Source organism: Argiope bruennichi, chromosome 11 (genome assembly GCF_947563725.1).
Source record: "Argiope bruennichi chromosome 11, qqArgBrue1.1, whole genome shotgun sequence".
Lineage (NCBI taxonomy): Eukaryota > Metazoa > Arthropoda > Arachnida > Araneae > Araneidae > Argiope > Argiope bruennichi.
The window spans coordinates 43627369-43771547 of record NC_079161.1 but is presented as its reverse complement, the minus strand read 5'-3'; positions in this window follow the sequence as shown (position 1 = coordinate 43771547).

The window sequence follows — 144179 nt, the reverse complement described above, 5'->3', positions numbered from 1 at the left end:
TCATAGCTTTTGCCTAAGGATCCAAAAAAATTTGAAAACAATAATTAGATGTAAAGTAATCAACCTATGCCATATAACTTGCCGAGAGAGATCTTTTAAATTTATATTTAAATCAAGACCTTGTGCATTTAAATATTTGAATTATAACTATTAATCGGAGTAAAACGGAATTTGTCATCAATTATTTAAAAAAAATATTCTTCGATGCTCGTGCATTGACTGCATGCAATATACGAACTTTAAATTTAACCACAAGCCATTGGCGAACATACACAACAGACTAACTTGATATATTGGCGATATTTGTTGGCGACAAATCGCTATTATGCGGTTAAACATTACCCATACATTTGTTAAAGCTTCAACGGTTGTTTTTCTTCTTACAATATTTTTAATACATTTGTATTTGCATCAATCCAGCATGCATCAAACAAAAGGATAATCGAATTTACAAAAATTTCGAAACAACTCATGATTTAAAAAATATATATTCAAAAAAAAAATACGCATCTTTTGGAAATTTTTGAGAATAGTCTTTTTGGAACTTGAAAAAAGGAATATTAATTTTCAAAATAATTAAAATAAACCAAAAAGTGACGACCTGATGACCAAACGTTTAGATAATTAATTTTAAATTATTTATGTTAATCGCTTTAATAATTTTTAAATATCTTCATTTCAAAACTGAAAATAATATATTTGTAAATTTTAAATTAAAATAGAATCTAAATTTAAAAAAAATATTGAATTGTTGTCTTCATTCTCTTTCGGTTCTTTTGTAGAAATTGGTGATTATTTATTTATTTGTTTTAATGTGTTTTTTAGAGCGTAAGATCTCCATCGCTAATTCTATTAATCATAAAAAAGAATTTTTTTCCTTGGAGTTCGAAAGACGATAACGTTTGAGCCAGAGTTATCAAAAATAGTTTGGAGAGTAAAAACGTGTACTTCCAAAGGTACTTTTCCACACTAGTACCAAAAAATTATCTGATCTATGAGCGAGTGAATAATGTTTCGCAATGGACGTGAAACTCAGAAAAGCAATAATGGAGTTGTGTGGTGTGTGACGAATGACTTATTTAACTTAAACACACATTTTTGAAGACTCCTCCACAATCGGTTGGAAAGCCAGAAATACTGAAATTAAAAGAGTAAAAAGAGAGTGCTAATTTTGCTGGATTTCTTTTATTCTCCCTTTTCTTCCATCGAAGCTATAGTGAAAGGGAAATTTAAGAGTTCATCCACTGAAACACAGGGAAAGGAATCATGATTCATCTAAATGATTCCAAGAGTAAAGGAAATGTAGCACACTAATTGACTGCATTTGAGAAAGAGTCTGAGTTTTTACTAAGGCACTACTTAACTTTTAGATACATTTTATAGGAAGAATATCTATTAAAATGGTTCTCATGAAAGACTTCTGGAAAATTTCTCTAGTTCTTTACCGATTATGGTCCCTAGATCTCAAAATCACTCTTCGTTTAAATGTCTATGTTATATTATATATATATATATACATGTGTAGAAAGCTTTGCCTATGTTATCTTGTGAACTAGAGTAGTTTAGTATGGATTTTGATTGACTTGGAATACGTTGTTAGAATTATAATAATCTTGGAATGGTGAGTAAAGGGCCCATCTTGCTCAAACGGGGTGTGGAAATGGTGGAGGGGGGGGGGGTTGAAATTTTCCTTTCGCTTTAACTTTCTTAATATTGAAGATAGAAAAATAAATCCAATTAGCTAAATTATCACCTCATTAAGACGAACAAAATTTGTGCTTAACTCTTGTTCATAACTGCAGTATCTTAGAAGTTAGAGGCTGACAAGTGATCTTTACGCTCTAATTTTGACTATTTCTAAAATCAAAAATTTATGTTGGTATATATTAACTTAGATATAAAGGAATATACATATCATTTCCAGCTTTCTGAGAGGAATATTTTTAATTCAAACTTACCAATAAATTTATCTTTAGAAAAAAGAGTACTTTGCCTCATAAAGTTAGTTTATTCCATATTTTAGCAACAATAATAATTTTTTTTCAAATGTTATAGCATTTTTTCCAATTTTTTGCGAATCTCATATTTTTTAAATTTTGCTCGCATAAGAGATCCAAAGTTTTAGAAAACTTTTTATAGAAAAGACTGTTGCTCTCATATCCTCAATAAGAAGTCCAATTACAAATGTCACTCCATGTAGTTAACCATTTTTTTTTTTTTTTTTTTGCGTATTAATTGTTTCAAAGTCCAAAGTTAACTAGAAAGATAATACTATTAAGAACGTTATAGAAAGTTCCAAATTAAATTAGTTAAAATCAAGAAATGTCTGTTAATCCCAAAACTCTTCCTTCATCAACTATTACAATGGATTTCTTAAACAACTTTACAAAAATTACTAAAACACTTTAAATTAATTCACTAAAGTTTGCGACAAACGCAAAAGGAGTTTTAAAAGTATGTTTTCTTATAAAAGGTCATGAAACATGACACATTATAACTTAAAATAGCTTACAACACAAGATTTAATAATGTTAAGAAACGATAAGTTTTTTTATTAAAAAAAGAGTTATAAATTACTGTGAACAAAGAAGACATTAATAATTAAATCATTTTTAAAGTAAACATTTACAACTATTAAGCTATTAACATTATTTAATATATATTATTTACATTCCATTAGCATTTTGTATAAGTACAAGTGTTGCATTTTATATTAAACTAAGACATCTAAATATGGTCGCACGAAAAGCGGAAATTCCGATAAAAATATGACTTTCCTCTCATAATAAATCTTTATAATTTGCCATAAATATTCACAAATTTGCATTATTCATCTTACAATGCTCTACATTAATCAATAAGTCTTGCTATGCATTATTATGCAGATAACTGTCTTTCGCCTTTTATTTATAATAAGGATAAATGTATATATGTGTGTGTGTTGGTATTCTACTTGCTAGACCATTTAACTTACACCTATCAAATTTAGCACATATGTATTTTTGAAGATGAGAATATGCAACTTAGAGCGAATTTAAAAAAAGTTTTAATTAGAAATTTAATTAATCAGCAAAATTTTGGAGTTTTTAAATGAAGATTTTCGAAACAATTTATAGTACAAAAATGCCTTTTGCATCATATTGAAATTCAAATAAATTATCCTTTAATGCTACTTGTTACTTTGATATATAATGTTTTTCAAATTTAAAAAATTATATGAAGCATTTCTTTTAACTATATACTTTGCATAAAATTAAAATTAAACTCAATCTGCGGTGTTTTATGTGACATGAAAAAAAAATTAGTTTTTATCAATGCATTGCCATCATGCCGACAGAAGCTCAGAATAAAAGATTAAATTAACTATTAATGTGAATAGAATCTAGAAAAGTGTTATTTTTAAAATATGTCTGTATGAAATAAAATAAACACGAATCTGATATTTTCTAAAGGAACAAAATTAATTAAAAGGTTTCCATAATTTTAAAAATATCTATATTCTTTTGTTTCTGTAGTTTTTTTTAGATATTTTATGTGGTTTGAATCAATAAATGTTCTGATGAATTATAGAATTTTAAATCTTTATCAGACCATCGATTCTATGAGTTTTTATTTAATAAAATATTCTTGAGGAACTAATGAATATGAGCCTCGCTATTTTGGGTCAAAAACTAATTTAAGTTATGAAATACTGAATAACCAATTTTTAAAAATGCGCGATTTTAGACTTTTTCGTTGATTTTCTCTAGGAAAATACAGGTATGAGCGTCATGAGTTTTTCCAAAGCTGATTGGACTAAAATAATGAAATGGTTTATTATCCTAAATAAGTTGAAAAAGAATCTTAAAAAAACTGCTTGAAGATCTGGAATAAATCTGACATTGTGAATTTTAATTCATTCTCTGTGTAAAGATGTGAAAATATAACGCAGTTCTTATAATCAGTTTAATGCATGAAGAAAATTAAAAGTTGTAAAGATTTGTATTTTATTTCATTTGGGTATTGAAATACTTATATATATCGTGGGAAACTCTTCAGAAGAATTTTTAAAAATGATTCTTCTATAACTAATATTCTTCACTACTTTTTTACGCTTTCAATAATTTTTCGCTGCAACGTAAAGCGAAATGTATGTGTTTCCTTCAAATACGAATGTAATATTAATAACTGGAATTGAATAAATTTATTCTAAAGAAATCGTTCTTAATCAATAATTCAAAATAACGATGTAAAGTTTAAAGAATCTGAAATTTATGATTGTTTGTTATTGCAAGGAAAAAAATAATTTAGCATATTAAGAAAAAACTCATGGTAAAGTCAAATGTTCCAAAGGATAATTAAAAAGCCAATGCATAAAAAATTAGATTAAAGATAAAAAAAAAGAATAATTATGCATTCCATTATAGAAAAACAAAAATTCTTGGATTACTAAAGAAATTAATAACTTCAAATTTCATGAATTAATGAATTTATAAATAATTAACAATTCAAAATAATGAGGCGAATATTTAAGAGCTTAAACTTATACTTATTTATTAATTAAATGTGTAAAATGATAATTCATTCATTTTATTATAGAATTAAGTAAAGAATAATAAATTATATTACATGCACCAAACTATATTCAATAATAATTACTTTAAAATGGATTAAAAGTTCAAGAATAAACTGCAATATAAAGAAATATCCATGAATCTTTGATTTAATAATTTATAAAAATCTAAAAAATAATCATTTTCTAAAAAAATATTTAAGCTCAAATATGGGATAAAATTTTAGCATTCTAGGATAAGAAGTCTCACAAGCAAGTTAGCTAATTTTTCTTTTTCGCCATTCTTTCTTAACTCTTTTCCCCATACGTGAAAGCAGATGAATAATTTAACATTAAGATATTAAAACATATAAAATTTTTTGAAAGATCTAAGTAGAGTAATATTTTTCATTTAAGAAAGTAGTGATAACTGATATACCATAGGAATCAAAATTATATAATCTGGTATTCAATACAATGTGCTCATACATTTGGAAGAATTTTGAGGCACTATTTAAATTGAAATAGTGTTTTTTATTTTAATATTCTTATTGTTTCTATTTAAAAATTGCACCTTTTGCTTAAATTTGTTGATATGTTATCTAAGCTTTACTTTTCATTTTCTATAATATTTTTATTTTCAGGTTATGGAATTCGCAAACGATTTATCTGCCCCAGATTGAATGAAAATTAAAAATGAAGAATAAAAAGAGCTTTTCAAAAGCTTACTACGGTATATTTTAGTGTTTTACATATTTTGTTAAATTAATTTAAATATTGTGTAAATGTTAAAATCAGATTGCTTCTGATTTGTCTTTATAAAAATAATCGTCATAAAATTTTGATGATAAATCAAACAAATAACAACAAAAAATAACTAAAACCTTAATATAACCTTAACCATAATATACAGTGGCTCAAAAAATTGAGAGTACACCTTACGTTTACTTGACAAATGCGACTTTCAATATAAATAACACATTACCGGGAAATGCAAACTTGTTTTTATTTTTACACATAACAAATGGTTTAATTTAGAGTAAAAACAAAGATAAATCAACGAAAAATATCTAAATTGAAAATTTTAAGAAGCATTTTAAATAAACATACGCAGAATTTTGCCTCAAAAAATTGAGAATACACCAGTGAAGTTTTTGCAATATCACGCATAGAAACAAAGTGTCACTATTAAATTGCATGTCTTTTGGCTCTTATAATAGTCTCTAAACGTCATGGTACCGATTCGACCCATTTTTGGTGGTATCTGAAGATATTGTACCCCATTCTTCTTGCACCACTTGTTTTAAATGGATTTTGTTTCTAATTTTGTATTTTTGAACCCCTTTTTTGAGTATGGCCCACGAATATCCAATGGCATTGAGGTCAGAGTATTGTGGTGGTGTTTGTAACTGTTGTTTACAATGAAAAAGACATCATATTTTGACTTAACGTGCATTTTGTTTGGGGTCGTTGTACTGCTGGAAAATGGAATTTCCATCTAAACCCAAATTTTTAACACTTTCCTTTAGATTGCTGCTACCATATGGTTCATCCAACTTGTTGCAGAAACTTTCCAAATCATAGGCAGAAGTGTAAGTGCTGAAACTGTGCTAAATGTCATTAGACAAGCTGGATATAAAAGTCTCATTGTTAGATAGAAACCGTTCATCAGCTTGCAAATCCAGAAAAAGCATTTGAAGTTTGCAAAAACTCATCAATTGAAGACCAATAACCTTTGGAAGAAATCTATATTTAGTAATGAAAAAAACCTCAACACTTTTGGCAGTGGCAACCATCTTACTGTATGGAGAAAGCCTAATACTGCTTTGTATCCAAAAAATGTACGTCCTACAGTTAAACATGATGGTGACTCCGTGATGATTTGAGGTTACATGGCTTCATCCGGGGTAGGAAATTTAATTTTTATAGATGGCATTATAAATGATATGGTTTACTTGGATATACTTCTCAGCAATCTAAAGAAAATTGCTAAAAATTTGGGTTTAGATGGAAATTTCATTTTTCAGTAAGACAACGACCCCAAACAGAATACACGTAACTTCAAAATATGGTGTCTTTTTCATTGTAAATAGCAGTTACACACACCACCACAGTACCCCGACATCAATTCAATTGAATATTCGTGGGCCATACCCGAAAAAGTGATTCGAAAACACAAAATTAGAAACAAAATCCATTTAAAACAAGTGGTGCAAGAAGAATGGGGTAAAATATCTTCAGATACCACCAAAAATGGGTCAAATCGGTAGCATGACGTTTAGAGGCCATTATAAGAGCCAAAAGACATGCAATTTAATAGTGACACTTTATTTCTATGTGTGATATTGCAAAAATTTCATTGGTGTATTCTCAATTTTTTGAGGCAAAATTCTGCGTATGTTTATTTAAAATGCTTCTTAAAATTTTCAATTTAGATATTTTTCGTTGATTTTTCTATATTTTTACTCTAAATTAAACCATTTGTTATGTGTAAAAATGAAAACATGTTTGCACTTCCCGGTAATGTGTTATTTATATTGAAAGTCGGATTTATGAAGTGAAAGTAAGGTGTACTCTCAATTTTTTGAGCCACTGTATAACCTTAAATATAACTTAACCTTATCACCTATCGTACAGATAATTTCCATAACAATATGAAAAAAAAATTATTTACATTTTTAGCAGATGGTAGCCTACAAGAGAACCGTGACACCACAATCAATTTATTTTGGTTTAATTAATAAAAAACAACTCTATAACCAACATTATACACTCTAAAACCAGACAAGATTCTAATTTAGAATTCTTAATTTATTTTCCAACTTTAAAAGGAATAAATGAATAACTCTAAATTTTCTCACTAAACTGTTTAATTTTCCCCAACCTGAATGAGTATTTCCAACTCCAACAACTTAAAGAAACCTTTTATTTAACAATTTACCATCTCTTTACTGATGTAAACCTGGTGTAAGACGAAAGAAATTAAATCTAACCTAATCAAATACTTCCCTAACTGAAGTGGAATGGAGCCAATTCAAACAGAACGGGCTCTTTCATCGAAGTCAAAGTAATTAGCAACGCATGTAAAAGGACTTAAGCATTGGACAAACAAGAAATATCTTTTAAGAAGAGAGATAAAAGAAACAAAAGACCCAAGAGTTTGGTGTGGGAAATAAAGGAGTTCTTGGGAAAATATCAGACCTTACTTTCGTATTTGCTGAAGTAACTAATTCTTTTTTTTTTCTGCTCCGATTTTCCGTGATGACTGAATTGGTAATTATTTGAGCATTTTGTTATCAATTAATTAACATAATTATTTAAAAAAAATTCTTTGAATTAGAAAAATTTTTGTTTTAATCGAAAAGAAGTTAAAAATGTAGCAAATAAAATGTTGAACATAAATTGAATGATAATGTAAGTATACTTTAGGTTTCAAAACAGTTCTGCAATTGATTTTCAAATTGACAGTAGCTTTATTAATTTTGAACGAATATCTAACATAAATGTTTCATATCATGGCAAATCAGAATATTTTGTTTTTAACTCTCAACTAAGATTTAGAAATTCCACAAAAGTTATGTCAAACATGAGACTTTTGAATAAAATCGTCATTTTATTTATTTATTTATTGTTTTTTACTTCCATTGTATCGGTATATGAAATTTTATTTTACAGGAATAATGTTTTAAAACAAATAATAAATTATTTCGAATATAATTGTTAAAAAAAAATTACCTTTACACCTTTGTTAAAATATTAAACTGAATGGTAATCAATTGAAATTAAAACAATAGTATTGCATGAGATCATAAATAAATTCTCTGAATGTACGAACACCTTTTTTATTTTATTAATGTAAATGAAAATAATAGCAATTTATTTACTAACAAAATACAAGAAAAATATAAATCTGAAATACGAGTGCTTTTTAACGAATAATACAGAGTTCTTAGCGATTTATTTTTGATATGCACGTGAGTTGAATCGGGAACTGAAGCGTTGCCAGCTAGGGAATAAAAGCATCTCCTCGAAATATAAACAGAAAAAAAGTTAAAGTATGACAATAAATAAATGGTACAGCATTTTTGGGTAAAAAAAAAACATTGTATTTAGAAGAATAACAAAAATATGGAAAAAATTATAATGAATGATTTAGTTTTTTTTTTTTTCTTTTTGGCTCAAAAACACATTCTATTGAAGAATAGCAGAAATAATAAGAAAAATATTTTGATTTGAGGTTAATTTATAAGGAATAAAATTTTTTATTGTTAAGGTGTATGTACACACTTAAAACTTCGAAAATCGTTCAAAATATCTATTTTTTTTATTGCTTAATACTGTTCTCTGATAATTTTGTTTTCAAACTATAGTAAGATGTTGTCAATATTCGAAATATTTCTCGAGTTATAATTATTTTTCTTGAGGTGCTTTCATTAAAAACTCTAGTTACGGTTTTTTTAAAACTCATTTTATGAAGAATGATATTTTTCTACTATGTTGCTTCATTCAAACAATGATAACTCAACAAGAAATAAACCAAACACAATTATTTATATATCAAAATAATCTATATGAAATAGCGGATGTTTTGTGCTTCAATCAAAGTTATATTTACAGAAATAAATTTTCAGTAGCTATTTAAAAGTTAAAATTATAGAAAAAATCTCGCTTTTTCTATTCATCGTTGATGAAAAATTAAAAAAAAAAACGATATATTTTTATAACTTTATTGAGGCAGACAACATGAAGACTAATATTAGGCATCATTTCCAACTAGAATTGTGTGTCTGTATAAATTAGAATGTAATATATCATGTTTCAAAAAATATGCTAATTAGCTCATTTAATATTTTTAATTAATTAATAATTAGTGTAATATGGTTTTTTCTCACTGAAATGAGTTTAAACATATATTACTGACCTACTGTGAAAAAGCTAGATTTTTAAAGTTAAAATTTAAAAAAAAATCTTCTAGTGTGTACGTACACCTTAATTTTACTTCTAAAATAATGATATTTTTTGTACATTCTTTTTATTTACATTACACATTTAAATAATTTTTTTTCAAGAAAATGAAAATGAATAACAAAATATGCTTTTTCCGTCATTTGTGCCAAAGTGAATTCCTGCCCTGCATCATGGGAAATCTGGGAAATTATTTACTAAGCTTAATTTGGAAGGAAATAAATAATTCAACAGTTAGTATATTAGCATCAAAATAAGACCACTTTACTAAAGACTGGTATCAGGTTGGAAAAGTTTTCTATCTTTTCGATTGCAAATATATGAAAGAAAAAGAGAAAGCAATTGCTTTATTTTATAAAAGGTAACAGTTTGGATACATATTATGCAGGAATACAGATAAAAGTTTTAGATAAGGGGTTATACTGCATTTCCCAAAGGTTATTACTTTTTGCAGATTATAACACAAATCACATAAGATAAATTTAATTATCTAAGAGAATATGAAAATAAGGCAAATAATATAAAAATGCACCTTGCAAAATTGAATTCAAAGGCTCATAATATTAAGGTTATTCTATAATGAATTGTTCTTAAAATAATATTGAAAATTTATTATATAAAAACTTTTGAACAATCACTTTCTTTTTAGGTTGATAAAAATATAAAAAAAATAATGATGAAAATATGATTGAAATGTTTGAAAAAGTAGCGTTTACTTACGTAATGATGAATAGAAAAGAAAAAGCATTTAAAGTAAAAAAATAAAAAAAAATCAAGCTTTTTAATTTCAAATGAGATATTCAGGTTTCGGACAAAGTGAAGGTTGTAGCAGTTGCATTACTCTTATCTTCTCTTTTGGATACTAGATGGCGATACCTGATTAGGAGATCCCATAGTGCATTGCGATTGTAATTAGAATGAGATGTAACGCTGTTAAGCTGCGCGCATGAATGTCTTGTCTTTGTGTTTGTGCTTGTTTAGTGTGTGAATGTGATTATTAAAAAAAAAGTTCCTAAAAACATTCGTCCTGTTGCTTCCTGCATGGATCATAATAATCTACATTCTACCACATTGTCGCCCAACGGAAAAGAATTTGTGAGGAAACGAAAGTGACGTCGTCCCGACCATCACAAGAAAAGTTTCCCACCACCACAAGGTTAAATTTCTCATTAAATCAAATCAAACCGAGATATGATGCTATTTTAAAAGATTATTTGTATAAAAATAAGGAAAATGTTGTGAAGTACTTTAACTTTTGGAAAGCTAATTCACTTTTTGAATTAAGTAATTGATAAGGAATTCGACGATAATTCAATGAAGGATTTCAACAGTATTCTTTAATGTCTAGTACCAAACATTGTGGCGAGTAATGGGCATTGAATGTTTAAAAGTAATTATTAGCTTTCTTATTACATAAAAATAAAAATATGTGAAGCATACATTTTGCTCATAATTTAAATGATAAAGGGTTAAAAATTGAATATCATCAATGATTTAATTTAAACATAGTATTATTTTATGCAGGTTTTATTTAAGGAAATATAAAGTTTTTTACAGATTATCCAGCGATGAAATTTAAGTAAAACTGGCGAACATTTTGTGGTAATTTATAATATTCTTGAAATGAACATTATTATATTTATTGTAAATTACACCAACTTTGGCAACTTTGATTACATAAAACTTTAAAACCATGCGGTAAATAAAATAATTTGAGATAAAAAATGTCGAGAGTTATTTAAGAGTTTTTTAGAAAACAAACTTGAAAGTGCATTTAATAAAATTTTGCCATGGTTTCTGCTTATAAGAAAATTTTTAAAATGTTATAAAAGACTGATTATTTTTATAAATAATACAAAGTTTATATTTTCTATTTAGGAGTAACATAAATATTAAATCACGCATATACCTTGCGTTAAGCAGTGAACACCTTTAATGCTCTGATTTTTATTTTCAGGGTTTCATCACACATGAGGGTTTTTTTTATCTCTGAATATGATTAAAAAAGCGAATATACAATGTGGGTGCTTTTTTTTCTTTTGAATAAAACTAGATTTAGAATTATAATTTGTGTAACAATGTTAAATACCAAATTTTATCCATTTGTCGTGTCATTCTTGAATTATTGCGTTTACAAGTAGGAGAATACACAGACTGAATAACAGTCAACATTATATATTACACACACGCGCGCGCGCGTTACCCTGAAAGACCAAAATCTGGAGAATGTTGATACTCACCGATGAATGTGTATGTCTACAACCACCATGCACTGATGGTGAATGTGGAAAAAAATATTTTTGTTACGTTTTAAAATCATACTTTATTATTAAAACATATTATGAAGGATATATGTCTAAATAGGAGAAAGCTATAGTATTGAAACTTTAAAAAGTTTAGTAATTAAATATTTAACTTAAAGATAATACAATTATAGTAATTAAACTATTAAACTTAAAGCAAATAAAATCAATGTAATTAAACTATTAAACTTAAAACTATAAACTTAATTATGTGATTGACATTATATTATGTTATTTGTTACAATAATTTAAACTGTTATGGCACTTTGAATTGCACAAGAGTTCCTTGCTTTTACGATTGCATTTAGTAGTGAAACATTTCTTTTTGCTATGACAGAGTGTATAGCCTTGTCCTTCACTTCTCGAATTAGCTACAGCGGCGTCTCCAGCGACATTTCTTGAGAATAAATATCATCTATGGAAAGTAATTTTTCTTTACAATTTACAAATTGATTACGGGTATAAAGCTGCTTGAGGGTACCATTTTTGTTTGCTAATTTACAAAAGTAGGAGTCTTCTATTCAACAACAACCACCAACACATTTAGGGCATTTATACGACCACGGTCGACATCAGGGACTTGTATGTGGCCACATACAAGTCCCTGATGTCCTGATGCAATACAAGTCCTGATGCAAATGGCCACACAGTGGCCATTTGCATCAGGACTTGTATTCGCCTCTCCATGGACATCGGCGTCTCGTTTCGACCTCCACCAGAGCATGTCGGTGGTTGTCGACAAACACCGGTGATAGTTCGAATATATAAGAATATAATAAAATATTCGGTCTTTCACCGAGGTATTTGGTATATGTTGACATTCACCGGTGAGTGTCGACATTCTCCAATTTCGGACATTCATGGCAACATTATATATATGTGTGGGTGTAATGATATTTTAATTCTAATTTCAATTTAATTAATTTCCAAGATTTTATCTTAATTTATCCCATAATAACTTCATTCAAAAAATATTATCTTATTCCGTAATCCAATTCCACTTTCAGTTTAATTAATTCCTCTGTAAAACTAATGCGCTATCAGTACTACGTATCAAATGAAAGTGATACTTTCGTTGCCCTTATCAGAGGTCAAAACATGTATTCCATCGGCGGGTGGCAGGAAATCCCATCTTATATAAGACTAGTGATCATTTGTTAGGCTCTTTTCCCCCCTTTCTTTCTGACTTCTGCTTTTGTGCCGCACTGCGCCTTCTTATAAATAATAATGCTTTCCTGGGTGGTGGGAGAGAGAGAATAAAACTAAATTAAAACTACAAAGTCTGTTCATTGCTTCGAACCTGCATTCTGCTTTAACCAAAATAATGTTACATACATACATACATACATACCTACATACATACATATTATATTATATATATGAATTAAAAATTTAAAGTTTTGTAATCATCTTCAAACTGAATTAATCATTTAAACATAATTAAGGATAAATTGTGAATATATTGTTGTTTTCAAATTTCCTTATATAGCATAAGCTTCTTCTAATCGTTGTCTACATGGAACTTTCGTCCTAGTATATTTAGGAATTAAAATTTCTTTTCAAATATGGATAAACAATAGGGTGAATTATTATTGAACATTTCTATTATAATAAATGATTTAATAAAATAAACTCCTGCAGGAACTCTATCTTAATTATCTATTTAATTAACTACTCAGTATAATTAAAGTAAAGTTTAAAGCAATTAAGATCAATTATTTTTCATTAATCTAAATAATGGAAATAGCTAACATAATTGATATGTGACGACAAAATGAACGTCATATTTGTCAAAACATGCAGACGATAAATAGTATCAATAGCAGAAATTCCGCAAAGCAAAAACTAGACGAAACAAATATGTCTCCCATTGTTGAAATGATTTCAAAGTACAATTATAAACAATATACATGAAATGGGGAATAATTAATTAATATTAGAAATATATCCTTAGAAATAATAAGCCAAAGCATCTTTGTTAAAAGGAAATTAATTATTACTTAAGAATAGCTAATAGGTTTAGTCAATTCATAGCTAAATCTTAGCTTGCAATCTATCATTTTAATTATCTCTGATTATTTTTGAATATGCTATCTTGGAATGATTTTGAAAGGAAATAATTTTCTTTTGGATGTGAGAACATGAAAAAGGAACGCATGATGTTTAAAATTATGTACAAAACATCAATAAAATATAAAGGATTAAATGGTGATACCTTAACAATTTTTAAAACAATGTAAAATAATTAAATTGTGTTTTTAATTATAATTAATTAAGAAAAAGAATTTGTTAATGTTAAATTTGTTTTTTTAGATTTTTTCCTTTAGTATGGAAGCAGTCGATGTTAAGCTAAATTAATGATGCCAATTATATTGTCAAGAACTATGCAGCCATTGGAGAGTATACGTTCCACGTATTGGCTTGAAAGGGCTTTGGCGCCATGCTAAAAAATAGCTCATTCTTTTCAGATATTTTATTTTTTTAATGATTTTTTATTATTAAAATTCCTTTATAATGTCACGCAATATATCAAATAATGCATTTAAGATCGAATTTATTTATTTACAGTTATATGAATTGCAAAATTTTTAAATATAAAAATAGCAGGCAATTTCGATTTTCAAAAATTTATGATTCTCACAGAAATTTATAGCATTCCACACATTTATTAATTTATGCCGTTCCTTTTAGAATACAGAGCATTGATTACTATTATCCTTAAGATACTTAGACCTAAAGAAAAATAGGAATTATGCAATATAATTAAGAGAGCGGTTGCGTTATTTTACAAATTTTCGATCAGTTTTAAATGATTAAATTCAAAATAAAAAATACTGATTGATATTTCTGACTTTTTGTTGGCAATGATTTACCTAAGGTTAAATTTCGCCATTATTTTAAAATACAGTATTTTTATTTTGTTTGTAGTTATTTCAATTTTCAGACGATTATTAGTTTTAGCTAAATGTTTAATATTTTTTTTGTTCTTGATTTATTATTAGTAATGTAAATTTCTGTTTTTTAAAGGATTAAAACCCAAAAAAATTCCAATATTTTAAAAGTTATGTATCAATTCATAAGTTTGCTCTTTATTTAAAGGTATTGTATTGATTTTTCCTATCGAATGAGACATGCTTTGGTTATTTTTTTAAAAAATATTTTCAATAATAAATTAGCTTTTATGGATTTCAATATTTAGAGTAAATATCTAAGAGTGATTAAATTACGATTCAAGCTTTCATACCTTTTAATATTAATTCCTACTTTTCAATTTTTTTTTATTAATTTAAAACTCTGCCTTTCATAAAAAGAAATGAAATTAATTTCAGAGAATTAGAAATATTACTTGCAAATAATTACATTACATAAATTAATTACATAAAATTACATTAGATTACTAGTTTAATTACATAAAATTTTTATTATCTGGATTCATTTCGCAAAAATGAGGTCTCACAAAAGTGATGGGACATTTGTGCTTTACAAAAGGAAACTGTAATAAAATAAATTAAAAAAACATGTGCAACTTTTTTGTGGGTGTGTTTCATACTTAAATTTAGTAGCAATTATTACATAGCATACATTTTGTCAAAATACCAACATTAATTTAATAAAAATACAATTGTTTATAACGGAGCAAAAAATAGCTCACATAAATGATGGACACCATTAGATATGCAACAAATATCGTCTGAAATAAGCAATAAAAATATTTTTGGTGGTTTTATTTTTACACAAACGCAATTGGCAATAATTTATAAATTCGTCTACAGTATTTCTCTCCAGTTTGTTTTGGAATTTTTGTGCTTTTGTAGCTCTGTGCAGCCATGAATGCTAAACGAAAAGAAACTTCACCTGAAATTCGAAAATTAGTTATTAATTTGCATATTGAACGTGGAAAATCTACTAGAAAAACTGCTGAAACAGTTAACTTGAGTCATTCAACAGTTTTCAATATTATTAAATGATATAAAAAGAATCATATTATTCAGGATAAATGAAGACCTGGCCGACCATCAAAGCTATCCAATGGAATGAAGCGAATTATCGTTCGAAATATTAAAAAAAAAAATCCAATAAAGAGTGCTCCTAAAGTTGCTGCTGACTTACAAGCATTATATGGAATAATTGTTAATCCTGAGACTATTAGAAGAGTAATTCGATCTGCTAGATATCACGGTAGAGTAGCCAGGAAAAAATTCTTCGTAAGTGAAAAGAATAGACAACTCAGACTAGCTTCCGCAAAATCCAACAAGTTGAAGAAATCTGATTACTGGAATAATGTTATATTTGCTGATGAGAGTAAATTTAATACATTTGGTTCTGACGGTAGATTCTTGGTGTGGAGAAAACCCAGGGAAGAATTTCGCAAACATAACTTGGTGCCAACAGTAAAACATGATGGAGGAGGAGTTATGGTATGGGGGTGTACGCCGTCAGCTGGAGTTGATAATCTTGTTTTTATTGACAGTATAATGGATCAGTACAAGTATATTGACATTTTAAAGCAAAATTTGAAATATTCAGCACGAAAATTGAACCTTCATAAAGATTTTAAATTCTACCAGGACAATGACCCCAAGCACACTGCTTTGAACGTTAGACTCTGGCTGCTGTATAACTGTCCTGAAATAATAAAAACACCACCACAATCTCCAGATTTAAATCCCATAGAGAATATTTGGCCAGAATTTTGATCAAGAATTCGCAAACACACCATTTCTTCAAAACAACAATTAAAATCGGTGCTTCAAGAAAAATGGGGTACAATTATTCCAGAAATCACAAAAAAATTAGTCGAATCCATCCCTAGAAGATTAAATCATGTTTTAAAAGTAAAAGGAAATCCAATAAAATATTAAAACCTTTAAAAAAGTAAAATTTTTGGATAAATATTTGATGGAAAAGTAAGTGTTCCATCACTTATGTGAGCCATTTTTTGCTCCGTTCTAAACATTTGTATTTTTATTAAATTAATATTTTAATATTTTGAAAAAATGTATGTTATGTAATAATTGTTACTATCTTTAAATATGAAACACACCCAAAAAATCTTTGTACATGTTTATTTATTTATTTTATTACAGTGTCCTTTTGTAAAGCACAAGTGTCCCATCACTTTTGTGAGACACTATATATATATTAAAAATTAAATTGGCAGCATTTATAAATTGCAATATTAATTTGTAGACTTATGAGGTAAATAGCTTCTAATTTATGATCATTTCACACTATTTTATCTGAAATTTTCAGGGAAGCAAAGATCTCAAATTCTGTTGATAACCATTCTGCGATTTTATGAGTCTGTTTTAAAAACACATACACACCTATGCATATATTGCAAACATAATGTAAAAGAAAATTCTATTAGATTTATTTTATAATTCAATCAGCGATGAATCTCAGGTGGAAGTGGTTCTCTGTGAGACTGTAGTCTCCCCATTTAGAATAAATAATTGATTATTTTAAAATCCCTCCAAGGACAAATAATATATTCTGTTATTATTTGTCCTTTTTAAAAAACATATAATAAAGGTGAAATATTAAAAGTATGCGATTAAAGATATTTTTCTCAACATCCATAAGTTTTTTTGAATATTTGCAGTTAAATCAGTAGCAACAATTCCACAGGGGAACCATATTATCTAAAGTAGACTGAAGACGTATTTGAGGAATACAACAGGAAAAATATACTTACCTATCAAGTAGTTATGATTATATATTAGACATAAATGTTAATGAAATGATCCATAAGTTAGTAAAAATAGTTTCCATGTGGCTATTGTTATGAATCTGCAGTGTTGTTTCCCAGTACAATTCGTTCCATCGTAGGAAAGATAGTTTTACGATGAACTCTATTGGACGCTGATTGGATGCCTGATTAATAACCTTCCAGGCTTAGCGACAAATTGGATGATACTTGAATCTTCAAGAATTTTGGCGATAATGAACCAATATGATTTATTGTTCGAGTTATATTAAATATTTCTGATTCTCTGCCCTGCTCCGGAAACTATAGATGGCCGGCAGTCCAAGCCAAAACCAGTAGCATAGAGTCGCATTACGAGTCAATGGCGAATTAGAAGGATTAGTCAAGCGAAGAGCAAGCGTTGTGTGGAGTTCACGCAATTAGTGGATTGAGAATTGGTACCGTATGGCGAATTTTGGAGACAAGTAATGAATCAGCATCGAGACATATGTGGAGTAGCTAGTCATTTAGTAGTGAGTCGGTAGTTGGGTATAGCTAAAGCGAGGAGATAGCGGAGGTTAGCAGGCGTTTGAAGAGATCTTAGAAAATAGCTACGTAGAATCTCTCTCCTGCTGAGTGCTGTATGGACGCTTTGTGTGCTGTGGTTGTTGTTTACTACAGATTACTACTTGTGGGTTACTATTTATTCTAAGTGTGGTTCTGTATATTGCTTGTGTACGTCTCGGCTGTGTTTTGTCATCTGTGTATTTGTGCCTTCGTGTCAATAAACAACGTTATTTGTTATTGAGGTCGGATGCTAATTGTGTTAAACATACACTTACTACAAACAAACCCATCAAGTGTAACGGGATATTTTTTCCCATCACACGATCTTCTTATAATTGCTTCGAATTTCTATTTTTTTTAAATTGAATATTTGAATATCAATATATATAGCTGTGATATTTAATCATAAAGAAATTTGAATACTATTTTCAATATCATCATCGTTCGTCTTCAAAACACCATTCAGGTTTTTTTTCCAGTTTGTTTAAGCACTTTTTTATATGAATTTAGGATAATTGAGAATATTTATAATACATTAACGAAACCTTTTCATTCACTTAAATAAAATTTAGAGATCAAGTCAAGGTGATACATTTTTTTTTGTTGTATCCTCAGCCTTCAAACCCTCAACCTGCCACTGTCTTCAAAACTAAACCTCTTCCCTCTATACTTAAAATAAAATATTTAGAATTCGCTCGAATAATATACTGAGTTTAAATCCCCCTTTGGATATACACGCACGGGCAAAAACGAACAACAGCCGTATTGTATTACAGCTAATAAAATTACTCTAAATAGACAAACAGAATAATAGACTAATAAAATAGAATAGAAATACTCTATTAGAATAAACAAAGTCATTTATTAATCTTTTAAAGGGCCATTTTTTTCTAGTCATTTTATATTAAAATATTTTCTGGATTGACATTGGCTTAAGAAAAGTGATTTATTTAGCTTATTAGATAAATTTAATTTGGTTAATTAATAATTAATTAAATAATCAAAACACATCATTTTGTTCGAGATAAAGAGCTGATGCATAAAAATTTCTGTCTCATAGAAAAATTTGTCAGAATTTATCACAACCTTCATACAAAGATTGATACATTTGTCGGGAAGCGTACTTCCCACTGCCTTAGAACGGGTTAAACCATTTGAGATAAACCAATATCAAACTTTAGCCCTCGAATGGTGCCTCTCACTCACCATTCAAGACAGTGCATCATCCTGATGTTTTATTTATTTTTCAATTTTGATTGTTAAAAGCACCTATAGAATTTTAAAAAGATGTATATTCATTTTTTCAGGGAAATTGAACTTAAAACAAGTTTATGTATTTATTTTTGGTGTAATAAAGCAGTCAATGTATTAAGTGAATAATTATGCTTCTAATTACTTATCCCAGTGCAAAGGGTTAATAATTATTGAAGTATTGGAGCAGTTTTTCTATGTCATACGTACTGAAATAATATTATTAGGAAAGATTTTATGTAAGCGTTTTGTTTGGGTGAAAGATTGCAGCAATATTCAGAGAGAGTTTTGTTGTTATTTATGGCACTTTACAAGCCCACTGACGATCTGTAAGTGATTGAAATCGACTGAGCGCCTCTTTTTTTCAGTAGCGCCAACTAGGGACATGAGTACGACTTAGTTACTCCATGCGTCTCATTCGCTGGCATAATCCCTTTTTACAGGGGGGCACATTCACACATCTCACAGATAGAACACGGAAGAAGAACTATGCCCGAACCGGGATTCGTACTCGGGACGCCCAGATCATGGGGAAGACGTGCTATCCCTATGCTCAACGCCGGTATTCAGAGAGAGTAACATATGCTATGCTTACGATGTGAGAATACGATACGATAATGCCTTCTGTCAGCTAATTGGCTGACAGCTTTGGCTCATATTATTCAATGATTTTTCACAGTGAATACTTGAATATTGGAGTTTTGAAGATAGATTAACAAGTTTGACTAATGATTTCTTAAATATTTTTTTTAACATGATTAGTTTCATATATGTAATGATGGAATTTTATAACAGATTTTTGCTTGTTTTCTAAAGTACTGTGAAATTTTGAATAGTTGTGTGCTTACGATTTACTTGTCATTGTACATACATTGGGGAGATCATGTAACATATTTAATTACATGTTAATTTTTTGTCACCATTTATGCACTACAATGGGAGTTCTGGTGTCTATAGTTCAATGTATCCATAAATAACATAAATTTATTTTCTCCTTGGAAGAAAAATTTAACAAAATAAATTCCGTAGGTAGCAATTGCATGATCTTTCACACTCATTGTATTAGAGTTAAATGACAAATTATATTACTTCTAGATCATTCCTAAGTCAATAAAACACTCAAGGGCTCACTCAGTTCCCTTTTCTTAATCGATTTCACATTAAGATGAAGTTAACAGTTACAATTTCTTTCCAATCCTTCCCCTTTAATCTCCTGTTAAAATCTTTCCCAGATCTTAGTCTCTCTCCTTAGTAATCTTTCTCAAGGTGCTGTAGGCTAGGAAAGGAAATATCTGTATTCTTCCAAGATAAATTAGTATTTCAAATTTATTCCTTTGGATATATAAATTTTCCGCAGCCAAGTTGAGGAGAAAAGTTCAGTTGATTAGGCGAACACGATGATATCGATATTCGATTCTGGGAATCCATCGATTGCTTTGTATCGGAATTTTTATGTTGATTTACGTAACTTTTCATAGTTACCGTAGAAGTCTTGTTAAAAAATAGTTATTTTAAAGCTCAATACATTATTTTTTCATAAGAATCGTTTGCTTGTGGTTGCAAATCATAAAATGTTTTCGTTTCTTTTTATTTATTTCCTTTACATTTTTTTAAAAAATAAACTTAACTGTTTGTTCTTTCTAATAATTTTAAGCAGTGGTTAAATTTTTGACAAAAGTTATACAATTTTATTTCGAATAAAAACGAAATGGATGAAATGATTTACATCAAATGATAAATGTTTGTAGATGCCTAGAGCAAACTCCTTTGTTTTTACTTAAATTTACTTACTTTTATTTACTTACTTTTACTTACTTTAAATTATATTTATTTTAATAAATTGTCCTATCTATGTCACTAACGGTATTAAGTGAAACTCTGACAAAAGATTTACAAAGTTATTTGGTACAAAATTTGTGTGGACTTTTATTTTACACTTTGAGGTTGACCTCCATTTTAGATTAATGGTTTGCAGATGTTTATTCCTAATAATAGTAAACCTTTAAATAATAATAATATAATTCGAATAATAAGTAAAGTTATTATTGCAATAGACATTTGAGGAAATTATAAATGTTATGTTGAATTCTCTTTTAAGCTGGTGCACAATCATAACATTGATCTATTTTACTGGCATTTTTCCATAGTAAGCTTCAAAATTATTTAATAATCTTTCTTCTTTTAAGAACTTTATTTACGGTGATATTGACATGAAATTTCACTTTTATCAATACATTCATAAATAATGTATGAAAGTGGAAAAATTCTCAATAAACAGAACATGTATGTTCAAAATGTTTTAAAATTGAAATACAATTATTTTAAACTGTATCACAGCGATTCTCAACCTGTGGGGCGCGCCCCCCTAGGGGGGCGCTAGCACACTATAGGGGGGGCGCGAGAATATCCAAGAGAAAATACTATTTAAAAAATTGGTTAACTGACTGAAAGGAAAGCACACATAGATATAGAAAACAAAATACATTTCGACATATTTAGTAACTTATTAAAGTAAAGCAAGTTACTAAAGTTACTAAATAAAAACTTACTTAATCAAAACATACTAAATTAAAACAAATTGAATAATTATTAGTGACTTCCTGGGACCTGTCTTGCAGAGCAAAGTCTTTCGAAGAATATTAGTAATAACTTTTTAATATTAGAAATAGCCACTCTCAGTTCTGCTGAGATCTATATTTTGTCTTCAAAGTAGTCACAGCAGAAAATCCAGTTTCACAAAGGTAGGATGTTGAGAATGGTAATATAATGCAAAATGCCCTTGTGTTTAGTGCAATTAAAATCATCCTCTACTCCTGCCCAAAATTCAAATAGTGATTTATAACTAAATTGTCTTCTAGTTTCGCCACTTGTCGTGAAGTCTATGAATTTTTCTTCCTTATCAATTGAGAGTCCTTCAGGAGTCTTATGAAATGGATCCCTAACTCACTCGTAACTTGCTATCAGTTTGTCGTCAGAAAGAATATACTTTTTAAAATTCTTTCCCAGCATGGCTAAATGATTTTCAGTGGTTACAGAAACAACTTTTACATGTTCTTCTTCAGCCTTGCAAGTTTTAGTACAATAATCCACATTTCCGAAAATTGTTAGATTTGTTTGTTTTAAATTTCTGCTCCACAATTTCAATTTTCCTCAAAAAGCATTAACTTTATCACTCGTATCCAACATATGTGTATTTGCTCCTCGGAGTTGAAGATCCAAGTTATTTAATTTCCCGAATATGTCGACCAAATAGCTCAATTTCATCACAAATGAACCCTCGCGAAAATTCTCGGCATCCGGTCTGTTTTCTTCTTCTAGGAAAATGGCGATTTCTTCTCTTAATTCATAAACACGTTGCAAAAATTTCCCACCTGATAACCATCTTGCCTGGCAATGAAATAGTAATGCTGAATGTATTGAAACCCATGACTTTACAAAGTGCGGAAAAGATTCTGGATTTCAGGAGTCTCATTTTTATATAATTTACTATGGTTACAACTGTAGTTAACACAATATTCAGACCAGGACACATTTCTTTCGAAACCAAAGCTTCTCTGTGGTTCATGCAATGTATCCAGACCCACTGAGGCGATTTTTGTTTTACAAGTGCTTGTATACCTCGGAATCTTCAGTATATTGAACGAGCACCATCGCTGCATATTCCAACGCAATTTTTCCATTCTATGTTTGCCTAGTTCATAACATCATTTAAAATAGCAAACAATGCGAGGGCCGTTGTTTTGAAATCTGTTGGTTTGCAGAAAAGTAGTCTTCTACTACTGACATATTATCACAAAATCGAACATAGGCAATTAAATGAGCATCTTTATTAGTATCTGCTGCTTCATCAAGCTGTAATGAAAACAAGTTGTCACGCAACTTCGAGAAAAGCTGACACTGTACATCTTCAGCTATATCACCAATTCGACGAGCAACAGTATCATTTGAAACAGGTATGGACTGCAATTGTTTTGAAAAATTATCTCCAAACATAGTTTCTACTACAATCTCTATTGCTGCTGGCAAAATAAGCTCTTCACCAATGGTGTGAGGTTTTTTACATCTGGCTATTTTATATGAAACTTTGTAAGATTGCAATTAAAGTTTTTTTTTATTAACAGACAAAATTTCTTGAAAAAATGGTTTTTGCTTTTTATATGATTTTAATTTTAATTCGAAGAATTCTCTTGGTTTATTGACGTACTCACTATAAAGCGTTTCCGAATGTCGTTTAAGTTTATTAGGTTTCTTGCTGCCTGCCACCAACAGTTTTGAGCAAATGATACACAGGGGCCTTTCTTTTTCATTTATTTCAGTACTGGTAAGCATAAAATTTAAGCATTCTTGAGAATATTTTCTTGATTTTATTTTCGGAACCACGTTCGTCTTTGTACTTGTTGATGCTTGACTGTCGTCTAATGCTAGCTTATTTGTGCTTAAAAATTTATCCATGAGTCTGCATAAATCTGCTGCCGTGAATATTTAATATGCTGAATTGCAATTAACACGAAATCATATATGACATACACATTCACGATATATTCGATAGCGATGGAAGGTGCCCGCTTTGCAAAATGCCAGATGTGATTTCTCGGCAATGTTGGCTCGCTTTTACTCTTTTTTTGGCAGTTAGTTAAAACTAATTAAAAAACAGAATACAAAATACTCAATATACATTATTGTTGTATACTTTTTATTGCAAGCGGGGGAGCGAGATGAAAATTATGATTGAAAACTGGGCCACGAATACTGAAATGTTGAGAAACGCTGCTGTATCAGGTTTAATACAATTGTAGAACGTTATGCTGTTAGGAATCTCCCTTTCCTTAATGGATTTCGGGTTAACTATTATAAACTTTACTCAAATGATATAGTTTTTCTGTTAATTGAATAAATATCACTTTGAACAGCTAATTACTTTAAGAAGTCTATTAGAATTCCAGAAAATATTTTATCAGAATTTTTTTTATTTCATTTTGTAAAAATACCTACGTTTCAAAATGCGTATTTTAGATATATTTATACATGAAAAATTCCGTCGAATAATTTATATAAATCTATATATTAATATAATTTAATCAAAATGATCTTTGAAGTTTTATTTGAAAGGAACTTTAAATTCTATATATTAAATCATAATCATCATGAATTAAAAATTAAAAATGTTTTCGGTGTTCGAACACCTGTATGGACATTTTTATACTTTTATGAGACATGACATGTTCTATGTTAGTAAAAGTAGAATTTAGTAATCGATTTCGGTCTGGGAAATGCAGTAAAAAAACCTATCCCTTTAAAATTATTTCCGTTTCCATCATATGAGTTTTTCAAATCAAAAATATATCTTTTAAGCTTTATAAAGAAAGGTTATTTCGCAATATTATTTTTCATAAACATGTAGAAGTGAAGATATAAAATAAATTTTTCCCTATTCGAGAACTGATTTACAGAGCTTTTTTCTATATTGCTAATAGTATGAATTTTGTAACCTCTTAGGATTAGCCTGGATAGAGAAATCGCAAAAATTCTCATGATGCAAATCAGAAATTGTTTTCTGAAAATTGCAAAAAATATTTATTTTGTAATTCATTTTAATCCTATTGAATCATCTGTATCTGACAAAATTGTAAAGGTTTCAAATTTTTAAAATCTTTTCTTTAAAATCTTTCTTCTTAAAATCTTTCGTTACTTACATAGATTCACACAATTCCCTTGTTTACATTGAGGAATTTATAAATGGATCCCATATATAGATATTCTAAAGAATTCTGAATCTTTTGAGTATCGAAATACAATACGAATGAAAATAATCCTGCATAACATGAATGAAAAATGAAATTGTACAATATGAATTAAAAATGAAATTGTACAATATGAAAAAAAAATGAAATTGTACAATATGAAAAAAAAATGAAATTGTACAATATGAAAAAAAAAATGAAATTGTACAATATGAAAAAAAATGAAATTGTGCAATATGAAAAAAATGAAATTGTACAATATGAAAAAAATGAAATTGTACAATATGAAAAAAAATGAAATTGTACAATACGAATGAAACATGAAATTGTACAATACGAATGAAACATGAAATTGTACAATACGAATGAAACATGAAATTGTACAATACGAATGAAACATGAAATTGTACAATACGAATGAAAAATGAAATTATATAATATGAATGAAAGGGAAATTGTACAATATGAATGAAAATGAATTTCAACAAATATGAATTGCGATAAAAAAACTATATTTTTATTATCAAAATAAAAAGATAGAAACATTAACATTGTTTTGTGTGCTAAATGCAAAGGTTAAATGGAAAATCGTTCTATTAAATGAGTAAATTAAAAAAAAGATTAAAATATGCTATGCATTAAAGTGAGAATTATTATAATAATGAAGATAAAATGTGAATTCTGACAAAAATGACGATAAGATGTGAATTATGATAAGAAAGATGATAAAATGAGAATTGTGATACGAATAACGAAAAATTGTAAATTATGTTAAAATGACAATAAAATTTGAAATAGGAGTAGAGTTAAAATGTGAATTATGATAAAAATGACTATAAAATATGAATTACGATAAGAATAACGACAAAATGTGAATTACGATAGGAATGACGACAAAATGTGAAATATGATAAGAATGACAACGATATGGGAAATATGATAAGATTAACGACAAAATGTGAATTATGATAAGTAAAATAGGAATTATTATCAATGCATTTAATATGATTGCAAGTAAGAGATATAAAAAGAAAATGAGATTTCTCAAAAGAAATTGTAATGGCTATTCGTAATTTTTAATGGCTTAGTAATTTGAATTAATCGCCATGTTTAAAATTTTTTGTCGAATCCAGTCATATACGGATTCTTTGATTCCAAAGACTTATTTCAGTGAAGATAAAGACTTTGTAGAACGCAATAGTTAAATGACAAGATGTTGAGTACGGACAGAACAAGAGTTAAAGAACAGATGTTGATGTTTCTGAACACCCTCCATGTGAAGTAGACGGATTATTCATGATTTTACATCCTCATTATGGTGTAAAATCAGAAACATTCTAGCATACTCTTCAATAAAAAGTCTTTTCCACCTTCCTTCGCATAAACTTTAAATCTCAGGTAAGAGTCCAAATATCTTGCACGGTATTGGTGAAGGATCATTACAAAATATAGATCTTTGGCATGAATTTATCATTTTTCCTTAATTGAGAGAATGTGGATTTTGGACATTTTTCCTACTCGATTTACATCAAAATCTGACACAAAACTATAACTGTAGTCATAGGATAAGATACTGAATTTCGTGGATTTAATTAATCATTACTTTTACATGTATGCGAAAGTACAGATCGACAGACGGTCAAATATTTGACAGAATTGGTTCAAAATTTAATAAGTATCTATAAATTAGATGATAAATCTTTGCACCAAATTTTATTAACCTATCTCTTTGGATTTAGTAATTATCAATATCACTTATACTCGTACAGGTAATCAAATAAACTTTCTCTGAATGGATTACTTTGAAAATTTGACAGAAACCTACTTATTTGGTTCTACTTCCAAATACCAAATTTCAATCGCATTGTTTAAAAAAACAATTTGAATTGAAGTTTTCACAGTAGAGAGACATAATGTCAAAAATGCATTTTTATGGTATATCTGAAACTTGAATAATCGTTAAAATAATAAGTTTGAATTTTTTCTTTGACTTTTATTTGACTTTTGACTGTACTTTCTCTATATATCTTATACGAGGAAGTAAAAAAAGTGTTTGCCTTACGGCCAGACCCATTTTTCATTAACATATAATACCTTAAGATAATATACATTCATTTGCTTGTAGTAATTTGATTAAGGTATTTATCATAATTTATTTATTTGAATTCATACGCGTTTCTAATTGTACCTATATAAAATGCATGTACTTCCACATTTTGGTTCACGATTTTAACAAAAATCAATTTATATGTATCAAAGATGTTTGCTTTGGCATAACTGTTTCAATACTAAACGGCGAATAATGTATATTGCCTTTGGATAATTCCCAAGTTAAGAAAATATCCAAAGACACAAAGTCACTTCAATTAATCGAATATAGTCCCAAGATAAACTTAAATGCTACTACTTATCTTCTATCACTTGTCCTTCAGTCACTTCAGGGAATTTTGTTTCATTCTTTGCCCTTTTCCTGATTTTCTTCGTAACCCCTTTGCCTTCAAGGCCAGTTGGAAAAGTATAATTCTATTCTGGAATAAATTAACGCAGAAATTTCATGCGTTGAAAGTGCTGACGTATAGGTTATTTAAAATGAAAAGAGAAGGGAATATTTCAAACTTACTCCGTGAAATGACAATATTGATATTCGATTGCCTTGTATTGTGGTTTTAATGTACGCATCCATATAGAAAAATGAAAAACTACGTCGCATTTTCTTCAATTTTTTCATTGAAAACTTTCTTTCTTGTATAAAATAATATGGCTATTTATTTCAATGCATAAGAAATGTTATTTAATTTTCGTTTACCTTTTTTTTTCGTCACAAAATTTTTTAGTTTATTTGAGAATAAAATGGAAATGCATAAGGTATTTAATAAAATAAGTTTCACTTTTAGAGGCACTGCAGCTAAAACTAATGGACAAAATGAAGATAAATTTCATATATTGATTTTTGAAAGTATGAAACAAAACTAGTACTAAAAGTTACTGATGGGGGTGATGTCGTGCCTGTCAAAACTAAAAAAAAATTATAAGCTAAACAAACCAGCGAAAAAGAAAACATGCGAAATTTCATAGCTAATTATGTATTAAAGATAAACATAGAGAAATGAAAGGTGTACAATTTAGAATTAAATAGGCTTTCTAATCTTATAACAGTTTTATAAGCATATATAATTATATAAGTTTAATAATTAAACAATTTACAATTTAAATAGTTTTAATAACCAGCATAAGGAAATAATAACAGAATACCTATATAACAGAAACACCTCATATAAAATTTTCAGTGTTAATGAGTTTCTTTGTGCACATCAACGATTGTGGGTAATTTTGTTTCAGAAATTATTCTTCTTCTGAATGTATAAGAAATTTGGTTTCCTTTAGTAAATAAGCTATTACTGCAGATGAATTTAACAAGGAAATAGATCATCCTATTTTTTAAATTAATCAATCATTATGCTCTACGACAATATAATCAAATTGTATATACCGTCTTTGATTTTTGAAAATAAGTGCCATTGTAAATGCAGATCCATTGCAATAAAATAATTTAATTTATAATAAAATCTCAAATGTGTGAAGAAGTATACCTATATAACAGAAAAATTCAATCAAAATTGAACAGAAATTATAATTAAAAAGTAGTGCGAATGGACTTCACCGCTTTTCATTGCTTACCTAAATTTGAAACAGAGTTGCAGAACAGTTGATCTCCTTTCATTATTAGATAAAATTAGAGGTTGAAAGTTTTTAGAAATCTCCCAAAATCTTGTGAAAAAAGATTTATCAAGATTCGAGGCCTCATATTTCCAAAACGAGTATGTGGCGAAAACTTTGGTTGCCAAGTCTATATTATATATATATTTAATTATATGATCAAATATTTTTAAGAATGTCGAATGCTTTTAAGTAATATGCTTGACATACTTCAAGACAGAAGAGCTTAACAGTTAAAATAAGATTTCAGTAAAGATGTAATGAGTTTAAGGGGAACTTTGAGTATAAACCAGTGAATCAATCACTCTTCAAAAACCGTGGTATGGAACTTTCAAGAGTTTTTGACGATTCTAAAGCTATCTTTATCATCTAATTGTCATTCAAGATTAATAGTCATTTTGATGCTTCAAAATAATAATTTTGATGTTTCAAAATAGCAATTTTGATGCTTCCGACCAGTAATTTCAAAATAGTAATTTTGATGCTCCTAAACGGGTGATTATTATAACAAAAATAAATTCCCAAATATTTTAAAATGAAATTATATTGTATTATTTTCCATAAATATCCTCTTCCTGAAATCTTTGCTAAGTAATAAAATATAACATTTCATACAACAGTTTAAAGTCATGTATCAGTATCATTGTTTTGAAAAATCCACTATTTTCCTTCGAGAGTTGTAAAATTATAATATAACATCACTAGGAGGCTTTATCCTCTGCTTATTTCGCTCGCCAACCCAGTTGTTGATATGTTACTCGATGTTCGTCAGTTCCAGTTAGCCAATTCTTGAACTCCACTGGCTAGTCATTCAACACTGGAAACTTAATTTTCCTATGACAAGAACATACTTTTTTTTTCTATTGACCTGGCTTCCGATTCAAAACTCAAAGCCACATAATGAGAACATTATTTGCTTATAACTCCAATATCTAAACATTAAATCAATTTTTCATATTTTACCACCGGCATAGCAACTTTACGATCAGCTTCCCTTTTCATATTGCCAGATTTTCGCTCTGTATTTCTTCGCATTTTTTCTTCATATGATATCGCTAGAAGCTCCGTTACTATTTAAATAATAATGTAGGGTTAACACGTACACATTTAGATATTCAGAAGTTGTTAGTTGACAGAAGTAAAAATTCCGTTTCTCGAAGATGACAAGCCGGATGGCTATTCCTTAGTGTTGCCACAAACGGTATGTCTAAAAGTAGAATTAACAAATAATATTGTTTTAAACTCTTTGCTGTTAACTTGGTTTTAATTAAAGCTTCACGTTTTCTTTTTTGTCACCATTTCACCGTCAAGTGCAATATAATTACTTACTACGACGTAATAATATTTTTTATTAAATATTTCAAACAATACTGGCAAAACAAACCTCATATATCATGGGTCAGATGACTCGCTATATACTGTTACGAAATTTCCCGGGATTCGTTTGGATAGTGGGAGTTATATGGTGTGGAGAACACTCAATCAGCAGGCGGCAGTAGAAAATAAAACAACGACGTTTATTACACGAAGACACACAGGACAGCACAAAGACGACAACTATATACAGCACAGAAGACGATTATCTTCAGCCGAGACGTGCAGCATACAACAGCAGCTCGACTCCGTCGCTGCTCCACTAGTCCCTGGAAGACCAGTTCTTCACTCTGTCGCTTCCGACTACAACTCTCCGATCAGGTTCACGACTCAATTCACCGTCGGTTCACCGCCCGACTCACCACTCCTCGGCAGCTGCGGGTGCTTCCTTTTATAGGTCTCAGGAGGAGGGGCTGGTAGCCTCTCAACCAATCAGGAACGTCCGAGGTGTATCTCCGTTCCTACTGGGCGGATCGAGAAAATTCTCGATGTTTCGGGTATAATCTATTTTGGCACAAAAGTCCCCAAGTTTGTCGCCAAGCTCCGGGACCTCCTATGAAACCAACTATGCTGGGAAGCAGCATCGTAGGTTCGTAACATTGTCCCCCTCCTAAGGAATGCACGTCCCGTGCAGTTCCACTTCAATCCAACAGCTGGCGTAAGCTTCCGAATGATGTGATGATGTTGATGCGTTTGGCGACTTCCGAAGATGACATCGTTTACCAATTTGGTGACGACTAAAGATCCATCCGAACCTCCTCAATAATTTTGACTCGGACCTCTTCGTCGTTTCGGATTGTACACCCAGACTTGATTTCTCTTCTTGAAATGCAATGTGTCCCATGGGGCGAACCGCTGCATCGTAGCGGAGTCCTCTGGAATGAATTCCTGCCAGGCTAGTCGGTTTGTCACTTTAAACTTCTTCCATCGAACCAATCGTATATCAGGATGATCCAACGGTGCCTTCTGAAGTCCACTCGAAAGCCAGGTATTCGGCTTCATCGCCGAAGCTTCCGGGGGAATATCTCCGCCTATTCCCGGCCCATTCTCGACACTTGAGAATTGTCCGCATCTCTCCACACTGGATCTTCTGAAGAGCGCATCCGTTTCTGCTGGAAGGGTCCTTTTGCGACGACGTAACATGTCCGGATGCACAGGAGATTCCTCGGCACCTACTTGCATGACACTCCTTAGAGAAGCCACAGCAAAGCCGAATTCTTGGAGGAAATCGAGGCCGTGACAACAAGGATCAGCGATTGCAGCCACGTAGTCTTCTTCCGTGTCACTATGCCAGGAGATACCAAGAGGCTTGCAGAGAGGCAGTCCCTTTAATCTTTGGGACGAATCCAATCCAAACAGGGTCGCATCAACTCTTGCATCCATAGGCATCGAGCACGGGTCACCAGACCCGTCCGAAGAAAGTCCATCTTCTCCATCCCCAAGCACCTGCACTTTCAGTTCCACTTCAGGGGACTCATTCGGAGAAGACTGTTTCAGTTCCGCAATTATTTGACATTCTTCCTGTTAGTTCCTCTCCCTATTAAACTTCGGTTCATCCTCTGGATGTCTAAGCTCCTCTTCGGTGACACCGGTCTCCATTCGATCTTCAATCTTTTCTTTTTCCACTTGGCTCTCGCTGCTTCCTTCAATTTCCTCCGTAAAGGCTTTCATTTCTTCCGTAAAGGCTTTCATTTCTTCCGTAAAGGCTTTCGTTTCTTCCGTAAAGGCTTTCGTTTCTTGCAAAAGTTTCTCTTGTCCAGCTTTCATCTCCTCCATTCTTTCTTGACCAGAACGCATCTCTTTCTCCAATCTTTCTGGCCCACGAATGTGGGCGTGGGTTCGAATCCCACTTCTGACACCAAATGTTACGAAATTTCCCGGGGTTCGTTTGGATAGTGGGAGTTATATGGTGTGGAGAACACTCAATCAGCAGGTGGCAGTAGAAAATAAAACAATGACGTTTATTTACACGAAGATACACAGGACAGCACAAAGACGATAACTATATACAGCACAGAAGACGATTATCTTCAGCCGAGACGTGCAGCATACAACAGCAGCTCGACTCCGTCGCTGCTCTGCTAGTCCCTGGAAGACCAGTTCTTCACTCTGTCGCTTCCAACTACAACTCTCCGATCTGGTTCACGACTCAATTCACCGTCGGTTCACCACCCGACTCACCACTACCCGGCAGCTGCAGGTGTTTCCTTTTATAGGTCTCAGGAGGCGGGGCTAGAAGCCTTTCAACCAATCAGGAACGTTCGAGGCGTATCTCCGTTCCTACTGGACGGATCGGGAAAATTCTTGATGCTTCGGGTATAATCTATTTTGACGCCAAAGTCGCCAAATTCGTCACCAAGTCGCCAAGATCCGGGACCTCCTATGGAACCAACTATGCTGGGAAGCAGCATCGCAGGTTCGTAACAATACCAATCACAAAGCGAATAAAATGTAATATTTACATAATTTTTTTACGTAATAGAAATTCAAAAAAATATTGAATATTTTCTAGAAATTGTATCTATAATTTTAATAACAAAATCGTGAGTATACCATTATGTATTTCAAAACTATATTCCTTTTAAACATTTATAAACATTAAAAATAAGATAGTACGAACTTTACTCAAGCCTATTCTTAAACTAGGACTCTTATTGTAATACTAGTATTTTGAATATTAACTTATTTTTTATCTTTCCTTATAAACTATTACTGAAAAACAAAGAACTCTCTTAAATTCCCAAGATGAAACGTGGATTTATTCTATGAAAAATCCTTATATAGATACTAGTATGAATTTTATTTGACATAAGAAATGGAAAAAGTTTATTTTTATTTTAATCCTATCTAATCCTTTCTTAGAAATTGTTTTTTTGTGTGTATTTTTATAACGTTTTGTTTCAAGTTAGTCGAGTAAGGATAGTTTGATATTTTCCTTTGCTTCGAAATGTATCTTAAGAAATATTTCTAAACCAGTATGATGTTGAAATAAATGATTTCCAGTTTATCTTAGATACACTACATATATTTGTAACAGTAAAAATATAAAATTTATCTTTTGTCTTTTTTTCGAACAAAAGCGATAAAAAAAGATAAATTAAAAAAATATTAAAACTGAATTGCAGCACATTTTTATTTATCATATTTTAAAATTCAATAATATCCTTCCATTTTTAGTAGTCCGCTTTTTGAGAAAATTTATCCTTTCTCTAAGTAGCGCTCTTTTAGTGCAAGTGCCATTGAATCCTTGTAGAGAAATTTTGGATTTAAATAAGCATTTTTCAGGACATAAAAAAAGGAAACTATGCAAAGGAGTGAAACTAACATTTAGTTTATGTTAATAAGCATTGAACATAATTCCGTCGTGTTAACATCTTCTTCGTCTTTAACTGTACTAATAATATAGGAGTGTATTTATGTGTTAGTGTTGGCAATCTACAGGACGGGCTATTAGAGCTATAGTTAATAAATCTAGGTAGGAAAGTAGCAGTACACCTAGCAGGTAGGAAAGGAGAATGTACACCTTGTTGCAACTTTAAAAAATTTTTAATCAATTAAACATTAAGTGAAATTTTGAAGTATTTTAACATAGCTTCTGAAAACGCAAAACAATAAAAAAAATGTTGCAACAATATGTATAAAATAAAAATAATTAATTTTTTTAATTATACCATTTGGTAATCTTACAATTTCTTTTATTTATTTTTAAAAATATTTTTTTAATTTATTAAATTAACAATACATTTCATTGTCGCCATATGTCACAAATATTTTTAATTGATGCCACACATATTTATTTTCTTATTTTTCATGTATTATTATAACTTAATCCCTTTTTATTTTTCGTGTCCATAATTGCTAATGATGTTAAGAAAATACGGTTTATTTCTCCTATACTAAGTAGTGTCTTCCTAAGTCATGCTTTTAATAAATTTTCAGCATTTGTTTGTACTCACAAATAAAATTTGTACGTACAAACTGTTTGACTTCAGAAATTGTCTTCATTCTAAAACTAAAAACAAATTTTAGGCTAACTTTCTAAAATTTCATTCTAAAACTAAAGAATAATTTTAGGCTAGAAAATCGAATATTAGAGATAATTCTTTCTCTCATATTTAGTGAAATTAATAGAACAGTGTAAAGCTTCGTAAATAGTTCGATTAATGTTTTGAAATAATTATGTCTTTGAAAGTATGAAATTTACAATTACCACTTAGCCATTAAGATGAAATTACATTTATTGGAAGCCATTTCCAAGGTATAATCTTCGTGAACCATCTGATCGCTAATCTTCGATAAACGAATGATTTATTTTCTTTAATGACATTCAAACTGTATTTTAGTACACGATTAAAATATTTATTTGATTTTTTTTTGAAGTTAAGTTGAAGATGTCATCAAATGACAAGACATTAAGACAATTTGTAATAAATCAAGCTCTTAGAATATCTAATATCTTAGAATTCAACGTACCGAGAGATTACAAAAAAACTATCACAGCTTTCAAAAGAACAGATTAAAATTTTGGTTCAAGGTATTTTGATTTAAGTATCAAACGAAAAACAACAATTACAATAAAACAGTTATTGTTACAGTGAGAGAATTTCAAAATTTTCAAATGACGACACCAACTTTTCTTTATTAGAATGTGTTTTTCATAAAGAACAAAAAGATATAGCTTCGTAAATGTACCTGTAGCACGAAACTCACTATCGCTAGACAGATTAAGAAGAAAAGAAGAAGAAGAAGAAGAAAAACTTGGATGTTCCTCCCCTCAACATGAAAGTCAACAGATTCCACTCTGCATGGTATGTTCTTTGGTTCTAGGTTGAGTAAGATGTAGAAAGTATAGAGGCTAGTTACTTCTTCCTGTTCTCACTAATATTTTTCTATGAAGATTTCCATCAAGTAATGATTTTGGTAAATCTATGGAGTTCCTTCTTAACTCTTGTTTTTGCTATTTGTGCTTAAACCCATAACAGGTTTTTGCCTTTAAAAAAATACTCTAATAAAATGAAGCAGATCCAATCAACTTCTTCGCCAAACAATTAGGGATTTTTTTTTAAATAAGCTTCAAAATCTAAAATAAATTTGAAAAATGCTAATGAAATATTACTGGACATAACAGTTACGATTTTTGTTCATCAATATTGTGTCTTCTCTCCATATCATAAAGCCGAAATCTGCAACATCAAGTTTTATGAGAGTATAGTAATTTATTTCTTCTTTTTCAGAAGATTAAGTAGAAAATATTACAAATTTGGAATATTATATGTAAGAAATATATATCTACAACAATAAAGGATAATGTACAAGTTTAGGCAATGAAATACAGAGCATTTGACCAAAAATTATCAAATCTGGCATAGATACAAATTAGAGAAATAAATGTGCACCTTAGACAGAATTTTTTGAAACAGCAATTAATTTAATATTTAGAGAGATTTTGGTGATTTTTGTGATCAAATCTCAGAATATTGTTGCCCAATATTTTTATATATTTTTGTTCAATATTTAAAAAAAAGTGTAGCATCAAAGATATAAATTTAATTTACATGCAATTTTTTTTCCTGAATTTGGACAATTAAATAATTTCTATAGCATTCAACAGCAGAATTCATTATTACAATTAAATTCAAACCCTTTTAAGTGCTTTATCAAATATTAAATAACATGATTTTATTACTTTTTTGTAGACAGCCAAGGAGAAAAGTTCCTTATCGGCGCAATTTACAAGAAGTACCAGAAAGGAAAATTATATATTACTCCCCCCCTCCCCCACTCCAAAGAAATTGCAATTTCTTATGGACAAGCAAGATATTGTCGACTTTAATATATCAGTTTGATGGTAAAAATTACTTTTTGAAGAAATCAGTAACATCAGATTTTGCTTAAAAGCTATAATTAAAATTAAGTGCAATTCATAATCTCTTGAAAGCAGCGGTTGCCAAAGCCAGCACTATAAATTAAGGTGTACGTACACACTAGAAGATTTTTTAAAAAAATTTTCACTTTAAAAATCCAGTTTTTTCACAGCAGGTCATTGATATATGTTTAAACTCATTTCAGTGAGAAAAAAACCATATTACACTAATTATTAATTAATTAATATTTAATGAGTTATTTAGCATATTTTTTGAAACATGACATCTTAAATTCTAATTTGTAGAGACACACAATTCTAGTTAGAAATTATGCCTGATATTAGTTTTCATGTTGTCTGCCTCAATCAAGTTATAAAAATATAGTTTTTTTAACATATTTTTCTTCAACGATGAATAGAAAAGCAAGATTTTTTTTTTGTAATTTTAACTTTTAAATAGCTATTAAAAATTTACTTATATAAACATAACTTTTATTGAGATACAAAACATTCACTGTTTTATACAGATTATTTTGATATATAAATAGTTGTATTTAGTTCATTTCTTGTTGAGTTATGATTGTTTGAATAAAGCAACATAGTGGAAAAATATCATTCTTCATAAAATGAGTTAAAAAAACGAAACTAGAGTTTTTATTGAAAGTACCTCAAGAAAATTAATTATAACTCGAGGAATATTCCGAATACTGACAACATCTTAGTATAGTTTAAAAGCTAAAGGATCAGAGAATATTTTCACTCAATAAAAAAAATATTCGATATTTTGAACGATTTTCGAAGCTTCAAGTGTGTACGTACACCTTAAGAGAAATGTAATGAATAAAAAATTATGTGAATAAAATATCTTAAAATTGTTATTCCAAAGGATATTACTCTATTCCAGAAATGCAATTTATTTGAAGGTAAATAGTTATTTTTTTTACATTTAATATGTTGCTTTAATTTGGTGGAAAGGAAAATATATATATCAAACTTAATGTCAAAATTTTAAATTCTTTGCTGAAATCATAAACAACTTGTGTTTCCTTAATTAACTTTTTATGCTCTTTAAAAACTGAAAATAAAATTTATTTTACGGAACTCAATTTAGCATTTTAGGTAAGGAATTAAAAAAAACTTTTAGGCAGATAATAAATTTATTTTGCGTTATAAAAATTAATGAAATAAGACATTATCGTTTTACAACGAGAAACGTAATTTAATACAATATATATCCATTTTTATGAAATTAGTACTTGTTAATCTTGTTAAACATTTAGACAAATATTTTGATGTATCTAAATTAAAATCCTGAAAAAAGTGTTTAAAACAGTTTTTTTTTTATTTCATTTTCTCACAGAATATTGCAAAATAATATTTAATATTCAGTCAAAATAAATTTAAATTAAGACATTTATACGCCAAATTATGCATGGATTTTACAGTTTTAAAATTTATTATAAGTATAAGCGCTCTTCATATTATATTTTAGAAAAAACACATAATTATAAAACAACCTCAAGAAAGAAAGGAATTTGCGTAAGAATGATTGCTTTAAAATATAATTTCTTTCATATTCAAATAAGATTTTCTAAACTTATTGAAAAAGTCCGTAGCTCCCCGGTTATTCAAAAAAATTGTGTGGTAAACCATTTACAAATTTTATCAATATTCAACAATTTGAATAAGCATTCAATTTATTATACACATAATCGTGAAAATGTTTTTAATAATTCTCTTCTTAGTATAGTCAACATCATTTTTTTTATTTATTTGACTACTTTTGCTTAAAAGAAACTCTTTTCATGCGATTCCAAATTGATTCATTCAACAGCTTTGCTATTAGAAAATAACATAGCTCAAAGGAATTTAATTTTAATGAAAAATGTGAAATATGATGCAGACGTGAAATTTCAGAAAGACGTAAAATATGAAAATCTGCTTCATTGTTGTCAATTTTTTCATATTACTTTAGAGAAAGTTTTGATTTTTCACGTCATTAAGTCAATAATGTTGTAAATTATAGAATATAAGTTGTTGGGTCTTAATTTTCATATAATTAATTCAAAATCTCAAATGCAGAATTGAGAATGGAATACATCTAGTTTTAAATGTGAAGGAAAAACTTATTTCAAAGTTTCGATATTTTTTCAAGTCTATATAATTAGCATTAAATAATTTGAAACATAATTTTTATATAATATATGAAGGCTCAAATTCTAATTTTATTTTGATAATTTTTATATTTAATTTTGCAGAAATTTATCAAAAGTAAAAATTATTTGCATTTGAATTAACAATTGAATAGGGGATTTTCTTATTTTCAAGAAAATAATTTTGGAATCATTATGCTTCTTGATTATTTCAAAAATTGTCGATAACATTTTGTAAATCTGTAATCTCAGTTGCTGATTAGTTATTTAATTTAAATTTTAGTTTAATAAATATAAACTCTTATTAATTATCCTAATAGTGTGTGTGTGTATGTTCGCGTGTGTGTGCGTGCGTGTGTGTGTTCTCGTGTGTGTATGTGTGCCTGCGTGTAAAAATATTTTAGTAGTTGTGTGCCGAATAGAAGAAATTTTAGAAATTTTTAACTTTATTTTATTTCAGTATGGGAGATATTTTATGCACAAGAAAAGAAAATAATCTGACGTCCGTTTACATCGCGATACAAGAGCAGAAGAGAGAAATATTTTCCCTTCGGTCATTTTACTGTGAGATTTCGATAGGGATTTCTTTGACATGTGACAATGTAGAAAGGGAATTTTAGTTATCTTTAAAAGAATATTGTAAGCATTTGCGTTTTTTATCCCTTCTCTCTGAGTGTGGGAAATGCTGCAACTAACAGTTTTATAGAAGGTGTATAGAATTAATTGTATAAAAAGTGGTAATTAGAACAGGAAATAAGAGCATTTTAGAATGAAGTTAATATGGGCTGAATTAAGATACCAATTAGGTAATTAATTAGAATTTATATTATATTATCATTACAAACGCACATATTATATATCAAAATCCAAATATTTGCTTGAATGATTTTAACTATATTAAGTATTATGTATATATGTCTGATTTTAATTTTTTTTTTCGAACTGAAAAGTCATAATTTAAAAAGAACTGAACATGCACAAATTTTCTGATTGAAGAAAATGGAAATAAATTCTTACACATTTCAAAATTTCTTATGTTATATATTAACTTTTCCCTTGAAAGATTTATGTTAAATCTTTTTTTTTTCTTCTGTTTTTAATACCGTCAAAAATTTCAAACTAATTATAATTAAATTTCTTAAATACGAAACATTCTTTTAATTATTACCTCTGCATAAAATAACGAAATAAAACTAAATTCTTATTAAAACGTTAAAACTTTTCCTTTGTAAACTTACGAAGACATCAACTTGTCCATCCCACACTTGCCAGGTAGAAACACGGACTGACAAATGATTCGACTTTCACTTTGTTCTCTCAGTCTCAAAACAAAGCTATCTTTTTCAATAAAACTGAGACTACAAGCTCTTAAATTTTTTCTCAATATCCGACTTTTAGAAAATTTCCTTTTCATTCACCCAAGGGTCCTTTCACAAACGAGCAGAAAGGTTTTTATTTTTATAAAAGGGGTAATGAAAGAACAGTGACTTTTTTATCGTCTGGTATTCTCAACACTTTTGGTGCAGTAATTACTTCTCCTCTTTAGACAAAAGCCCTTTTGAGAATAGAAGCTTTAGATAAGCACAAAAGAATCATCAAAATTCAGCTGAATTATTTAAATTAATTATCACTTTTTTTAAAATTCAACCTGAATTATAAAAAGTTCTGTGTGATAGCATAAGGAGAAAATACGATGCAAAGAGTGTACCAAAAGTAATATATTATTTATTTTTTTTGTATTAAAGTAGGTGACAAAATTAAAAAGTAGATATATTTGAGAAGTTATTAAATTTTTTGGAATTTCACAGTTTTAATTTTTGTACAAGTATCTTTATAAAATATTTAGAATTTTATTTCTAAATCGAATTTAAGGAAAGTTACACTAATTTTTATATTTTCATTTACATATGTTTTAATGCTGTTTTACATTTTCAGATACTATTTTCTCAAATTATAATTCTTGAAAGAAATTTTTTACGAAAAACCTCATAAATTAAAATCGAATGCATATTTCTTGTACAGATTTCTTATAATAATATTCCAATATGTTTTTTTTTAATTACTGAATAAATAATATCTTCATTTATAGTTGTTTTAGTGTTCCACAGTTCGAAAAAAAAATGGAAAATTTCTTGTTATACATTAGTTGAACCCCATTATCAAAAAAAAAATGGATAGAAAAACAGCTTATTTTTTTAGTTCAGGAACTAGATTATATATTCCTTATGTTATCTCCAAAATTTTAAGCAAATCACTTGATAAACCTCTAAACTAGAAGGTGTTTCGACTCATATCTCCTATTTAGCCAAAAAAATTCATTTTTTCCAATTAAAAAAACATTTGAAACTTGACTGTTAAATTTTGGTTGCGTGGATGTTTTTTTTAAAATCTTCTTTATGGAAATATTCAAAAATATAACTATTTTTGAATCTTTTTCAAAACCTTCCTCTCGAATGTAGTCGCATAGCTTAAAGACACCAAATAATTTTATCAGATATATAGAAACATTATTATGCTATTAAAATGCACTAAGACCTTACTAAATTTTATCAGATATATAGATCTTTATCATGCTATTAAAATGCACTAAGACCTTATTAAATTTTAGCAGATATATAGATGCATTATGCTATTAAAATGCACTTACTAAATTTTATCAGATATATAGATGCATTATTATGCCATTAAAATGCACTAATACCTTACTAAATTTTATTCCAAATTAACTATTTTAATGGATCAAATAAAATAATTTCATTTTTCATTCATGACAAAGAGATTTATAAAAAATATATAAATAAATAACAAAAGATTAATAAATTTTCCATCAATACTTTCTCAATAATGTTCAACAAATACTTTATTTCCAGTCGAATTTCAATATATCCTTAGCAGCATGAAATAACATTCTGGCACATTTTAGAAATTAACCCCAAGCTGTCCTGCAGTTTTGCACTTATATATAAAAAATGGTGTTATATATGCATTTTTATATTGTTTCTAAAATTACAGCATGGTTTCGTCTATGCGGAAATACAGAAGAGCATTAAAAATAGAAACCATTTTAAGTACGCACGAAAAATAATTTTAATACCTTACTTGAAGAATTATAACTTAGTATACTATAATATTTTTTATTAAATACGATGGAAAACTATTTCATATAATGAGTGATTAAATAATTCAGAAATTGACTCGCTTATGTAGAATATTTTACATTCTTTATAACCAACGAGTGTGGCCATCATTAACTATTGAGATATCCTATTAAGATCTTACCCCGTTCCCCACGTACAAAGTTATAAACTTTGGGTAAGCCCGAAATTTCCTCGGAAGGCATTAGCGAGAAATAGTTGTGCAATATACATATGCAGCAAGAATCCTTTTTTTTTAATGACTTCATGAAAATTTTTAATGAATCTTTTCTGCGAATATATGTTTCGAACACCTTTTGCTGTCCGTGTAAAACCAAAATCTAACACCGAACTACAGTTGCAATCTAACATCAAAAATTCAAAGCAAGATACACTATAAAATAGCGAATCTCAATGATTTAACTCATTCCGTTTATAAGTTATTATATTCACATGCACGAGAAATACAAATCGATAAACATCAGTCTTTTCAGAGATTTCGTTCAAAATTTGATAAGAATCTCTGTTTTAAACCTGTATGCATCTGTATGCTTAACTTGTGTGCCAAATTTTATCTGCCTAGTTGTTTGCATTTTGAAATTACCGAATTCATTTATAATCGTACAGTCTTCTAAGCAGACTTTCTCTGGATGAATTTCCTTCAACACGCATGCGGAAGTACAAATCGACAGACGTCAGCCTTTTCACAAATTTCGTTCAAAATTTGATAAGAATCTCTGTTTTAAACCTGTGTACATGTATGCATCTGTATGCTTAACTTGTGTGCCAAATTTGTTCTGCCTAGTTCTTTGCATTTTGGAATTACCGAATCCATTTACAATCGTACCGTCTTCTAAGAAGACTTGCTCTGGATGAAATTCGTTCAACACGCATGTGGAAGTACAAATCTGCAGACGTCAGCCTTTTCGCAGATTTCGTTCAAAATTTGATAAGATTTTTTGTTTTAAACCTGTGTACCTGTATGCTTAACTTGTGTGCCAAATTTTATCTGCCTGCTCTTTGCATTTTGGAATTACCGAATTCATTTACAATCATACAGTCAGCTACGCAGACTTGCTCTGGAGGAATTTCGTTCAACACGCATGCGGCAGTACAAGTCGACAGACGTCAGCCTTTTCCCAGATTTCGTTCAAAATTTGATAAGAATCTTAATTTTAAACCTATGTACTTGTATGCATCTGCATACTTAACAACTTGTGAGCCAAATTTTATCTACCTACCCTTTTTACATTTTGGAGTTAACGCTTTCACTTGTAATCGAACAGTCAACCACACAGATTTTCTCTGTATGAATTTCGTTCAAAATTTGAAGAAATATACAAATTTGGTGTTTAATCCACATACCAAATTTGATCTGCCTTTCACAAGGCCTTCACAAGGAATTTCGTTCAAAATTTGAAGAAATATACAAATTTGGTGTTTAATCCACATACCAAATTTGATCTGCCTTTCACAAGGCCTTCACAAGGAATTTCGTTCAAAATTTGAAGAAATATACAAATTTGGTGTTTAATCCACATACCAAATTTGATCTGCCTTTCACAAGGCCTTTTTGACCTATGATGTCCCAGAAAGACAGACAGAATGCGAAAATAGGTTTATTGAACTGAGGGAGGTTTGATATGGGAAGATTAGTCAAAATAACGAGTTTGAATAATTCTATGATGGCAATACTTCCTCTATACTTTTTTTTTTACTAGAAAGTAAAAATGGTATAGAATCCCAACACAATAGATTTCATTTGTTTTTTTAAAGTTCTATAACAAAAATAAACATTATTAAATTTGGTTTTTAAGTTTCAGACTTATACTGGCATATAATTAAATCAATTTTATTTCTTTAAAGGAGCTGACTTTTCATAAATAAGGCAAATCAATGATTTTGAGACTCGTCTTTCTACCAAAGAAATGCTTTGAAAATAATAAGAACACGTTGGTATCACTATTACTAGTACTAGTACTATTTGAAAACGATTTATAGTATTTTAAATGTCATATCAGCAAATCTAGGGAAAATATATCATTTTAAAGAAAATGATATTCCATTTCCAAAAGCTTGCCAACAGCAAGATATTAAATAATAATATAAACAAGTATAATATATATAATCAAACAATATATTAATTAATTTGACAGAAAAACCTTCAATAAGAGCGAGAGAAAATCGGTACTTTTCTGCACAACCCTCCAAGCATATTTGAGTCTTGTCAGCAATCTAGCTAAGCAGAATTCGATTCAAAGCCAGCCAGCACTCTAATCTGTCACGAGTTAATATGGAGACGCGACAGTTTCAGATTTCCCATGCCATAGTCGATTTTGAAGCCATATGTGTTCTCTAATGTATGAAGCAAGACTGAAAGAAACTGTTTCTTTCTTTCATACCGTAGATGCATATTCTTAAAACCTTATATTTTTACTTTTGTAAACACAATAAAAGTTAATTCTTTTTTAATATTTTTTAGACATTACATCCAAGATGAATTCTGAAGATAAAATAATAATTAATAAATAATAAATTGAAATTTACTATCGCAATTTTCATGTTATCATATGAGAACATAATTATTTTTATTCATTGTCTGTCTTAGTTAATTTAAGTCATTAACTAGTTTAAACTGGTTTCAAACAATTACGTGACTATCAGATTACGTATGCGAAGATATTTAGGAAGCAATGGTTTTTTTTTTTTTTTCCAACATCTCAAAATCTTTAGAATTTCAAAACTTTATCTCCGGGCCAGAGTTTTGTTCTTTACAAAAATCCGGTTTAAACTGGTTTGGAATGATCAAGTCACTATTATATTACGCAATTGTAAACTTATAGAAAAGTGATGTTTATTTATTTTTGTTTCAAAATCGTTAAAGTTCCAAAACTTTTTTGTCAACTAGAAAAATTGAATATATATATAAACCTTCGATACCTCACTTAGATGTTTCTCGTTCATTCCGATATTCTCCTCTCTGCTTCTTCGGGCAATGAATTCTTACGAGTTTGCTCTTAATTGGCCATACATGAAAATCGGGTTCATGGCGGATATTCGCCTTAAGATGTAACTCTTTAATGGTGATAAGTAATAATAATAAGTGATATGTAATGATAATTAATAATCCTAAAAGCGAAAAGTTGATACTTCAAAAACGATAAATCGCTAATTTTCAGACCATGCAATTTGTGGCTCAGAACCCTCAAACCAAAACATCATGTTCTGACATGATAATAAAACATCAAATTAATTCGAAAATCCATTACCCATAAACGCAATAAAATCTGATTTGTTAATCCTAGAATATTCGGAGCCAAATATTTAAAATTCCTTTAGAAATGGGGAATTCTTCATGAGACCCGATCATATTAACGATGATAAATTGCATTAATTTAAAAAGGGTTTCTTCAAAGCGGAATTTGAATGGAATTTTAATTGGCGCAAATGAAATGGTACTATCCGAACTTTCAAATGCTTATGAAAGTTCTTGAGATGCCCATTAAGATATCTATTAACTTTTGCTTAAGATGGAATAAATAGAGAACTGAAGATACTAATTATTTAATACGTAAAAAGATCTTTCTCTTCAAGAATTTTAAATTTTATTAATATTCATTATTTGATTGTAAGTCTTTTTTATAAATAGATTTAAAGAAATTATTAATAGATTTCTTAAAAATATTAATATTTTTAATATAATTTTTACAGATATCACGAAAAGGTAAAAACGGATTTTGTAATAAATATTCATCTCCATAAATAATGAAAGAAAATGTATCGCGTCTGCGGGATTGCCTGTTTGGTGGATAGATCATATAATTATACCAAATTTGACATAATTATATTAATTGGAGCAAATTTAGTGACATTGTATGCTCGTTCTCTTAACGAATAATAAATGTTATTAAGACTCGTGTTTTCAATGTAAAACGTTTTTTCTTATGTTTAAAGAAATTTTACAATTTCTTTTATTTTAACATTTATAGTATAATTTTTGCAAATATCATGTAAAAATTTAAAAAGGATTTTAGAATAAATATTCATTTTTATCGATATTGAAAGAGAATACATTGCATCTGCATGATTGTCTGTTAGGAGGATATATCATATAATGATACCAAATTTGGCACAAATATACTTTGTTAAGTAACATAATTATATGTTATACTTTGTTAAGTAACATAATTATTTGCACTAAACACAACCAATATTCTACTAGAACCAGCTGGTCGAATAATCAGCTAGACAATAATTTAATACCAAAAATCATTTGTCTATCTGCCACTTTCTGTATGTCAGAAAATTCTCTTTTGCAAAGATAGACCCATCCTTGTGAATACAAGGTCCATTTCTGAAACAAATATGCTATTTTCAATATTTTATGGCAATTCTTTATAGATAAATCATTTACTAATAATATAGGTTTACACCAACCACAATTGGAGATCAAATTGTTCGTTCAGATGACTGGTTTTTTGGCTGTTAATGAAAATGGAATCCATTTATTTAAAAAAAAAATTCATCTTGTTATTTGATACTACGGAAAACCATGGATTCCCTGGTATCCTGTCATAGGGATAGCGTATCTTCCCGTGATTTGGATGTAATGGGCTTCAGTCCCGGTTCAGGCATGGTTGTTATTCTTCTGTGTTCTATCTGTGAGGTGTGTGAATCCCCTCCCCCGTAAAAAGGGGTTGTGCAAGCGAACGTGACGCATGAAGTAGCCAAGTCGTACTCTTGGCCCTAGTCAGCGCTACTGAAAAAAAGAGGCGCTCACTTTGCTTAAATCACTGACAGATCTGTCAGCGGGCTTGTAAAGTGTCATAAGTCACAACAACAACAAGGATTCAATCGAATTAGCTTACTGTAAATTAAAAAGTATACACATTACGAACTAAAAATGAAAATCTCAACGCTGAATTAATGATTTTCAAAAGCTCGAGATTGAGTATTTTGTTGGGAGAGTTTGAATTCTACCGTAACATTTAAAAACATATAGATAGTAATTATCAAAATCCAAGGAAAAATTATAGGAAACAAAATTAATATCATTAGAAAGGTAATTTTTGAGTCTAAAGATAATAAGACCATTTTTTTGTAAGATAATTATTTTGAAATATATGAACATCAATTTTCATATGAATGTCACACTATTATCCATCTCCCGACGGTTAAGCCTATTTTCGCACTCATTTAAACTTTCTGCTTGTAACCTGTAATATATTTTTTTAATAAATTCCTTTATCTGGTTGTATAGGTGTTTTGGTGACACTGTGAATTCTCTCCAGACCATTTCTGATATTATTTTGCGGCTGTATTCGAAGCGCTGAATTCATTTCAACTGTGGATGTGAAAGAATTTAAAGTTCGTATGATATTAGTTTTTATTCGGTTTGCCATTCGGTAATGAATAATAAGAGGGAATTTTGAACCACTTATTTTAGAATTTGATTATACAGAGTGTCTCAAAAACTTTGACCGCGGCTTTTATTCCTTAGATATTGATCACAGACATATACTGTAAATTACAAAGTTACGTAAAAAAAGCTGCAAAATGTTATGAAATCGATTAAAATTTTCAGGAGATTAAATTTTAAAAATACAAAATTTAAATTTTTATACGAACCCCGTACAAAAAAAAAATTCCCCGTGAGTAAAATGTGCCCCATCTTCTAATAAGATCATGTACAAAATTTCCGAATTTTATCATGTAAACTATCAAAGATATGTTAAAACAAAGTTGGTGAAGGGTCAATCAAATTAAAATGCAAACGTTTACAGCTTCAGTACAGATGACGCGACGCAAGAATGCATCATAAGGAAATAAAATATGCTTCATATCTTTAGTTTTAAATACAAATTTTAAAATATATGCTGCCTGAAACATACTTAAAAATTTTATATCATGAATTACAGAATATAACTTAAAAATAGCACAGCCAATGAACTTGTAAAAAAAAGACAACTTATGTAATCTTTTCTTTATGTAATCTTTAAGTTATTATTTATACAAATTTTTAATACTTTTGAACCAATAAATAGCAAAATTATTATTTATTCAGTCCTTACTTTCTTTGTTAATTTGTGTACAACCCTTAAAACACGAACATCGATAATTTTTAAAGACCTTTTCTTTAACTTTGAACAATATGTTAATTACACAAATTTAAATCACTGTTATTGTTTTGTCAAATTTTTAATAGCGGAATTTTCTTCCATTATTAAAACCCAAGGAAGAATATTGTGTTTATTATCTCTGGAGTTTTCATAAGAAGTAAGAAAGTTAAATATTATGACTTCGACAGCTGACTTTAAATTTGAAGTGGGTTATCCAAAATACTTAAATTTATATTGGCACCTTGATGTCAGAGGACTCGATTCCATTAGTTCCTCCTTAGTTTTCCTTATTACAAAATAAATTTCACTATTTTTATTTTCTTATTTATTTTTCTCTCGTATCTCAACAAATTCCTTCAATTCGACGACAATGAAACAAGTCTCAGGAAACCTTTTATACTAACAAAATAAATTAATCAAGGATTCCCACCATTTGTAAATTTTAACAACCGAGGAACAAGAAACTATGGCATATGACAAGGCAAGAAAAAGGAACTTAGAAATCAAAGAATAAGAAATTCATATTCAAAATTGCACAGCTGAGGTTTATCGTCTTCAAAAGACGCCGAAACATTGAATTGGTTGCCCGAGGGTTCAAAAGCATCTTCAAGAAAAGAAATGAAATCCGAGAGAAGTACAGCATTTAAAGTCAGATGTCCCGAAGATTTAATTTCCCAAGTACCACTTACCAGTAAAATTACAATAGGAGATGTACTATGCGCTTCTCAAGGATAAAAATACTCCAATAGATAAAGTTAATTTTCATTTTTCTTCTCAGATCATGGAAATGATATTCATGCCAAAGTACTGCCATATTGGGAAAGCGGATTGTACAACTTACATAAATATTTTTTCACCATTTTTATCGTTAGTGTTTATCTAATTTTATCAAAGAGAACTGTATTTAGGTTAATAGATACATTTGATAATATTTAATTTTCGATGCTATATATCTGTTAATGTATTCTGGCAGAATGGTATATTTAAGCGAATAATATTGGTACAAAATCAATTATTGCAATTATTATTTTGATATCGTTAATTGCTAAGAATAATTATTGTCAATTTTTTAGTAAAATTCATTACATTTCATATATGACTGGTATATTAACTTACTAAAACCCTCAAATATATAAAAAAAATTGATTTTTTTAAATTAAATATGTTTAGTGTTTTTATATGGTTTTCATGTCTCCTTGTTCTTAGTTTGAATTTTCGACTATATCATATTTTGGTTATAAATCATGATTTTCGGCTTCATTTGAAGCTTTATTCTTAATTTATCTAGATTAAACCATGATTTGAAAATTTTTGAGCATTTTTTTCTTTATTTTTTTTATATATGTTTGTAATTTCTAACTACAAACTAAAACCCAACTGTAAAATAATTACCATTTTTAGATTTAAAAAAAATGGTTAAAAGAGAAAGTAAAGATTTTGAATAAGAGATAATTTCATTTTATTTAAATTATTTATTAATAGATCAGTTTATTTTACACAAAATTATTTATTATATAAATGATTTTGAGTTCTCACTTTTATTGATTTTGATTTCAGCGCGTATGTTTAGCACATTCAAAATTTCTGATTAATTTCATTTTATTTACATTTTCCTTGCTTGGCGAAATAATCTTTTATTAAATTTTTAAAAAATTATATCATAATCTCAATTTTCGATCGTAAAGGATATATAAGAAATAAAGTTAATTTTGTTCTTATTTTGACCTTTTAAAATGGGAGATTTGAGATCAGATCCATAGAGTCGAAATCACCATTGTTAAAACAAGTCCTAACAATTTTAAATGCATAGTTTAAATATCTCTTACAATACGTATTAAACAATGCTACTTTATACAAATCTATTTTACTATTCAGATGAACTCAATCCTCTGATCCTTCCTCCTTTCAGAGATTCAATTTTGTAGATAGGCTTAAGAAAAATCCTTTAAGAAACAAGTATCCGAGTCTTTATGCATCCAGTTAGATTTCATTCTTATTGTGTTTAAACGCGATGAATTCAAAACAGGGCTGCTTTTTTTTTTAAATTTTAGTTCTAGTTTTAACGGTATAAAAGCGCTTTGCATATGTTTGGTTTCAATTGATTCCGAAATTATTTCTATTTTTAATCTCATTTTAAAGCTTCTAATACAATAATTGATAGTATATCACATTAACCGAAGATTCGAAAATAAGGTTATGTAGGTAATACTTTTGTTCAAGATTTAAAATAACAAAACGTGGGCTGTTATGGATGATGAAGGGAATTTTTGTTAAAATATAAGATTTCATTCCCTAATATTCAGTGAAAAGACAATAAGCTCTGATGAAAATTAAAATATCTAAATTCACTGGAAAATTCTGGGACACAACCTTTGTATTGAGCTGTTCATATAACCTTTTCGTCATTGAATAAATATGGAATTAGAGAAAATAAATGTTATGATTCAAAACTTCTGCGATCATCACAGCTATCTAATATGCTTTTATTTTAATTATATATCTTGCATAATCTTTCCAAACCCTATTCAGCCTTCTCTTTGTTTAAGATGGCAGTGACATATCTTTGTAGTAATATTATATAAAAACACTATGTGCAGCTAAGTCTAAATAATACTGATAAAAAGGCTGTTAATATAATCATCTTTTATACAAAATGGTATGAAAGATAATTTGTTCTGAACAAAATCAGTGAAAGGAGGGTTTCATACTGCATTGATCACCGGCAGACAATTTAGAGAGTGCGGGCAATTTATTAGCGTTTGGGACGGACCCCGAAATTTCATACTACGGTCAGATGACGTGGATGACACTTGAGCTGAGACCCTCCTCTAAAATTCCACACAAAACAAGCGGGAGGACGTTTAGTCCCAATGGAATTCAAGTGCACCTGATCCGCTTACATGACGATTTTTTGGTGGAATCGGGTCTCTAACCTGGAACCTTCCGGCTCCAAAGCTTAGACCGTAGCACCAGGCCACTACATCTTTCGGAAGCGAATTTGGTACTATCAAGGGCTTGGCATCCTGGACTTCACCACTCTAGCAAGAGCACGTACCAGTACCCGAAAAACTGAAACGTTTCAAATAGGCTTTAAAGTTTCCATGCTCAGTCAGAAACTGGGTAAGATCAAATTAGGTTCAAAGTGATCACAGTTTAAATGTTTCTGAACAGAAGGAATAAATTCTTTAGTGAATTGATCATTATTCGATATTTCATATAAGGTATTCCATTCAGATACAATTCTATTCATAAAAACACTCTTAAAATACGATATCAGGAGGTTCACAGGAATCAAATCAACTAATTTTGTTAATTCAATCAGCAAATTGAATTATCAATGCCTTAACATGCCTTAATTACCCGTATGATCTAGAACAAAAGAGGAAAAAAAAACTTGTACACTTCTGATTTGAAGAAAATTCAAATTAATTTGTATTTTAATAATTATTCCTTTCTGGAAATTAATGTTAATTATTGCACGTAAAAATGAAAAGGAATCGCTGAAAATAATATCAAGTTTTTCTTATAATTAAATATTACAACAAAATGCATTAATATTCAAACTACAAGTATTTTTAGCGAGACGTACAAAAGATAGCGCACATCAGCACATTAAAGCAAACAGTAGCCCGCAAGTAGTAATCGAGTAATCGAACACAACACACAAAGCGGCCAGACAGAATCCAGCAGGAGAAGGGAACCTCGTAGCTTTGCTCTACGGTCTCTCCAGACGGCTGAAATTCCCCACTGTCTTCTCGCCTTAGCTGTATCAAACTGCCGACTCACTGCCATACGACTCGCTACTCCACACACAACTTGATGCTGCTTCCACAATAGACAACAGGACTCGGCACACAGCTCAGTTCAGCAATAGCTTGAGCTCCACACAACGCTCGCACTCCGCCGTTGCTTCGCTATCCTCTCGAAGACTCCTTTCTTGTCTACGACTTCAACTGCATTTCAATTCAAGACTCCCCGCAGCTTGAGACTACCGGCCTTTTATACTTCCAGGGAGGCGGAGGGAGAAGTTTCTGGGCGTATCACAGTTCCTATTTTATGGATCATTAAAATTCTCGAAGTTTCCAGCATTATCTATTTTGTCGCCAAATTCGTCACCAATTCGCCAAATGGTCACCAAGTTTGTTGCCAAGCTCTGGGATCACTGGCTCGGCACCCAAGCGGCATCCAATGCAGAGGATTGTAAATCAGTCTTTCCGGTGATAGAAGCAACTTTACAAGTTTGTAACAATATTATATATATATATAAACGTTTGAACGAAAGATGATTTTGGGTTCTAGGGACCATGATTGGTGAAGAATTGAAAATTTTTTCCAGAAGTCTTGTCATGAGACTCATTGAACAGTTAGTCTTCCTATAGGTATCTACTTAAAAACGAATTCCTGAGGAGTTCAATAAAAATCTTAAAATGCATGTGTTGTTCCACTGAGAGTTTTATAGCCATCAGGTTTGTAGCTATAAAATGTTTTTATATATTTGTTTGGGCATTTTTATTTCTCATGAAAATAGGAATATCGCATCGTAAATATCGAAATATTAGGAATAAAAAAAATGCATTTACATTGAGACCTTTCGAAAAATTTATTATTTTTTCTTTAAATATTGTATTTTTACTAAAAAAAAAGTTTGCATTTCAAAATTAGAAATGGAATAAATACATAGTATTTATCAGCATAAAATTCAAATGTTTAAGCAAATTATCGATAGCTTTCTTTTTCATAAGCAGCTACGAACTTCAAAACCTTCAAATACCATTCATTTTTTTTTCACTTTATTTTTTTCCCTTTCATTTTAAGATGTTTTATCTAACTTCCCAATGAAATAAGAAATAAAAAAAAGTCTGAAATTTCGTCTGATAAAATACTTTTAAGTCTTTCTTAAATTGATGGGACACTTTTTAGTCGTGATAATTGAATAAAATTCTTGAGACACATATTTCCTTCACTGAGAATTTTAAAACTATCCTTGGTTTTTCTATTTCGGCATTTTGATTATTTCTTAAAGAAAGTTACTGAAAACGAGATTCTTCGCTTGAAATAATTTAAAACTTCCCTAAAATCGAGTCAGAAAAGTTAAATTTAATAAAATTGCGTCAAGATATTTTGAGTGGAAGAAAGAAGAAATTGTTAGCACTTTTTCATAGTATGGTTCGTTATAATGATTGTAAATAATTTCTTTAGCAAACAGGAAAGCGAAATGAATTTTAAAGTATAAATATATCCGTATATATATATCCACAATAAACATACAGAAATGTAACAAAATCAGGAGTGGGAAAATAAAGATGGCGTTATTTCCATAACCTATTTCTATTGCTTGTACCAAAATTACCTTTTATTTCTAAATATGTCATTTCTCCGCCAATAATCAATTTCTATTTTAATAAATAGCAATTATCGTCTGAAATACATCGACTCCAAATCTAAAGCAATTCTTAATCGAAGCAAATAATTATAATAAGATATATATATAAATGACGAATAAAGTTTGGTAGACCTCAAAAATTCTGAAGGAAATTAGCTAGGCTTTTCGCATGTGAACAGATAGAAGAGTGGAATATAGTTGCTTTATAAAACCGTTAAAGTTTTGATGTTAATTCCATTCTTTGTAGAATTACACCGGTATTTATATTTGCATTTTCAAGAATTAAGTGCCATTTTCTTTCAAATTCTAATCGTTGATAGAAGCAATGAAAACATAATTTTCTTACGAAAAATTAATGTACATTTCTTGTTCAGATTTGATATAATAATATTTCAATATGTTCTGCAGTTCTTTACTTGGAGGATAAATAATCTATTTCTTTAGAAATATGTTATGGTTATTTTATTGCTTCACACGGTGCAAAAAAAAAAAAAAAAAAAAAAAAAAACTGAAAATTTCTTTAGTTAAACTGCTGTATTTTAAGGGCAGAAAAAGCAACTTTTTGTTCACGGATTAGATAATATGTTTCTTAAGCTGCCTGCAAAACATTTTAAGCAAATCATTTGATAAACCTCTAAACTAGAAGATTTTTACTTTATACTTTTTTCTTAGTCAAAATAAAAAAAAAAAAACCTACTTTTTTTCGAAATTAAAAAAATACGTTAAATATTAAAATGAAATCTACGATCGCAAATTTCAAGTTATGATGTGAGAGAGAACATTATTATTTTTAAGTCATTATTTGTCTTAATTTAAATCATTAACCAGTTTAAATCGGTTTGAAACAATCACGAGACTTCTGTAAAGGTCTCTATTCCTTTCTCTATATATAATGATAATTTTTTTAAACTTTCATTTTCAATTTTTCTAACTGGCAAACAAAGTTTTGGACCTCGACCGATTTTGAGATGAAATAATGGCTATGATGTCATAGTTCTACGTCAACCTTTTAAAACCGCATCTGCTGTCAAAGAATTATACGTAATAATAATGAAATATTGGTAAAAGCAGGTAAAAAAATATATGGGATTAAAAGATGTTGATGAAAATTGCCATTTATGCTTTATTCACTGCTACGCGATTTCGAGCTTCAATATTCATTGCCTATGCGATTTCGAGTTTCAAAACCCCCTAACCAAAACATCATCATGTTCTCACATGATAATAATGTATAAATAAATAGATAAATTGTATCATATTTGTATAAATTTTTACTTTCTTTGCAAAATTATATAAAAATGGTCAGTTTGAATTCCAGAAAGTTAGTTGCATTAAATACAATTACTTTTGAAGCAAGAATGTGAGTGTGCATGTTTTATTCTTATTTCGCCTTTAAATATAAGCTAAGCTTTTTTCCAAAAGTTGGCTTTCTTGATAATATACATAAAAGAAAAATATCACTCAGTTACTCCCTGATCAAGCTATTTTCCAAAAGCTGGCTTTCTTCGTGATGATATACATAAAAGAAAAATATCACTCAGTTACTTCCTGATCACAAAATGTCTTTAACGATAAGGACTAAATGCTCTAAATTTTGAAGATACTTTTTTCTTATGTAATGGCCATATTTTTAGAAGAAGTCGAAAAGATTCAATTCATATTTTGTTCTCAAAAGAAAATTATGAAACTCATTATTTTAGTGATCAATAAATTCATTAAACGTATGTTAGTTATCTTGAGTCATATATTGTTCAGATTTCTAATTCCACTTTTTAATATTCATTATATTTAGAATAAATTCTGAAAAGAATTATATATTTCATACAATAAACATAATTTTTATTTAAATTATTTTTTTATAAAATCTATTTATTCGGAGTATTTTTAATCTGACAGTACTCATAAATGTATCGTATTCAAAATTGATATGATTTGGAGGGTGAAAATTTGCACTTCAGAACGATTTTTTAAAAATAACAAGGAGTTTATTTAATTACAAGCTAATGGAATTTTTAAGTTTTTCCACTTTATCTTCATAAAATATGATTAAAAGAATAAATTTTATTTACTCATAAAATTTATGAAATTATCTTTGACACTGTCATTATCTTTATTTAGTATTTTTTTATAAATATATCATTTTAAATACTGTACATTCTTTAATTAAATTTTAATTAGTTTTTAATAATAATATTTTGCAACATTACAAACAGTTTCGTCAGTGTTGCAATAAATCTGAAATCTTTTTTTTTTTTGATACAATAGATATTTTATCCTTTTTCTTTTTCTTTTTTTTCGTTGTTTATTTTCTTATTTTTCTATATTGAGAAAATTTTAATTTAAAGCATACTTTCGATAAAATCTTTGAAATATTATTGGAATTCAAATTTATTTTCAGAAATGATCAATGTTGAAAATTTAACTAAATGATTACTTCAAACATCAATTCTTGAGAAAGTGAGTTCTTATTTATTCTATCTTTTACCAAACTAAGTATTCTATACCAAAATTTGAAGTCTTTTATTTCCCCAATATTTGAGGTTAAAAGGTATTTAACCTCAAATACCTTTTAACCTCAAATAATTTAATTTATTCCCACATGCAGAGGAATTTAAGCGCTGGATTGTCCAGTGCTTAAATTCCTCTGCATGTGTTGCTAATTATTCAGAATTTATTCAATGGGCCAAAGTTGTTTGAATCGGCTCCACTGTATACCAATTTGGGAATCATTTGATTTGAATTTATTTAATTTTTTTTATCTTATATTTAAATTACTCAAGTCAGTAGATTACGAGTCTCCACTAACACGATATAAGTGCAAGTCTCTACAAACACTTTCAACGAAGAATAATCATAGTTTATAAATTTAATTTAAAAATAAAAATTAATAAATTAATATTATATTTGTAGTGGAATAAGTGAAAATAGATAGCGTATGTTTTACGGTTATGACGTCACTGCTGTGACTTTATCAGATGGTTATGTAAGAGCTGTTGCTTTCGCCTACATCAAAAATTGGATGTAACATACGACAAATGCACGGGAACTAAATTGCATTGTAACTAAATTTATATCGTTAACAAGAGACATTTTAAATTTAAAATGGTTCAAAAATCATTCCATTGCAACAATATTCCTGCAATTATACTGGCAACCTTAAACCAGCCACTCCGACTCGTTAGAATATCCGCGGGGGCTTGGTGGTAAGGTCTCGGCTTTAGGACCGGAGGGTTTTAGATTCGAGACCCGATTCCACCAAAGAACCGTCGTGTAAGCTGGTCTGGTGAAAGTTAAAACCGTCCTGGCCGAGCGTCCTCCCGCTGGTGTGGAGTGGGGGATGCCAGCTCATGTGTCGTCCTAGTTATTTGACCGTGGTTCAAAGGTACGAGATCCGTCCCAAAATAGCCCTTGTGCTGCTTTAAAACTGGACGTTAATATAACTAAACCAAACCGACCCGCCATAAGGCACAAGGAAAAATTGAACAGTTCCGCCACAGCAATACTGGCAGGAACTGTGGTTGAGTCATATGGGCCATCACCGCCCACCGTACAACCCTTCCCTAAGGAAGCACGTCGAAAGTACGTAAAGATGGGAGGAACCAACCTCCGCCCACTCACATTTTAATTTACACACAAGAGTGGTGAGAACCAACCACCATACCGGAAGTTTCTTATCCTCAATTACGAGATGCAACTTGTGGAACTGAGTTATCTAGGAAAAAATGGCCAAATCCAAATTAATATTCAATAACTTAATATTGAAAAATGAATTAATAATTGCAAAAAGAAAATCGCTTTGTCGTCCTCATTTTCACCTTTCAAAATATGTATGTGCCATATACAATTATTTTAATTGTATTTTTTGCTACAGAATGCATCGAATTTCTTTTTTAACTGTTTGAAATTCCGCATATCAATGGATCAATTATTACTACATCCCAGATAAGTTCGACATTTAAGGAGTTTAAATTTACGTTATACTTTATAGTTTAGTAATCATCATTATAAATTAATTAATTACTAAACAGCAAGAGAATGAATTTTATGTGTCTAAAACAATATATTGTTTTATTTTTAAACTTTTTCATCAAGAATATATATTATTATTACGACCGTATAAATTAAATTAGAACATATTCAGCAAATACAGCTTCTTATATATCAGATTGCACGGCTTATAAACTATCCATGAATATTAATGAATTTCATAATTCGTTACGTGAGATCCGCTTTACTTTGATACATAATTAATATCGCTTGATCTTCTTAAATCTTGGTTTAAGCAGCAGTTAATGGGTTTCTTAATGGATATCTTAAAATTCCTCACACAGGGGAGCTCCATGTAACACCACTGAAGCTGGAGCTGTTAAGATTCGATTTAAATTCTGACTTTGCTAGAAACATTTTTAATAGAAGACATTCCATCGTTGTAAACATCGTCAAGAATTTCTCCATTGAAGGCAGAGCTTAAAATATTTGGTAATGAATATCTCAAGATTAAAATGTGGCAGTTCATTATTTCGTGGGTAAGGGATTTACAGACGAATTCAAAGCTCATTTCATATTTCATTTTTAGTGTTTGCTTAGATGTATTTTTTTATTTATAAAAGTGGGAATAAGAGAATACTGATTGTAGTTTGCTACAACTTCTTTTATTAATTCTTCATCCTTTACTAAGTACATATACGGGGTGTCCCAGAAATGACTGATGGATTTTGAAAATCTATAAAAAAACAAACGGAATGCGATAGAAATGAATTGTTTACGGACTTTTGTTTGTTAAATGGTGAATTTTATCCTACCAAATTGGAAATTTAGTAGGATAAAATTACCACCATTAATAGCATTAGTAAAAATTACCACCATTAGTAGCATTAGTAAAAATTACCACCATTACCAACATTAGTAGCATTAGTAGACCAATTACCACCATTAGTAGAAAAATTTAAAATTACCACCAAAAGATGACGCTGCAAAACATAATGATAACCGTTATGAAAATGTTGTAAGAACTGTTGCAAAAATTTAAATAACGATATTTTCATATAACAACCATTTGCAGCAACAATCTGACATCAATCTGAGGGAAAGATTTCCAAATCTCAAGTACATCATTTTAACTACACTTGTTGCTGATCGCTTGCAGCGCCATCTTTTGATAGCAATGTTAGCTGAATTTGCAGTTTTGTGGGATAAAATTTCTTGATTTCTGAAGCGTAAAGCCGCAAACGATTTATTTCTACCGCATTCCGTTAGTTTTTTTTATTGATTTTCCTAATCCGTTGGTCATTTCTGGGACATTTGGTATTTACGAAATCGACGTTATCACAGCAAAAATGACATACTTTCCTCCTCTTATTAATTTATGTCAAACTAGAACATGGAGTCTGTAGCAAAGCCTTCCCTTAGAAAAGGATTTTTGCTGAAATAGAAACTAAATAATTTTATTCGCCGAACAGAAAAGAACAATTTTGCTTCAATTCCTATTCTAGACTTCTAAACCTATTCCCACACATGGGACATCTTTTAGATTTAAAAAGAAATACGTATAGATATTAATTTGAAAATGAATTTTTCGGCTAACTGCTTATATAGAAAAATAAGTATATCTAATTTTTCAATAAATAAATGAAAAATAAAAAAAGAATTTAATTAGTCTTTTACCATAATAATTGCCTAACTTAATAAAAAAGATTTATTTTACAATTATTTATTTTTAATTTTCAACAATAATAACAACAATTTAATTTCTGAACAATAATCCCAAAATTACATTGCAGCCTCATTTATGTTGATACTTATGAGGGTTTATATAAAAACCTACTTTTTGAAAAACCGTTTTTCGAATTCGATATTTCAAAAAAAAATGGTTTTAGGCCATTTTCGAATTTTTGTCAAAAAATAAAAAAGGGAAAATATTTTATTTAATTTATATAAAATTACAAAAAAAATCAATATCAAAGTCAAAATAAAAAAAAAATTAAGGATTACATGTACATATTGCTAAGACAAAATAACAAAAATTCAAAAAAAAAATTCAAATAATATTTATACTACTATTTTTATGAATTTTAATTTCTGCTAAGAAAATAGAATATTAAAAAACCTAAAATATCCACTGAATAGTTATTAAATGATAAGTATTACTTACTATATAATAATTCATGATCTTACGGAAAGTTACTAAAAATGTATCAGAAAATAAAAATAAAAAAAATTATGTTATACAAAATAATCCGCACTATTTTTCTGTATGGTGATTATTCCAATAAGCTTAATCATTTTATTTTACTCGGAAACAAGAAATAGAAATAACAAAACACAGGCAAAGGTAGATTCCTTATTACTTAAATTACTCTTTTCAAATTCCTTTCAATCTTGAAACGAAAAGTGATTAACTTTTAGATATTAAAGTAACTACATAGAGGGATTTTATTGTTATCTTATAATTTTGTACTTGTTGCAAAATAAATAGTATTAAGGTAATAAATATTATAGAAATAATATGTTAATAAACTTGTTTATATTATTTAAAAGGCCGGGATAGCCTGGTTGGTAGAGCGTCGGATTCGCATCCCTTTGGTTGCGAGTTCGAATCCCGCCGGCCGAAGATTCCCCACGTGCTTGGTGGCTGACGCGTGTTAAATCTGTCGTGGTCACAAAGTCCTCCATGTCGAGAGTAATACCACTAGGGGTACTGGATCAGAGGTGATCGTTCTCTGATTCAGGTCTAAATTACGATCTGTGGTTGAGTGAATGAAATGCGTGAATGAAGTCCACCCCGTAAAAAGGGTTGTGACGTATGTGTAGCTAAGTCGTACTCTTGGCCCTAGATGGCGCTACTATTGAAACAAGAGGCGTTCCCCTTGAGGCTTAAATCGGCTATCTTCGACAGCGGGCTTGTCCATGGCAAGTGCCATTAGAAACAACAACAACAAATATTATTTAAAAACTTTGGAGTTTTAAAGAAATGCAAGATTCTATAATTCTATGAGAATTAAAAAATTGTTTGTATACATTTAAACATGTTTGAAAACATTAATGATATTTTATAATTAATCTTCTTTCAAATAAATGCAGATAATAATGTTTCAAGATGGAATTTAAAATTTCTCGTTTGATTTTTTTTTTCATTTATTTTGTGGGAGAAAAAACATTCCATTTAAAATAATATTTGAACTAAGATCTTATACGTTGCGCTGTGGAATATTTCAATTATAATTATTTATTGGACGTAAAGAGGTATATTCATCAATTTTTTTATATAATTATTTATTGGACGTAAAGAGGTATATTCATCAATTTTTTTATATAATTATTTATTGGACGTAAAGAGGTATATTCATCAATTTTTTTGTATAATTATTTATTGGACGTAAAGAGGTATATTCATCAATTTTTTTATATAATTATTTATTGGACGTAAAGAGGTATGTTCATCAATTTTTTTAAATGTACATCAGTGCATGTGCATTAAGGTATGCTATTTTGTTCGGATTGAGAAAACCTTTAAAATTCTTATATTTTTGAATTTTTGCATATGAAAGATTGTAAAAACATTTTTGAAATTAAACTATACCAGTTAAAAGACAATTTATTAAAAAAAATGGAAAAAATTGCGTTTTTTAAAATCATTTATTTTGGAGATTTATCAAGTGATTTTATTAATATTTTGCAGATAGTTTCAGAAAGATTTTAATTCCAAATAAAAAAAAAATAAGTTCTAGATCCTGAACAAAAAAATAAGTTGCATTTTAATGCATTCTATAAATATTGGGGGTCCACTTATAATTAACATAGAATTTTATATTGTGAAGCATTAAAACAATTGTAAAATATTTCTGAATGAATTGATTACTTATTCTCTAGTTCAGAAACCACAGAACATATTTAGAAATTGTTATACCAAATTTAAACACAAAAAAAATATGTTTTAGATTTTTAATGTATGAAATGTAAGAAATTCCTTCCAGATAGATTTAAAGGAAAATGCTCAAATGGTTTTATAAAGACATCTGTTCAAATATTAATAATATTAAATTAAACAAGTTTCATAATTTCGCAAAACAAAATTAAAAAATTGACTTTTGAACGTAGTCATTTACTTTAAATAAATAACATTGATAGACATATTTAATATAGTAACATAACATTTTTGGAGACAAACTTTCGTTTGAATAAACATGGTATCTTTAGCGATATTTCTGGCGATTAATCGCTGTTATGTTGTTAATACTAGTATCCGTAGTTATCTTAAAGCTATAATGGTCGCAATATTTCGAGACATCAATCCAAAGTACCGCCAAATTAACTAAAGATCTGAAACAACCATATTCATTAAAAAAATGCATTTAAATAACAAATTTTTATGTTTATTGAACAAAATATATATAGAAAATTAATCCTCATATGATGAACTTAGCAAAATATAATTCAAAATTTAAGCATCAACCTGTTTAACTCCTTAGCTAGACAAACGACTTGCAGAAATTAAATTGGTTGATCACTATAATGGCCAATTTAATGATTTTTTTTGGATAGCAAAATTTTAATGTAATCTTACAGAAAATATTTAAAAACCTTTAAAAATCCACCATCCAAGTAGCAAAAATTTGACAAAGCTCAGCTGCTGTTTTCTGATTTCCTGATCCAGTTACCATCTTTTATTTAATGATTTCTACACACGATCTGGAAAACTGATGATTTTAACATTTTTTCACAATCCGAATAAAGGGATAAAAATCCTTAAAACTTACACATACGTTTTAAAGATACCTAAGAAACCCTTCTCTAAACCGACACGTAATAAAGAAATCTCTATGAAAATCTTGTGGTAAAATCACTGAAAGAAAAGTTTTCGGTCTTTTTTGCTTTTGTGTCGTGAATGTGGACTGGTGTCTTTTTCTGTGTACAAATTATGATTCCCGTTGAGTTAAAATTTCAAGAGTTTCTTCTTTTCAGCTATGCAATTGCATATTTTTACACGCACGCACACTAAAACTCACATACATACACACACGCGCGCGCAATTTTGGTTAACTTTCTGTTCTGTAAAGCGTCCCTTATTTATTGCTTCAAACATAAATAAGGGGCAAACATAAAACATCTTCTAAATAAAAATCATAAATATTCAAAAACAAATTGCTCTCAAAAGTTTCATTTACAGCTGAAAATAGAATATTTAACGGTTTAAACGATCTACATTTTTACTTTTTCTTCACTGTAAATTTGTTTTCTGTGATTTTAAACTCGAACGACTTGTCAAAAATATTCTTTTTTGCATATCTCTGTACATTCGTAAAGCCTCGAATCACAAGAGCATTTTTTTTTGAAAGAGGCAAAGGTAATTACAGCTTCTAAGCTCTGGGGTTTACATGGAAAATGGCAAGATTCTTTCAATACCTTTTCATGGAAAGGAAAGTCCTCCCACTAAGTCCGGAACAGGCCTTTGGGACAAATGAAAAGAACATTTCCTCTGAAGGAGACACTGAGTAAAAAAACGAGCCAAGAACATGTAACTCCACTTTTATTGAAAAAAGGATAGTTTTGTTTAGAGAGAGAATGAGGGAAAGTTTCCATTGTTATCCTTCCGTCTGTGTTAATGCTGGGTGAGTTTGGCATCTGCAAATTGATCATTCCATCGGTAGTTTCAATGTGCTCAGTTCGTATTTAAAAAAATTGTTTAGCTGTTTTGTACGAAAATTAAACGAATGACATTTTAGTCTAAGTTCATTTGTGAAGGATGAAATTTTATTTGTATTTATTTGATACTTGTATTTGATTTTCGATGTAATTTGGGAAAAGAAAATTTACTAGATTTGAAACATGGGTTACACTTCATTTTCATTGAAAATGCTTGGTTTCGTATAGAGAGAGAATGAAGAGAATGTTTCAATTATTATTTTTATTTTCTTGTAAACGAAGTATAGAGAAAGTATAGTAATAATAATTTAAAAAAATTAAATTAAATAAAAAAAACGAATTAGAGATTTTGCCGAAACTCCCCGTCTTAGATCTCTTTGAGTTCGAAAAATACGTTTAAAATTATCGATTTATCTATCTTTGACAAAGATAACACAAAAACGCTTTGAGCTAGAGGACTGAAATTTGGTTTTCGGTCTTTACACCAAGTAAAATCTGTGCAGAGGAAGTCCGTCTGTCTGGCTGGTTGAATATAACTTAATACGATAATTGCAAAACGAATGCAGCTAGATGCATGAAATTCAGAGCGCAGATTTAACATACATTTATAATGTAGATACATGTCAAATTTTGAGCCAAATCCAACTGCGAGTAGACTGTCTGTTTGTCTGTACTTTCAGAAATAAGCAAACGCGATAATTCAAACACTCAGTGACATATGTGTATCAAATTTGATATGTGATTTTGTGACTAAAGTGTAGTTTTCTATCCAATTTTTGTTTCAATCGATTCAGAAAAAACATGACGGAAATACAAATTCGATTTTTGTATGCTATTAACCGCATCCCGGGGATTAATCGCCAACTAACTCGCCAAGAATGCCAAGATGTATTCAGTAAAAATGCTACATTCACACCAAAAATGAACATTTCGTAATTATTGTACGCCAATGCCACGCCAGACGTTCTGTGGCATGAAAAGTTTATTAGAGAGTATGAGAAAAAGCGTTGCCCTCTGGTTCCTTCTGTATTTATACGCAATCATTTTGATATCTGCAAGACTGTCTTTTAGTTCATAATTTAAAAGAACATGATTTGTAACAAATAAGTTATCTTGTACTTGATTTGTACAGAAGAGTTAATTAAAAAAAATTACATATAAAAAAATGTTAGTTGTATCGAATAAACTGGTAAGTACGCATTATTATTTATTTCAAATTATTTCATATAAAACTATTACATCCTCTTTGTAAAGATTAAGGAGAAATTCTTCAAAATGTAAAGGGTCTCTTGATTGTCCAGGAAAATGATATTTTCAAGTAAAAATTACAAAATATCTTATTAATTTCTCTGTTTTTATATGTAACTTAATAAAAGAGTTTATAAAGATTTAGCAAATAAAAGAAAACCAAATATACACCTCTAAATATGACTATGTGTGTGTTGTTGAAACATATGATGAGTTGAAAATTTTATTAAAGAACATTATGAGTTAGAGTTTTAACTTGATATTTAAGAATTTACTTATATAAATTGATTTCTGAAATTTATATCTGTAATTTATATCTGAATTTATATCTGTATTTATATTTATACTGTTATATCGAATGAAAATTTTATAATCAAAACGATCAAAAAGCAATTTGAATTGGTATAAGTGAAACGAAAATAATATATAGATAACAGAAATAATTAACTGATTGAAAACTTATTTTATTCTTCTGAATTTTTTTTTAGTATTGAAATCATTTCACGATACCAAAATCATGAGTTTTCTGGAAATGCGAATTAATAATTCATTTCGAAGAAAAAAATGTCTTTGAAAACCTATAGACTAGAAAATCTAACACAAAACTCATTTGTATAAGCTTTGTGTATTTGTATCTTTCATTATATGATACTACCTGGGAAACCAAGCTTCACACGGAGTTTTGTAAATTTATGGGGTTTTTTTCGGAGAAAATCTTTAGATATGGTAATGTTACTTGTACAACAAGTTGATTAGTTAACACATTAATTGCATTGTTACCATTGGAGGTGAGTCGAATACATTCATATTATGTCATATAGCGCCATCTCGCAAAATTTTTAGATACCAGTAGGTTGTCCTCCTATGGCAACAATATAAGTACCACAAATATTTTCGAGATGGTGCTATATGACGTTGTAAGTGTACCAGCAAATAGAAAAAGGCCGTAATAGTCATAAAAATGGTTTTGTTTGTTTGTGTGTGTGTGTGTGTAAAATACCGTTTAAGTAATCAGTAATGATATCTGTATAGAGAAATTTAAAAAGCAAAACCTGAATATAAAATTTGATCCAAATCGTTAGAGCCGTTTCCGCAATACACCCAATATATATATAAATATATTCAAGAATTGCACTTTTCTTGATTATATTTATATATTATATATATCAATTTTAGATTTTTCTACAGTGAATTGAAACTTTTAAAAGTATGGTTATAATATATTTGATTCATTCAAACTAAATATCTAAACAAAAAAATAAAGGATTCTTTTAGTAAATAAACAGTGCAGAATACTTTGAATACGGCAATCGTACAGAATTATAAAGAATCACATCTAACATATTTAAATGATTCACCAAAAAGGAAGATAAAATATTTCTTTAGTTAAAAACATTGCTTATCAACGAAATGATGAAGTAAATGAATAAAGTTAATAAAAATAAAAATAAGGAAGTTGAATAAATTATAAAATGTATTGGCTTATGATCTATAACACAAAATATCAAAACTATTTAAATAGCTGAAACAATTCAGAATAAAAATATTTTGTTGTGATTTTTTATGTTTAACTTCAGCAAACGAAAATAATTTCGAAATGCTCTTCAATAGTAACCGATTTCGTTAAAAGTTTGGTTGGAATTTAAAAATTTGTTGTACTTTCCATACACCGAATTTGACTGTTTACCTTAAAATATTTTTCAGTTGTAGAATTTGTGGCGGACTTGTGGTTCGCAGCCGAGTAACATGACGACAAAACAAAAGCAATTGCCCATGTTTCGTGGCTGTTAACTGACTTATAAGCTTTCACCACAGACTCTCCCTCCAGTGAGTCGGAGGTGAGACGAACGATATGTCTGGTGAATGGTGATGTATTAGCTGTTGAGTCTAATGTGCCTGTATCCATTTGAGTAGCGCCAAATATTATGGCGAGCGTGTGTGGGTGAGTGGTTGCTGTTGCTTCAAGTGAGTCTCACGGCTTTGTGTTGCTGCGTCAAGTGAATCTGACGACTTTGGATTATTGCATCAGTGAATCTGATGACTTTGGTTGCGGGTAGATTTGCGCCACAACAGCTGTACGAAGGTTGAAGGTCTGAGGTCACCAATGTAGTGGATTAGTATGAGCGAGGATAGAACCTGGGACCTTGTGATTCGCAGCCCAGTAACATGACCACAATACCAAAAACTATTGCCCGTCTTTGGTAGCTGTTAACTGGCTTATAAGCTTTCACCACATATTCAAAGACAGACAAACTCCAAAAAAATATGGTGGGCCGCGTATTTCTCAAGCTTCTGTAGCGAAGAAGTTTCGAAAGCAGGGGTAACAGCTCAGCTATTGTTCTCGTCATTTGACCGCGATTCAAAATTACGACGTGCGTCGCTAAACAGCTCCAGTTTAACGTTAATATAATTTAACTATACTAAACTCCAAAAATATGGTTTTCGAATTCGGAGAAGTCTGAAATGTGGACATCTGTAAAAATCTCCCGGGAGATATTTTTCATGATTTCAATACATTCTTGTTGTCTACTTGGTAAAAGTTGTAAAAAAGTTTTAAAATAGGAACAAAGCAATGTGTCATGCTTTCTCAAACTCTTGCGTCAATAGAATTTTGGAACAATGAAGCATGTCCGAATTTTAATTCGTAAGATACTGCATAATCACATCCGACTAATCGCATCCTATTATTTAAGTAGCTAAGAATAATTCCTTTGCTATAATCAATATTTTATTGATATGGAAATCGAGATTGAATTATTTAAAAATATTAATTAATAATTATACACTGAAAATAATAAAATAATCTAAAACTATTTAAAATAGAAAGGTATTCTTTTTCAAACGTCTAGATTACCTGAAAATGAATGGAAAATAGATTAGAAATCAAGCAAGCCGACTTAAATAAAAGTATCCCATAATTCCACCTATATTATTGCAATCATTTAATATTTTATATTATAAAATTTAAGCATTTAATATTTTAACAATAGATTTAAAATATCACGGCAGCATTGCTTTATTGATTAAAAGGTCAATACATTTTTGGTTAAAAATACCCTTTTTGTAATTTTTAATTAGTTCATCTATTTAGAATACAATTTTAGATGAAATTCGAATGATACGAATTTTAGGCATCTAAAATGCTGTTATAACTAAAAGAAAAAAATTTATTACATGATATATACAATATACATCCTTAAGAACAGAAAATGCGGACAATGTAATTTTTTATTCCTATTTATTTTAAAAATATTAATTAAAATAGAGAATAGGCTCTTAATCCTTCATTTACTATTAACAGCCGTCATAATACACATTTTAAAATGAAATAAATCAAATTAGATTCAAATGAGACGATTAGAATTCCGCTCTCTTTTTCCAGGAAGTAAATTTCTTAATGGAGAATCTTGATTGGTCATTGTTAAATAAATAAAATAAAAATTATCCCTCTTCGACTTAAAATGGGTTTATTTTAAATTATAAAAATATCTTAAATATTTAATTCTCCCTAAATGCATTAATGAAAACCCAGCTCTGAAAATTAAATATTTTCTGAATATGTCTGCTTAGCGAAATCCAATTCCCTTTGACAAGATTATGTTAACCCTGAAGATAAAAAAGGAGAAAGGCTTTTTTTTATTATGTAGGCTGATTTAGAAAATGCTACGCTATCCACATTTTGAATTTCCAATAAGGTCTTGTCTTGACATGACTGTCGCTTCCATAATAAGAGAAGAAAAATGAAAAGTTCTTTTTTTTTCTGTTTGAATAACTTCAGTTTTACAGAATCCTGTGTTGCAGCTACCATTGTAATTTTTTCTACTGAATAATGCTTGAAGAATGAAATCTTTGAGAAATGTGACTTTAAATGCTGTATTTTTCTCGAATTTCTTTTTTTTTTTTTTTTTTTTTTTTTGCTTGAGGATTCTTTAGAACCCCTCCAGGCAACCACTTCAATGTTTCCGCGACCACTGCAAACGAGAAATTGAGCAGCTATGCGTTTTTGAATGTGAATTTCCGATTCAGTGATTCTTTAGATTCTTTTTATTTTGGGGTCATAATCTAGAATTGCGTTTTCTTGGATTGTTTAAACTTCCAACTGTTGAGAATTTGGTTTGTTTCTGAATATGATTGGTTGGTTCACTCTGAGTTTAAGGGGTGCAGAAAAGTTTATTTTATATTTTTGCAAAATGGATTATTTTTAGCATAACAAAGTTCAATGGTAATTTAATGAAGATTATATTTGAAATGAATAAATTTTGAAATTCCTGATTTTTTTTTAATTCTAAGCGTATAATTACTTAAAGTAATTTAATTTTTAATTATTACTCACTTAATGCATTTTTTAGAGGGCTACTGTAGATGAAAAAGCAAATCTAGAATATACGGGGCTTCACATTACATCATGTCAGATCAGTGCGTTGGCTCTAAAACATCTAGTTCACTGTATTACTAAAATTACACTTAAACCAAGTCCGGAATGTCATTCCTATAAGTACCAATTTACCCTATCTTTAAGGCTAAAAGGTCTGCCTACATTAAAAAGTCGAGTTTTTGTGAAATTATGATTTTTAAAATTTAATATTCTTAATGTTTTATCCAGTTTCTTTATGAGACCGTTATAATTTTATTTCTAAGTCTGTTTTTGGGGGGGAGTTGCATTAAATTTTATATTTGCATTTAAATAAGTTTTAATTCTATTTTTCATTTTTAGATGCTTTTTTTCTAAAATTCTAATCTTTCAGAAAATATTGTTATGAAAACCTCATACATTAAAATTTAATGCACATTTTTTACTTAAATTCCGTATAATAATTTATCCGTATATTCTGCAGTTTCTGAACTAGAGAATAAGTATTCTATTTATTTAGAAATATTCTGTATTGTTTTAGTGCTTCACTATACGGAAAATTCCGTGTTATTTATCAGTCGAACCACAATATATAAAGAATGTCTTGATGCAAAATTTTAAGCAAATCACTTGATAAACCTCTAAACTAGATGATTTAAAGCTTAAAATAAGACATTTTTCCAATTTAAAAAAAATTTGATACTTAGCTGGCATATTTTGATTTAATACATTTTTTCTAATCATTTATATGCAAATATTGAAAAATAAAACTATTATCGAACCTTTTAAAAATACATCCTGATTTTAGTCACTTTAATTTAGAATTTTCTGTAAAATTTTTTATTGCATTTCTTTTTTAGAGGACATACTACTGAAGTTGATCCGCCTTGACATGCATTGCTAAAATTACAATTGAACATCATTTCAGCATCATACAAAAAAGCACCAATTTGCTTTCTTTTTATTTTAGAATTCATTTTAAGATTCAGATTTTTTTATGAGTTCGATTGATCAAGATTCAATTTTTTCTTTCTCTTTTTAAGAATATTTAGCTTATGAAGAAAAGAAATGTCTAAAATACACTTAAGTGTATGCCTCAAATTTAAATCCACATTACCTCAGAACCGAAATACAAGTCTTTATAGCATCTAATCGACTTAAAGTGACTAAGTGTGACTAGTTTTGATTTCAAACCATTTCTTTTGAAAAATAAATAAATATACTAAAAGAAATAAATAAAAATAATGTCAAATCTGCTTTTTGAAAGGATTTTTTTTTTTAATTTATGAACTTATTACACTTTCAGTGATAAACAGTGTCAAAAATTAAACACCAAACCGTTTCAAGTTAAAAAAGAAATCATCTGGTATTATTTTAAATAAAATAATGATTAATGTCATAATAATTTATAATAAAATCGAGCAAAATTAAATTTATCTTTAGCATCACATCAAAACAAATCACGGTAAGATATAGAAATTATTTTTATAAAGAGTTGTCTTAAAGCTATTAAACAAATAACATTGAGATTTAAACGACGATTCACAGCCCAAGTGAAGACTATGGATGCTTTCCAGTAGTCCTGTGGACTTAAACAAAGCTTTCACTAATTAATGCCAATCCGACGAAAGTCAATAATTTTTCTCATCTCTTAAAACATGCATTGTCCAAAAATTATTAAATAGATGTGTTCTTTCACTCTATAAAGAATATTTTTGTCCATATGGCTGTTGAAGACATCCCTGGTTTTTCTTTAAATGGAACGCAAACATTGGCGAATTCCCTCTGATGTCATCAAAGAATCAAACCTACATACCTAAATCGAAGTAACTTATTATCAGATTGATACTTATGTCACTTTATAAATGCGTTAAGGTTATTCTGACAAATAAATTAGCAGAAATTTCCACATTTCCAACTAATAAAATCCAAGACTAATGTTTTGTTTAGTTATTCTAAAAGGCACCGGTGGCCTGGTGGTACGATCTCGAACTCTGAAATTTGAGACCTCCATGTTTGAGACCTAATTTTACTAAAGATATGCCATGTATGCGAGCCTGGTGCATGTTAAACCTGAATCGTAGGCCAAACACCCACCCGTTGGTGTGGTGCATAAGTTTGGTTAAGCGGTGTCAGCCAGGTTATGTCCTCATCATCTGATCGGAATAAAAAACTACAAGGTCTGTCCCCAACTAACTCTAGTTGTGGCTTTCAAACGTTATGTTAATGTAACAAAACTAAACTTAAATACATTCAACTAAGTGATGATCGTAAACAAAACAAAAAATCTCTGTATTTGAAGTGGTTCATTAAAATATATTTAAAATTAATTATTTGCAATAATATTGCCAATTTGAATGTAAAAATATGAAAACATATTTCCTTCAGCAATATGATAAAAGGCTAAATATTTACGAATTTTCAATTTACTAAGTGATTAAAGCGTGCAGATTTATATCATTTGTTTGGTAAAGAAAAGTTTAAATGAAAGATTACTTTCATATTTTAATAAATGAAAGAAAATAAAAATAAATTCTTAATAAATATTTGAATTTACCAATAAAAGTATTATTTCCTATGTATATGAAATTAAATAATCGTTGGAGGCTTTAAACATCTGTAATTGGCATTCCAAATGAAAAATCCTTTTATTTTGTCTGGAATGTTTGTTTGCTTTCATTTTCGTTTAACTGTTCAGGATTACAAGCATCAAATATTAATACTATGACATTAATTTCAATAAATATTTTGTTTAATTTGTTATAAGGTAAAGATGAATGTGCTAAAATTATTTTTGCATTTCATAAGAATTTAAATAATTTATTCTCTCTGTTTGTAAATACAGATTTCAATATCGCGTATGTAAACACGATTATTTTCTGTGTTCAGTTGAAAGCTTAATTAAATTTAATTTGTGCTTTTATTCTGAAATAGTAAATATTGTAACATTATGCGCGAATTAAAATATGTAATTTAAATTAAACACGGATTAAATGTCGCTATAAATAAATAAAAATGAACTGTTCTAATCTGTACTCCCCGTTTTTAATTTGAATAAAAAACTAAATAATTCCAATTAATTTGGTCTAAAAGTAAGTGTAGAAAAGAGAAAGGACAGTTTTAAAATAGGAATTAAAAGACAAAAAAATACATTTTTGTTATTTGATATTTTTTATAAAAAATATTTCACGAATAAATAAGCAATAAATACTTTTAGTCAGACTCAGCTGTTTTTAATTAAAGAAAATAGTAAATAATTAAAATCAATATTTAAAGAAAAAATTTAAGTTCAAATTCTCATCCGAGTTTATCCATATTGAATTTGCATTCTATATTATTTTTCAGTTTATAGTTTTAGTTTGGTTTCAAATTTTAACAAAAATTTGGTTAATCGAAGAAAATTTTAGAACGTTAACAAAAATTTCATTGTTCACAGAATTTATTTCTGATCTGTTGTTTTATTTCATTATTGCTGTTATTTATCTGTGTAATTACAATCTTTGTAATTACACAGATACTGTTACAATCTTTGTAATATACGGTTTTAATTGATATACATGTTGAATTCTTTCTTTTTTTTTCCTTTAATAAAGTGCATCGATGTAAAAATCAAGTCACATGAATTCTGGACAGAGCATTGTAATGTGGTGTGAAAACGCTTAATATATTTTGCTAGAATATTGAAGGATTTTATCATCTGCATAGTCATTCATATTTTCAATTAACAGCATGTATAATTTAAATAATTCTTTAATGGAAATTATTCTCTTCAGAACTTCTTTTAGAAAAAATTTAAAATAAATTTCATTTTCTAAAATATATATATATATATATAATTGCATGTATCTATGCAGCTTTTAATTTATAATTTAATATAAGTTTTAAATCATTTAATATATATTCAGTATAAGTAATAATAATAAAAATTCTTTTAAAAACAAAATATTTAAGAAAATATGAAAAAAAAGAATGCTTTTAGAGAGTAATAAACTATTTTTTGATATGCCTTGAAATTAATTTATTTTTTACCGAAATGCTGCCAACTAGGAAATAAACTTCTTTTCGGATTATAAATAAGAAAAACAAAGTTAAGGCTCGACAATAAATAAATGTTGCAATGTTTTGGATCTAAACAAATAAAAGTTTTATTTTAAATACGATTAAACTTCCAAAAAATGTCATAATACTCGTTTTGTAATATCAAACGAAAACTAATCTTGTAGTAAACAATTTAAAAGACTTTCTAATGTAAATAATCGAATTAAACCTTCATTCAAACTAAAGAAATTAGAGAATAATTTCTTTTATATTCTTATTTCTTTTTCCTGTGGCAATTGATATTATTATACTCATTCATTGATTTATACGCAAATTATTTAAATAATTTTTGGACATGACGCTGCTTTTTTTTCTATATAAAAACATTTCGAATTCTTGAGCAGGTTTTGTGAAAATGATTACTGGATTTAATCTCCTCAATTCAATTTCTATGCGATTTCAAAATGCATTTTTCGAAAATTTTCAATCCTTAAAAAGTATAACAATAATTTAATTATAAAATGACATTTTTGAATAAGTTTAAATATAGAATTTATGAAATGTAATTGACTTGCAGCTGAGTTACATGTTAAAAGATTGAGTTACGTATATTCTGCGTTTAAAAATTTTTTTCTCTTCAATTTAATTTTTGTCAATAGAGTTTGACTAATTATCTTTCCAAATCACAGTTCATCATTTTTTTTAGAATTTAAATTTGCAGTTTAATTCCCAGATGTTAGATACCTGCTAGAAATTTTTAAAATGTAAAAAAATTAAGAATTTTCCACAAATTATTTTACATTTTTAAAAAAAGAACTTTTCATTAAAATTTAAAAATAACTTTTCATTTTTATCATTATTTTTATGTTTTTTTCTTTTAATTTAATTTCTAATTTTAGTTGAAGAAAATTTGACAAGTATAAAAGTTTCTTTCAAAAAAAATTAGAAAAGTATTTCTGAAATTTAAAAAAAAAATCCTAAAGAAATTTTCAATCTAAGAAGATGCGAATTTCATTAATTTAATCAGTCATAAAAGTATCATGTATTACTTTCAATTCGTTTTCAATTTAATGCGTAATGCACAGAGAAGACTGTCATTTTCAGTATATGAATACGTATAATTGTAAGAAACGCATTTGTTTTCTTGAAAGGAAAGAAGTATATGAAATAAACAGATAAATATTTTTACAAATAAATAGATTTTTCTTTTGTAGCAATCAGCTGCTATTCGTTTCAAATATTTTATAAATTCAAAACATTCACTTTACAATAAGTAATTGTTTTTAATTGACGTTTAATTGATTTCTTTTATAATTCTTTTCTTTCCAACTATTTCTTTATATTAGGTTTTAACGAATTCTTGCAAAGGATTTTACCCCATATGCATGAAACTGTCTTATTCTAATAATTAAAAGTCAAATTTATCATTAATTTTATTTACCATATGTATTAATACATATATTTTAAAGTGCATATGCATTATGTTTTAAATTTGCCGTTAAGGATTAAAATAAAAAAAAGATTACATTGCATTTATGCTCATTATTTTATAACCCTAATTAAATCTAGGAAATCGTCATCAAAAATAGTCGTAATAGTATTGTAAAAGTAGATTTGGACCAAATTATATCAATTATAAGAAATAAGACAAAAATTAGCACCTTGCAATTTTTTTCTGCAGAGCATTAAAAAAAGGGACTTTGATTACCCTCTTATTACTTTCTAGTATACGTAGTATAGAGAAAATATTGTGATCGTAAGAAACTTCGCACTCTAGATTTTGATGTGTCTCCACGTTTTCGACATAACTGAGATCAAAAAGCACATTTTTAGGAAAAGTGCGCTTTCTGTTACTCTGTCTGTTACAAAAATAACTCAAAAATGCTTTGAGCTAAATGGTTGAAATTTGGTATGCTGTCTTTACACCCAATGTACAGATTTCTCACATATTGCAAACATTGCAGATTCTCAAATTCTGAGTAAAATCTGTTCAGAAGAAATCCTTCTGTCGAGCTATTCGAATGTAAGTTAAGATGAAAATTACAAAACAAAGAGAGCTAGATACCTAAAATTTGGTTTATCATATATAATGTATACACCTATCAAGTTTTGAGCCGAATCCAACCGAGAATTGACCGTCTGTCGGTCTGTACTTTCAGAAACGTGTAAACAGGGGAACTCAAAAACACAGCGACATAAATATATTAAATTTGGTATGAAATTTGTAAATACAAGTGCAGCTTTATGTCAAATTTCGGTTGAGGAAAAACTTGTCTAAAGCATAAATTAGATTCTCAAATATTATTAACCGCATGCCAGGGATTAGAATGCTAAATTCTCGCGAAAGATTAATATTGCATAACTATCGTACGATAATGCCATGCAAGGCATTCGTTTGGATAAGATCTTTATTAGAGAACTAGCCGCCTTTGGCGACCAGCCGGTTCGCCAATCTTAATGTTCGTTAAAATTTTAATAATTAAATATTTTATGCAATTCCTACTTTAATAGCTTTTCATCAAAATATTTTAAAACTTCAAATTTTGATTGTCATATAATTCATTCATAATATTATAAAGGCTTTCAGTTATAACGTAATATGTATCTCTCTAATTTTCTGTTAGCACCCGTAGAATTTATGCTTTAAATTAAAGTGGAAAGAATTAATCTTCAATTAATATAATAATATTTTTTACTGAAACAAAGCATTTTTTTTATAATCTGACTACTGAAAATAGAGTCACTCTGCGTTTAAACTTTATGGGCACTAAAGAATATCTTTTTAAATTTATGTAATATCTCAAGAATTTGTCAACAAAATTTTCTTAGATTCATCATGAACAGATAGATTAATGAACAATGTTTAATTTTAAATGCATCAAACATTAAGAAAATAAACAGAATCGTTTGAAATAATAAGCCGAAAAATATTAACCCTAGCCTCATTACTGTTGGGAGAAAAAAAACTGAAGCCTTACTCATTTGGCGGTGGGGAAAATGGAAGATTTTTTTGGCGGGAAAGTTAGTTTTTTATTAATAATTAAAATTTTAATTAAAAATTCGAAAAAAGGAACCCCAGGTGCACATTCCCAACCTCCAAGGTATACATGTACCAAATTTGGTAGCTGTAGGTCAAATGGTCTGGCCTGTAGAGCGCCAACACACACACACACACACACACATTGAGCTTTATTATAAGTATATAGATATGTGAGAAAGCTTTAGGGAGAACTGCCCCCCCCCCCGTTTTTCCTTTTGTATTCTAACAAACGTTACAGAAATAAAATTTCAAATGAAAAGAAAGAATAATGAAGAAATATTCTTTTGAGTAACATATAATTTCATTCATTTTATTACAATATGTATGCAATGTAATTGCAATATGTATATATATTATTTAAAATTGATATCAATATTAAGGAAATAAATAAAAATTTAAAAAAAACAATACTTAAAAATGCTATTTATTTTTAAAAAAATGCTTCCATCCAGAGCAATTTAAACAATTATTTTTATCATACAGGAAATTATTAAGATGCCTGCATTTTGCTTTTTGCTGCTTTACATGTTTAAAATTCACATCTCAATCCACGTGCAATATTCATTGTTCTCTAACAATTGTATTCTTAAATAAATGAAACTTTCAAAATAAGTCTCAGATAATTAAATTTCATGAATTACTGAAGAAAACTCAACTATTAATGAAACATTTACGAATGCAGTATCTCCTCTAATTAATTTCTTTTTATTCGAGTAAGTTTGGATTATCATTTCTTCGAGAAATAAGTCCAGATTTAATTCCCTTGGAACAATTCATTTCTGTTATTCACCTATTTCTTTCAGAAAATGTTTGCTGTAAAAGAATTGATATTCCTTTCCTTTATTTTTCGAAAATTTATTAAATTTGAAATATTTGTAAGAATTATCGTTTGATATATGTACCATTAAATTCAATGTATATTTATTCATTTGCAAACAACTGCTAGTTTTATCATTTTAATCGTTTAGATTGATAAACATATGCAGATTTAGACATTAAAAATTTGTTATCTCTCTGATCTCAGTTTCAAAAATTATGAAAGATAAGTAACATCATTGCTAAAATGTTTCTTTTAAATTTATTGTCTGAAGTTTCTTACTAAATATCAATAGAAAATTCGACAATTCCTTGATTGTGGGCTTCCATATAAATTCATAGAGCTAACATACTCGTGATGTCTGATTTTAAACAATAGTCCTTTATTTATATTCCGGAATTAAACATTTCTTAAATATTTTTGGAATTAATTTATTTTGTATATTTCATATCCATGATACATTGATTTCTTTTAGAAATCGTTTGCGATTATGAAATTCATATTTCTTTCATTTATTCTTGAAGCTTTATTAAATTTATTTTGTTTCCAGAAATAATCGCTTGCTATGTTTATTTAATTTAATGTTTAGTTTAGTTATATTAACGTCCCTTTTGAAGCAACACTAATGCTATTTTGGGACGGACCTCGCAATTTTGAACCGCGGTCAGATGACGAGGACTAAACCTGAGCTGGCACCCCCCTCTTCACACCACACTAGCGGGAGGACGTTTTGTCAGGATGGATTTAACGTGCAACAGACCCCCTTACACAACGGTTCTTCGGTGGATTCGGGTCTCGAACCTGAAACCCTCCGAAGCCCAGACCTTACCACCAGGCCACCGTGGCCTTAATTTAATGTTTAAGTTTTGTTCCTTCGAACAAATGCAATCTTTATTATTTTTGTAATTCAGATTGGTAATTTTAAAATGTGGACTTGAAATTTTGCTGCATTTTCTTGATCAAAATTTATTGAAATTATAAACGTATAGCAATATTATTGCCGAATTCTTTAGCCATAAAGTTTATTAAAGAATTTTTTCTTTTGATGAAAATAAATTATATTACCCAATTAATTGACGTACCACAACTCTAAAATGAAAGCAAATTTAATGCATTTTAGTTTAGATTTAGAATTAAATTATGTGACAACGTTCGAGATGGATTTTACAAAAAAACGCTCTAAAATGTTTATAGATTTGAATTTTTGAATTGGGAAAAACATCTATAAAATCAAAAAATATGACAGATAAATGAAAGTGTTTTTTTTTATTATCATGTGAGAACATGATGTTGTTTTGGTTGTGGGGTTTTGAAGCCCGACATCACGAAGGCAGTGAATAAAAGCATAAATGGCAATTTTCACCAACATCTTTTAATCGCATATATTTTTTACTTGCTTTTACCAGTATTGCATTATTATTACGTAAACATTTTTGACGGCAGATGTGTTTTTAAAAGGTTGACGTAAAACTATGACATCATAGCTGCTATAAAGAGTTGTTTCAAACGGTTTAAACTGGTTAATGACTTACATTAATTAAGACAAATAATGACTTAAAAATAATAATGTTCTCACATGATAACTTGAAATTTGCGATCGTAGATTTAATTTCAATTTTTTTATTACATATTTTTTTTTGTTTTAAATTAAGTTATTTACTTCAAGTTATTAAACCTACATATAAGCAATTTCAAGTAAACAGAAGGCATTAATTATATATGTTTTATTATTTTATTTTAAATATTCTTTATTATTATTTTTTCAAATGCAATATCGTTGCCAAAAATCCATTAAGTATACAATAAGAAGTTCAACAAGCTCGCTAACGGGTAATAATTACTCATGTTCCAAAAAAACGTAAGCTACAAAATAGAGCCAAAGCGTAAACAAGAACAGAGCTTGCAAAAATCAAATACAAACCGGGAAACAAATTGTAAAAGCAAGCAGCAACTCAGCTTAACAATTTTGCACAGCGTAAAACAGCTGGATAGTTCACGTCACAATCCAGACTTCAAAGACAGAATTCACAACTGAATAAATTCAGATCTTTTATATTTTTATAGTCTTTGGAGCAATGCATCGAATTCTGTTGAATGATTACGGTATTAACTCACGTTAGAGATAACATCAAAATTCTAGTAAATTCAAGAACATTTCATTTTTCTCACCAAAAACATCTAATTCGTTGTCAGGATGCCAGGCTTATCATCAAAGCCACATGACATACCTTCGGTATCAATTAAAATATTTATTAAACTTCTTTCTTTAATATAAGATTTACTGCATAGAGAAAGAATACCACAAATTCATAATAATATTAATGAATAATATTAATGATTAAGTCTATTCATATAATGGCAGGACTCATTAAAATAAAATAAAAACCTCAAAGAAGCCGCAGATCAGCTTAATAGTGCTCAGCGTGAAACAACTGAAGAACTCACATCACGATCAAAATCCAAGGACAGAATTCGCAACTGATTGACTTCAGATCTCTCACATTTTTTTAGTCTCTGAAGCAGTGCATTGAATTCGTAGAAGGATTCGGATATTAACTCCTGATAGTGATATCGCCAAAATTCACGTATATTCGAGAGCATTTTCTTTTTTCTCTCTAAAGACATCTAAATAGTCATCATGGTCACAAGATATATCTTTTGCCTCAATTAAAATATATGTTAAATTCACTTATTTTATATAAGACTAACTGCAACCTGCATAGGAAAAGAATATTACCAATTCGTAACAATGTTAAAGCAGTTAAGTAAGCATACAATTTACGGTAGGAAGACCACTGTTTAATGCTGGCATAATATCTGGAAAGTTTATAAAAAGGTAAGATAGCTATGAAAAACTTTTTTTAAAAAATCTCAAAGATCCCATCATATATGAAAACTGCATTTATAAATACATAACTGACGTTTAATTGTTTCCAAAAATAGCAGAGAAACAATGATGTAGCTGGCAGGCATTATATAAAATTTTCGTTGGCAAAAATGATTCTAAATGAAACTGAGATTCTACTAAATCTAGATATTGAAACATTTTACTATAAACTTTCCGTTCTTTAAAATGGAAAAACCTTTCCATGGACCACTTCTATGTCACTCAAAGGGGAAAACATCCTTTTGGTACTAATTTCACTGTTGTCAAATCTATATGTGAAGATATATTCTTTTTAAAAAAATTTTGACAATGCTTTCTCATTTTATTAAAAAAAATTTCGTTTTATTAATCCTTAGGATTCATAAAATCTACAAGTAATGAACTAGTATTTATCTCACTTTAATTACCAATGAAATTAAATGTTGAATATTTGTTAATTATTTTATGATAATTTATAGTACTATACTGAAGTTTTTAATAAACTATAGTTTAATTTATAAGTTATTAATCCACAGGATTCAAAAAACTCTATGAAAGAGGACTAAATTTATTTCACATTCATTCTCACTTAATACATATATAAGCTTTGAATATTTGAAAACTGAATTGAGATAATTTTTAGTACTCTAAATCATGAAAAAAAAATTAGTGTAATACTTTACCGAATTTCTGATAATGTTTCTACTATGGTTTTTTTTTTTTAACTCTGCGAAATTATTTTTTAAATAAACCAATGAACATATATTTAAATATTGTATATTTGTTTATTAATTTTTGATACTTTATTGTACTATAACAAATTTTTTTGATAATTTATACGTTAATCCATATGGTTCACAAAATTTATCAAAAGGGAACTAATATTTATTTTATATTCAATCATAGTGAATACATATATATAGATATATAACTGGAATATTTGTTTTGTTATTTAATTTTTTGACAATTTTTAGTCCTCTAAATCATGAAAAAAAAAATCCATTATAGTCTTTTCTATCGAATTTCCCGCAATGTTCTTACTATGACCTTCTTTGACCTTCGACTCTACTTAAATTATTTTTTAAACAAATTAATATGAGTTATACAATGACGATAATAAGTATGAATTATGAAAATAATATACGTAATAAGTAAATTATGTTACTTATCAAAATATTCATTAAATTAACAATTCCCTTTATAAGTGTAAACCGATTTTACTTGAAACTGTTATCTTATTTAATTAAATAATGGCTAAGAAAATTTAGACTATAGAATCATACCAGGAAGGATTTTGCAGATATTATTCCTAATATTAAAATTTCAAATCTGTCGTTCCATAAATCATAACATTTCTATAATCCCATATGTAATGCTCCTGCTTCCTTTTAAATTTATCTAGCACTCGCTCTGAACAAGGATTTGTTATTTCAAATAAATTTACGGATATACCGCAAAACCTTTAACAATGTTTCATTCAAAATGAATCTACAAACCGAAGAGGATTTTTCATCTAAATTTTTGCAACATAAGTTTGGAATATTGTTTTATTTTATAATTCCCATTTTGAAAACTATGACAATTAAATAACTTTAGAATTAATCAAAAGCTTTGAAGTGGATTAATGAAATAATAAAATTAAAAGTTGCTTTAAAATAACATATACGAGAGTAAATTGGTGTTTGTAATACAAAATAAACTGGATTATTGCAACTTAAAAGAAATTCCTACTATAAAAATTAAAAAAATGAAATAATAAAAGGAACGAAATTCTTTGTGATAAAATATTTAATACATATAAAACTAATTAAAAAAGTGTTAAATAGCAAAAATTCTTCTTTTTTTTAATTTGTAGGTAAAATTCTTATTCTCTATATTAAAAATTATATTTATTTTTTTCAATTTATATGAGAAAGATTTAACATGTATATATTTAAGTAATTTTATATTAATTAAGTGTAGGATATTTATTATAAATAGTTCCGTTTCATTTAGACAATTTTTTCACCTTAACAATGCAACGATCTATCAATTTTTTTAAATGTTTGTAATTAAAAAAATATTTTATTATCATTAGAAAATAAGGATATAAGTATTCTTAATAAAGAAAGATTTTTCATAAATATTTCAATGTGCATGAAATAGTCTGATACTTAGTGAATCTGGTTCTTTCCTTTATTACAAACTAGCCGCCTTTGGCGACCAGCCGGTTCGCCAATCTTAATGTTCGTTAAAATTTTAATAATTAAATATTTTATGCAATTCCTACTTTAATAGCTTCTTCATCAAAAAATTTTAAAACTTCAAATTTTGATTGTCATATAATTCATTCATAATATTATAAAGGCCTTCAGTTATAATGTAATATGTATCTCACTAATTTTCTGTTAGCACCCGTAGAATTTATGCTTTAAATTAAAGTGGAAAGAATTAATCTTCAATTAATATAATAATATTTTTTACTGAAACAAAGCATTTTTTTATAATCTGATAACTGAAAATAGAGTCACTCAGCGTTTAAACTTTATGGGCACTAAAGAATATCTTTTTTTAATTTATGTAATATCTCAAGAATTTGTCAACAAAATTTTCTTAGATTCATCATGAACAGATCGATTCATTAACAATGTTTAATTTTAAATGCATCAAACACTAAGAAAATAAAACGAATCGTTTAAAATAAACGGTTGAAAACAGGTTTTAAAAAAACTACATAAAAAACGATGTACTTAAAACTATAAGCATATACAAAAAATATATAACTGACATAAATGCATTTTAATTACAAAAGCATACAACGAACCTAAAAATAATTTAAATCCAGTCCGCATCTGTTGATAATAATTGTCAACACAATGCGGAATTCAGAACACAATGCGCATGCGTGCATTTTCAACGCCAGTTACGTAACGCAAATACGCTATTTTTTCTACGCTAGTTGGGGTAACGCTTTGCGGATTAGAAATTTTTAATTTCCTTTATTCTGTTTTGTTTTAATTCAAAAGTACTTCAGAATGAATCTGAAAGATCGATTCATTAAAAATGTTTAATTTTAAATGCATCAAACATTAAGAAAATAAACAGAATCGTTTGAAATAATCCGCCGAAAAATATTAACCCTAGCCTCATTACTGTTGGGAGAAAAAAATCTGAAGCCTTACTCATTTGGCGGTGGGGAAAATGGAAGATTCTTTTGGCGGAAAAGTTCGGTGTGGAAAATGGAAGATTTTTTTCGTGGGAAAGTTAGTTTTTAATTAATAATTAAAATTCTAATTAAAAATTCGAAAAAAGGAACCCCAGGTGCACATTCCCAACCTCCAAGGTATACATGTACCAAATTTGGTAGCTGTAGGTCAAACGGTCTGGCCTGTAGAGCGCCAACACACACATTGAGCTTTATTATAAGTATAGATTAGAAATAAAAGACATGTAAAATAGAGTTTAGTTTAATAAATCTCAACTATTTTAATGGCACATTTCAAAGCAGCAAAATGATTGTCTTGAAATGTGCACCATAATTTTGAATTACACCAAAGGCCTACAACGTGATATCGATATCGATATTTTTTAATGTTTCAACGTAATATCGATATAAATCTTAATAAACGCCTTTTTCCTTATTGCATTTGGGGCCTATTCTAACTTTCTTGTGTGATAAAATACCAGCAGAATCGATTCGCTAATACTTAGGAGACTAATAATTGATCCTCAATGATTAAAGTCATGGCAGATAGATCATTCTATGCATAGGGTTTACCTACTAATCAGATGCATGATGCTAACAATCACGAATTAGCTTTGTGTAAAAGAATTAAGTTTAATCTGTTAAACGCTGAAACACATCGATCTTTGACGTTGATTTTAGTGTTAATGAAAACAGTTTGCGTATCGCTACCATGATCTAAAGTAAAATAATAAATATAGCCCAGGAATATAAATGAAAATTACAATATAGTGAAAGATGTCGTCTCGTATGACTCGTAACACTCGTCTGAATTACAGAAAATAACAATCAGAGGAAAAGTCGTATAAAAATGCAATAAGCTGAAAATCTCCAGTGTTGAGGGAATGCTGTAACTGGCAGTTTCCAAATGGAAACGCGAAAATTATCAAGAAAGCATGTAGCAGTCATGTGAAGCTTGAAAATGGAAATAAAAACGTATAGTCAAATAGCTACACGATGCACTTAACGGTTAAAAAGAACTTTTTGCGCATAGATCCATCAGACAGTAGAACAAAAGATGAATATTATCCCTGTACCTTCTACCCGTCAAATTCTCGTATCGAGCGATATGCATTTATGAAAGTCTAAGTACATACCATTACAGAAGTCATCGATTTACTAGAAATTGGATTAATGCTAACAGCAACTTCTCTCCATATGAAAATAAGAAATTATCTGATTTAAGTCATAATCCTTTCTTCCTTGCGCCATGACCAACTTTCTTCTTGTCTTATTAAATCTCACAGTAAAGGGAACAAAACGTTTTCGAGCGAATAAATTCTACTGATGGAGGCGATTTCATTCAGTTTGCACCAGCATGTCACTTCCTGTAATTTTAAAAAGTCTTTTTTCAACGATAAGTTGCATTTCTTCTGCTTCACTGGTCTGTTAGAAGAAAATGACGATACTTGGCGAGTGTTGTTGCAAGTGAATGATTTTAACCAGCATTTCTACAAATATACTGTTCATTCACGGATTCCAAAACCTTCCGGCCGTTGCGGATGTCTCAGAATGCGTTTAGTTAGTTAAAATAGGGGCTCGAGACAAGATGAAAAGAAGATATATTTATATTTTACAAGAATGTAACAACTCGGGTTATTCGAGGATTTAGAAAGCGAAAAAACTGTGGACAACTCTTAATATTTTGTGAAAATGATTCTAATTCTCACTAAAATACTTTAGAACAATTTTTATTTAATGTAACATTAAATTCTGATGAATAAATGGAATATTTCTTTTCATAACATTTGATAATTCCCCTTCTTACAAAATAAATATTTTTATGTTAAAACTATTTTTTATTTACTATAGAATTTTTTTAATAATATTTTGAAATTATCAACTGTCGATAATATCGGTCACATTTAATGGTATTAAATAAAATATTCTTTGTGCCCTCCTTGAAAGCTTTAATGCCACTTGAACAATGCATGAATTAGCCATGCAAGCAATCAATACCCATTTGTGAGTTAAAATAATATGGTCAGAAACGATACGACTCTCACATACACATGGGGAAAAATCAGATCGAAAAAGTATCTAATGAAGTAGAAATTAAAGTCGAATAATGAAGAACAATTCCATAAATGCACTCATCCTTCCGCATCTCTCCCCTTAGCAAAGTAGAATCATCGAAAAATAGTAATCTCGAAATATCAAAACAAATACTATCTCGGAACCAATTTCAGAGTCTATATATTTGACATCGAGACACAATAAATGCATTTCACATTTGATTTTGGATGCCCTCTTTCAGTTGATTACCTTTCGGACAATCTATTGATAAAGTTAAATAATGGGACTGAGAGATTGTTCCAAAAAGAATTCAAGAAATCTGATACCGCCCAACGTATATAGCACAATCTGTAACCCCTAGTTCACAATTGGTTTTCTTGAATTAAAAAAATTGTTCTTTCTGATACTGATTTATAAATAATGATTTTCATCCAATGTTTTTAATATATTGGGTTGGCAACTAAGTCATTGAGGATTTTTGCAATGCATAGTTTTAGCACATTCTCTTGTTTTGTTAACGTTTTCAAAGCTCCTAACTTGTATTGTTTTCTTATTGTTTGGATTTTCACCTTTAATTTAGTAAAAAAAAATGTATCAATTAGTTATTTAGTTTCGCTTTTATCCCAATTTAAAGATAAAAGAACAAGAAGCGCATTTCAGACATATTTTTTGTATTATTTCCGAAAAGGCAAGAACCCATCGCAAGCACACAAGAAGTTATGTGCCGTATATGGGAACGAAGCCTTGAAAGAAAGGCAATGTCAAAACTGGTTTGCCAGATTTCGTCCTGGTGATTTTTCATTGAAAACTGCTCAACGATCTGGCCTTCAGTTGAAGTCGATAAGACCCATATCAAGGCCATTATCGATTCATATCGTCATAGTACAGCACGTGAGATTGCAGAAAAACTCAATGTATTGCGCACATGCAGTAAAAACATATTAAAACAGCTTGACTGCGCCAAGAAACTCGATCTATGAATCCCTTATAAGCTTAAGAAAATTCATTTGATGCAACGCAATAGCATCCACGATTCGTTTCTGAAACTCAACGAATTTTATCTATTTCTGAAACGACTAATTAATGTTGGCGAAAAGTGGATAGTTTATAACAACGTAAATCAGAAAAGATCATGGATAGAAGATGAACCAGCCCAGACGATACCAAACCCCGAGATTCATCAAAAAAAGATTATGCTGTCAGTTTGGTGGGATTATGAAGGAGTTTTGCTCTCTGAACTTTTACCAAGAAACCAAACTATTAGTTCAAATTTTATATTCAACAACTCACCAAACTGAGCAACGCAATTCAAGAAAAAGGGGTAGAATTGGAAGATCTTAAACATGTTGTTTTCCAATACGATAATACAAAGCCCCACACATCTTTGATCACTCTGCAAAAATCATTGGAACTATGTTGGGATGTGTTGTCATATCTACCATATAGCCCTAACCTTGGGTCTTCAGATTACCAGTTATTTAGTACCATGCAGAACTTTTTAAATGGTAAAATTTTTAATGATGCTCATGATGCAAAATCAGATTTAATTCGTTTTTTTTTTTTTTTTTTTTTTTTTTTTTTTTTTTTTTTTGCACAAATCGAAGTTTTATGAATATAAAGTTATGATACTGCTTGAAAGGAGGCAAAAGGTCATCGATGAAGACGGACAACGCCTCACTGAATAAAATTATATTTTTAGATAAAAATTTTGAATTTTCCTTCTCATTTAAAATTCGCAATCACTTAGTTACCAACCCAATACTATATATAAAGTCAGTAAATGACTTATAGGTAATATGAAAATAATTTTGAAAAAAAGTAATTTAATTTTTTTAAGTAGCATATAAATTTGCTTAAAATGCTACATGGACTTGAGCGAAGAAGAAACAATTCATAAGTTGTAAAATTGCGATTCTTTATGACATAAACAATACTTAAAAGATTTGACAATAAGATTCTTTATTGTTGTATAAGACAATTTTCTTGCTAAATATGAATTTTAAAATCAATGTAACAGTTATAAATATTGCAAGTAAATAAAGAAATTATGTATAGATTATCAGATATTTATTTCATTTGGACGCAAAATTTAAAAAAAGAACTAAGCGGTTCATGTAAATATTTTTTTTTGAAAATTCCTTCAAAATAATTATAAATATTTTACTATATGATAATTATACAGTAATCTTTCATTTACATTGGAAACATTTAATTATTTTCCTTAAAGATTATAAGTCAGACATCAAATATTGAAAACATAAATACCATTAATATTACTTGAGTTTCTTCACATTTTTGTTATAAACATATCTAGAAGATTTCACAATGATTCGATAAACCATATTTAAAAAAGTGCTTACTCAAAAGATTTAAAAGTTTCATTTTGGAAAATAAACAATAAAGTGAAACAAAAATCACTTACCATACTTCCACAGGCTTGTAAATCTTTTAAGGCACCAAAGGCATATGTTACATGTTCATTAATAACAACGTGCGTTATATCAATAACAATTTTGGCTTCAGTAGTTTTAAGCCTTCCATTCTTTCACTTTAAGTACTGAATTTAAGAGACACTTATCAACTTTGCAATGGGATGTCTATTATTTCAAAGAGATGTTTTTTATTAATTGTTAACCTGCATTTAATTTGGTTGTATTTAAAACATCAGCATCTCATTTAAAACCTTATTGCAAATATTGTATGCTAAATTTGCTGTAATATGTGCAATTCTTTCGATAACATTTGTTTTAAAAACAAAAATACCAATTTTTAAAGAATTTTAAGATTCATTACCATTCTGAGTTTTTCCGGCTAAGCATCATTTCAATAATGGTGGACTTCAAAAAACCTTTGAAAATAGTTTTACCACACAGCTATAGGATGCAATGTTAAATAGATTATTTAAATTGATGTACCAAACACCTTGTAGTTTTCAGAACCATTGGAACTCAATTTTTGAAGGATGCAGTTTTCTCCACATCGCAGTTCACCTTTTGAACACCATATATTATAATGCTCTAACTTCCTCGAAGTCTGGTTCTGTCGTGAATTTGAGGTGGCAAACCGCGTATTTTGGATGGATGCATGGCTGGAACTGTATAAATATTTGTCTATATTATATTTCGAAAGCACATTTAATATATTATTAGCTGATATTTCCACACACATATATATATATTCCATACATATATACATTAGGCGTAGATTATTCATTTGTATATATACATTAGGCGTAGAATAATTAGACGTAGTCAAGAGTTGGTGGTGTATTTGAACGTTCGATAGAATTCTACAATAATAATGTTAGTGTTGCCAAATCAAAAATGTTAAATAAACAAAGAGTATTGATAGTCTAGATGTTCAATTCAGTTTTTCAAAAGAACAGATAATATCTCAAGTTTTAAAGGATGCTGTTTTATCCACAATGCATTTCACCTTCAGAACACCATCTTTTATAATGCCCTAATTTCCTTGAAAATCTTACAATTAATTTTCTTTCGACTTTTCCTGAACTGTTGTTTTATTTTTTTAAATGAAATAATCACTAAATATATAAAAATCACTAATCACAGTTTTAAAAGCATCAAAGGTCTGTAGACAGTAGATAAAAAGAATTGTTGTGTTGTGATTATACTTATTTTAATTCATTAAGTTAAATCAAATAAGAACAAACTAGATCAAAATTACTCACTGTCAGAAACGACATTAGAAACGGAAGCACTTGAACTTAGTCTCGAATATCATAAATGACTTTCATGTTTTTTGGTTACATCATTTAACTTGATTAAAGTTAATGATTAAGTTATTGATGGTGTTACACACATGCGTTACACCATAAAATATGCTGAATAAATTAGCTTTCCAAATAAAATCATAAAAACATTTCAGCAAATTTGATTTTAAGAATCATATATCCTTTAAAGCAAAAGACCGCAATAGCTTAGTGGTAAGATGTTATCTTCCGGACCCAACCGAAGAACCGTCATGCAAGCAGATCTAGTGCACGCGAAATCCGTCAGGGCCAAATGACCTTTCGCTGGTCTGGTGTGGAAGTTTGGAGAGGTGGTGCCAGCTTCGGTGTCGTCCTCATCATCTGATCTTGGTTCAAAATTAAGAGGTCCGTCCCAAAATAGTCCAAGTGTTGCTTTTAAATGGGACGTTAATATAACTAAACTAAACTTACCTGTAAAACATGAACACTAAAAACAAAATTTACAAAATTGAAGTTAATTCATTTAATAATTGTAGTTAATTTTGTACCAATTTTTTTTTGTACCAATAAAATGAGCTGAAAAATATTTACTACATTTTATTATACGTATTTACATACAAATGTGTTTTACACTTAGCTAGTAATTTGCTATTTTCGAAGAAAGCATACCAGGATTACATAAACAAACCAAATTCTAACTAAAGCATTTCATATGAAATATGAAAGGAATTTCGAAACTATTTCTCATAAACATGCTTTTATATGTACTTAGTTGTGCTGTTGAAAGATTGCGATAAAATTAAGTTTTTGTTATTCGAGAAATCTGAAAATATCTCAGCCCAAATTTACTATATTAAAATTCCTTTCCTGTGACGCTTATTCCTTTTTGAAATATTTGCAGACTATTTGCTGAAAACAATGAAGTCAAATAAAATGGAACTTTATTTCATAAAGTACAAAGTAAATGTCTTAAAATTGGAATGTTATTTTGCAGAAAATTATTAAATATTAGTATCCTCAAATATTAGTGGAAATTATATATAAAACGGATTATAACTGCTTGTAGTGAATGCCTATCACAAATCATACATACCTATTATAAATCATATCTATCTATCTATTTATCTATCTATAATCATATATAAATCATATCAGATATCTGCAAACTACAGTCGAAGTTGTGCGTGACGTAATTGCCGAGCAGTTCAGCATTTTGCTTTCTTATTTTGCTGATGGGGGTGCTGTAACATGTCTCAATAAATTCATCATAAACCCTTTGCTATAGCTAAACACCGTTTTGAATTTAAAAGACTTAAAAGGAATTTATCTATCACCATGTAATCAGTATCCACAAATGTGCCTAATATTTGCTGAAAAAAATGCATTAAAATAAAAGTGATGATTTCAAAAAGTACAAGTTAAATTTTCAACACAGAAAGTCCGATGCAATACAATCGATGAATACTGATATCGAATATCGATATCACAATATTCGATTCAACCTAGAATTTCTCCGTAACTTATGACTGCGGAAGTCTTATATATATCCAAGGGAATACATTTGGCGCACTAATTTATTTTTGATTAGAAAATTTACTTTTCTAGTTAGTTTACACCACCAGGAAACACATCACTGAGGATAAAAGCGAAGAACTGAGAAATATTTTATGTATAGATTAAAAGAGGAGAGAGAGGACGTAGTTTTAACTGTTAGCTTTATCTTAACGCTGCAGTCGATTTTGAAAAGAGAATTGAGTCTCTATCTAAATATTTTATTGAATTAGGAATGATCTAGAGATGATATTGATAATTTGACATTTAATTTATGATACAGATGGTTTTCAAATTTCCTTTTATGATAATGATAAAACGTATGAAAAACATTGATTGAGAACATAAGTGTTCAAGTTTTCTGTTGTAATAAGTAAAACGCGTTAGATTGCTTAAGTTAAGAGACTACGTTAAAAGTCGATTTTTTTCGAAATTAGGAAATATTCTTTATTTAATATTTTAAATATTTGAACACATATCTTTATAAAACCGGTAGAATTTTGTTTTTAAATCTATTTTGGGAGAATTACGCTGATTTTTATATTTGCATTTATGCACATTTCAATGCTATTTTATATCTAGAGATGCTATTTTCGCAAATTCTAATCTTGGTAGAAATTTCTTACGAAAAACTTCATAAATTAAAATCTAATGCATATTTTTTTGTTCAAATTTGGTATAACAATTTCATGGTATGTCATGCAGTTCTGGAATTGGAGAATAAATAGTCTGTTCATTTAGAAATATTTTGAAGTTGTTTTAGTTCTTCACAACGAGAAAAAAAATTTGAAAGTTTACTGTTATTTATCAGTCGAACCCCAATATTAAAAGAATGAATAGAAATACAGCTTATTTTTTAGTTCAGATAATATATAATGTATTTCTTAAGCTAATTGCAAAATTTTAAGTAAATCATTTGATACATCTCTATACTAGAACTTTATACCTCATTTTATAAAAAAAAAATATTCAATCTAAAAAAATGGCTACCTGGTATATTTTGGTTTCATAGATGCTTTATTCAATCTTTTTTTATTCAAATATTCAAAAATATAATTATTATAAAACGTTTCTTGGAAAAAAAATCATCCCCAGCATAGTCACATAAGGACAAATACATGATAATCGCCAACTCAGCAGCCACATCAAAAATTCATTCAGTTTTTAACTCTCTTTCTGAAATTAAATACTCAACAAAGTGCTTACAATAAATAGAAAATATAAGTCATGGAGGTGAAAGAATTTTCAATTCAATATTCCTATTTCTATAATATTTAATGGCATATTTCGAATACAAAACGTAATAAATTTTATTATCTTGTATACTATCTATAATTACCGGCTAAAAAATTTGTTCGAAATGCTTTAAAGACAATCTGTCTGAGCTAAAAATGCCTATAATTTCTCTCATAAATGCTTCTGAAATTATAGATTCCCACGAGAATAGGATTTAGAAAAATTTTAATTAAAAATTAATCAAAGATATATTGATTTTTTTCAATAATTTCGAAACGTAATATTGTAAACCCATTTCATAACCTTTTAGTATTCAAATAAGATACCAATTTTAACTGAACAATTGTTTTTTTGTTTTAATTAATTTATATTTAAAATAATTTTAATGTATTTACAATAATATTTTTATATTACATTAACTAAAGATTTTTATTTACTCAAAATAATAAATACATATTTGGAGTTTAAATAATCTCTTCTATATAACTGAAAATAAAATTTTAAAGATAAACGATTCAAGCGTGAAATATTATCATGCTAGGAGGTTTCAGACTAAATGCCTGCATCCCTTTATGGCTAAATTTGACTTCATTTTTATAAATATGATGGAATATTCCTTTTTTAAAATCTAGATGGCACCACTTGTGAGGAATCAAGATTTCATTAAATTGATAAATGAATGGGTGAATTGGTAATTAGATTTCGAAACATTAAAATAGTGTATTTTCATCAAGCATTCAATTATAAAAAGAATTTAATAACTTTAGCATATCAAAAGTCAGAAAACGCTTCTGTAAAATCCATCTTTGCGGAAACGAAACGTATATAAAAATATATAAGAAACTAATTGATTAAGTAGTCTCTGAAAATTGCCTTCCAAGCTTCAAAATTTAAATACTTGTTTTGACATACAGGGTTAACAAGAAATATTTAACCAATTCAGAGGATTCTAAAATGCGTTCTGTTGGTCCAAATAAGATAAAATTTGAACTACAGATTATTCAGATGATGCGCTTTGCCTTCATTAATTAAACAATAACTATTACAAAAATTCACCAATAGATGGCGTTGTAACAAAACAGCATTTATTTACAAATATTGAAAATGTGAAACATAATTTCCGTTACAGTGCATGTCGATTACCATTTTTCTTTGGATAAAAAGAAGGCAGATTCTGCACGAACACTGGTTTCTTCTCTGTTCGTCATGCCTACGTTGCAAGAAAAAGCGCTACTGTTGAAACTGTTCTTCCAAAACCAACAAAGCTCCGTTGCAGCTCTGAAGGAATTTCGTCGCATGAAGCAGATACGAAGAGGTCCAATGTCTCCATGTTCCCTACGCAAGATGATACAGAAATTTGAAAAAAAAATGGGCCAACTTGGCATTCTTCCAGCTAAAGGACGAAAAGAAATCCCGTCTTCCAACGTCGAAAATATTGCGATCGCGCTCGTTGAAGTCAGCAGTCATAATAGTGTGAGTTTGCCAGCGGTTTCCCGTTATCTGGATATGCCATATTCAGTTGTACGAACAAAATGGTACGGCTAGATTGTGCATGTTTATCCATACAAAATCAGGTCTGTGCACCTGTTGCAGGGCGAGAACTTAGAGGTCCGTAAAACTTTTGCACTTCTGTGTCTTGCTCGAATGATGAATGATACAACTTGGCCATGGAACATTCTAGGGAACGATGAGGCCTACCTTTGCCTCAATGGGCAAGTTAACACCTACAACTGTGACAATTAGGCAGAGGAACTGCCACAATTTAGGTAGAGGAAAATCCCCACTTTATCCAGGAACAACCCGTGCATCCTGAAAAAGTGACAGTGTGTTGTGGTTTTACAGCTACCTTTTTTATTTTACTGTATTTCTTTGAAGAGATAACTTCAAACGGAATTCAAACTTGTTCCGTCACAGGACAACGGTACCATGATATGCTGAAGGATTTTGTAATGCCAGTTCTTCTACAGCGTGGAAGCCTTCAAGACATCATCTTCATGCAAGATGGTGCACCACCTCATATTGATCGTCGTGTAAAGCGATTGCTAATACAGCATTTCACAGAAGCACGAATTATCAGCCATCATTTCCTAATAGTATGGCCTCCTCCCTCACCGGGCTTTACCCCTTATGACTTTCGGTCATCATCTCTACCGAATCTAATGGACAACATTCGGCGCCATATTCTTAATATTCCGGCAGACTTACTCCGGTCATCTATAGAAAATATAGTTCTCCAACTAAAGCATATTGTTGAAAAGGACGGAAGACATAGTGAGCAATTTTAATTTTACATTATTTAACAATTATAAATCATATTAAATGTTTTTATGTATATTACAACGCCACCTAACGGTGAATTTTTGTACTAATTTTTTTTAATTAATAAATGTAAAGCGAATCATCTGAATAATCTGTAGTTCAAATTTTATCACATTTTGATCAATAGAACGTATTTAAGAACCCTCTGAAGTGGATAACTTATTGCTAACCCTGTGTAATTGAATAATATCAGAATAACGAGTCAATTAGCTAGCAGGAAACATTATTTATGATATTACCATTTATTAACAATGACTAAGTTGATTTGTTTGATTTATACAGCAATTGCTTTCCCTAATAAAACGATTATATGAATTCCTTCTGAATAAAAACAATACACATTTATAACTATTTTCAAGATTATATAGAATAATTACAACACATTTCAAGATCATATTCCTCTTATAATACAGTCAGTCAGTTCCATGTACTGGATTTTCATAAATATATAATATGAGACTTAGCTATTAATAGCGGTTTATCTCGAACGGTTTAACAAATGACTCTCAACTCATTGTGGGACATGTAGGCATATATTGCGGTTTAGCTGTAATTCAATACCGCTATTATTCATAATTGCATGTGCGTGCTTGTCAAAAGAGTAACTTAACTTAGGGATATATTTGATGGAGATTCTAAATATCTCCTCTTAAATATCGCGTGATGTGTTTTAATACAGAGCGAAGAGCCATGTCAAGTGCAGAATTTTCTTTTTCTAAGATACTTCTGAGAATATATTCAGTAAAAATCGTGCAAGTGAACGAACATAAATAAACGATCGTAATACCAATATATTCATTTTATTATTATAAACCAGTGAAATTATAATTTGTAAGCTTTGGACTTGACGCTTTAAATGTGTGTGTGTGTGTGTGTGTGTGTGTGTGTGTGTGTGTGTGTGTGTGTGTGTGTGTGTGTGTGTGTGTGTGTGTGTGTGTGTGTGTGTGTAAAGATATTTTAAACTCTTAATTTGATCCTAATTAATTTCCAAAACTTTATCTTAATTTAGCCGATAGTAATTTCGTTCTCTTATTTCTTGATCTAATTCCACTTTCGGTTTAATTAATTCCTTTGTAAAAAAAATAATGCGCCATCAGTACGTATCAAGAGAAAGTGATAACCTTTGGTGCCCTTGAAAAGGTGTCAAAGATCCCCACGTGTATTGAACTGGCACGTGGCCAGAAATCCTATCTTATATAAGACTAGTGATCATTTGTTCGTCCCTTTTTGCTTCTTTCTCACTTCTGCTTTTGTGCCACGCTGCGTCTGCTTGTAAATAAATTGCTTTCCCGAGATGGATATTAAAGAGAATTAAAAATACAACGTCACGTCTATGTCTTCAGACCTGCACTCTGCTTCAACCAAAAAACCAAAATAATATTACATATTATTTAGCCGACAGGATTCGAAATCCATTACATATCTGTCTGTGTGTGTGTGTGTGTGAGAGAGAGAGAGAGAGAGAGAGAGAGAGAGAATTTGTAAAACTGTCTTTCGTTACAGTCTTTAAAAGTTTACTCGCATTTCAAATAAATGTATTTTTAAAAATTAACCATTTTTATTGTAATCAATCATTATGTGACCCGAAGTGATAATTATAAATATCTAATAATATTTTTAACTATTCAATATCAAATACTGCCTTTATAATTAGAGAAACAATTTTAAAAAGGAAAATCAATCTTGCGATGTATGAATATTTAATTCGTGGTTAATATTCTTCCAGATATCTATAGTAAATATTGAAATACATTGTTGAAAGTATTATATAAATTTACGTATATCACAAGTTCTTTTTTTTCGATAATGAGAGATAACCATCAGAAATTATTCAAAAAAATAAAGTATGTGTTATTTTATATTTTTGCACATCAAAGTCTAATGCCAATAATTGGCAATAACATTTGATATTATTTTTACTACGTTACAGTCGAAATTTAGTGTAAATATAGTTCAGGCATCAATATTTTAGCTAACCAGAGAATACCAAAAAAATTATTAACATTGATAAATTCTTCATCTAAATCAATTTTATTCAGAAACACAAATTCCTTCAACTATTTCATTTTGTTTCAAAAATTATTAAGATAATAACGTCCTATTTCTTTATTCTTTTAAGATCTTCTGCACTGATATCTAATTGTCGTCTTTAATTCTTCATTCTCGGCATTCCGCCAAAAGGCATTCTTTCAAAAGCATTCCAAAATAAAATTTTTAAGAATGATTGTGTTTAATTAAAATGTAGAAATTTCAAGAGAAAATTTATTCTGAATAAAACATCTGAGAATTAAGCATCATTAATAATTAAATACCTTCCAACAAGCTGTTTTGTTTTATTCTTTAGTGAGAGATAAGTTTCTAAAATTAATTTCTTTGTCAGATTTCATTTCTATAATTTATGAGATTTGTTTACAAACAGCCCAACGCTACAGTGTATATTTCTCTCTACTTTTTTTGTTTCTCGGAATTTCAATTATTTTCACTAATTCTCATCTGACTTCTGTTTGAGAAATTCGGCATTAATTCCCTCGTCTCAAGTCGAATACACGTTAATTATTTTAATTACTAAGGTTAATGAGTATTAATAAAATTAAATTGCTTAATACGCAGCTTTAATTACTTTGGTTTGTTAATTAAAAATAAATATTCAAGAATAATTTTATTCGGATGTTTATTTTCCAGAATTATCCATTATTCTACAAACGGCTCGTTAATCATTTAAAACATCTTTTAATTATGTTGAAAAGGTGTTAAATATTAGACGATCTTGCGTGAAAATTTCTTGTAATTAGTGAATATTTAAAAGCGTATTATGAAAAGAAAAGACAATAAATTTTATAATCAGTCCACTGGAGATATCATTACACGTTTTATGTTTAAAAGATGGATTAAGACTATTATTCCAATTCTAAATCTTAGAAATTTTCAACTGACTTATTTATGAAGAAACGTTAGAGGAATTTTATTGCATTTTAGTACAAATATTAATTATTAAACACTCAAAAATTTCTGTAATCAAGCTTGATTATCCAACGATTAAATTTCAATTGATACTGAAAAATTACCTTTTAATTAAATAATTTTAACATATAATTAGTTGTTACTTTTAGAACAATTATCATGGTAGCATTTAGTACCTGTTAGCTTTTTTATTTCATTTTTTTTATTCATTTTAATTTTTTTTAATATTTTTTAGTAATATATAAACATTTGTAAGGTTTTCATTGTGAGATATCTGAAATCGATGTACGGGCATATATTCTTTTTAATAATATATCTTATTGCTATTAATAAATGTTTAAAAATCCCATTTTTTTTATAAAATTTACTATTACTCTTTTTATTTTCATCCAATTTTTATTTATATATTTATTTTATTTATAATTTTAAAATTCAATTATAGCGGAAATATTTCTGTTAAAATAAAATTCATTATGAAAGAACTACAGGAAACTTTATTCGATTCTTCTTAAACAAAAACTGTATAGATTGTTATTAAATATGTATATTATTATTAAATTGTAATTAATTCTATTTTATTTTTAACCTTTTTTCATCTTATATTTCAGTTGAGTGATCTCGTTGAAACCGAAAAATGTGAAAAAATTAATCTGTGTAAATGAAATATATTTTCCACATTTACTTTTTTAACTTAGAGAAGTTAACAATATTTTTAAAAAAAATTTCTTTGCCTATTTCCTGATTGAATGTGTGACATTAATTAGTAAAAAAAAAATTGTTATTGAAATCAAACATCCTTTCGTTGAATGATACGGATTATCAAAAGAAGGTGAATCAATCTCACATAAATTTTACGATAGCGAACTTTTTTATTTAATTTTTTTTTAACAAACAGCCTTTCAGATTCCTTTAAGGCATAATCGAAAGTCAGTAGGAAATTATACCGCTATTTGATTCTAATTGTATCAAGTAGGAAGTTTTTAGAAGTTTATTCAAGTTGAATACTTTATTCAAAGTCAAACAGTTTATTTTATTTCATTTAAAGTGTTTTTCTTTCCCATTTATACTTCTTTAAGTAAATATTACTTTTAAAAATTCTTAAGCCGTATGTTTTTTTAACCAATGATATTTTTATTCTCTTTAAGAAATCAGGAAAACGTAAAAAGAATTTTTTTTTCTTATACATCTTTATTATTATTCGTGCGCCAAGATAAGATTTTTTCATTTATAAAAATAACTTATTTTAGAATGACATTCATAATATAACCTTAGAATATTTCTATCAAGAGTTCCATTTGAAAAATATTTACGATATTTTCATCATCTCTTGGATAAACAACGACTTTCGTTTTCAGATTTAAGTCGTAATTTCTAATAACTTATGGGGAATGCAACAAATATAGCCTCTTATTAAAATTTTATGGGTTTCTAACATACTAACAGTTGAAATTTTTACACTGTATTAAATAAAAACAATTTCTTTAGATATTCCCCAAATATTTGCAAGCAAAAAAAAAAAACAGAAGACAAACCTTCCCAATTTAATAGTGGCTCTTAGAAAAGAAATCTGATTTTAATGTTAATATTCTGACTGCTGAATTATTCATTTCCTTACAGATTAATATCTGTAGGTAATTTCCCAGAATTCCCTTGATGCAACGGTGGAATTTCTTTTCGCTCAGATAAATGAATATGTTTATTTCATTATTCATTTTAATACCATTGAAATATTCTTTTTTATTACCTATATTCTATTTTAATTTTATTAATTTTTCAAACATTTATTCTTTATTTCCTAAAGTTGTAATCTTTTAAAACAATCAAATTATTAAAAAATAAAACAACATATTAGTTTACGATAGAATAATGCAATAGATACTTTTTTATCTAGCATAAAATTTTATTTCACTTGATTTCTTTTATATTTAAAAAATAAAATTATATAATTACATTTTTTTTCTCATTTCCTGGTAAAGTAGAATCTTGAAATTTCGTACACTTGCATGTTCTCAATTTCACTATATTATTTAAAATTTTCTGAATTGATAATTAATTTATCTGTTAAATAAATTAGATTTAGATATCGTGGTTTTGAAACTTCTTGGTAGTGAATTTACATGATTATTATATTCGTAAATTATAAATTAGAGACAAAAATGCTGTGAATAACTAAAATAAAATTTGTTTTTATAGCATCTGGAAAGATCATTAAAACTATTTTTATTAAATTTATTCTGAAATATTTTTTTTCAAAATTCAATGCATATTTTAATTTTATTAATGGGTTATATTAAAAATACAACATCAAATGCAATAAAGCCAACGACTTAATTTGTTATAAAATTAATATTAGAAGTCAACATATTTATTTTTTTACGCTATAAGAGACGTGTTTGTAAGTAATGGATTACCAATCATACAAAACTGGTCCGAGTTATCGAAAATTAACAATCTACATTTATATATAAAAAATAAATACCTAAAAATAGTGGTAAGTATAAAACACGAAATATGAACAATATGGCTGTAAGAATGTTTGAATTAAAATATATCTCAGAAAAACAGAATAATACCTACTTATAATAATAGTTTCAATCATATGTATAATGTTAATATTACAATTTAAATAAATAAAGCACTAAGTATTAACAAGATTAGTTCCATTTATGTTATAAATATTATTCTTTTTTTTTAATTTTTCATGAAAATGCTTTAATGTTAAAACCATATACAATAGACAAAACTGAAATAGGGAGTAATTTTGTACGCAAGAATGCATTCTTTATAAGCAAGCCATGAATATTAATGAAATTCATAATCTGTTATGCTAGAGGTACTGTTCTTTGATACATAATTAATACCACTAGATCTCTTAAATCTCAACTTAAGCAGCAGTTAATAGGTTTCTTAATGGATTTTCTAAGACCCGTCACACACTTCAGAGCTCAGGGTAATACCCTTGAAGCCGCGCAAGTTAAAATTCGATTTAAATTCCACTTTGCTCAAAATACTTTTAATAGAAAGCATTCCATCGTCGTAAACATCGTCAGGTGTATCTCCCCTGAAAGTAGAGCTTAAAATATTTGGTAAAGAATATTTCAGGATTAACATGTCGCATTTTAGTACTTTCATGTGTAGAGACTTTCCTAACGAATTTGAAATTCATTTCATATATTATTTTTATCGTTCGCTCGAAAGAAAAATCTAAAGAAACGAATGCATATTGATAAATTGTTGTTTTATTTTTATAACTTTCTGCAAAGAAAAATATAAAGAAACAAAAATATATCGACAAATTGTTGTTTTATTTTTATCACTTGCTCGAAAGAAAAATCTAAATAAACAAATACATATTGATAAATTGTTGTTCCATTTTTATCGTTCACTCGAAAGAAAATTCTAATGAAACGAATGCATATTGATAAATTGTTGTTTTATTTTTATCATTTGCTGCAAAGAAAAATCCAAAGAAACAAATACATATTGATAAATTGTTGTTTCATTTTTATCGTTCACTCGAAAGAAAAACCTAAAGACACGAATACATATTGATAAATTGTTGCTCCATTTTTATCGTTCACTCGAAAGAAAATTCTAATGAAACGAATGCATATTGATAAATTGATGTTTTATTTTTATAACTTTCTGCAAAGAAAAATATAAACAAACAAAAATATATCGACAAATTGTTGTTTTATTTTTATCACTTGCTCGAAAGAAAAATCTAAATAAACGAATACATATTGATAAATTGTTGTTCCATTTTTATCGTTCACTCGAAAGAAAATTCTAATGAAACGAATGCATATTGATAAATTGTTGTTTTATTTTTATCATTTGCTGCAAAGAAAAATCAAAAGGAACAAATACATATTGATAAATTGTTGTTTCATTTTTGTCGTTTACTCGAAAGAAAAATCCAAAGAAACAAATACATATTGATAAATTGTTGTTTTATTTTTATCATTCACTCGAAAGAAAAATATAAAGAAACAAAAATATATTGATAAATTGTTGTTTTATTTTTATCGTTCACTCGAAAGACAAATCTAAAGAAACGAATACATATTGATAAATTGTCGTTTTATTTTTATCGTTTGCTCGAAAGAAAAACCTAAAGACACGAATACATATTGATAAATTGTTGCTCCATTTTTATCGTTCACTCGAAAGAAAATTCTAATGAAACGAATGCATATTGATAAATTGATGTTTTATTTTTATAACTTTCTGCAAAGAAAAATATAAACAAACAAAAATATATCGACAAATTGTTGTTTTATTTTTATCACTTGCTCGAAAGAAAAATCTAAATAAACGAATACATATTGATAAATTGTTGTTTCACTTTCATCGTTCACTCGAAAGAAAAATCTAAAGAAACGAATACATATTGATAAATTGTTGTTTTATTTTTATCGCTTGCTAAGAAGAAAAATCTAAAGATAAGAATACATATTGATAAATTGTTGTTTTATTTTTATCGTTCACTCGAAAGAAAGATCCAATGAAAAAATGCATATTGATAAACTGTGTTTTATTTTTAAAGGTGTTTTATTTTTTTGATACAATATGTTTTATTTTTATAACCTAACATTTACGCGAGAATACAGCGGTTTTTAGTTTATAGTAATTTTTTTAATATTCATAAATTACAGTGTTCGGAGTCGATTATGATAAAACTGACAAAATTCTTTCTTTCCTCCTAATCTATATTAGATTGAAACAATGTGACACAGTAAAATTTTCCCTTTAAATGCTTCAAATTTGCTAAAATAATAACTATTCAATTTTGGATTGGAAGACAGATCAAATCAATCATACTTCAAATCTGAGCTTCTAGACCTGTTTCCAAATGTGAGATAATCTCTAGATTAAAATAGGAATAAAATTCTATTTAAATCTCTTTTTTTTTACAAAAGGTTTAAGCTGAAAAACAAGCCTGTAATTTGAGAATACTTGAGAAATAAAATATTTAGCTTAGCTATTATGAATAATAATTGCAAAATTTCATAGAAATGATTTAATTCTTTTTTTTTTATTTTTAACTATCTAGAGCCTTATATTTTTAAAGAATTTCCAGGTAAAAAGTCATGCCACTAATCTATAGAGCCTAAACTGATCGGTTAAGAATTCCAGATCACACTAAAAGCCACTAAATATACATTATAAAAAATTTCTCCAAAAATGTAACTATAAAAATTGGATCTGATAACTGTAATTCCTAAAATATTTTTTTATGTAATGTTTATGTCGAAAAGCAAACATGCAGTTTGAGAATACTTGAGAAATGAAATGAAAATATTTAGCTTGCTTTTATAAATGGTAATTGCATAATTTTATAGAAATGACTTAATTTTTTATTTTTATTTGTCAAGAAGTCAATATTTAAAAAATAATTTACAAGTAAAAGGTCATTCTTCTAAATTTGGAATCTAAAATGATAGGTTAAAAATTCCCGATGGCATTCAAGGTCACTGTAAATAAATAGGATAAACAATTTCACCAAAAATTTAAATATAAAAATGTGATTGGATAATTATAATTCCGACAATAATTTCTTTGTTGGCTAAATGTTTATGTAGGAAAAAAAATCTGCAATTTCTGATTTAAGAAATAAATTAAAAATATTAAGTTTAGCTATTATAAATAATAATTGCATAATTTTACAGAAATTGTCAAAAAGTCTATATTTTAAATCACTTTCCACGTAAAATGTCATGCTGAATAAATAGAAAACCTAAACCGATCGGTTAAGAATTCCAGATCACACTGAAGGTCATTATAAATAATTAAGATAAGAAATTTCGCAAAAAAATTTAACTGTAAACATTTGATCTGATAATTATAAATCTAAAAAATCATTTTTTTTTTTTTTTTTTGGTTAAACGATTATGTGGAAAAACAAATCTGCAATTTGAGAGTACTTGAGAAATAAAATAAGAATTTTTAGCCTGTTATAAATAATAATAGCATAATTTTATAGAAATTATTAAATTTTTGATCTTTAATTGTCAAGACCCCCTATATTTTTAAATAATTTCCAAGTAAAAAGTCATGCCACTATAAATTTGTAGTATAAACCGATTGATTAGGAATTCCAGATCACATTTAAATTCATTATAAATACTAAGGATGAAAAAGGATAAAGTCATATCACTGACTCTCCGCCCCGCCGGAAAGTACACGGATAAATAATACTGAATGACCAGACCGCCGCAATAGCAACATGGGCGGGAACTGTTGTTGAGTCCTAAGGACCATTGCCGGCCACGAAACAACCCTTCCCGAAGGAAGTGTACGCCCCTTATTCGATGGAAGGAGCCAGACCCCCACTTTTTCATGTACCCACCAGGTGGCGAGATCACCCACCCTACCACAAGCATCTTACCCTCATTTCGAGGTGAACCCTCCCCCGCCATTGGGTAAAAAAGGGGGAAAAAATTGCAGGAGGCCAGGATAAAAAATTTCGTCAAAAATTCAACTATAAATGCGCTAAAAATATTCGACTTCGATTAAATCAACAATTGATTTAAATTATAAATATATACTATTATTTCATTTAAATTATAGAATTTGAATAAAACAAAAACAAGATAATTTTTTTAATTGTAAATTTATTTTATAGGGAAAATAATTTGTTTATTTTCAAGACGAATATAAATTTTTATCATTTAAGCCACCTATATGAGAAATAAAATAATCCTATCTAAGACTTTTTTAATTTAACGAGAGCGATTAATTTAGAATTCCTCATAAGTACAGTATTTTACACCACAAATTATTAATTAATGAAAATATTAATTAAAATGAAAATTGTACTGAAAAATGAGAATTACTTTTTCATACTAAAGGAATCATATTCTGTTATTGATATGCATTTGAATCTTCCTGCAAAAATAATTACTTCTATAATTCTAATTTTACTGATACATTTAAAATATTCAGTCATGACTTTCCAATTCTTTTTGCATATTTCGGGACAATCGAAAAACCTCTATTCACAAAAGAAGCAAAGATAATTACAGTTCGAAGCTCTAGGGATTGCAAGGAAAAATGGCAAGATTCTTTCAGTACCTTTTAATAGAAAGAAAAATCTCCCCACTGCGACTGGAAACGGGCCCTTGGGACAAACAAAAAGAAAATTCCCTAAAAAGAGGCATCGAATAATAAACAAACTCAAGAGCATGTAACTCCACTTTTATTGAAAAAGGGGAATGGCTTTGTTTGGAAAGGGAATGGAAATAAAGTTTTCACTGCCATTCTTCCTTTTGTGTTTATGCCGATTGTGAGTCAATGTGTATCTACACATTGATCTTTTCAGTGGTAGTTTCTAAATCGACAATTCGGGACAAATCAAATTTTTCTTACTGCTTTGTAGAAGCATTATTTATTTAAAAGCTTATTTGTGTGGGATGAAAACGTTTCCTTAGTGTTTTTGCATTTACTTTGTACTTTTACTTAGTTTCTGAAGTAATCAAGAAAAACCATTTTGTCTATCCTCAAAATGCCCATATAGAAATAAAAAAGAACTCAAGATTTGTCTCTTAAAGCATTAAACATGTAAATAGTATAATTTAGAGTTTTCAAGGAAACTGATAAGTAAATATTTTCCAATTAAAATTTATCTGTGAAATTATATAATTTAACCAATTTGTTAACATTAAAAAAAAGTAATTCAGTATTCCCAAGCTTCCCGATTAATTTAAACAGTCTTAAATGCCCCCAAAAAATGTAATTTCGAAAGTACTTCGTGTTTGTGCTCAGTTTCTGAAATAATAAAAAAAAACACTTTGTCCATACACAAAACGTACAAATGGAAGAAAAAATTAAGACTTAATAACTGAAAGTATTAATGTAATAGTTTAATTTAACTTTATCAAGGAGACAAATAAAACAAATATACTATAAATAAATATATTTTAATTAATATTTTTTTATGGAATAAGATATTTTAACCAATTTGTTAACATTTTAAAAAAGTACTTCAGTGTCCCTTAATTCCTTTAGATTGTCTTAAATACCTCTCAACCACCCGCTCCACCAGAAAATAGAACTTCAAAAGTACTTTCTGCTTGTGTTTAGTTTCTGAAGTAATCAAAGAAAGCATTTTATTCACACTCAAAACATCCAAGAAGAAATGAAAACGATACCGCACTTAATCACTTAATGTATTATTATATTAGTTTATTTTGGCTTTTTCAAAAAGATTAATAAGAAAGTTTTCAGTAACATGTTTTTTATAAAAATTATATATTTTAACCACATTTTAATAAATAAAGGAAGAATTCATTGTTCACGTATTCCTTGATGCCCTTAGACTGTTAATAAATGCCATCCCTCTCCCTCCCCCCAAAAAAATAGAATTTCAAAAGACGAAATTATATTAATTTTAATAGTTTGTCTCTTATAATGTGAAAAATAATAAAATAATTTTTAAAAGAACTAATATAAGGAAAACCTGACAGTGATTTCATCTTAAAATATATAGGCATGTATAGGGCGTACCAAAAGATATGCAGGGTTTAATATTTGCAAATTCGGATAGAACACATTAAGACGAGTATTTTGATGTATAACATATGGGTAATTAGGCTATGACGCTATATTCACTATACTCCACATGTTATACATCAAAGTACTCGTCTTAACGTATTCTATTCGAACCTGTAAATATTAGACGCTGTATACCTAATAGGGCACGCTATATGTTATTAAAACTGAAAGAATAAAAATATTATGAGTTTTCCCTAGTAGTACACATATTTTGTCCAATATTGCACGATATTAAACAATATTAGGAATATTCTATAATATTGTTATTCTATAATATCTGTAAATATTAGACGCTGTATACCTAATGGGACACCCTGTATGTTATTAAAACACAAAGATCAGTTAAAAATATTATGAGTTATCCCTAGTAGTACACATATTTTGTCCAATATTGCACGATATTAAACAATATCAGGAATATTCTATAATATTGTTATTCTATAATATCTGTAAATATTAGACGCTGTATACCTAATGGGACACCCTGTATGTTATTAAAACACAAAGATCAGTTAAAATATTATGAGTTATCCCTAGTAGCACACATATTTTGTACAATATTGCACGATATTAAACAATATCAGGAATATTCTATAATATTGTTATTCTGTAATATCTGTAAATATTAGACGCTGTATACCTAATGGGACACCCTGTATGTTATTAAAACACAAAGATCAGTTAAAAATATTATGAGTTATCCCTAGTAGTACACATATTTTGTCCAATATTGCACGATATTAAACAATATCAGGAATATTCTATAATATTGTTATTCTATAATATCTGTAAATATTAGACGCTGTATACCTAATGGGACACCCTGTATGTTATTAAAACACAAAGATCAGTTAAAATATTATGAGTTATCCCTAGTAGCACACATATTTTGTACAATATTGCACGATATTAAACAATATTAGCAATATTCTATAATATTGTTAAATACTGAATAATGTAATACAATATTGTACAATATTATGCAACAGTCTGCTTTACCCGAAATATGTCTGATATGATATTTCAAAATTTATTCATATAAATTTATTTGTCAATCTTGTTTATATTTCAAGAGAAAATTTCATAGTCTAAAACGTTAATGTAAACACATAGTTACGAGTTAATTTAATTACAAAGAAAAGAACTGATTGATAATCATAGTAAATTCCAAAAACTATAATCTTTAAACTTTATAGTATGTAAATCATCCCATAATATAAAATAAAATCATATTATTCTCTTAATAATAATTAATAATATTTGTAGAAACGAAAATAGGTTTAAAGATATCTATTTTGTGCAATCTAATAAACAGTGCTTACAATGTCTTTCATTAAATTAAATTAGATTATTTTGCAGTAAAATAAATTTTCAAATGCATCAAGAAACACAAATTAAGAGATTGCTTGCCCTCGTTTTGAATAATTAATTTTACTTGATGTTTAATATTTTTTTAGAAAATTACATTAAATTTATACTCCATGAGAGATAACATCCAAGTAATTTATTATTATATTTAGTTAAAGCACGAAAAATAAAACAATTTTATTTATGACAAACAAGCGGTTTAGAATTTAGTTAGCTTACACAGACAATGTAATAAAATTAACCAAAAACAGAATGCAGTTTCTTTATAATTTGGCTTTTGTCTTACAAAAATAAAAAAAAAAGATAAGGCTTAAGAGTACGATTCGTAATTCTAATTTTAAAATAAAAAAATCATTTTTTTAACAAAAAGTGGATTTTAAGAGAATAGTTAGATACATTCTTTTTTTATGAATGTAAATATTAAATTACAAAAAAATAATTATTTCAAGAACCTTAAGTATATATTCTAAACCGGTCATCATTCTCTTTCTGAAGATAACTAAAATTTTGGCAGTTTGTCAGCAGCTGGGCCATACATGAAAAAATATAATTACTTGCCTTTTTATCGCGAGTTGTAGAATTTAGCATGATTAATTATTCTTCCTCATAACAAAGCTTTTGTCTTTCTAAACATTACTATTTTTCAAATTTAAAACTAAACCTTGCCTGTCTTGATTCAAATGACTTTCTGTCCTAACCTTCTGTAAATATTTAAATGAATTGTTATAATAATCCGATTGTGCTTATATTCAGTTTTCTAATTTATATATTCAAAAAAATATTCCCTGATATTTTATTACTTTCATGATGACAAAAAATAGTGTTAAGCTTTATTTTTTTCTTATGTCACTCAAAGAATGAAGCACAAAAATTATATGTAATGAAAAAAATTAGATTTAAAATTTCTTTTTTTTTTGTTCTTATGTCATTGCTCTTAACTAGGTTGTTAAATAAAGTTTTTATATTCTTATAAATATGTGTGTTTTTGTTTTTGAGATCAGTTAGAAAAATTAATTATCGTTCATTGCTAAGATTTTAGACAATTAAATTCATTAGAAAGTAAAAATATAAAACCAAATTGTTTAATATTTTCATTTATCTGTTTCTTGGTATAAGATTAAAAACTCATTTGCAGCGAAAAATATTATTTTATAAAGCTTGATACAAATTAAAGATTTTCATGGGTTTTTGATTTTATCTTAAGCAATTTGTTCAACTTATTTCGAGGAATATGAAAATTGGAGAATAACTGAAAGAGACACCAGCTTCTTTGGTGACTCTGTGGGACAATCATACTCCTGAAAATTCTAGAACTGTTCAGAAATTAATATCATGGAATTAACTTCTTTTATAATAGTAAAGTCATTTTTAGAACTGAATAATAATAATGAATATTAAATTCATTCACCGAGAAAAATAATTAATTACTGTTTTGTACCGGACTCTTCTAGTAATTCTTTGATCCATATGTCACAACATCCAAATTATCAAAAGAAAGATTTATGTTTCAGGTAACATACGATAATCACATTGTTAAAAGGAGTTATGCACAATACTGATGACCACATCATTAAGCAGCATTCACATGATGCCAACTATTGCATGCTATAGAAGGCCACGCCTACCTCAGACAGATCATGTGACCACAATGGGACCATGGAAAATAATTGTCTGAGCGAGGCAGCAATAATTGGCCAAATGAGTATATGATTATCCCTGTTAAATGTCCATCTCCGTATATTTTTCTCACATCAGCACTGAATTACCATAGCCTTGTGCTTCTCCAACTTGTTACGCTGGAATTACTCCTTTATTTAACTGACTGCAAAACTCTAAAAACTTCAGAATATATATATATATATATATATATATATATATATATATATATATATATATATATATATATATATATATATATATATATATATATATATATATATATATATATATATATATATATATATAAGTAACCAATCTAAAGTAAGAAAAAGTTTGAAAACGAAACAAAACAGTTTCGAAATGGCAACTAAAATTTATTACCTATTTAAACTAAAACCAAAAAAGAACTTCATAGTATTTAGAGAGCGCAATTGCAGCTACTTCTAAAACACAGATGAATTGATACAAAAGTATTAGAATCAAGTTAATAGAAAAAACAAAAACCAAATAAAAATTAAACCAAAAAAAATTATTAAAAAAATATAAAAAAAGGAATCCGGCCTGAAGACTTTTTCAAGGGTCACCCTCAGGCAGGGATTCAAAGAAAGGGATTTTTTCTGTGAGGACATACAGACATTGTCTAATAATGATTCCTCGTGACCCGAAAATCCCCTGAATTATTTATAGTTTAATAGTTTAAAGTTTCCTTGACTGTTGGATGGTATGATCTGGCCTTTTCGTTTTTAATTTTAATTTTAATGCTAGTTTTTGTTTTTATTGTTATTTTTGTTATTTTATTTTTACTTTGTTGTGGTTATTTTTTTTCTAATTTGTTATTTTGTATTTCCTTTCTGTTAAAATGGTATATCTCTTGAGCAGAATTTCAGGGGATTTTCGGGTCACGAGGAATCATTATTAGACAATGTCTGTATGTCCTCACAGAAAAAATCCCTTTCTTTGAATCCCTGCCTGAGGGTGACCCTTGAAAAAGTCTTCAGGCCGGATTCCTTTTTTTTTATATTTTTTTAATAATTTTTTTTGGTTTAATTTTTATTTGATTTTTGTTTTTCCTATAACTTGATTCTAATACTTTTGTATATATATATATATATATATATATATATATATATATATATATATATATATATATATATATATATATATATATATATATATATATATATATATATATATATATATATATATATATATATATATATATATATATATATATATATATATGCTTTAATCATTGATAATCCAATTATGCTGCTAGCACAAAAGAGAATACAAGATTAGGAAAGTGGACCTACAGAATGAAATTAAAAAATCTTTTGAATATCCAAATATTTTATTCAATAAGTGGAAAAACATCTAAAAGTTTTGCTACCTGTAGACCATATTTTCTTGAATGAATGCAATTTTAATCAAACCTCTTGTACCCAATGTTGCCAATACTTAACAATACCGATCAGATGCAGTATTGGGTATGTTGCTTTCGAGAATCATTGGCTAATATCGGTTGTCTCTAAATTCTGCAACCCAATGAAGGTCTGCAACTGCATCACCCAGATCAATGGATAAAACCCAGATCTGAAACTCTGTTCGATTTCGAGTTTTTAGGCTGATTTCAACCTATGTTTCCACCATATGAGGAAAAGAAGAAAATCCCCGCCGAAAAAAAAAAACGTTTATGCGGATCTTCATTGTCATATTATTTACCAAATGGAAATTTTATGCCTGTTTAATTGCTAAAAATCAGAACTATATCTTTTATTTGCCTGTTTTTCTGTATCTTATTGCGTAGCTTATGCAATATTTAGAGCCTTAATTTATAATTAAAATGCAAAAGATCCAGAAAATATATACAGCAGCAATATATTCAAATATATTCATCAGAAATGCATACTGTAATTGGTCTTCTTTCCTTGATTTTGATGTATTAAAATACATGAATATGAGAATATTTATGGCAAACAAAGCACATTTATAATTAAATGATTAATCACAGACGAAATGCTAACTGGCGTCTTTTTAGTGTCCTTGTGGATTAAATCAAAGTATATTTAAGTGGTTTCAAACAGATAAAAACTGTTGTGATATATCTTTGTTCTTCCCTAAACTTGATTTGTTCTAATTTTCTGATAGCTCTAACAATTTTTTTTATCATACTGACTAGATAATTAATCATTTGAGATTTTTTTGGATTTTCTACCAAAGGAACACAAACATTGGATAGGTTACTCTTATAACCAACATGGAATGAAACAGGCATTCAAATATGAGTTAACCCTTTAAAGGGCCATTTTTTTTCTAGTCATATTATGTTAAAATAATTTTAGGCTTGAAATTAGAATAAGAAAAGTAATTCATTTAGCCTATTGGATAAATTTAATTTGATTCATTAATTAATTTGGTTAATTAATAATTAGGTATCAAATCAAGACACATCATTTTGTGTAAAATAAAGAACTAAATAAAGAACTACGTTTCTGTCTTTCTAAAAAAATTTGTCAGAACTTTTGCCAGCCTACATAAATTCATACAAAGATTGATAAATTTGGTGGGAAGCATACTTCTTACGGCCCTAGAAAGGGTGAAGTCAAACTTCCATTTACATTATTTCCTAAAAATTCCAAGGTCATTCTGACCATCACATTCACAGAAATTGCCATTTTTCCCCTTTATATTGAGTTCACGACTGATGGATTTGTTTACTTATTCTACACCAATGAGTGTTCGTTAAGAATAAAAGAAATAAACATTTAGAGTAGTTTATTTATATATATCTAAAGTTAACTATAATCAATATTTTGTTACAACATACAATGCAAATACAAATGAGTAATTATGAAACAACATTCACTTTAGTAATATAATTAAATATTGGGTATTTTTAATACTAACAACTCATTAATATAAAAATTAATAATAAATCATGCATTTGTGAATCAATTGTTTAATTAAAAGTATAAATCAAAATTACTTTCAGATCCAAGTAAATATTAAAACTCACATGTAAAAATAATATTTTCACTGTACATTAAATTTAATAATTGTAAAAATCCTCAAAAATCTGACACTGTTATTGTAAACAAAAATTAATTTTTATACCTTTGAAATATTTCTGTTTAATTAACCGTTCGTTTAACTGTTCAGCATTACAATGTACGATTATTAAATATGTAATTTTGTAATTACTTTTTACAAAATATTTCGGTTAATTCGTTTTGAGAAAAAGAAAAATGCACAGAAATTTCTTTTAAGTATTTTAAGAATTAATATTTTCATTCTTTCTGTTTGCAAACGCAGATTTCAATACACAATGATTATGTAAACACGATTGTTTACACCGATCGTTTAATGACTCATTCTTTACATTTTTCACCTAAAATAGAGAGTAACATAATATTTCACTGAATTTTGATATGGAATTTAAATTAAACACGGATTAAATCATTGTAAATAAATAAAAAATAACTACTGATGTAAAGCTCTTAAGTTCACATAACCATCTATTTTTGTCAAAAAACATTCAAATATTAATTCTAGTTCTAAAAATAAGTATAGCAAAAGAAAATGGCAGTTTTTAAACAGAAAATAACTAGAATGTGTTTTTTATTTTATTAGTTGGCATTTTTATAAAAGAACAATAAGTAATGAAAATAAGGCTTGAATATTTTTAATTAATCGAAAAACAAAAAGACGTAAAATCAAAGTTTTAGCAAAATTTCTAATTGAAAGCTCAAAGCAAGTCTATGTATTTATTTATTTAGATGTAATTCGTTTTGAATTTGCATTCTATAATATTTTCCATTTAATATTAGCTTTGCTATAAATTAACTGAAGGAAATTTGGTTTTCAGACGATATCTTATAACTTTAAACGAGCAATTCCTGTATATATATATATATATATATATATACAGAAAAACAGATAATACATCAGAAAAACAGATACAGAAAAACAGATAAATGATTATATATAACTCCATTTTCTATCTGCTCTTAAGTCAAATGTTTCTGAAAATTTGTTATTTTTAAACTTTGATAAGTATTCCTTAAAAAAAACTACATTTATTTTTCAGCATCAGTCATGTTTGGATGAAATGCATTATATGGAGCTATCAAACATTTTACATATATAAAACCCGAGAAATTATCAAACTTTAATGTAGCAATAAAGAAATTTAAAAAAAGTTTAACGCATTTTCAAAATATTAGCTATTGGTACCGTGCCTGCATGCTTCAAAGAGGCAGTTGTCTAGTAAATTCAGACATATAGACTCGAAAAATGAGGTAAAGATTACAACTTATATAACAACTTGACCTTCAACTCTTAATATCTGAGAAAACATTAACCTTCACTGGTCTTTGATATCAAAGAATAACGTTTATACTTACAGAAACAGAATTATAAATATAATTAATTTAAAATAGATAATGAAAATTTACTTTAATTAAAATAATCAAGCCAGCGTCTTTTCGGTTATACTTTTTATTTATCTTGAATCTGAAGCATAATACATTTCTAATTATGATATAGTGACTCATAATTACGGTGACTGTTACGATGGGTTTTTTGTATATTACTTGCAATTGACATATGATACAATGTTTCTGCATTTTTTACTTCTGTAATAAATATGGAGCGCTTTATCATGTATTTCATTTGTATTGCTCATTTTCATTTGAATTCTTCCTGTGTTATAGTCCTTCAACCTTTATTCTTGTTTTCATTTCATAATGTTGCTGCCATTTATCTTTGTAATCGTATTCTATGTAAATTCTTTGTGCACTTCCAAATACATGGTGTTTCTTTTCCTTTCTCTCTTTTTTTCTAATAAATTCCAAAGACATCTATATCAATTCGGATAGGGAGCCACATGAGCATGGATGGAAGCATGAGCATGAGGAAGACGTAGCATTTTGCGTTATGAACAGACAATCGAAATATTAAAACTTCTAAAGCCATCGATATTTTTATAAAACAGCATATATGATCTAAAAGCCTCATTGCTAAAACTTGCTTTTTCCGTGCATTTTTTCTTAGAAAAAAAACTGAAAATAAAGAACTTTTATTGCTATAGAAATTATCAATGAATTAAATGAAAGAAAAGTCCTATTTTTTGTAATAATTAGACTTCAAAAAATGACGCAATACTTGTGTTTGAATAAAAAAAGAAAAATTAATTATGTAGTAATCAATTTAAAAGATTTCTTCAAAGTAAGTAATCGAAGTAAGCCTGCATTTAATTTCATAAAACACTTGAAGATTTTTTTTTATATGGTAACCATTTTATTCTGTAGCAGGCGATATTTTTTTCATTCATTTGATTAAATAAAAATAAATTATAAATTAATAATGATAAGATCATAATTTCTCATAAGAACTATTTTTATGAGAATAAAAATAGTTCTGTAATTTCACACAATTCATTAAACTATGAACATAACAACAATTTAAAACTGATATTAATGCTAAGAAAGAAAAGCGCAATTACTAAAAAGTAATGCTTAACATAGTACTATTTCTAACTAAACCACGCCTTTCCTGGACACAATTTTGTTCGCAAATTGCTTTATTTAGAAAACAATCGGCATGGCTGCATTTTTCACTTTTACTGGTATTTACAGATACGATATTTAATGCATAGTTTATTCCAAAAACTCAATTTTCCACATAAATCAATATTCTCTTGCAAGCAGAATTTTTAAATAATACCTTCAAAACCAGATTCAGATAATTAAAATCCACGAAATACAAAAGAATATACGTCCATTAATTTAAATTCACGAATTCAGTATCATCTGTAATTAATTTCTTTTCATTCGAATAATTATTTTGGTTTATTATTCCATGGAGAAATAATTCAAAAATTAATTTCCTCGGTATAATTCATTTCTATTATTCGCTAATTTCTTTTAGAAATCGTTTGCGATTAAGGAATAAATATTTCTTTCATTTATTTTTGAAACTTTATTAAATTTCTGCTGTTGGGGGAAATTATCGTTTGTTATGTTTGATTTAATTTGATGTTGATGTTTTCTGGCACTGATAAATGCAATATTTGTTATATTAGGAATTTAGGTTGATAAAGAATTGCAATATTTGGTCTTATTATTTTCTGTAATTGCTTTAAATTAAATTTTAGAGTTTTTAATGATTATAATAAATTTATAAAGATTATAAAAATCTTTAAGTGTGAATTTGTTAAATTTTACTTTTTCATAAGCGTCAATAGAAAATTCTACAACCTATATCGTGGTCGGTTTTTGTATAAATATATACAACTGATATTATCGCTATATCTGATATCAATCACTAATCAATTCCGATCTTGCAGAATTTTCTCTGGTAGTTATAGCACATTGCTTATTCTCAAGTTTGAATCCATTTTCAACTAAAATTCTCAAACATGACTAATATTGAACTGACTGAACATGACTGATTGGAAATACTGCCATATAACCGCAGTTATTTTAGTGATATTAATAATAATATGTTAAAGAATTTTTTAATTGTTAATATTATGCAAATTTCATTTTATGTAAGCTTTGACAGAATTTGGCAAATTCGAAACTCTCAGAAGTACAGTCAAAATTCGATTAATTAAAAAATTAGAATTTAGTCAGGTGGTATCAATCCAACTGAAAAACATCACGTTCTCACGTGACCCATATTTCTCAATCACTAACATTTAGAAAAACGGTGGTTTTTGACCATCTCAAAATCAATCGAGTTCTAAAATATTTTTTCTCGAGGTCAGAATTTTTTTAGTGAAGAACCAGATTTGTTGTTGTTGTTTCTTATGGCACTTTCCAAAGACAAGCCCGCTGTTCGAAGACAGCCGATTTAAGCCTAAAGGGGAGCGCCTCTTGTTTTTATCGTAAAGCCATCTTGGCCAAGAGTACGGCTTGACTACTCAGGCATCACTCTCCACAACCCCTTTTTACAGGAGGGCACATTCACACATCTCACAGATAGAACAGTAAGAACAACCACGCCCAAACCGGGACTCGAACCCGGAAATCCCAGATCATGGGGAAGACGCGCTATCCCTATGCCAGGACTCCGGTGTACCAGGTATAACTGGTTTTAAGAAAATCAAATATCAAAATCCTTCGAGGTCCAAAAGATTTTTTTCCGAGCTGGAAAAATAGAAAATAGAAATGTTTCGCGTTCATTCCCATTTTCTTCTCTAGGCTTCTTCTGGCGATAACTTCTTACGTCCTTGCCCTCTATTGGACAGGAGAATTGGGTGAATATTCACACCAAGTTGTAACTTTTTTTTTTTTGGCAAAATGTCGCCAAATGTGACAACTTTATTTATCATTTTCTAATAACCCTAAAAATGATAAAGCCAATTTTCTGAGTGTGCAGTTTGACGCTTCAAAAATCCAAAATCACAAAACATAAAATTTTTACTGATTTTATTTAAAAATTCAAACATCAAGAATATATTGCTGCATATGATTCGTTAGGACCAAAGATCTATATATCATTTATAAATTATAAATTTTTATAAGTTTATTAATTTACTAAAACAAAACAAAATATTAATGTTTACATCATTTAATTATTTTAAATGAAAAACTAGAAAACTAAATTTTATTATGAATCAGGGTGTTTTTTATTCAAAAATTCTTTAAGATATTATATGAATTAAAAATATATTTGTCGTGCGAAGAAGACTTCAGAGCTCAACAATTCTTCATCTGGACTCATATTTTTAAAAAGCATGCTTGATTTCACCAAAAACGTTTTTGTAAAAATTGAACTTTAATCTCTTAATATTCAATTTAAAGTTGAAAGTTTATGGGAGCTAACAGAAAATTTGATAAATGCACAATACAATGATCAAAACAAAATAAGGTTTCAATAATAGTATGAGCTAATTGATTATCAAAATGAAAAGCTTTAAAATATTTTACTGATCAAGCTAATAAAATACCAAGTTCCATAAAATGTTTATTGGAAAATTTTAGCAAGTGTTTAGCTCGGCGATCTAGTTGATCGCCAAATAAAGCCACTTTCCAATAAGGTCATGTCTTCTCCTAAATATCGCTTCCGTAATCAAAGAAAACTGAATAATAACTTTTAAATAGGTTGTTTTATTTAAATTTGTTTGAATAGCATCACTCTAAAGAAATCTTGAATTACGACTCCTAACGGAATTTTTCCGGTAAGCGTAACTTGAAGAATGAAATCTCTGTGATATATAAGTTTAAATACTGCATTTTTCTCGAATTTCTTTTCTTTTTTCCAATTCTGTAGAATCTCCCGGGTAGCCATTCAATGCTCTCTTTGAAAATGACGAAACATAGTTTTATATTTTTGAAAGTGAATTTCCAATCCAGTGATTTTATAAAAGATTCGGTTTATAATGGAATCATTGTCTGCTGCTTTATTTTTTTGGTTGTTGAAACTTCCAAATGTTGAGAATCTGCATTCTATGTAAACATGAGGGGGGGGGGGGTCTTTCTGAATTTTTAAATTATGGATAAATAACAGAGATTTGTTTTGCTGCGAAGGATGCTGAAATAATGAAACGATAATAAGTGGTGCGACGAAATTTGCTTTATATCCTTGAAAAATAGATTATTTTTAGTGCTTTTAAGGTTAACAGTAATTTCTAAGATAAAGTCGCTGTTTTAAGTTTAGTGAGAAAAGTAAATAAAGATATTAGTTTTAAGCATGAAGCTGGTATATTGAATGCATGTTGCTGATGAAAATATATTTATTTTTTTATTTATTCTTGGTTCGTTTCATTATGTCTGTACTATGCTATACACGAAAAAAAAATCGTCTGCCTGTATAACATTAGTATTTATTTTTTTCTCTTACTCCAAAAGAAAATTTCATTTGAAATAAACAAATATTTCCAAATTCCAAATGTTTCAAAATATTGATTAGAAGATAGACTATTCGGATATTAAGGGGACCTTTAAAGTCTTTCTATAACATATCATCTTGAGGATGGCGATAAATATAGCCACTAATCTGGTGTTTAGGTACATTAAAAGGACATATTACAAGAAATCAATTACAGCACCATCTGGTCTTAGACAACTGCGTTAGGATTCCTATTTCCAAAACGGCACAAGGAATTTGGAAAAAGTTATTAGAAAATTGTACAGCGTTCTTTATTTAGTACGAAAAGACTTTTATGCACATTAATGCTTACAGAAAATATATAAAACCAATATTTGTTTGGTCACGAATTTTCAAACCTCTGACTTAACAGGATGAGACAAGAGGAGAAAAGATCATCTTTTCAACATTGAACATCGGCCCAATGGGATAGAGCGTTTCGAAAATCGAAAATAAAATATCTGCAGATAAAAACTGTTCTATATTTTTCTATGGCTTTTTTTTTTACCATAAGAATGTTAATACAGAGCGTGACGAAACAAATGCGAGTTTTTACGATTTGAACTTAACATTACTACATCCAAGATGTCTTTTCGTACAAAATAGAAGAAGCTGCAAATTTGTATTGAACTTTCGACCTGTAACTTTAGTCATTTTTGAAATAAAAGTGTTAAGTCTGTTGTTATCCACCAGATAACGCTATTACCGATCTTATCGTAGAACTCATGATCAATTCACTAAACACGAATATTAGCCCTTAACTGGGGAGGTGCTGTCTACGAGACCGCATTTTCTTTACACTCAAATTAAATTTTCTAGTGAAAGTATTAGAATGATAGTTGTCGAAAGAATTTTAAACATACAGGTTAAATACGAGTATAAAAGTCAGCCTATAAAGTCTGTAAATATTTTTCTTAGTATATTAATATATTTTAGAAATTTTTCAAAATACATTACCGTTAGAAAAATTATTTAAATTTGACCATACATATCATAATTATTCAAACGCGAACTTTCATCGAAGAAATCTTTTGTACAATTATCCTCATCACTCAAATCATTTTCTGCTTCATTTAAAAGTCTCTGGAGCTCTGCTTGATAAAAAAAGGATCAATAGACTGGATGATATTTCAAGGACCAAGTTTTAGAGTCATCTGTCAAGCCTTGTATGATACCGGAATACTAAGAGGTAGGTGCGGTCTCATAGACGTCGCTCAAAGAATTAGTTGAAATATATTTAAAAAGCATCCTCTGAAACCGGTCGAAAAAGTGAACGTGTAGAGAAGGTCTTGAAATAAGAAGCTACAGGGTCAATCCATTCCATTGACCTAAAAAAAATAGGAGTAATCGAAAGTTCATCCTTAGCGGTCTGAGATACTGCACCTCCCCAGTTAAGATTTAGTTTTATGGCAGAAGTTATTCGTTTTCAAGTGTATGTGGGATAAAAAGAACAATTAATGGATACCCTTATAAGTTTTCAATAGCAGTATGATATCATGTGACTTACATTTACAAAGTTATTTGATAGGAGCACCATATCATGCATAAGAGATTTAGTTGTTAGTAAAAACAGAGGGATTCTCCAGTGAATCCGTCTGTCACCAAAATTTATGATATAAATCTGAATTTATTGTTGTTGTTTTTTTGTACATTTTATTACATTTAAAATAATGGAAATTAGAGATGGACGTGTGTGAATTATTCAATGCTTAGAGTATACTTTATTAACAATAACTAGAATCCACGTTTTAAAGAATTAAAAAAACATTTTGAGAAATTTAGCTTTTATATTATTCTGCCATATATTTTAGTTTTTGCTTCTGGCCAAATTCAAATGCATATTATATTTATTTGTTATAATAAATAGTTGAAAATAAATTATATAACAAAAGAATTCAGATAAAATAAACTAGTAACGGAGAAGATAATATACATTCTGAAAGATGACAAAGAAGCTATCTAAAATTCCCGAGAAGATTGTGCATTCTTAAAATATTACGTTTACAAATTAATTGCCTATATTAACAATATTAATTGCCTATATTAACAATATTAATTGCCTATATTAACAATATCAATTGCCTATATTAACAATAAATTCTAAATTTCAAAGGAGTATAAAGCTAATTTTGATATAAGAACATTCGGAGAAGTTATTAAGGAAAAAAAGATGACACGTGTTTGCAAAACATATTTTAATTTAAAATTATTATTAAAATTTCCACCCAAAAAGCACTTCAATGCATATATTTCTATTCTTCAATCTTTTTTTCTTTTTTGTAATGAATTAAAAAACTTTAAATCGGACCGTTTGTTCTGGAGAATTCGAGAAGATACTTAAATAGAAAAATACAAAATTATCGTTTATTATTTATACAATAACATTTTTGTCAATAAATATACTTTAAAGTATTATACAGAACATTTTTATACAGTAAATATTTATTTTAAAAATTCAATGAATATTAAAAATTTGCTCAATTGCCTTATATACATAAAACGGCTTATGACTAAATCATGAATTTTAACCAAATTCATCATGAATTTTTAATTTGTTATACGTGATACCGCCTTCTTAATGCATAATTAATAACACCATTCCCCTGCATGTTACAACTTAAGCCGCAGTCAATACTTTTCTTAATGAGAATTCCCAAGAACCTTTGCGCACATATCAAAATACATTGTAACAACATTTAATCTGTACCAAATAGAATTCAATTTAAAATCCGCTTAGCTTCGAAACACTTTTATTATAACGTACTCCATTATAGTAAGCATAATCAGGTCTCACAAAGAACTTCACCACTGCGTGCGGAGCTTAAAATGTTTGATATTTAATATTTCAAGATTAACTTGTCGAGTTTTATTGTTTTGTGGGAAGGGGTTTCCAATCTATTAGTGAATATATTACCATTAAAATATGCAAGGAAACAATGTGCAAAAAATATCGTCGCTGTGTTCGTGAAGCAAAGGTGAAAGGTTGCAACAGTATGTATCTATAACACGAAAAAAATGCAGTTTATTTCTAAATTTATTTCATATATTAGAAATTAATCGAGGGGAATTAAGGGGACAATGGATTTTAAAATAAACAAAAATGTAGAAAAAGTGCAATTTTATTTTTATCGTCTCATCACAAAATATATGTTTATATTCAACTAAAATAGTGTTATAAAAATATATTGTACAATAAAACAAATATTTTAAGGGTTAAAAGGAAAAAAAGTACAATGACTTTTCTCAAAATGATATTAATAAAAGATTTAAATATCTTTGAAATGTTCCAAGTACCTTAATTTTTGAAGAAATTAAATGGATTTGATAATAGAGATTTCGGTCAAACATTAAAAGAAAATAGAGTATGCATTTTATGTTTTGAGTATTTTTAGATAGATAAAGTCAATTTTAGTTCCGAAAAACATAAAATTCCTATGAAAATTCAGTAAGTATGCATAAAATTATTTTCTAAAAAATTAGCATTTAATTGGAATTATAAAATCATGCATAGTTTTGTTCCAAATTCCTTTACATTGGGTAATAAGAAAAAAATTATAGAAAAAAATTAAAAATTAAATAGCCTGGAATATTTTAAAATTTTAAAAAATTATATATCTTATAATTTTTTTAAAAAATATATTTTATTTCAAAGTGTTTTTTTAAGAAATTTCTCATATTTATATTTTAATACATACGCATAAGAAATTTCATAACCCTAAATGAATAATTCACAAAAGTGTTTATCAGAATCCTTAAAAAATTTAAGGTAAAATAATAATTTGAAATTCACACTAATTCATGTCAGATTAGAGCTTTGGCTAAAAGACTGAATTCACAACTAAACGGTTCTGGGACATCATATAGAAAAATTCTAATCTTTTCTTGCTTTAATTTTGATTTTAATGTATTATTTCCTTATAACGAGGAATCTAAATTGATTATCTTTGTTAGACTTCGTTGAAATGACAATTAAAAAAAATCATTCCATTCTTTCAGAAAAAATAGAAAGTAAAATACTAACTTCCTCTTGTTATAATTCAGGTGTTATTTTTCATATTTTAATGTTTTGTTTCTTAGAGGGTCCATTCTTATCGTCATTAATTCAGGTTTTAGGGACATTTGTATTGTAAAATGACTAAATAGCAGGTCTCTACTCTATAAAACAAATTTGCTGATTAAAGAAAAAATGAAATTATTTGATATGTTTATTTAGCTTTATCAATTCTGAAAAGCCTCAAACGCCCTTTCAGTGGAACTCTGATTGACTCCCAAGAAACCTGCGAAATTTCCTCCTCTTTATTGTGATTCATTGAGTATTCTTGGCGTGAGCTTTGTTCTTTAGAGACGCTCGCACAAATGGGTCAATTCTTAACTTCACTGATTCGGCTTTTAGGAACATTTTTATTGTAAAGGAGTGAAATAATTATATAATAGGTCTACTTATCTAATTCTTAAATACCAGATTAACTTAAAATTACAATGCTTGTTTTCATCTTTATTACTACAAATAAAGCATAAGAATTAAATTTAAATCTAATTCATTTTTTCAATCATTACTTTTATAAAAAAAGTTAGACAGTCAAACTAAAGGGTATAAGAAATATATCTGCAAAATTTTGTATATAAGCGACTATATTTCTGAACTACGTACAGTTTTAAGTTAAAAAGTAAAGCAATTTGGTACATTTTTTTATTAAAATTTGTTATTTCAGCGAACCAAAATTAAAACATTATCTCTGAGACCATTTAAAACGTATCTGTTGATTAAAGTAAAAATGAAATTATTTTGATTTTTAACCAAATTTATATAGCTCTATCAAAGCTGAAAAATCTAAAACGGCCTTTCAATGAAACTATGACGGGCGCCCCAGACACCTGCAAAATTTAATCACCCTTTGTTGTGATTGATTGAGTACCCTTGGCGTGTGCTTCATTCCTTAGAGACTCTCGCCTAAATAGTTTTAAATGACAGGAATATTATCTGAAAACTCTTATAAGATGTTTCAGCATGCGATTGCTTAGTAGTCTTTAGTTAATGATAGCCTATTTTATATATTAATTGTATATTTGAGAGAGGGAATAGTGAGTTTTTCTTACTTTCAAAAGAGAAACTCGAAGATTTAAGTGTTCTGAGACACCTGAACTCTAATGATCTTTGGCATCAAAAGCTTAAAGCCGTTTATTTTCCAATCAATTTTCATTTCTTTATAACTGTAGCCACAAAAATATTCTTTGACATAATACAAAAATGTGGAGTAGAACAAACCTTCTTTGATCTTTATGTATGAGATGCTGTATCTAAGATAACAGTCGGAATTTTTTAGAATAATTTGAATGAGTAATTTACTATTCATTTTTAGGAATGGGCATTAAAAATTAATTATCTTAGGCAAGAAATAAATAATTATTTTACTGAACTTATTTAATTATTTACCTGAAACTTTTGAAATTCTTTCAAGTGTTTAGGATTTATTGGGGAGTAATTAGTGAAATTTTCATGTTTATTAATAAATAAATTACTTGGATTTTCCAGTTGTAAAATATAGATTAGATTATTTTTTTTTCACCTTGCTTCATTTTAAATATCAAGGACATATGTCCTCTTTCTGAAAATAAAATGATTAATTTTAATGATTGAACCATATTGCAAAATAGTGTTAAAACTTCAGTGGATTTGTCTGTGTAACAATAAGACCAGAAATGAATTCAGTGCTTAAATATTAAATATTTTTTTTAAAAAATTAAATTAATATTATTTGTGTTTAAACAGGTCATCTTTGTGTTGATAATTTACATTTTAATGTTACAAAATTTTTCCTTGAAATAAGTTTGTTCAGAAAAATTGCATCCTTTTATTTACGTTAAGAATAAAAGTGTACTGCCTTTTATTTATGTATGTACAGGATGTTTCAAAACCAAACCTACCAAATGCTGGGGAGATTCTAAATTTGTAAAATTGAAGAAGGAACATTTGTTACAGTTTTCAATAAAGTTTCGAAGTAAGATTTAGAATTATTTTTTGTTCACATTATTGGTGCTCTCTGCTAAACATTCTTCTGATCATAAGTGAAAAATCTTTTTGTTTAATTTAGTTTACCTGTACAGATAGTTAATTCTGAAATATAGATTAAAAATTCTAGAACATCTTCTACACACAAAAATAAAGTTTATGAAACTTTCAGCATTTTTTAAACATGTTATACACGATTTGGCAGGATATTTTTATTTAAAAAATTGATAATAATATATAATTAATATTGTTTCAATGCATTCTCTTATGCTATTACCACAGTGAATTATTTTTAATATAAATGGATAAAAGATAAATATAATCCATTTAAATAATTCAGCTGATTTTGATGATTCTTTTATGCATATCTGAAGCCTATATTCACAAAGGGACTTTTGTGAAAAGAGGAAAGGTAATTGCTGCTCCAAAACTCTGGAGATTACAGCGATAGAAAAAAGCAAAAACTCCTTTTGTATGCCTTTTATAAAAGAGAAAAACCTTGCTGGTCTTGGTAGTGGACCCTTGGGTAAATGAAAAGTAAATTTCCTTAAAGGCAGAAAGACATTGAGTAAAAAAAACAATTAGGAACTTGTAGTTAGATTTCTATTTGAAACACATTGAATAAAGCAAAGATCAATCATTTGTTATCTTGTGTTTATCTATGTGAATGAAGTAATGGAGCATTGATATCTTCATTAACATTTACCGAAAAAAAATTTCCATTTCAGACGAAATTTTGGCTAAATATTTTAAGAAACAAAAAGATGATATTGAAATTATCGTTTATGAAATATATTTGCATTTTGTTTAAGGTGCCCCTTTATAAATTGAAACAAAATACGTGCAGTCCTTTAGAAAAAAACATAAAAAAATTCCAAAAGTTTTATTATTTTTTTAATTAATTAATTTTTTACAATCATAAAAGGTTGTATATACGCTTAATTTCTTTAATAAAAAAATCTCATTTGAAAAAGACTTATCTCTTCTTTTTATGCCATATATTAAATAGTAACGCAATAGGATATATTTGGCCAATGACAATCAAGAGATCGCTAATTAATTAAAACTAATTAAACGTATTAATTGAAGCTAAACTAAAAACTTATGAAATGGAACTTAACTAATTGAAAGTATTTCCTCAGGTGTTGATTCTATCTGAAGTAAACTCGAAATGATATAGAATGATATCATGTACCGACGATATGACAGATGTTTTAAAGTTCAAAAATTAAATTTTCTAAATATCCTGTGACTTTCGTTAGGTTTTTGCTTTCTCGCATAAACAATATAGAGAAGGAAAAGTAATTGTCAAGCAATTCGAACAAGATATTTTGAGAAATCTCCCAAATTTTAGACCTCTCTGAGTTCGAAAAACACATTTTTAGAAAATGTCCGTCTGTATGCTTTAAAGATAACTCAAAAACGCTTTGAGCAAGACAATTGAAATTAGATATACGTTCTTTACATCAAATGTCAAAATTTGAGCAAAATCTGTTCAGATGTGGTCAGGCTGTTTGAATATGAGTTAAAACGATGATAACAAAACAAAAAGAGCTAGGTATATAAAATTAGCTACACAGATTTAACATTTATTGTGTAGACATCTGTTAAAGTTTGAGCCAAATCCAACAAAGGGATGATCGTCTGTCTGTCCATATTTTCAAAACCCTATAAACGCAATAATTCAAAACCAGACTTAAGTATACCAAATTTGGTATGGGATTTTCTGACGACAAATGCAGTTTTGTGTCATATTTTTGTTCCAGTGGGTTAAAAAAAAACGTGCCTAAAACACAAATTCGATTTTTGGATACTATTAACTGCATGCCAGGAATTAATTGCCAAAAAATTACCAAGGATGATACAATAAATTTATTAAATTCTAAATTCATGCCAAAAGTCAATATTTTGCAATTATTGTACACCAATGCCATGCAAGATTGTCTCTAGTATAATATTAAAGGTTAATGAGAGAAACTTTTGGGGAGACAACGCCTTCTGTTTTTAATCCTGAAATCGGCCGTAGCATTGCTACAAAGCTGACATTTAATGCTTGTATTTCAAACCTGAATTGCTATAAGAGTAAGCATTATATTTGGAATTTATTAAGTCCACCAAGTACAGCATTCGTAAATTGTTTACTATTTGCAATCTTTAAAGACCACAGTTAAGCAAAATATGTAATTTGATATAAATATTATCTTTCTTTAATACAAGTAAATTAAATTTGCAAAATGCCCGGTTTTGATACTGTTTTTCGTATCATTTACAATTTTTCAATAAACTTAAAAATTATAATGGGAATGTTTTAAAAATTGTAATTGGGCTTGTTTCTTTGAAACGAGCCCAATATATTAGCCCAATAGAAAGAAAATATATTCTTATAAGTTTTCCTTCATGTTTATAAGTTGCTTATAATTCCAAAAATCGCAAATTTATGTGTATATTATCATTTATAGATGCGAAATTTAATAAATTATAGCTAAAAGTTTTCCAAAACTTTTTGTACTGAGTAGAAAATGGAAAAATTAAATTTGGAAAAATATAAACATTTGCAATTTCGATTATGTAGTTTTATCGAAAATTTTAAATTAATTTAGGTGCACTGCCAATATAAAGTGTTTTCTTTTCAATTTGAAAACATCTATTCTGTTGAAGTTGAAAATTAAATTTATTTCACAATTTTTAATTTGATTCTTTAATTAAATAAGAAAAATAAAATAAGAAAATGAGTTTAAAGGCATTATATAAAAGCTGCTCTTCAAACATTTTATGTTAATTTTGAATTTATGGAAATATATTTCTGTAATTTTAAAAGATTTTTAACTATCAGATTAATAAATTCTTGCTTTTATTTATTTATTTATATTTGTATTTGTAACTCGAATTTTGAAATAAAAAAAACACTTATTTCCTAAAGTTTGTAAAAGTTATATCATTAAAAATTAATTAATACTTAAATTAATACATTTTGTATCAAGAGCTGCAATTTTTCGTTGAGAAACAATATGGAATATAAATTTAAATGAATTTTAGTCTCCTATTCCATTAGATAGAATTGTATTTTCCTATTCTATTCTACTCTAATGCAGAATATTTAGAATTATAATAGTCTGAGTTACATTTGTTTTTCTAAATAAAATAATTTGAGGATCAATTTCGCAATCACTTTTCAAAAATAACAAGATTATTTTTAGTAATAACAATCCTAAAATAATCTGACATAAAACAAAAAACGAATTTAACCAAAAGTACGAAAACAATAACATTTAAAATCATAAAAAAATTAGTATTTATAAGGAAAGTTATAACAGCTCATTTAATAGATTAAATGCTTATTTTATTTTCAGATTTTTGAGAAAATTCGGCATTAGTTGAATTTTTTTTTAATAGATTAACTTACAAAACAGTACTTTACATTCATTCTATTCTATTTTGAAAAAAGCTTATAAGGACATAAATAAGCTATAGAAATATTATTATTATTATTAAAACTAATTTTTTGTTAAATTTAATGTCTCATTTGTGTTCGAAACTTCAAAAAAAAATATTTAAAATTTACCGGATAAAGAAATTTGATTTTAAAAATTCAGCTGAATTTTATGTACCACATAACTGAAATGTCGTTGATTTAAAAAAAAGAAAGGATTAAATTAAAGCTTATCTTTAAAGTTTTTTCCAGGATTTACTTAAAATATCAAGGAAAGTTAGTGTAAATGTTTCAGAAAATAAATATATATTTCATAAAAATAAACATTTTATCAAATTACTTTTTAGTTTGAGAAACCTTAATACTACGTTTTAACTGCTTTATTTTAAAGACCAAAAATTTATAAACTGTACTTTTTTTTGAATTTATTTTTTAATAATAATTCTATTTTAAGTCATTTTAAAGTGGTAAAAAAAAGAAAAATTTACCAAGGTATTGAATTAAGAAGTATTTAAAATTTTGAAATTAGTTTCAAAATAAATTTCATTGTTTTATTACAAAAATCTAGAAATCTAACGTATTTAAACTTGTAATTCATTAAATCTTATTTACAAAACAAATATTTTTCATATGAAATGGTAATGCATTTCAAAATAATACTTTCAATACTTCTTTCATTCCAGATGAAATTAATCTTCAAATGGTTTCTATTTATTTATATTTATATTTATTTAGATTATTTCAAATATGAAATATTTTTTACTTTTTTTCTAAAATAAATAAAATCCTTTGCCTCTTAAAATTTGATATTATTTATTTTATCTGTAAAAATCAAAATATCTTGAAAGAGAACAATTCTTTACAGTATTAAAATATTTAATTGCATCGTTTTTTATTAATCGTTTTCTGAAATCCAAATTACTGAAACAATAGATATATACAATATATTTAAGTGGAAGGAAGAAAAAATTTAATGAAAGAAAGTTCAATCCCTACTGAATAAATATAGCTACATACAATACAAATACACAACAAGATATAGCCCAATGTTTAGTTTGGTTTAGTTAAGTTAATTTATAATAATGTCCGGTTTTAAAGCAACAATAGGGTTATTTTGGGATAGACCTCATAATTTTGAACCATGATCAGATAATGAGAGTGACACCTGAGCTAGCACTTTCACTCTCCAAACTTCAACACCACACCAGCTGGAGGACGATTGACCCCGACAGATTTAACGAGCACCAGATCCACTTACTCGACTGTTTTTCGGCGGAATCGGGTCTCGAATCTGAAAACCTCCGATATAACCCAAAATATAACAATGGGATTTGAAATAAAAAATTATTATTTAATTGTTGAAATGTTTTATACATTGTATCGAGACAATTATCTATTCAAATAGAGCGATCACACAATCGACTATTTCAATATGACTTAAAAATTTCTTATTTGATTACTTTTTTGCAATGGATTGTAAAAAAAAAGTAAATTAAATATATTCCGCATTTTATTTTACTATGCTCAAAAAAATGTTATTTGAGAGTAATAAAACAAAACAAAAACTAATGTATTTTTCTCCATTGTGCAACGAAAGAAAAGACGCGATATATTGAATAATTATACAATGAGGCCGCATCGATGTCGTGTAGGTACCCAAGATCATTCCTGCTTGCAGTCTTTTCCTAATACTTCGAGGATTTGCTACGTTTTTCAAGTTGCTTTATGATACTTTCTGGAAATGCAATTGAGGAGAAAAAAACTGTACTATATTATGCAAGTTATATTAGACTGTCGAAGAAAGATATTTCGTTCATTTTGTTATGCAAAAATTGATATAACCCCAAAAAATATCAAGACGATTTTAAACATGCTTTCAAAATAAGGATGCCATTTATAAATAGAAATAAATATTTAAATATTTAATAATTTCTTTTATTTAATTTAGATTTAAATAAACTTACTCGATAAGAATCTTACGATAAAAATGTTCAATGGCAAAATATTATAACAAAAAAATTATATTTAAACTCAAAAGATATTATTTTACATCGTTTCGTATATTTGGTTCTAAAAAATTCAAAAAGGCTTTTGACATTTTAGCTTTTATCAAAATAATTTTTCTAGGAAAAGTTATAAAACTGTTTTTCCTGCAATATACTCTGTTTGGAGATATTTGTTGAAATATATTTTATAGCAAAGAGAAATATCATGATGCCTTACATAACTATCTTTAGATATTCATCTGGAATTTACTAGAACCCTTTTCTGTCTCTAAAGAAATAAAGGATACAATAGGATTAAAACAAAGATACAAAATAAACATTTTCCCTTTTCGACGTAAAGGAAAATTCATGTTATGTGCCTACATACAACATTTACGTTTTCATAAATCCACGTTTTGTCATGGGAATTTATGTCAGTTCCTTTGGTTTGGGATAACAAGGAAGAAATAAAATTAGTTAGAAGTCTGGTTATTTGGCACACATAGCTAGACTTTTAGCTTCATAAGCATTTGGCCAGCTATTTTGCGAAAGTTCTACTTTAAGTATTACCTTCTTTCAAACTGAGAAATTTAGTTTCATTGAGATTTTTTTAAGCAAACATATAAAGTCTTTAAAATAGCAACTCTCCTGGACTTGTGAAGAAATCCTATTTGTCACCGGACATGGTCCATTTCCTTCTTTTCTTCACCGTTTCCATTTATTGGAAGATGAGTATTGCTCTTGTGGAGATGTCAGTGATTCCATGCACTTTGCGATATCCTGTCCTTTAACTCTTTCAAGGCCCCTCAGAAAACCTCATTTTCGCCAGAAAGTCGTTGGTACAAAAGAAAACTAAATAAATCATCTTCCGAAAAAGAATCCCAAACATGATTAAATTCCTAATTGATCATGGATAATTATCCTAATTAGATTAACCCTGTCAATGTTTCGTGCAATATTTTAATGCATTTCTCATTTTATACTTAATATATTTTTAAACTTTCTGAAGTACTTAATTTTTAAAAATACTTCCTTTTTTCACTCCGACATGTACAATTGTAGTTTTATTGTATTCCAAATATTTTTCATTCTAGTTTTTATCATTTTTTTGTTATGTTGTAAGTATTCGTATTTTTTAATTTGCAAATTTCTTTACAATTGATTTCAGTGTAACTTTTTCTCTTGTCTTTGTTTTTTAATAAAGCCCATCTAAATCTATATTAAACCTGAAAGAGGCCACATGAGCTTTAGAAACGGAGGTGTGGTGGGATTTTAAGTGTTATATTTGTAAAACAAAGTGAAGAAGTGGGTTTTAGAAATAATTATGGTGTTTCTATATTAAATAATAGTCATAAAAACAATCTTTTTGATGAGGTGCAATATTATCGCTCTTATCAAAATTATGATTCTTCTATGCAAATATATTTTGACTGCTTTTCGTAGACAGAAGAGTTTCTTATCAAAGAAAAATGAAAATATACAAAAAATAACGTTGCAAGAACAAAATTCATTGAAAAAAAAAGTTTCCATGAAATTTTATAAAACAAATTTTTTGGAAATTTACTGGTGAAGTATAAAATGAAAACCTGTCGTTTTCTGAAACCAGTGTTTGACTATCTCATTTACAGCAGTATTTCACTCATATGTCCCACCAAATATAATTGAAATCTCAAATCTAATGTATTTTATTGACTGAACGAATCAAAATCTCTCTTATGTTTTTGTTATTAGAATTTTATATTTTTGAAATTCGCATAGCAATTATGGAAAACATTATTTATGATAGAACACTTTATAAGCGAAATATGAAATCACTTCTATTCTCTCTTAATGCTAACTGGGAAGTATGGGGCATTCGATGTCTCATTGAATGACCCTTAGTCTCTTACGTATGTTTGATGTTAAAAATTTATATTATTGAAATTCACATGGAAGTTTTGACGAAATGGTCATTACTTTTTGTAATGATGCATCATGGGTGAAATATCAAATTGACAGCACCCTAGTTCCTCTCAAAATTTACTGGAGAATATTTAACCCTTGACGTTTAACTCAAAGAGCCACAGTTCCACATTTTTATTTGATATTTGGAGGAGTCGGCTTTCAATTCTGGAATCATTTAATCTCGAAGATGAGAGCTTTGTATGTTGAAAATGGTGATATATATGCAAAGCGCTAGATGTATATAAATATACAAAGATAATTAATAATTTTAAATTTTCATTAGTACATTTCATATTCAAATGTCGATAAGGATTTAAAAGCTATCAGTTAAAGTTTAATATTATTGAAAATCACGTAATAGTTTTTGCAAAATAATCACTATAATTTGTACTGACGTTATGAATGAAACATGAATTTTCCTCTTCATCCTCTCAAATCTAACTGAAAAGTATTAGACATTCTATGTTTGACTCAAAGAGCCCTAGTCTTTCATATATCTTTAATAATAGAAATTTTTATTATTGGAACTCACGTAACCATTTTCACAAAATGTTCATTACGGGAGAAATATGAAATTGGCATTTTCTTCACTCAAAGATTTCCGGAGAATATTTAAGCCTAAATATTTGACTTAACGAGGCATAATTCCACATGTATGTTTGATGTTTGATGGAAACAACTTTCAACTCTGGAATCACGTGGCCTCGAAGATGAGAATTTACTAACATGGCATTCATTATCCATAATAATTGTAGAGAAAAAACTTGAAATACTTTTTTTAAAATATGCTTTCTTCTTAAGAAAATATATTAGATAATAAAATAAAATATAATAAATAATAAAATAAAATATAGTAATAAAATATAATAGATAATAAAATAAAATATAGTAATAAAATATCATAGATAATGAAAGAAAATATAGTAAAAAAATATAATAAATAACTATATATATATATATACGAAATATCGCCCTAGATTTTGTATAGGTCATGCCATAATTAATTTAAAATGCACGATAGCTAAGTTATATAAATTAATAACATTTGCAAAGTGTAAAAGAAAGGGAAGTGGAACGACAACACTTTATTAAAAGGATTTATTGTGTGCTTTGAAAGCAAGAAAAAAAATTAAAAAGGAGTTCTAAAAATATTTTGAATTGATATTTTATATTCTTTGCGAAAATTCTGAAATATTCATTTTTTGAATGGATTTATTTATATTACTTATAACCGAATCGAAATTATACATCGACTACAATCGAATAGCAACATTATCAATTAACAGTATCCAAAGTTTTCCTTTTCCGTTTTAGTTAAGATGCATTAATTTATTCTAGAGTAGAAAAATACATTCTCATATAGTCTAGAGGACAAAATTAGGAAAAAGACAGTCTAGTAACATTTAATGAGTATGACTGAAGAAGGGAGGGGGCTGAAAATGGCAACACTTAGTTTTATCTTTCGACAAAATTCGATTAACTGAAGTGTCTTTGTGCCTTTAAGATCTTTCTTGACTTAAGAATGATTCAAAGGCAATAGAAATTACTCATCAATTAAAATTGAAATAATCTTGCTAAAGAAAATATCATTAATACTCATTAATTGATTTTGCTAAATGTGAGTTTAAAGATGTGGAAAATACATTCAGAAATATATGTAGGGTAAAAAAAATTACTATTCATGCTGTAAATGGTGATGGCTAGATGCATGTAAATAAATAAAATTTCATCATATTTTATGTTGCAGAAAAATTAATAAATTTGATAGTCTTTGAAATTAAGAGCTAAGTTGGTAAATTAATACTTCAAGATGCATGCAAGAATATATGATTTATTTGATGCATTAACTCAAGATTTTTATACTGATGTATTAACTCAAAAATTTTACTTTTTTATGAATAGTATTGTATCAAATGAAAAAATTTGTTCCTTCTGGAAAAGAATATGCCATCCTATTAGATTAAAAGTTAGAAAGATAGTAATAACTACATAAATAAATCTATACCGAATGATATTCAAATACTATTAGACTTAAATTTTGTTTCCTGTCTTAGCTCAAGATTTATATATCAATGTATTAAGTCTTGAGATGTTTCTTTTTAAGAACAGTGGTACATTTACAGAGCAAATTTGTACAGTTCACAAAAGAGTACTCCAATCTATACAATCGACAATTAGAGAAATATTAAGACTACATAAATAAATCTATTTTGGATGATTAAATGCGAGTAGAGTTTAGTTTGTTTTATCAGAAGTGTCGAACTCGACATTTTCACATTTTAAAAAAAATAGTGGTACATCAGTTGAGCAAAATTGCAATCCACAAAAGAACATGCTATTCTACTATATCAAAAGTTAGAAAATTCGTAATAACTGCATAAATAAATTTATACCGAATGATGATTAAATACTAGTATCATTAGTTTAAAATATGAGTATTTATTATTATTTAAACTAAACAGTTTGAGCTGATAGTTAATTTTTTATTCATTCAAAGAAGCTATTTCTGGAGTTGATTTAATATATATCTTTACACCAAATTTGTAGATTTCTGCCAAATTTCTAGTACAATTTGTTCTGAGAAAGTCCATCTGTCCAGTTGTTGAAAGTTATAGCTAACACGATAATTGCAAAACAAAGAAAGCTAAATAAATAAGATTCGATAGACAGATTGAACATCTATAGTATAAACATCTCTCCGATTTTGAGCCAATTCCAACGATGGTTTGACCGTCTGTCGGTTCATACTTTCAGATAAAAATAATTGCAATAATTCAAAAACACATAGACCAAAATATATCAAACTGGATACGGCATTTTGCGACTACAAGTACAATTTTATGCCAAATTTTCGTTTTAATCGGTTCAGAAAAATGTGCCTAAAATACGAATTCGATTTTTTTTTATTATTCTATTAACACATACCTTGGATTAATCACAAAATAAGTCGCCAAGGTTGGCACGATAGATTCATTAAAAATGCGGAATTTCAGGCCAAAGGTTAATATTTCCTATTGCATGCCCATGCCAAGTAAAGTGTTCTCTGATATGCCAAGTTTTTTTAGAGAGTATGAGAGAAATTTTTGGGGAAAACACTTCCGCTGGTTGAAAATCAAAATGTCTTGCATATCCATCCAGATATTGAACCATTTCATGCGGATACCAAAAGGCAATGTTTCCTTATGAATAGAATACATCAACAAACTGAATTGCTCTCTGAACAAATATGTAAATACTAAGATGAACTGCAGGGATATTATTTTACAATCAATGATATTGAGCTACAAAGTCCACAAGTTTTTTTACACATATCCAAAATCATTTGTCCGATCTTATGAAATTACATTTACCATACCCACATTTTGCAATTGTGGGAGCCACCTAATAGGCTACACCTCAACTAATCACCACGGAAATAAGAGATATTGATCACTGAAGTACTGAGAGGCATAACTGACCATTTGGGACATGTGAAAGTTACAATGCACTCTGACCCCACTCTCTGTAACCACTAAAACTTCACTTCCTTTTGGCAAAGTTAAACGCGTTGATCTCTGGTGAGCCTTTAACACAAATTCCCCTCCATAAGGGACATAAAGATAATGTTATTAATTGAGGATGCTACAAAAAATAATCGTGAAAGCCAAGAGTGTCTTTACAGATGGTTAGTCTTGGAGACCCCTGGTGACGCATTTTAGTAATGATTCCAACATTCTACGACACTCCCTTCACACATTTGGAAACAATCGTGCTCTATTCTTTTCCCTTTGTGGATATGCGGAATATTTTCAAGGTAAAAACAATAGAAAGAATTGAGGAATTTTCGAAAGCAAGTTCCCTCCCATTATGGCTCAATATATAGAAAATCGAGGTTTTTTTTTTTTTTTTTTGTAAAATTGTGTTTTTGGAGAAAATATTTAGATACGAATCTCATACTGATATACTGATTATATAGGAATTTTTTTTCAATCTTATCTACATATGAATACCCCATTTAATTTTTTTTAAATCATGAATGCTATTAATCTAACATGTTATTCGAAACAATCTGCTATATTACAGTGTTCATTTTACAATTTATTACTCATATTTTTCAATTTGCACTCAGTTTTACGATGGTGAAATCGGGTATGAGATGGCGCTGTATAATATTGTCAGCATGAGAGTAGATAGATAAAAGATCTAATAGTTATAAAAAATGATTTTTTTGTGTGTAATTTTTTTTTTCAGAAAAGACATCTATACAGTTAAACTTAAAAAGCAAAAATATTAATTAAAATACATAAATAAAAAATAAAGCAAAAAGCGTGACTCGAAAAACGAGGATCCGAAACATCTGCCTTATTCATATTGTTCTGACCATTATACTGCACCCCCCCCCCCAGTTTGAAGCAGATATTTAATACGCTTTTTCTAATAGTTAATTTTAAAATGTGTATAAAATTTAATTTTTTCAGTGAAAGCACCTATACAAATAAACTTTACAAGCTAAACCTTATTTAAAAACTATAAAGCTTGATCAAAATCGCTATAGCTGTTTCCGAGCTACATGAAAAAAATTCATCTAAACAAGAATTGAACCGTATATTTTGAAAGTGGGGCAAGTCCAATTTTGAAAAAAATGGAGATAATGATAGTACAGATAAAACATGTTATGATCTTATTTACACGTTAACAATTTAAATAAAAAAAATCAGATTCTAGTATTTTGGAGATGGCAGTTTTAGCTATTAACAGTATTGAAAATATGTTGATTTTGAAAGTGGTGCAAGTCCATCTTAGATTGAAATAATTTTTGGCCGAATATATTACTGCAAAATTTAGCTCCGGTTGCTGTATAATGAAGCAGATGTGGCCGTTTGATATCATGTCTGAAATCTAGGCTGTTTCTATCTCTCTTTGATAAAGAACATCGTTGGTTGTACAGTGTTTCATAAATAATAAAAAGTATATCTTAATTTTCTGTTTCAATATTAATAATAATAATATCGATAATGTTATATTCGATAATAATAATAATAATATAACTATATTATGGTTAAACAGTTCACGGTTTCTCCATCGGTATTTTTATTTCTTTTTAAAACCGCTTTCTCCAGAGGTTGGGTTGAAAATAAATATCCGCGTTTCATTTCATGTATTAAACATTATAGTAATCCTAGGGAATATACAATAAACTGGTTTTACGGATTTCGTGTTCTACCACTCCAAAATCACGATCGTTCGGTAAATTGAATGTCCTGACAACAAAAATTTATGATAAATGATATTTATTTCATTGTCACTGGATTGAACAATCGGTGTTGGAAGTAAACATATTATTATCGAAACACAAAATTAAGATGTACTTTTTATTATTTATGAAACACTGTACAACCACCGATGGTCTTTATCAAAGATAGATAGATAGATAGAAACACCCTAGATTTCAGATATGATATCAAACGGCCACATTTGCTTCATTATGCAGCAACCGGAGCTAAATTTTGACGTAATAAAAATAATTTCAATCTAAAATGGACTTGCATCACTTTCAAAATAAACAGATTTTCAATACTATTAACAGCTAAAACTGCCATCTCCCAAATACTAGAATCTGATTTTTTTTTTTTACTTTAAATTTTTTACACATAAAAAGGATCATAACAAGTTTCATCTATACTACCATTATCTCCATTTTTTTTTTCAAAAATGGACTTCCCCACTTTCAAAATAAACGGCTCATATGCTGAATCAGATTTACAAGGGATGCACCATACAAAATGGTCTACAAAACTTCTATAGAAAGAGATGCTGAATTTAAAATTATCGATTTGCCACCACAACGAGGAAGAATAAGTGATTTCAGAATTATAAAATTAGTCCTGAGAAAAAGGAGATCTGTTACATCTGAAAAATGCAAGGAAAGGTTGGATTTATTACCATATATAACTCCTGTTCATCATGACATTTTAAAATCTTAAATCTTGAATAAAATTCTATTTAATTATACCTACGTATAAACTGAAAATGTATAATTTCATTCAAATTCTTAATAAAACTGAATCGTTTGTTGTTATGTTATATTTTCTACAAGAATATTGTTTGTTTTGTTTCACTTTTTATCTAATGAATAAATAATTGTAAATTTTTGAATAGTATTTTGTTTTTATTATTAAAAAAAACTGATGTAACTGAAATATTTCCCAATTAAGTGAACGTTTACAATAATTCATTAATTTTGAAAGTGAGGCAAATTCATTTAGTTATAATAAAGCTCTTATTTTTTTAGTCAGCACTGTAAACACTACTGGATTCTAATCTTACATTATCTGGTGCCACAAAATACAAAAAAAATATATCTATTAATGCTTACAAATATTTTTAATTTTATTGAAATGCAAACCTTTAAATATCTCGCAATAACAAAAAATGGACTTGCCCCATTTTCAAAATAAACGGCTCAATTGTTGGTTTAAATTTATAAGGTAGCTAAACTAATAAATTGTATTTTTTTTAATCATTATGTTATATACCACAGGTATTTCACAAATTCATATATCTTGATTTAAAAATTAGCACATTTGAATAATTATCATCTTTATTACGAATACTTAGCGTTTACGTTTATTTTTATCATTAAGAAGATACCTTTAGAAGCCTATGTCCTTTTAAAGAGATGATAGGAGACGCTGAGTTATAATGCTTTGAGAGGAATTAAATTTCTAATCTGTCAGACATTTTCAATGTTTGAAAATGGGAAATTCATGATTCAGATCACCGAAAATTTTGTCTAAGAATGCGATGAACGATATTGTTAGAGATTTAAACAACGAATATTGCTAAACATAGAAAGCATTTATTTATACAACAGACACACGAAGACGTTACAATAAATGATTAATTAATGACGTGAAGGAAGGTTAGCAACATCATTAGAAGGATTTTCCATTATATGGAATACATGTGACATAAACATTTAGTTAAACATAAAAAGCATTTATTTATACAGCAACAGACACACGAAGACGTTACAATAAATGATTAATTAATGACGTGAAGGAAGGTTAGCAACATCATTAGAAGGATTTTCCATCATATGGAATACATGTGACATAATCATCTAGTTAAACATAAAAAGCATTTATTTATACAGCAACAGACACACGAAGACGTTACAATAAATGATTAATTAAGGGCATGAAGGAAGGTTAGAAACATCATTAGAAGGATTTTCTATCATATGGAATAGATGTGACATAAATGTCTAGCGGTTGGCACATGTGCAACTTTGGCAGCTTACCTAACTGAAGATTTTACTTTAGGATGAAGCGGATTTGAGAAGGTCAAAATTAATAGAGAGAGGAGGAGAGATAACAGATACTTTTTTTTCTATAATCTATCAACTAGTAGCGCTAACGTTGTTCAGAATTAATAACAATTTCTTGAAAGTTGAATATTATTTTGAGGCGTGTGTGGCATTTTGTCATGAAAGCTTAGCCATGCAGATTTCATTTACTTCCTACTTTAGTTGAAAGAAAAACAATAGCTTGAATAACTTATTTAATAAATAATAGAAACTTTTACTTAATAAAAGACAGAAATAAATTTTTAATGGAGATAAAATTCTAGTTAAGTTAAAAACTTTTTGTCGTTTAAAAATAACTAAAAGTGGATGAAGTATGAACAATCTTTCATCAATAAAAGTCTAGAAAAAGAAAAAAGAAATTTAAACTATTTTTTAAAATATAAAATCGTTTTATGTCAAATTTTACCTATGTAGTTTAAAATAAAAAAAACTGCTTAGCTATAAGACCATATGTTACATTGGCTTAATGCTTTTCGAGATGTATTTCCGTTTCCTTTCCGTCGATAAAACTGGAATCAGAAGAAATGAAACGTTGAGATAAACTGTTTAATGGATTAGTTGCTGGGCGTCGTCCATTAAATCCTAACGACGTGCTTTATTTCTCTAACAGCTAATCAATGTTGGAATGATTTTTCTCATCTAGTTCTTATGGCTTTCGTTTAGAGTAATTGGTCTAACTCGGTAAATGATGTTTGATACCTGTAAGAGGAAAAAGGAAAAATTACATTTTTACTTTCTGGTATAGCAGTATAGAAAAAGTAGAGTAATCGTCAAAAAATTCGAACTCCAGATTTTGACAAATCTCTACATTTTTGATATCCCACATTTCGAAAAGCACATTTTTGGGAAAATGTCTGTCTATATGTCTGTCTGTGACAAAGGCAACTCAAAAACACTTTGAGTTAAACGGAAGAAATTTGAGGCACAGGCATTTTTAAATATCTATCAAATTTTGAGTAATACTGTTCAGAGGAAATCTGTCTCTCCGAATATAATTTTACACGATAGCTACAAAACGAGGAGGGCTTGGTTTGATTTGGTTATATTAACGTCCCGTTTGAAGCAACACTAGGGCTATTTTGGGACGGACCTCGTAATTTTGAGCCGCGGTCAGATGACGAGGAAGACACCTGAGCTGGCACCCCTCTCTCCACATCACACCAGCGGGAGGACGTTTGGTCATGACGGATTTAACGTGCAACAGACCTTCTTACACGACGGTTCTTCGGTGGAATCGGGTCACGAGCCTGAAATCCTCCGGTTCCGAAGCCGAGACCTTACCACCAGGCCACCGCGGCCCCAAAACGAGGAGGGATAGATCGATAAGATTCGGTACACAGATTTAACAGCTATAGTGTAGACACCGGCCAAAGTTTGAGTAAAATACAACTACGGGTTGATTTGGCTCAAAATTGAATTGATTGTCTGTCGATTTGTAATTCCAGAAACATATAAACGTAATAATAAGTAAACACAATGATTTAAATATATCAAATTTGGTATGAGACTTTGTGACTACAAATGCAGTTTTGTGTCAAATGTTTATTTCAATCGGTTGATAAAAATGGGTCTAAAATACAAATTCGATTTTTGGAAACTGTTAATGCTTGCCAGGTATGAATCTCTAAATTACTCGCCAAGGATGATACTATAGCTTCAACAAAAATGCTAAATTCAAGCCAAAATTTAATATGTCGTAAGTATTGTACGGTAATGCCATGTAAGGCGTTCGCTGGCATGACAAGTTTATTAGAGAGAAGGCGACAGTGTTTTGAGGTGATCACCCCCACTGTTTATTTTTATTCATTTTTGTTATCATTTTGTGATCATGGAATGGCAAAAATGAACTTAAATTTATTGAAACAACTGATTAGGGATTTACAATTTTTATTATAAATTTGATAACATTTTTCCTTTATGAATAGAGTAATAACTGTAAAAGTTATTTTTAGTTAAGAGATATTTAAGTACAAAACAATCTTTCCAGTTACAGTACATCAACAACCGGTTCTGATTTGATCATTGTAGTTCAGCAATTTCAAGTGCGGTTGGTATTTGGGAGAATGATTCATCTATAAAAACCATGTACTGCTAGCCTGGAGTATTTGACTTTTGAAACGTTTTAATTATGCATAATTTGGTCACACGGATTAATCTCTGACCGGACCGCAGCAACATCATTGCCGGGAATCAAGGTTGAATCCTAAGAGCCAACACCGACTACGATACAACCCTTTCTATGGGAAGCACGTCCCTTCATCGGTAAGAGGTAACCAACTCCCATCCTTTCTGTACTCACGCAGGTAGCGTGAACCAACATCCTGCCGGACGCTTCTTATCCGCATATTTGACTTGCCCCCAGTTGGGTGATTTAATTATTCTTAATGAAATGGGTTAGTCACAACAAGCCCTTAAGGATAAGTAATCATATTTAATCATAAAACATTATTTACAGACAGAGAACGCTGACAACTGCTTCTTATTTAATCATTGCAGATATCTTCGATGTTTAGTAATATGAGTCTTAAGTGAACTATATACAATTGGTCTGTTTGTTTGAATACTTGATTTTGAAATTAGCTAGTATTGCTAGATAAACTGGTCATAACATGTACAATAGGACAAATATAAGTACTTAAGGCGAAAACCTTGTTTATAAATACTGAATGCCAGCAACCAGTTCTTATTTAATCATTGTCCTTAAACATGTTTGATTTTTGGTAAGGTGAGTCCTCTAGGAACTATGTACTACTGTCCTCTTTTTTTAATCCTTGACTTTAAAATAAGCTAGTTTTGTTAGATCAAGTGGATTGGTCACAGCAATTACTTAAGGATAAGTAGATGTAATTAAGGAGAAAACATTGTTTACAGATAAAAAATATTAGTAACCGGTTCTCATTTGAACATTGCAGTTCAGCAACTTCAAGTTCAGTCGGTATTTGGGAGAAAGACTTCTCTATGAACATTGTATAATGCTGGCCTCGAGTCTTTGAATTTTGAATAAGCTAATTATACCAAATGAAGTGAATTAGTTACAACATGTCCTTAAGAATAAGTAGACATATTTCTGCATAAAACGTTGTTTACAGATACAGAACGCCACTAACCGATTCTTACTTAGTCATTACAGTTAAACATCTTCGATATTTTGGAAGATGTGTCTCTCTGTGGATTATGTACTACTATCCTCTTTTTTGAGTATTTGATTTTAAAGTTAGAGTTTTGCTAGATCAAGTGGATTAGTCACAACGTCTACTGAATGATAAGTATAAGAACCTAAGGAGAAAACATTGTTTACAGATTCAAAATATCAGGTAGCTGGTTCTCGTTTAATCATTTCTGTTACGCATCTCGGGATTGAGTTGCCAAAGACCAAACTCGCAACGTTAGAGTTCGTAGCCGTGCAACATAATCACTAGACAAAAATGACCTCTCGTGTCCGGAGGTTCTTAACTGGCATATGAAGCTACCACCACAATACTCACCCACCAGTGGGTGGTAACTTCATAAGCCATTAACAATCTCCGGACATGAGTGGTGACTTTTGTCTAGTGGCTATGTTAACCAGCTGCGAGTTCGGTTCTTGGCAACTCAACTACGACATTGGTGACCCGTGAACCAGACAACGTATCCTTCGTGCAGCTATTGTGGCACTCTCTCCACGGAGCAAAAATTTAAAAAAATTAAATCAGGTAATACAAAAAAAATCAAGCATACTAGACACAATAGCTAACATCACCACTTAGCAACAACAAATATCGACCGTCTCACCGCCGACTCACTGGGGGAGGAGTATTGCAGAGGTAGCTTCATAAGCTAGTTAACAACCTCCGGACACGAGTGATCACTTTTGTCTAGTGGTTATGTTACTCTGCTAACTTCGCGAGTTCGGTCCTTGGCAACTCAACCACGACACGCATCATTGAGTACGATCAATGTTTGGGTGAATAACTCGTCTATAATAATTTTATTGCTGGTCTTTTATTTAAAGAACTTGACAACAGAATTAGGTAATTATTCTAGATCGGAGGATTATTAAGAGCATGTAAAATATCTAAGTAAACAAAAGCCTTATTTGTAGTTTGCGAATAAATAATGAAGTTTTGAAAAAATTCAATAATTTGTAAGACAATTTTTAAATAAGATTCTTAGTTATAAAATTTATTGTTTTGCTTAGATTCATAAAACTTCCATTATCAGTATAAATATTTAACTGTTTTTTTTCTAATACATGGTTAAAAGCTCTGATAAAGAGAAGAGTTTTAATATTGAGTAATATAATATCCAGGTAGGTCGAGAATCTTATTATTCATTTTCAAAAAAAGTAGCAAATGAAGCTTTATTCTTAGGTGCAGTGCTTGTTTAATGTTTATTCCTTCTGTTTAAATTTTATCATTGGATTATGAAACGAAAGATGAGGATTCTAGTACATTGTACGCAACCTCATTCAAAAAGGCTTCACAACAGGCTATTTGGAGTAAAATAATATTAAATGGACAATATCGTAAATGTAAACTCGAATACAGTAGGCAATGACAATAATGCGAGCATAAATAAATAATAAAATGTATAACAACTTTCATCAAATGTGAATAATATAGCAATACGAGTAAAAACTGTATAAAGGCAGATAAAACTTAGTTAAATACATAATATCTTTAAGATAAGAAAACTTAGATATTTTATTTTAATATTTCATATACGATTGCAGCGCCCTCAATTTTGGAAATTGGAATTAGCCATTTTGTGTCCCATCATTTTGAATGCGAATCACCTTAAATAATTCGCGGGTAGTTGGATCTTAGAAATGGATATGTAGAAATTTGGAAATTTTATTGCTACTTTTTATAAATTGACTACTTTTATTTAATTTGATTTGATAAGATTTATTATAAAACTAATTATTAATATTTATATTAGAATGATGACGCCACTATCTACGAGGAATGTGACATTAAATGAGTTGTCGTTAGTCACTTTTGAGGAAAGAAAAATATGTTTCTGCTCTATAATTGTATTAATTTCTTTCTAAAAATAATATAGCAGTATTTGAATTACTAAAGCATCATCATTTATATATATACTCAATACTAATATAAAAAAGCGAATATTCGTTATTAAAATTATTTATTAATTTATTAGAAATATTTATTAATTATGAATTTTAACTACTCTTAAAAATTAATTTGAATAGTTGTGGACATTTGAAATGTTTTTTTAGTTTAATTTATTGTCTTTAATAAATGTATTTCGAATTCATTACACTATATTTGAGGCTAACTAGAGTGGCTATATTTGAGGCTGTCTAAAGGTTGTCTAACTCGAAACTATTTGAATCTCCCGTTAGAAATATCGAGTGATAAAATTGCCATTGAGCTTTTAAATCGTGTAGTTGAACAACATAATTTTGGGAGGAAGGTGTATTTTTTCCATCGGAAATACATTAAAAATTAATGAAGTACCTCTAAAGTAGACTTGAAATCATGCGAGATTGATATAGTATTTTATGTTAAATAATTTATTATCGTGAAAAAGTTCAAAACAATTGTGAGTGCGACATAATAATAAGGTAAAATGTATATTAATGGATAAAATATATAATAATGGATAAAATGTATCATTTATAAGTACATTAGCTGACTGCATGTTTACTTTATTCTAATGAAGCTTTTGATGTTTTTTAGGGAAGATGGGAGATTTAATACCATTTAAATTTTAAAGTGCAACTTTTTGTTTGGTATTAAAAGTGTTCGAACTAAATAGATAACAATTTTTCCTTTTTGTATTTTTGGTAATCGCATTCACAGGTTAAATTTATTGTTACAGATATTGCTTTCAATTAATGTTCTTTAAGTGCAGAAATTTGAAAAAATTCAATAGTAAGGGGAAAAAACATTTGAAGGTATATGCATAATGTTGTTTTTCTAAAGGGGAAATTATACGGAATGTGATTTTTCAACCTTAGAGTTCCAGAAATTTTGATCGATTACAAGATAGTTTGTTTTTAATAAGTATTTAATCAGGGATATAAAATTATCTCACATGATATTTTGCGGTGGCTGTATCATCTCTAAACATTTACCTCTTGTGATTTATAAATTATTAAAACTTCGTTCTTGAATAGTTGCCAATCAGAACAAATCATTATTTTATTAATTACCAGCTATATGAAGGTGTTACCATACTGTAACTATTTTAGGATTTTCAAAAATATACCAGAATAACTAACGGTAAGTAATCACAACTATAATGGTATTCCACAAAACTTATATGAATGATAGCTAAAGCACAACAGTCTTCTTCTGGGACTAAATTTCATGAAACCTTTCAATAAAAGGTTTTTTCATAAGGAAGACCTGACAAAAACTTGCATAAATAAAAGAAAAACTGTTGCATCATTATTGCAAAAATTATCGTCAAAAAATTAAACAGTGGGTTATACTTTTGAACATTTTTATCTTTATAAGAAAATTTTTAAAAAAATGTCACAAATTTATATTTATTTTTTTATTATTTCTTATTTGTCTCTATTTTTGTTTCTGATATTTGTTATAAAAAAAGGGATTCCATATATTTCTGAATGTCCTTAAAAATATTGTTCTGTAAATTGTTATCAATTCAAAAGCATAATTTTTTCTGTATTTATTTAACTGTTTTACAATTATGTTTCAAAAATATAGAAATAATCCAGTAAATTTCCACCTGTTCTTGGTTGAAAGAATATCTTTTTATTTTGTTTTTGATTTTCTCAAAAAAAACTTTACGTAAATAATAGAAAAAAGTATTGCATAATTATTGTAAAAGTTATCGTTAAAAATTAAACAGTGAATTGCCTTTTTGAACCTTTTTATCAACATTAGAAAAATAAAGAAAAAACTTATTGTTAAAAAAATGTATTATTTCTTTTTTATTTTCTTATTTTATCTCCATTTTTTTTCTTATATATATATTTGTTACATAGAAAGTACTACATATTTCTGAATTTCATTCAAAATATATCTGGGAATTAGCTATTAGTTCAAATGTATCTTTTCTTTTCTATATTTACTTACATGTTATATAACTATGTTTCAAAAATATATGAATAATCAAGTAAATATTTACCTGTTCATTATTAAAAGAATTTCCTTATACTTCATAGTATTCTTTTATCTGGTATATTTCTTTTAACCTTCAAGGTATGTTATATTTTTTT